Source organism: Diadema antillarum, unplaced genomic scaffold, assembly GCF_040938485.1.
Source record: "Diadema antillarum isolate AM-2024a unplaced genomic scaffold, OU_Dant_1.0 seq00000463_RagTag, whole genome shotgun sequence".
Taxonomy (NCBI): Eukaryota; Metazoa; Echinodermata; class Echinoidea; order Diadematoida; family Diadematidae; genus Diadema; species Diadema antillarum.
The window spans coordinates 195,229-312,368 of record NW_027271434.1 but is presented as its reverse complement, the minus strand read 5'-3'; the positions used below and the strand labels follow the sequence as shown (position 1 = coordinate 312,368).

The 117,140-nt window shown below is 40.5% G+C and overlaps 1 protein-coding gene across 1 annotated transcript; it reads left to right on the top strand.

Moving 5' to 3' along the window:
* Nucleotides 1-7,482: 7,482 nt before the first annotated feature.
* Nucleotides 7,483-112,662, top strand: LOC139733240 (cysteine-rich motor neuron 1 protein-like). The gene is made up of 16 exons (XM_071644079.1): nt 7,483-8,639; nt 16,603-16,788; nt 85,030-85,278; nt 88,033-88,153; nt 88,756-88,877; nt 93,960-94,274; nt 94,871-94,990; nt 97,709-97,939; nt 98,617-98,886; nt 101,175-101,393; nt 102,811-103,026; nt 103,559-103,777; nt 104,654-104,842; nt 105,326-105,385; nt 107,339-107,425; nt 108,530-112,662. The coding sequence occupies exons 1-16, from the start codon at nt 8,345-8,347 to the stop codon at nt 108,931-108,933; spliced, it is 3,303 nt and encodes a 1,100-aa protein (XP_071500180.1). The 5' UTR covers nt 7,483-8,344; the 3' UTR covers nt 108,934-112,662.
* Nucleotides 112,663-117,140: the final 4,478 nt, after the last annotated feature.

The window sequence follows — 117,140 nt, the reverse complement described above, 5'->3', positions numbered from 1 at the left end:
ATCGCGACACTCATGCATATTCACATCGCCAATGCGCAAAGTGCCACACGAAGCGCAAAGGTTGCAACTAAAGTCAAAGAATGAACGGGAGGTATGGAGATGAACTTGTAAAAAAATGTCTTTTCAAGACTATGGGATTAATATGAATTAGCAAGTCCACAACTGGTATGAATTAGATACGGAACGTATAGTTTAAAAATAAGCCATTTTCTTGTAAAATAGGACACTTTTTAAGAGGTGCTTAAATTTGTGTTTCTTTTTTCATCGTACAGAAATATCACACTCTTGTCTCGGCTCAGGGCACTCCCACAGTATAACAGTGTGAAGGAATGCTTCAGGGTTAGTGACACTTTTAACCCTCTGCGTGCCACACTGATTTCCTGTCCATAGCATATGTACATAGAAGCTTCTAGTAAAAATTGGGCACATTTTACTCATTGCTTGGCACAGTCAGACAGGGGGTTGTTGATGTCAGTTCGGGAAACCCACTCACAAGGGGGGCCCCTCCTTATAAGTAACCCGTCCCCCTTATAAGTAACCCCGTCCCCCTTATAAGTAACCCCCGGGGCACCCCTTATAAGGAGTCTCCACGCTTTTTTGCAATGCAACGCGAAAATGAAAGGACTGCGGCAATTCGCTTGATTATGTCCATAAAGCTTCACAAGTTTCCTAGTTACTCACGAAATTTGAGCAAAATCGGTTTGAGGCATCGTATCTAAAATCATGGATTTAAATGCGATGTCAAACGACCCATGCGAATGCTGACATGCGAGCGATTACTGGCGCGAGTGTCGCCAGGCGCGGCGGCGCGGCAATGCTTGAGTGCAGACGTGGCGACTGAGTACATGTACACAGTCGCCACGTCTGCACTCAAGCATTTGCCGCGCCGCCGCGCCTGGCGACACTCGCGACAGTAATCGCTCGCATGTCAGCATTCGCATGGGTCGTTTGACATCGCATTTAAATCCATGATTTTAGATATGATGCCTCAAACCGATTTTGCTCAAATTTCGTGAGTAACTAGGAAACTTGTGAAGCTTTATGGACATAATCAAGCGAATTGCCGCAGTCCTTTCATTTTCGCGTTGCATTGCAAAAAAGCGTGGAGACTCCTTATAAGGGGTGCCCCGGGGGTTACTTATAAGGGGGACGGGGTTACTTATAAGGGGGACGGGTTACTTATAAGGAGGGGCCCCCCTTGTGAGTGGGTTTCCCGAACTGATGTTGGTTGACCAATTATGGACATGCACATGATATTTTAGTTTATACTATTGAATCGTGACGGGGTATTCTGCGTTAAGCCGCATTAATAAAAGGACGACGTCAGTCGCTTTGTCCAGCATCTGACCAGCCTGCAGAGTAAAGAGGTCGTTTCTATAATTTCATCTCAGCGCGCTGCAAAACGAGGCGCCGCGATTCATGCAATACACAACTGTGAACGTATGGGACTAGTCTATACATGTAAACGCGAAGCGGCTACCCTATAAACTCCTAAGTCATTCAGAATACAAGCTTTTACATGACAACATTACCACTACCAACAGTAGCCAAAAATTGTGGCAGATTATGTCGATCTGATGTCAAAACTCTAAATAGGCTTTCCATTTGATATCATACCTTTTTCTGCTACTAGTACTCCACACAGCTTTTTCCCTTCGGACAGTACAACCACACAGGCAATCCAGTGGCAATACATGTATATAATCAGGGAGGTGACATGGCTCACCTCCCTGATATAATCAACCGGTCAAGAAGACGGATTCTGCAGCACATGGAAAGACGACTCGCCCAAATACGAGTAATCCCTCCCGCACGCGCGCCTTTGGATTGTGTAACTTGAGTAGGCCATAGAACTTCTGTGAAGATTGCTCTCTCCGCCAGTTTGGTGATGAATTTCATTATTTGTTTGAATGTCCGCTTTTTCATAATTCCCTTAAACAAGCGCCTGAGAAATATTTCTGGAAACACCCAAACATACCTAAAATAAATTCACTTTTTTATTACACTACTAAGGAGAAATTGGTAAAGATGGCGAAATTCTGTAAAGAAATTGTTCAATATTTTGATAAAAGTGATCAATCATTTAAAGCCTATATCAAATCAGTATCATAAATACAGTCAAATGACTTTTGTTTTTGTGTAAATACGATAATCAAAGATGATTTAGTTAGTAGACTCATGGCATTAGAACATGTATAAATCGTAAATTTAAATGAGTCCGTGTTTTAGTGCTCTCAGGTCAGGTGGTGCCTGTAACGTTTCTGTACATATTATGTCTATGTATGTTATCATACTTTGTACATATCATAATTATGTTGCTTGAATGAACTCTTGAGTCAATAAACTTTAAAACTTTCAAACTTTATGATTGCGGAAGTATCTCCATGCATGGCGCCAGTACTCGCAGGCTGCTCAGTTCAGATTCTCAACCGACGATTTACACTCTACAGTATTTCTGCGCGCTACTATCCGGCGCTGAACTGGGTGGTCCCTGGTTATGATCTTCACTCCGAGAATGAAACCCCAGGGTATGGGTCCGTTTCATGGAAGTCACGAGACATAGGCCCACTAGTACTTATGAGAGACTTCGGGAAATGGATTTTACTTCTAACTGTTACGCAGCTACATATGAGTGACTTTGACCATTTTGAGATTTATGTCAAGACTTTTATATGATGAATTCATGACACGGACTCCAGTAGGCCCTACCAGTAAATGGAGTAGGCGCCTACTAGTAATTGCTTTCATCCAGCACTGACATCTCTAATAGAATTTTTAAGTGTAGGCAACCAGGTTGTGTGCTCATAATTACCCTAAAATTCAAATATTACATTGCCTATCAAAAGTTTATGGAAACAATGACACAGATGATTGGAATGATGACAAATCTATCACGAAAACGAAATGTTTACCCCTCATTACCCGTAAACCAATAAATTACCCAATATACGAAAAGTCCCGTCCCTCCCCCCAAAGAAAAAGAAATGTCTGCCAGTTATCTTAAATGTGACAATGTTTGGGCGTGCATAACCAACATTTATGATATTTTAAGAAGGAATTATATCAAAGAGGAAATCCATCCAAAAAAATAATGAACTCCTAAAGACAGAAAAAAATAAATCCTTACAGAATGTTCCAATGGCAAACATCTAATAAGAAACCAGAAAGATACTGTATGGCATATTGAAATTGAATTTTTTTTCGGAAGACATTTCTTGACCAGTCCTTATTATTCAAATGAGCGAGTTGATGATTTCGTGTCCTCACAATTTTTCATGTAGGCCTATGTTATATATGAAATTCAGAAAATTTTTGTTTTTAGCCAATACAGATAAAAGCATATTCCCGTATTTACCAAAATATATCAGAAGTAACATCTATTATTTTTGTTTCTTTTGCGATCAATTATCATATTGCGTTTGGTCCGTTTTGGAATTTTTGTTGTGATGACTGCATGAGCCAGTTATAAAAACTATGGTAAATTTACAATCAATGGTAACCATCGATGATTTCTTGGCTTGGATTGGTTAGGGGATAGTGTTGCTATAGTTACCACCGTTTGCAGCGTTTATTGAAAAGTAACCATAGTTTTACACAACGGTTCCCTGGTCTCTACCTTGTTGAGCTGCATGTCTGAAATCTTGGAAAGATTAAAGTTTTTTGTTTTTTGTTTTTTAAATCAGAATAGGGCAGATCCCTACTTATTCCGATCGTACAAATTTTACACCTTTTCCGTTATGTTTTCGGTCATGTGTTTTCGAGAATCACAAAGGGAGCATGTGGAAGGAAAATATTTAGGTCCTAAAAAGAAAGGGAACTACAATGTATAAACACGATCCACTCGATTTTTCTAAGCAGCAGTGGAAATAGATGCTAAGGGATGACACGATCACGTGGGACCGTGATGGGTCGATTATCATACTACACATTGATCGTCCAACTGTATCTGTTCATGGAGAGAAAATCTCGTGTTTGCAAACTTTCTTCGATGAAAGCTCTTTTTTTTTTTAAATCCCCGTCCCCACCACTCTCTTTCTTTTTCTCGCACTCCCTTATAACACTTTTCACAACAAAATGAGACACTCGTGCTGTGTGTGATTGTAACACACTCCCCGATGTGTGTCCTTACAACAACCAAAAATTCTTCAAACAAGTACTGTACCATCATGTTTCGACATGGCGGTGCTCGCGATTAAGAATAGTTTTTACACAATTGACATCAGGGCCGGCGGAACGGGGGGGGGGGGGGGGGGGGGTGGGAGCTCGGGCCCCCACTTTTTTTTTTTTTTTTTTAAACCAGAAAAGCGTAAGTGGCGCTAATGGCAGTATAGAAAGAAATACCTGTAGATAGAAACCTTGAAGTGTGAGCGCGGAAGACCTTTTTTTTTTTTTTTTTCTTGTTAGCTGGTGAAACCCGGAAGTGGCACCAGAAGTCTTAAAGGAACATTCCAGACGATTTTCATAATTTCACATCATGTAGTACATAAATCGACAACTCTATGTATAGATTTGTGGAATTTATTGTGGTTCTTGAGCAGAGAAACAATACTTTGAAAAACCTTAAACAAATTACACTGAACAAGGATGATGACATAGGAGGTTCACATATTTCAGAAATGTAGCAGGTAATTCCATTACAATACCGCTTGCTTGCGAGTTCACCTGTGAATAATCTATGCATGCCTTCTTCTTTTGTTCTGCTTCCTTGAGCCCCAACTCATGCATTCTTACGGTGACTCTGCCATGTCATCATCCTTGTTCATTGCAATTTGTTCTAAATTTTGAAAATATTCTTCTTCTTCATCTCAATTATCACAAATTCTGAAACTCTGTCCTCAGTATAACTAATTTATAGTTGTTCAAATGTAAAAATCTGAAAATCATCCGGAGGTCTCCTTTAAGTGCTCCCCCCCCCCCCCCCCCCCCCACACACACACACACATTTGCAAAACGTGGCGCCGTCGCGTCGTCATGGACATTCGCAGAACTCTTACGCTAGAGTTCTGTGTGGACATTACTACCGAACGGTAATATGTGATGGCCGCAGAGGGCGTCTGGTGAAAACAGTATCCTGTCATTCAATCCGACAGTGCTCAAGAGAATCGGATGTAGTAGGTAGGATCAAAGAGATTGCATTGAGTATAGCACCTACGTTTTAAAAAGCATGCATTGCTCTCTGTGGGAGAGCGCGTGTGTGTCACTTGTATTCAGTGTAGTTCCCAGTACATGTATCAAGTTTATTATTTTTTCCACGGGGGGGGGGGGGGGGGGGGGTGTCTACAAGTATATATTCATGAACGATTACACTAAATTCATAAAGCTCAAAAGACATTGAAAATTGAAAAACCTATCAAGCTATTTTGACCGTTTCCAGGCCTAAGGGGGGGGGGGGGGTTGTGCCTCTACATAACTTCTTTATCATATGGTGTATCGCCGTCATATTTGGCACATGGGGTAGAGCAACTCATACTCAACATGACCCAACATTTTAAATTTCTGGAGGTTACCTATTGAGGGTATTATTCACCAAAATGTAAAAAAAAAAATCATAGGAAATATGCTAACATCATCTTTTCTTTATATTTACGAATAGCATGTCAGCCTTCACAAATTTATGTGGTTGAAATTTCTCAAGGTCAACCCATGGGGGCACTATTCATTACAATACAAAGAAATGTATGAGACCTTTTATGTATTGTTTATAGGTACATGGATTGAGTGTTCCATGATATTGCAATTTTAGTTTGCAGATTGATAATATGATAAACAAATGATGCTTAAGTCAAAACTTGTGTAAAATGACACTAAATAAAGGGCAGTCTTTGAAAAATGCTGTATTTTCAATTATTTCTATTACAGTACTCTCCGCATAATCGGGTAGGCTCGGGCAGAGCGTTTCTTACCCGATTAAGCGGAGTACCCGATTAACAGAAGAACCCGGCTCATTCACAATGGACACACACAATGTGTATGTACATTGTACATGCATTGTACACTGCACTAAACACCTGTCTGTCTATGCAATTGTGAGTGCCAGCTACATGTGTAATGTTCCTTTACGTGTGACAAGTCGGTACGTGTACATGTGCTTTCATGTTTAATCACTCCCCAAATGATCGGTCTGCTTTGCAAAATTAAGCAGAGAATGCGATTAGCCAAGGAAAATTTGACATTCGTGATTTCTTTAAGTGTTACATATGCGATGAAATGTGGGTAGAAATGAGATAAGAATAAAATTATTTACCCATTTATGCGGGAGGCAACCCGATTATCAGGAAATTTTAATGTGCATTGGAACTGATTCTGACATTACTACCCAATTAAACGGACTACCCGTTTCAGCGATACCCGATTACGCGGAGAGTACTGTATATCTATTGTTTGATGTTTAAGTCATATAAAATAAAGGAAACAATAAGAAGATCATATCAGGGTAATTCACGACCATAATTACCTCACATTTTGGTTATTCAGCAAATTACAGCCAAAAAACCCACCATTTCATCCATTATTGTATTGTTAACTGAAATTGGAACAGAAAAAAAATGCAAAAATTTGACGGACATGGTTGTCAGTTTACGGTTGCCATGGCAACCAGCAATATCGGACATAGCTAAATTATATATCAAAATGGTTGCAATAAAATTTTAGGAAAAGTTACCTAAGTTGGTTGAAATCGGGTGAAGGGAGTAGGAGTGGCAAATGAAAATATGGTAGTGGGCACAATGTGCCCCCTTGGGCTTTATAGGGTTAAACACAGATCACCTTTCAAGAAAATTACTGAAACTCTGCAAGAAGAAGGAAGAATGACAACAAACTGAAATGAACTCCATTTAACCAAGTTATTACTTCTACTGAGACTGGATGTGGCAAAACGTTAGAGATGCACTAGTATCAGGGTCCAGGGGCCAAGGGGCGGGCCGCGGAACGTGTTTGAGTGCATGGGGGAGGGGTGGATCCCAGAGAGTCAAGGGGCCAACATGCCCCCCCCCCCCCCCCCCCCCCCCCCCGGCTTCGGAAAGCCACGGGTTTGTTTCATTGTAATTTTCAGCATTTTTCCAGTTTATGTTTGAGCGGGTTTTTGTTTTGTTTGGTTATTGTTTGCGTTGTGGGTTTTTTTTTTTTCTAAGAACTAAAAGGAGGCATCACAAACCACGATAAAAGTGCGAGAAGTTCTGCGAGCGAACGTTCAGCACGCCGAGGGTGGTTTCGATCAGGAGGTTTTCGTCTCACACCACCTCGCTGGTTTCGGGGAGTTTACCCTTGTTGGTCCGTTGTAAAGTCCACCTGTACAGTCGAGTTCGAGTGGATCCCACTACGTACGCGCACATCGGAATACGTACTCGCAATATAATACATACAGCATGAGGGTACGAGCGTGCGGGCTGTTAACTGCTGCTGCATGCAGCCAGTCTTTCGCAGAGTTGAACCTGCTCCGATCCACATGATTATGCATGCATGCCTAGCTAGCGCGAGCGCCTAGCTGGTGTCTACCACTCACTGATGGGCGATGCGATCGCACACACATCACGTCTAATATAGCTCACAGACTGTTGAAGGAGCCAAAGTGGTTGTTTGGCAACAGCAGTTGCTCCATCTGGAAGTTCGGTAGCTTGCTAGCTTTTCATCGAGGCCTATATAGTTGTCAACTCGATACTGGAACAGCAGCGGATGCGATGCCATCCTCGCGAGCCTGACGGCAGTCGAGGTCTGTAGTCAATAGGATCGGGTCTACCCTTCAAAACAAGTACGGCAGTACCAGTGGAGTGCATGGTTGAGACAGCGGAGCCGGGGCATCAGCTAGTCACCAAGTGACCCACGTTAGGTCTTCTCTGACTTCGATTTTAGCTGTCATTTTACTTACAGATCTGCTAAGCGGTGACTATCGACCAAAACAATAGTGTGTTGACCGTGAACCTCCCTTCTCTGGCCTGGTGTGCTGTCTCTCAAATGAACAATATTTGGCTCATTTGGGATAGGTTGGTTACTAACGTTTAATAGACAGAACTTTGAAGCCAGAGACAAGACTCCGTGAGTGGTAACGGGCCTTCGTTGAACGGACACTTGTATCATCAAGTCGGAACTTCTGCCAAATCGTCCGGAAGGCGGTATGCAGTGTAGTAATCACATCCACACTCCGCTCGTTCGGCTGGTGTCGCAATATTCCTTCTGTTTCTCACACAGCAACTGGCAGCCGTCCATGGCATTGATCTGGATATAAGCTGATGACATACAAGAGAAGTTCCGCAATAAATGATTGTTTCGTTGTGAACCTGCTTTGATGTGCATCAACTTTCTTTTTTTCTTTCTTTGTTTTTGAAGTGATACAATTTATCATTCAGTGATGGCCTTGACACATTTTCAACTGCTAGTGTCAGCGGTGCTTATGCTTTCGGTCTTCACCACAATCTCTGCCCTGTCTTGCGGCACCTGTATTCCTGAGAATTGCCCTGTTTTGTCTTGCCCTGGAGGGCTTGTAGATGATGTTTGCGGCTGCTGCAAGCAGTGCGCCAAGCAACCGGGACAATCTTGCGGTGGGAAATTCAACAAACATGGACAATGTGATAAGGGGTCCGTATGTGAACGGATTGTTGAATCTGGAGGATCCGTGCGTTCAGATGTTCCTGGAATATGCAGTGGTTTGTATTTAATTTCATCCTGTTTGGATTTCATGTAAAAAATTATATCTTTTGATGTCATGTTTCGTCAGATGTGGTCGCAGTTAGTTGCAATTCAAGACGACACTAGTACAACCATGTTTGTAAAGGCCTAACTGTTAGTGTTAGAACTGTTTCTACTCTAGCATCTACTAGTCTAGCTAATTAATTAAAAAACTACTGAACTAGTGAATTTGGGAGTTTCATATTATCTTTTACCAGCATAAATATATATTGCTGCCGTGGAAACCAAATTTGCCAGATCCACTAAAGTAAAAGAATGTGACACTTCAATGATCAAAATTTTTCTTTTTTTAATTTTTACTTCCCCAAATGTACATACATGTACCCTTTAACAAGGGCTACACATTTTTATTTATTTATTTTTTTTGTACCTTGTCTGGTGTTATCAACTATCATTATTTTCACTGTACCCAAATATTAAAAGAAATGATCCCAGGTTCATACTTCCACTTCCAGTTCTTGACTGAGTCAGAATTGTATAAATCCATGTTAGCGTACTTTAAAACTGTACACTTGTTTTGCATGTTTCCATAGGTTGGAACTTACATTGTACTAACTTAGTTCATAAAGAGTGAATGCAGTGAAAGTGGTATTGCTGTATTTTGAATTTTGTTTTCTTTGTTTTCTTATGTTTGAGGGGGAGCAGTATTGCAGCTTTCATGTCCAATGAATAAAAACATTTATAGATAACACAAGGTTTTATCTGTCAGTCAAAGTGATTACTGAGAATTAGATTCCTGTTCATTGGTTTGTTTCTGATAATCCTCTTTAAACAGAGAAGTTTTGCTATCATGAAGTGGAACTTTCAGGAAGCCGAAATCTCATAATGACCCCATATCATTATGATTACTATAGAGAGACTTTAGCATCTTTTAATGTTGCTATATTAGTGACATCCATGATGTACTATGTACAATGTACAAGTTTACATACTATTACTATGATGTCAAACTTGGCTTCCTTAGAAAAAGAAAAAAAAGTGAAAATATTGATCGAGGAAAGAGTGTACAAGGCCTTTGTAAGACCAGCTCTAGAAGATGCCTAGCTCTGGAGTATGCCTACCATGTTTGGAATCCTGCTACTCAGAAAAACATCAATAAGCTACATGTATATTGTGTAGAGTCTGTACAGAGACAAGCTACTAGCTTTGTGCTGTTCAGGTATCATATCACATCAAGTGTAAGCTAGATGATCAAGACCCTTGGCTGGCAGTCCCTGGAGCACTGCAGGAGGATCTCACATCTCTTCATGCTCTTTAGGATCAACAATGACCTTGCCCACTGCCCAATACTGGTAATCAAATCAAAACTTCTCCCACTACCCCCTCACCAATGCTCTCATAGGAAACAGTTACAGGTTGTCACCTGCAGAACACAGTACAGGGGTCATCTTTCATACCAGGGAGGGGTCTTCCCACCTCCCTGTTCATACCGAGGACCATAAAGGGTTGGAACAGCCTTCCAGAGGAAGTAGCAAGTAGTGGCTGCTTCAAACCTTGACACATTTCAATGTCAAGGGTCAGCAAATAACCAACCATCATTAGACATTTTTTGTTAGAAAAAAATATGTACAGTACAAGTATAAAATAGCAGTTCGGTTTGTCAATGCAGGACAGGTCAAGCTTGGTCTATATCCCTAGTGCCATGATAACCTATTGATTGTGGGCATCTTTAGCAAGACAAGACAAAGTCATGTCATCAATTTTCAGATCTACAATTGAAAAGATACATGGTGTACCACTCTCAGGAGATGATTGCACAGGTTAATTCATTGTCTAATAAAACTAATGAAGCTATAAAAAAACTGTAGCTATGAGATTTTCAGGGGATAATGGAATATAGAAAGAGGAGAAGGAAAGATATTGACTACCTTTGTGACCTTTTGCTGGTATTGAGGGAAAACATATTCTGTTTGAGCAATCTTGGTACTACACTATACTAAGAAATACACTGTTTTTAATAGCAGAAGCTCCCTATTGAATGCCATTCTGTGGGCATGAAGATGAAGTCTTTTGTTGTTTTTGCAAAATTGTTTTACCATTTGCCATCTATGGAAAATATTAGAAGAATGCTGAAACAGCAGTCAGGCTTCTAGGTCTATCCACCTGTTTGTGCGATCATATCTTCCTACTTACTTCAATGATAATTAATGTACATGTAGATGAGGGAACAGAAAGGGCAAGGGGGCAGTGTCCTCACAGGAGTGTACATATTCATGAAATTTACTGAGAATGATGAGAGACGTACTGCTGCTCTATCGAGTGATGATCAAGCCTGATTTTGAAGGTGTCTATGCTCAGGGCCGCAACTACAATGTACTTCCGCAGTTTCTGTCAGAAAGGTACATTTAGAATGAAAGTATTCAATATTAATTAAAACAACTCAGAAAAGAACAGTTACACAAATGATATGATGTATCAAATTCAGGTAGGGAAGGTGTTTTTTTTCTGTTAGATTTCCTCTCATCCCTGTATTTCCAGTTAGAAATTTAAGCGGCAGTCAGTGTGAAGATTTTTATTGCAATGTCTTCAAAGTCAGATAGTTTTTCTAGATACAATGAGAATAAAGCTGTATCTTGAATGCTTATAAAATTCATTTAAGTCACAAGTATTGAATAATGGAAAATGTGCACATAGACTAATATTTATAGTCAGGAAACATACATGTGGTAACTTGCAGTTCAAAAGATGAGATATAACATGTGGCAGTGAATCAAAAAGAAAGGAAGAGATAGCAATATGCAACGTTCCTATTCAATTACAAAGATACAAAAACCTACATGTAGGCATACACTGTATAGACCACACTTCAAGATAAAGAGTTAGTGATGTGTGCAGCTGGCCATCAGATGCATTGATTTGCAAATACTGGCCTTTCTACCAAAGATTTGTTACTGGAAATATTAGCTGCTCTTTATTTGAAATTCTAAAAGCCGGGGACATTAGCAGTTAGGGCTCCGTCACAAAGCGCAGAGTCACACTTGCAAGTGTGTGATTGAATGGACTTTTGCAGACCCCAGCAGCACTCCACAGAATGGGCTGGATGATTGTAGGGGGCAAAGGGCAGGTAGCATGCTGCTGGTGTGTAAATGCTCTGGGTGTTTAGCTCTGAATCAGAGCAGGACTAATGGAGCAGGGCTATCCAGTCCTCCCCATGCCAGGAGGGCATGGTATGCAGGTACATGCAAAGGGGGAAACAATTCAAAGCCTGTGGGTACAACTGTATGCCATGTGGGCAGAGTAAATGCAGTGTGCATGGACAGTTCTGTGCTGTTTGTTAGACTGGCATGATTTATAGGAGGGAGCAGGCAATGCTACTCATCACAAAAAATGTCTTATATTCTTATATTTTCAACTACAAATTTTTGTGAACAGGCCACCCAGTTGATTTGTGTGTAATTGATTCAGAATAACGCTAATGTACGTTTAACATTCTTGTCATTTTCAGAGGAAATAATCAATTTGATGACTGATTTGTGAATGGTATTGAGCAGTAAGTGTCTAATCACACTAATTAATCATACAGCTGTACCACATCCGTAACTCTCAATGACTGTCAAGCAATTTGTTCCAATGTTCATGGTTAGAAGAGGTCATTGTGATGTCTTTGTAAGAAAGCTTATTTTGTGATGCACTAGTATCCCTAAAATGCATTCTTATGTCAGTATTGTAACTTTTGTCATATACTATGGTGTGTTGATGCATACAAAGGCAACACAACTTCCTCAATGCTGATTTGTACATAGCTGTTTGTAAAAAATATGATGAGTGCAAAATTTGAGTTTTGTCAGGAAAACTGCTTGTGTTGGCAAAGAATATGCAGTGAAGCTATTTACAATGTATAAGCAGGGCTGCCAACTCTCACGCATTGAGCGTGAGACTCACTCATTTTGGTCCTTTCTCACTCTAAAACTTTATTTCATTTGCATGCATTTCTATTGATCTCACTCATTTTGACTCCTGAATTATAGCATTGGCCTATGGGAGTCTCACTCTCAACTAGTTTCCAGTGTTGGCAGCCCTGTATAAGTAGCTAAAAGATACAATCACACCTTTACACACAACATGTTTTTTTTTTATGTGTGTATTTTATTAAAGCTTGACATACAGATACTCAAATGCTCAACAACATTTCATTTGGAACTTTTCAGATTGTCAACTGAATATAGAAGTCTGTTTGATAATAGCCTGTAGTGTAATTATGCTCAGCAGATAAATGAATTGTTTATACTCAGAAGTATAAAGTGCCCAAAGAAAAAAAAAGTTATAGAGGGTGTGCATAAAACACAGTGCCCAACAAGCAATGTAGTAGCCATAAAACACATTGCCCAACAAGCACTGTATTAGCCATGATTTTTTGATAGTGTACCATCCGATGACTAATTATTACATTGATTGTGATAATAAATAATGCCTCCTGTATAACAGAAGCACTATGCATATCATCTTCAAACTAGGACATTGCTGACTTTTTTACTTACTTAACACTTGGGAATTTGTCTCTTAAGTTATGTTTCACACACCAAAAAAAATATTATAACTGGTACTCACAAATTGGTTGGGTGCATTTAATTTTTGGTAAAGGCATCACTTTTCCTTCATTTCGGGTCCTTTTCTTTAATACATTTTGATGAATTTAGATGGTTTTTAGACCTGAAAAAAAAAAGTTAACTAAAACCGCTATGACATTGAAGCATGCAATTTGCTTCAACAAATCATAAGTACTGTCAAAAATACATGTAGATGGTAATGGGCTTGCATAAACGAAACTTTTATGAACTACAGTGTACCCAGTTTTGTGGAAGTACAGGTGTACAGTGTACAATGTATGTGCAATAGACACACTGTATTGATGTAAATATCTGTTGCATCTATATAATCTTTCTTTTTCTTCCAATGGTACTGTATCGTGAGGTGCATATTTGTTTATGGCGCACCAGTGTAGAAACATATGAACAGTATTTACACTCTCTTCATGCAGTGCATATTAAAAAACAAACAAAAACGTATTGAATGAACATGAGTGAAATTGTCTTTCTGGTAGACATCTTTGTTTAGCATTTGTAAACATTTCTGTTTACTATGTACAGTATTGATTTCTTCTTTGCATGCACCAGGGCTTTGGGGCAAACTGTAATGTGTTTTTGAGACCTCCTCACCGCATGTAATGCAGTATGCTCAAAACATTTGATAGAATGTGAAACACATGCATAAAGAAATGCATGGCTTCAAAGACAACATGATTGTACATCATGAAGCCTGTTGTGCTCAGTTGACCTGGTGGAATCTGAAAAAACAAACTTGTATACATGTGTGTGTGTATGTACTGTACCATGTATGCACACTTTCCTACTTACTAGTATTGTAGGGATGAACAATGTTTCTCCAACTGAAGCCACATGCATGTTCATTTGGCCTCGGTGATTATTTGCATGATGGGATTAGAATACTGGATCCCTTGGAACAGGTATGCACGATGTGCCTATACTCCACAGCAGGGCAAAGCAGTGTAGCTGAATCCATTTCCTTTGCGCGCTAATGAGATTCTTCCATGGTTATCCTACTGTACGTACATCAAATGTGAGGGTTTTTGCTTGTATCGTATTGTAGGATCCTAAAATACAAGCACCTTGACTGCGCATACAATTTTTCCAAGTTCTTTTAATCTTAAGAATATGTTTTGTGTTGCATTTTTTTTCCAAGTTACAATCAAGCCAAGAAAAAAAAAAAGCAAAAGCAAAGTCCCATCATGGAGCTACAGTACATGTACACTGTAGCTCCATGGTCCCATCTATACTATTTTTTACTACACACACAATGTATTTAACATTGGGTTTCTTTAGTTTACAATGCACAACTGTACATGCATCATCTTTGTTTAGTATTTGAATATGCATCACAAGTAGGCCTACCTGGTAAATAAGAAATTCATTTGTGTCTGTACTTGTGAGCATACATTATTTAGTTGTCATGGATGAACCTAGCCCCCAAACAAGGAATATTTTCTGGTTACAGTATATGTATGTAAACTGCAGCCATGGGATGCTTGTTGATGCTGCTCTCTTGGGGGAGTGAAACAAGGAAAGTAGTAATAGGAGTGCTGATATTGATTTCTGTGCGGCCCGTAATTAGAGGAGTGTACTCAAGGAGTGTGACAGAGCATCTTGCTACAACAACACCTTGATTCAGAGAGAGATTTTCCAGACAGTTCAGCTAATCGATAAGATTGAGTAGGCCTTCTCTTGTTTGATTGTCCTGTCATTGAATGGATGACGGGTAAAGAAGATATGTGACACTTGAAGGTAAAGAGAGACTGGACGGAGTGGAGTGGGGGAGATTATTTCTAGCTGTTTGGTGAATCCTCAGCTGTTTTTAAATGTTATTACGCATGATGTATGATTTCAAAACTCAAGAATTTAAAACCAGTCTACTTTTTGACACTACAGTATATGCAATGGGATATGCTGTTAAGATATGATTTTCTTCATTAGCAAGTCTCTGATCTGAACAAGTGTGTGTGCATACATGCCACTAATTTGCTTGGGAATGACAAGTACACTGCAGCACTCTTCTGTTCCCACCTGTAGAATGTCCAGGAAATTCTTGGTTGTAGTTTGTGATCTCTGTCAATGTGACTTGTCTAATCTTAGCACATGATGCCAAATAGTGACGAGTGACAGTATTCCTTGTGTTTCCTTTACAGTGTTTCAAAGCTTTAGAAATGGTATCTTTACTCAGCTCAGAGATGCATTCCAATCTGTGAATCAGATATGATTTCCGATTGACTTGCAAATGAGTATTAAGTGTTATTTCACAGCACAATTGCAAATTGTAACTGCATCTGTTGTGCAAAAGGGGCTTCTGGTGGAAGAAATGTACCGGTATTCCTTTTGAAGTTCCTTTCTGTTTAATTGTCATGTAACAATAACTGTTCTCAAACTCCAACCTGATAAGTTAACTGTTTTTTCCCCCTCTTTTTCTTTAATCGGAATATGCCTTTTCGGTCATTCAAGGACCCTAATCCCTATGTAGCCTACTTCAATCCCGCTCACCTTCAAACACCTGTAACTTTTAATGGTATGGCCTTAGAGGGGGATAGGCCTGAAATTGATTTCTTCACTTCTTCTCAATCTAATTATTATTCAAACAAAAAGGAGAGTTAGCTTACAATCCCTTCCTTCTGAGAAGCCAAGAAAGACCAGAAAATTACTCTCGGATGCATGGGTAAAGTGTTAAATTACTTTGCATTTAGATTTAAGTTGGTTGTGTTTCGGTGTTAGATAGGGGGGAAAAAAATCAATAGAGATTTTGTAGCATGTTTTAAGGCTGTTAATACTGTAGTTAAATTACGCCATAGCCACAGGGACATGTTCCAACTTCAGTGCAGTGTCCTTGGAAATGTGAAATACATATTGTGTGTTTCCATGTCATAAATTTGATGAACTGCTAAAAATTTAAAAAATGCTATGCGAGAATGAGTCAAATATGTGTCAGGCAAAAATCAGGCTAAAATCTGTCCACAGATTCATATCTTTTGATCACAGCTTGTTTACTCTGGTTAAAAGCTGATCCCCCCAGACACAAGGGTTTTGTGCTTTGTGACTGTGATGGGCACTTCTTGCACATATCAAGGTTTTCCATGCAACATGCCACATTTTCAAATTTGTGGACCACCTCTCGTGATAACCATTAAATGAATGTTGCCGTGGTAAGGTTAAATGGGAGCTGAAAAGACACATAGGATATAGGCTTAGATGTAACATGCAAACATACAATGTACATGTAGCTGTAAGTTCAAGCAACTGCATTAGCTTCAGAGGCAGTGGACATTTTCTGTGCTGGACTGAGTCCATATTGTAATCCTACCTTCACTAGGACTCTCATTTCGTATTGTTTTGACTTTGTCTTTTCTCTAATCTGAAGATTTTGAGGATGACACCAGCTCCAGCTTCACCGAAACCTGTGAAATCAAGTCCTTCTCGGGCTGCAACATCGTGGCGGAGGAGTGTGGCTGTAGCTCGGAGGCGAGAGCTTGCGTCAACCCGTTCCAGTTTGCAGACCTTGCAGAGTGTCGGGCGGCCGTGAGCACCGTCAAGGGATTGCTGGCAGGTAAGCGTTGTCGTCGTGGCGATGTGAAAGAGAGAGCGGCCCGCCCATCCTTGGTACCTGTGAAGCGTCGCTTTGTGCCACTGTTTAGAGAGAGGGAGAGGATGTGCGCACTTCTGCTCGTGTGAACGTTGAAGTCAGGACTTTGTGCCCCTAAACTGGCACAAAGTAGCCACAATTTGACAGATTTCAGCTTGTAAAAGTTCTTTTACACCAAGTTGCAGCTATATGCCGGATGCAAAAGAACCACACGGTTGTATTTTTGTGCTGATATCATGTGCTATAAAAGATATGCTATATACTTAAAGTTGGGTAGAAGACATGATAGAATTATAAGGCAATTGGACGATGGCTGAAATGCAAGCTTAAGGGAATTGTGCAAATGAGGAGGGAAAAGAGAGAGTGAAAGTAATGCTAAGATGAGAGAAGAAAGTATACCGAATGGGGCTAAGTGTGAATGGAGTCTGAAGTGAGTGTGATCGAGATGTTGGAGGAGGGAATCTTGATGGCCAAGACAAGTAGACGCCTATACGGTAATCATAGCAGGTTTTAGACTACTTCCATCAAGACAGCTTCAAGCAGTTATGTGCATGTACACATCAGCTGTCATTTCAACCTGTCAGTGAGCATTATCAGACTTTTTATGTCATGCTTTAGACTGGCTTGGCTGTATCTAATTTTGATGTAAGACAAAATGGAAATTTATGCTAAGTTGAAAAGCTAACAAAAAAGAAAATGGTGTACTTGTTTACATTCCCACGTATCCCCTTTATCCAACCACAAAGCAAAAATAGATACATTATATACTCGGATTGACCTCTCTTTTTTGTGGGGTCGAATTATAGTATATCAACATTCATATCCTTGACAATGGCCAAACGGTTCATTAATGCCGCATCCTCATTTATTTTCAGGTTGTTCGTATGAATGGTGGAATACATTGACGCATTGTTTATGATTACAAAGTTGAGCAAACACAACCACAACGTTCTCGGCGTAGTCAAAGAATGCCCGTTCCACCCTTGTCACTGCGTGGGTTGGATGTAAACGGGACATGTTACAGGCACAGGGGTACGCAGTGGTGTCAGGCTTGCACCAGTTAACATTCCAAGCAGCTTTGTCCAGGGACACGACTCTTTGTTTGAGTGGCACCCGAAACGAGACGACTCTATATGTCCCATCCTGTTTTGATGGACAGTTAGATCAAACTTTCTCTTTTGTACACATCTTCTGCTTTTCTCCTCTCTCTTTTTTTCCTCCCCCCCCCCCTTATTTTTTACTTGTCAACAACAGAAAAGAAAGCAAGCCTACGGTACTTGCCAAAGTACTGATTGTGTGCAGTATGCACAGTGAAGTGCACAGTGCGTCTACAAGAAAGGATACCGGTGCATGGTTTCGAGGCCTATAAGTAATTTATCCTTCCCTGGTGATGTTTTGGAAAGTTTTGTAGAGCGTGGGGGCATTGAAAGAAAGGGACTTAAATCAAAGAAAGCGGAATGCCTGAATGACTGTAGTAACTGCTTTGTGCAGTGCAGATGTCTCTCTCATCTATTGAATAAAGTATGTGAACTATTTGACACAATTTGAGCAGAATTAGTAGGCCTACACAAGGAACTCTGTACTGTAACTGGTAGCAGTGAGGATTGGTCCTTGACTCTAATGCCCTTGCATTAGGCAGCTGTTGCTTAGAATGGCATGAAACTGGTAGTGCTGCAAAAGCTCTCTGAATTTAAGTGAAATATACAATGTTAGTGCCTTGATTATGCTCTTTGCTGTTATCTGTTTCTGAAGAAATTAATCTGAATAGTTGCATTTACGTAAAAATCTATGTTAGAAATGCAATTTTTGGTGTCAGAGCGTCTCCATTCAAAAGTTGATTACTTTCTTATATGCATTTTTGTGTGTGTTTACAATTCATGTGTGAAGGTTCTCTTCATCTTTGTAGGACCACCATCCGAAAATGCTATGGATATTGTGATAAACATGTTACTGAATGGACTGATATGGTTAAGTGAAAAGATTTGCATGATGAAAGACAAAGATGATAAGTGCTACTTGAGGATTGTCATCAAGAAAAGGGTGTAGCAAACGTGAGGGTATAAATATCCTATTCAGATAGGAAAACCATGCTTTTGAAAGATTTTGGGATTACTTTGCGACAAATGATTGATTTTTTAAAGCATCCACAAATTTTGGACACAATTTGCAGCAGATTGGGTGCATTTAAATCTACTAACACAAATTGAGGTACCAAACGTCGAGAAATAACAGATCTATGCAATTCTCAAGACTTTCACTGTCAAATGCCTGCACACTCTCACACAGACTACATGTCTGCTTTCATGCGATTTTGAATGAAAGCAAAACTTTCAAACAAGACAGGAAACGTGTCTTGTATGCAGAAGAACAGAAGCCTCTCATTACTTCTGCCAAGTAAAAAGTTTCTAGGTCATCTCTGTTCCCCCATTATACTACTGGGGCTCTTCCAGGGGATAATAATAAAGCTGTTCAAAGTACCACAGGGAGCCCTGGGGAAGATATCAATATACAACCACAAATGATAGTGCTATCAGTGATTTTCCTCCTCAGGGAATTCCCTCCATAGGGACAGGCATGAACCTCAGAGGATGTATTTCTATAATATCGATAGACAGGAAATTGTGGAACAAATTTAGGTCATTATTTCATGTCATTACCAATAACCTTTAAATCAGATTGACACAAATGGAGGAGGAGCCTTTTGTTTCTGCATGAACAAACAAAAGTTACAAGCGGCAGTGCTTGCATGAAATTGTGGTCTCTAGTCAAATAAAGCAATAGAGAATGCCAGAATTGAACTCAATGAGACTGTCAATAACAGTTGTATCAAGTTATTGTTTATGGCTGCTCTTTTATAACACCCCCCCCCCCCAAAAAAAAAAGAACGAGGGTGGAACAAATATCAAATCCCATTTTGAGGTAAGATTCCGGCACCATATGCCGTGTGGTTGTGTTTCTAGCCCCGGCGTATTCTCTCTCCCTGTCATTCCATGTCGCCGGTGGTATCCATTATCATAGGCACATCTGCATTTTATTTTCAGAAAGGGAGGAGCAGGGCAACAATAAACTGATAAAATTGCAGGCAGAGTGGCGACCCGACCCGTTCAGGAAGGGAGAAAAAAAATGAAAAAGAAGAATTATGAAAAAAAAAATCATGCATGAAATACATTTGATTCCGATGAACTCTGAAGTCCTGGCACTGAAGGGAAATCTCTGAGGGATCTGCCTTCATCCTTTTTTTTTCCCCTTCGTCTCCGTGAGGGTTGAAGCAACCAGGCGTTGTCAGTCATGTTCAGATTTATAGATAATTACTACGCTGAGTGAGGTATTGATCGTGGCCACTTTTGTGACAGGCCAAGCGACATGATTCATCTCTGTGTTGCCTGTAGTAGCAGCAAAAGCTCGAGTTACTCCAGTTTTTCTCTTTTTGTCAATGATTGCACTGAAGTCTCCCTTTCAGTGTTTGATGTCGATGTAGTGAAATGATGTGGACTTATTTGGAAAGTAATCCAGGTTGTGTTTCGTCTGATTTCGTAAGCAGGCTTGCTGGGAGAGGATGGTGAATGGAACTGCTGCTACTTTTTTTTTTCTTGCCCTGTGTTGTATAGGCTTGGATCTGTCGTAACAACTGCAAATAGCAGCTGAAGGTGCAGAAATGAAGGGGGGAGGGGGCAGGATAACACTTCAACCCTCATTGTCAGCCCTGAGATCTATGTACGAGACAAAACTTATCATGAGACAGTTGTCTTCATGTACATGTGTGTCATGGTGACACATTCAATTTGATTAGCCCCGAGTGCTTGTTATGGTGTTCATAAACGAATGATGCACTCATCCATCATACGAACACACCCATTGTGAGGCAGGGCTTGAAGTTGCGCATTTTTAAAAAGTGAACATGATGCATCACCCCAAGCAATAATTTGAGTTTCTGTTTGATGATAATGACTATTCTAGAGATGAATGAATTTCTTTCATGTGCAGATATTTGATGACATTTCAAGCACAAATGTAAGCCTATTTGTTTAATATTATAAATGATACCATCATCACTTAGCTACGACATGTCCTTCAAGTTAGTCATTAGATGTCATCTTTCTGGACATAACAACAATGAAATGATCGTAACTTTCTGCATTATTGTCATATTATTGCCAATTTTTAAAATCTTGTGCTTCTCCAAGGAATGCTATCTCTCTCAGGCAAAACTTGTGCATGTGCTGATGTATCATTTGTCACATTAATCAGAATGAGATATTTCATTATTTAAGGCCAGATAGGTGTTGCTTCAGTTGGAGGAAGCACACAAGCTATTTCAGAAGCATACCAAATCTGATGAAGCAGTATGCATTTCAAAGCTCAAGTTAGTTTGGGTTCAAATTCGCAGTTGAATCCATCTTGCGGAATATAGTGAATTTGGCTCGGATCCAAGATTTCTTGAGACAGCCCCTGCTGTTCCCACCTTACCCTTAGGACACTCTTCAGGGGGGGGGGGGGGGGTAGGAAGTGGAGACTATTTTGAACAACTTACACAACAGTATGAGATTTGTGTGTTTACTTTCATGGAGTCAATGAAGAATAAGATTAAAAAGGGTATAAATGTGGATTATGAGAAATTGAAACTGTTCTGGTTTTTAGAATCAGAAAACGTACTTGATTCTGCTGCATGCCTACCTGTACTTGAACAAAGGCTAATGTGTGGAGAGCACTGCATTTTCCAAGTATATAGATGCACTCAAGCAAAGTTTAGAGTCAAGGGTAGTGCAACTGTGCAGCTAGGTTGCAAATTGAAAATTTACAGAATGGATTAATGCAGAGCTGTACTAACCTCTTTCCTAAATATCAGCCAGTGAAGACGGGGCTAATCGTTGCATGATCCCCAGGTCCATATTTACACCAAACTCGACTTAGCCCAATTTTCTTACATTGCCTTCAACATCAAGGACAGTGCATGCAACCTTAGACGTGGTTCCTCGAAAAGTCAGAGCTTTCCTTGCTAGCTATTATCATGGAAAATACCTTAAACTCCAGCTGCTTTTTCCCCCTAAAGATCTAGGTTATTTCTTGTTATAATGCTCCCCTCCCCTGCTGCCTTTTTGCTCCATTCATCTTCAGTCAGTATGGCAGTTAATTGAGGATTAGGTGAAACTCTGATCCTACAGTTAGTTGATGCCAGCCAAAAAAGGGTTATGAGAGCATGCCTGAGAGGATTTACACTTAGTCTTTGAACTTGGGATATTCCCCCCCCCCCCAATTCTAGCTCAGAGAAATCTCTGTTAAAGGGCCTGAGTAGGACCTCCCAGGAGACACCAATCCCTCCCCCCTCTCCCACCCCCCTCTCTCACCCCCCTCTCTCACCCCCCCCCCCTCTCTCACCCCCCTCTCTCCCAGGACTTTGACCAGTGGTAAGCCCTTAATGACGTTGCCCAATTACACGGGTAATTTAATTGACACTGTCCATATAACACCCAGGTGCAAAAGGGGAGGGTATTCCAGTATCCCATCAGTTATTTCCTTTCTCCGGCTATCGCACAAGGGCAACCAAGTGCAACATTCCAAAACGGAGAAAGTTCATTCTTTGGTAGGATGCTACTATTGTCCTCAAGTATAAGGGGGGCAATGAGGTATGAAATGGAAGGAGATTATGGGTTGGAGGAAATTGTTTTTAGGAATTCTGTGTGTTTGTGTGTGTGTGTGTGTGTGTGTGTGTGTGTGTGTGTGACAGGTTGTTAACCCCTAGCTAGTAAAGAGATGCGGTTGGGGGTAAGGGAAGACAAGCAAGGCAATCGTTTGTCTGCAATAGTGGTACCCATCACAAGAGGTCTGCATCATGTAACTTCTGAACACTGTAGATGCCATATATTTAGCGAGTATAAATTTTTGCGATTCGGGACTTCCTGACGATTTCATGAGTGGTTAGATTCGCGATCGTGGAGTACTGTACTGAACGGAGAAATGTATACATGTGCGACACATTCATATCAGGATCAGAGTCATTATTTTTGTGTGTCTTTAATTTTACGAATAGCACATGAATCGCGAAATCCTGAAAATCAAAATCTCGCGAAATATTTGGTATTAACAGTAGTATTTGGTAATGTCACTTGAACAGGAAAGTAAGAATCTAGACACACTTGACTTCACATTCATCTTACTATATCAGTAATGACCCATGAGAACACCAAGCCATCCCCAAGCTGGAATTCAGAGTAAAGTAAACTTTCTAGCAACAAACTATGCTCCTGGTGGTCTTTTGTGCCTAATTTAACTTCCAAATATATCAGAATAGCAGGTAGGCAGAACATCAATTAAAAGCCCCACACTTTCATTGTTTTGTGCTTGAGTTGTCCCCACCCACTCCTTTTGTAGATTCTTTGTGGCGCAAACAACAGATCACAGGGTCACTTTGAAAGCGTCTGAAGTGTTTGATTTGTCACCATTCCTGTCGACCAATTACAAAGCACTTAGCACGATGTCACGATGCACTTCATGGCAAACAGCCAAGAGAAGATATAAAACCTCGACAAACAACAGCTATTTCTCCATCACTCTCCCCCTCCCTTTCTTCATCTCGTGATAAGCACTGTCATCACCGCCCTGCCGTTGGATTCCAAAGACTCTCCAGGAGAGTAGAGTGGATTTAAATCAGCCCCTTCAGTATCAAAGTCTAAACTCGTCTCGCTTAGTATGTCAATCAATCCCAGCGACAGTGACTGCAAAATGTCATCAACTTTAAGATCATCACTCTATCTCCATATTTTTCTTTTCAAATTCAAATTTGTATCATTCACTAGACATCTCTGTTGGGTATAGATAAAAGATGACTTGTTTAGCACAGGCTTGCACTGTTCATTAGATGCAGTACAGCATCAGCCTCATCCGGTAGAGATGCTGTAAAAACTCATAAAGTGCCAGTATAGCATGGACGGATATCAGTGAGGTAGACAGATTTCACTGCAAGGGCATCAGTCTCTTTGAAAACTCCAAATAAGAAAGTCGAGCCAGTGCAGTTGCTATGTGGGCAGACTTACATAAATGCACCTTAACCCCTGCTGTGCCAGCCACCTGGCTCCTGGGTACTTGCCAGGGGTCGTGTCAGGTCACACCTCATTCCAGCTCGCGAAACTTGGAAAACAAAACACATTGTTCTGTTATGTGCGTAGTCTCATGTTCAGATGTTGTAATCCAACTTTCACTTTCTGGAGAATTTACCATAATGTCTTCGAAGCATCAAACAAGAATGGCACATAAAGGTAAACGGATTTGCTCTTTTATGCGAGCTCATGCGGAATATGGCATTATGCAGTAAAGTGCCAATTTTATGGCCAAACCATTAGCAGGCGTAGAAAAGAGAGCGTAGATTCAAAATATCAACATGTTTTTCCATTTCGAGATTAGTATGATACAGTGCTCTAGAGGCCCTAATTTGTTCGGTAGATATGCTGTAATGATGATAATTTGAATGTGGAGGTATGCTTTACTCCATGAGATGAGACGAGCCACACATGCAACTAAAAGTGACCCTTTATGGTAACTCTACTCGAATATGGAAAAATTCACACATTTGGAAGTTTCAGTGGCACTGAAAGGAGTTCATGCACATATTGTACCTATGCTTTATCCTGGGTTCAGATTTGATTCTGACTGAAGTGTTGTGAATGCTAATGTGGCTAAGTCTGGCACATTTGGAACATGCAAGGCCATCAGCAGAGAAGTGATTGGGTTTAGAGTGTATTTAGGGCCAGGTTACTGTGACATTGACAGATTTTGCAAGTGATGTTAATGTGTCATCTGCTCAAAAGTGCATCTAGGTCAACAGCAACAAAGAAGTTGTGATTTACCAGGTATATCATATTTAATGGTGAAGATACTCCCCTCCCCAATTCTGATGGCGTGTATGTGGACCAATTTGTTCCCACTGGTGATCACCCATGTTTGACTGAACTGCTGTGGTGTCTGAATCTAATCCTACGACAAAGTTCTTGGGTATGCAGCGAGGTAGACCAACCAATCAGGCAGCATCAAACCACAACCACTAGAAAGGGGGGGGGGGGGGGGGTTCTTTCTTGGTTTGCATCTGTGGTCCTATCGAACCTCTTAATCAAGTTTGAGATGATCTGAATAATTGGGATCATCCATTGCAGCTTGCCATCACACCCACCTGACACCTGCTTCTCTTCAAAAACATTCAATCATCTACTATAGTAATCCTATTTTTGTAATAGCTACTCTATCCATTCTTGCTTCTGTTTTGTTTTTATGGTGGTGGTGGTTTCATCATCAGAGTTGTAATGGAATGTATAGGTTTTTACTTTAATGACACACTAGAGTAATTGCATTTTTCATTACTCTTTTTTTTTTTGGGGGGGGGGAGGGGAGGGGAAGGGCGCTGTGTGGAAAATCCTAATTATCATCGACTTTTGATTAAAATCCTGTTAGAGAAAGCTACACCTGTAGCACCATTAACAACCCCCCCCCAAAAAAAAAAAAAAAAGCCAACACAACACAACACAACACAACAGTGCACAGTATAGAACATCACAGAAAATACAAAGGGTTGATTTTTTTTCCCCCATGGTGGAACAGAAACCAAGTAAACAATGTTATTCTTTGTGTGCCATTATTTTCAGTATTATGTATCAGATAATATGTATCTTTTTTTTAAATATATTCATGCTTCATTCGTGATGATATTAGAATACCATTAAAAAATTTCCATCAATCCCAGAAAAAACAAAAACAAACGTAACCATACCAAAATGTTTTTCTATAGTGTATGGAAATTTTTGTGGAATTCAGTGAGCTTGCCTGAGAATGGTACAAAATGTCACATTTGTGCCTTGTGTACACTGAGAAGATTAAAGCTTTTCTCTGCTCTGCTCATATAAACTGTAGCTACCCTGACTTGATTTGTATTATGGCTGTAATTTATATACAAAATGTATGGAAGGAATGGAATGTTAAGCATAATTCCGGGGTTATCAACATTATTTCAAAGAAAGAAAATAAGATTTAACAGGAATGCCAGGCATAATTGAGAAGATTAACATTGTTTTGCTGGCTTAATGCTTATGAGGCATGTTTCACTCTTGTGTGTGTTTGTTTGTGTATATAGTCTGTTTTTGTGCTGTGAGTTGTTTTCTGGGAGGGATTAATTTACTTACCCCAGCAAGATTGCCATGACAAAAAGGGGATTATCACATCAAGAGCTAAAAGGGGAAAGTTGATGCGTCATCCCGGAGAAGCCCCCTTTCTCTGCTCATCGATGAGTGTAAGACATAAGCTGCATCTCACACCCTGTTAGATGTCACTGCACTAAATATTGAATATGATTTATATTTAGACGCTGATATTTGTATGTCTTCGTGGAAACACACCCAGGATGTACCGCTCTTAAATGAGTTTGCTTCGCTGTGGATGATTTCTTGAAATAATGACAAGAGTATTCCAGAAAATATGATAGTGTGATTTTGCGTGCATTTGTGTGTGTTCTGTGCCAGGAAAACATGTGGCTTTGAGGAGTGTTATTTCCAATTCCAAACACAAATTCTGATTGTTATTTATCGCGAATGAGTTAGTGTGTCTAAATTTAAACTATATGATAGGTAGAGCTCAGGTGTTTTTTTCTCTGAGGAGATGCATGCAGTTCTTCTGTTTTGTGTATTTGCATTTAAAAAAGAATCAGGAATGTGTAGATGATGTAGGTATCAGATTATTTTAGCTGTTGTCATGACATGACATCGATATAACAGTAGTTTGCAGTGTAATACTAGCTAAGCTCATTATCTGTGAAGATGGTAGACTGATTCTACACTGGACTGTGGCCTCCCCTTTTATTTACCTGGTATTTGTTTTTATTTTCTTGCGACCTACTAACCATTCAGGCCTCCTAAGCACTGTCAAAAGTCATCTCAAGGCATGATCGGTTTGGCCTTCTGTTTTCTGTGCAGGGATTAAAAGCGGGAAAGACGGCCTAAATCCGCCACTGAATGGCAGCAACTTTTACTCACTGTTCCTGGCAAGGCAACTTTCATTCATTCACATTCTCAACAAACAAGCTGGTAATGCTTGCTTGCACTGCGCAGGACACATCACAATGTTCTACTTCTCGCCAGTGTTAGGCTATCTGTAAACAATCACATTCTTTACCTCTCAAACTCTCAACGAAGTGTTTTTCTTTTTTTAGGCGGGGAAGAGGACTACAAAAGCATAACATGTTATTTGGTAAAGATATAAGATAGGTGAAATATGTGGTTCAATCTGTGTTGTGCAGTGTTCTTATCAAAGTGTTTTGACAACTGCAGAAGAGACAAGATCTATGAAAGAAATAGGAATATCAGCAGCAACCCCATTTTTAATCTTAGTTTACAGTGTTCACTGTTTACATTTTTCCTCCACGTCTGCTCGCGGCAAGAATTAATTTGTTAGACCATGATGGATGGGAAAGGACTTCGGTGTGTCAATGAGCGCATGAAGTCACGAGATTACTGCGTGTGATAAGAAATTCAGCTGCACTTGCTTTATGTTAGTGTGGGTGCATATGGGCAACTCCTCCTTGGCAGTACAGGTGTTACGATTGTGCTCTGATTGATGATAAAGGTTGCCCTATTGGCAGGTAAAGAGCCAAAGGGAGGCGATCATCAACAGGATGTCTTGTTTACTTCTCGTTAACTGGATCAGCTTACAAAAATATCTATTATAAATCAACAAAAACATTTGTGTTTTGCAGCTTTATTGTGGTCACTGCATTATTAACTGAAAAGTTGATTTGTGAAAATATGTTTTTTTGATAAAGAGCTTGGGCACTGTAAAAAACTTAATAATTACTGAAAACAGTTATACCTGGGTTTTCCCCTAGCCTTCTTAAAATTATGTTCTCTATTTGTACATGATTAACACATTAATGGTAGGCCTAGATGACTGTTTTGTCAATGTTAGAATAGTTTGGTGCAAAGCCATTGAATCATGCCCTTTTCAGGCTTTACCGCTGTAAATATAAATTGTTACAAATGTCGCTTTACTATCACTGAGGAATCTTTGAAATAGATACATCAAAGTGATGCTGATAGACAAAAAAAAAAATCCCTGTCAAAGAGCTTGGTGTAAATAGAAATGCTGTTTGCACCCTTCATGGAAACATGTTGAGATGATTACCGATTACGCTCAGTGAGGTCATGCTTCACATGTTCTGAGCATCCTCATGTCCGGTGCCTTTAAAAGAAACAAAAGGGGGAGGGGGAGAGGTGTCTGGTTCGGGACCATACAGTACCCAACTTGAGCGGAATGCAGGAAGTGACATGCAGTCGGGCATGGGTTGTCAAGCCAGGGTTTCCTGTCAGTTTGAGTGAGGTGGGACTCCAGCTCGTCCCCAAAGACCCGCTTCCTCAGGGTTTGTGAGCTGGAGGAATGTCGTCTGGCTGAGAAACAGACTTGGGGGCCATGTCACCCAGAGCTTGTTTTCACTGTGTGGAATCGGGTCCATCCAGTCATGCATGACTCTCCTCTCTACTTCCCCATGCTTTTTCTTCTCTTTTCTGCTTTCATTCATTTCACCATGATATCCTACAGACAGGAACTTGGGGCTGGTGCAAAAGTGAAACGATTCTGGTGATATCAATCAGCAACATATCATTTCTCAGTACCTGGTTGATTGCATGTAAGGCAACCATGTAGGATGAAGAATGGATTGAGGCTGCCATGTTGCACCAAAGAAATGATCCGTTACACACATATTAAGTACTAATCAGGTCAGGTGCACTGAAACATTTGAAAGTAAGGGAAAATAGAAATGTATGCTGGTATTCCGGCTGCAGAATGATCTTTGTGTTAGTATATTTTGCTGATCCATTAACTTTGCTCGAGCACTGGACATGGATTTCTAGAAAACTGTGTGGTATGTTCCTCATAGAGAATATAGTATCTCAGAGATGTAGTAGGCATATTTGTTGCAAGTGACTGAGATACTACATCACTATTATCTAACTCATACTGAGCCAGCCAAAAGTAGCAAGGAGGGTTGAGATTCCCTCACCCATTGAAGACAGACTGATTTTGCTATATAACACTCATTTCCTGTAGACACATGTCCGAGTATACCCAGGAATAGACTTCAACAGTTCAGCGGGTTAAAAGTGGGAAACACATTGTGCTGTTGAGGGTCAGTCATAATCCTGTTTAGGGCAACTTGGAGCAAATGAAAATCCCAATTGAGGATAGTGCAGTACGAAAGGAAATTGTGGACAGTTTGATTCCCTGATGCTAAACTAGGGGACAGCTCATTGCAAGTGTTATCAAGAACTTTATGTTCAGTTGTCATATTCCATCTGCCATGAATTGGTATTTGAATAGAGATGAGGGATACAACAGATTGATTAGGCTTACTTGTGCATTGTAAGTAAGGTAACAGTGATTTGTCATGTTGGACATTTGAGGAAGCAGCACAAATACAGTGGGATTTCTGAAACCCAGACATATCAGCTTAAGAGAAAATCGCTTTGGATTGCAGGGCACATGTAATTTTGTTAAAAGTGAAAGCACTCACTTGCACAGTCACAAGCATTTCAAATTGAGAAACACCCAGTGGAATTTGTCCCCTGACTCTTATGTACATTGTCACTGGCTGGCAAAACAGTGATTTCATTGCACCACAACTGGACTCCTTCCATCTACTGCCCAACCCGGCACTCACACTCTACCCCTCCCCTCCAAAATGTTGGAATAAACGAGGAGAAGTTCTTTGTTGAGCAAGAATTGCAGAATAAATGAAGAGCCTTTGGAGAAACAAATCTTGCATTATTCAGCAATGTCAACAGAGCTTTGTAGGCCCTGCCAGGTCCCTTTGCAAGTGGACCTCTATCCCACGCCCGTCTTGATGTGATTCAACCACTGGCCATAGAACCCAAATGAAAACATGAGGCATGTGGGTATTTGCCAAGTCAACATTGCTCTATGTGGGAGATGGGGAGGGGGGGGGGGAGGAGGGAATGGAATACCTAGCATTAAATCCAGGTATAGGCTATGGTAGTTGCTCTTGGTATGCGAGACGAAAAACAGGTGAGTATCTCTTACCCTCGACACTGGTCCTAAATGTCTGGCCTACCTCACTTCAAAAGGCTTTGTAGGTACAGGCCCTATTGTTTGTGGCCGATTCCGGGTATTGAAACAGGGTCCCCGAAGTAAATACTTAGAATAGGATTAGGCCTGAATCCACATTTGCAGCAGTGTAAAGTTAAAAGCGGCATGCATTCTTGTAGCACTGTGAGAAGAAGATATAAGGAGTTTTGAGGTAAGGGGATGTGGAATAATTTTCGCCCCTGTTGTGTTAGTGTTGGCGCAGACTGAGTGGGTAAATAGGGCTCATATTAGGATTCATTGATTTACTGCACAAAACAACTTTGCAACTGGCATAATACTCAATGATGCATTTTACATTTCTGTCACAGCCATGTTAGTCTCAGGTGAAGGAACAAACTTCTCCCACAATTAAGCATGTAAGCCTACCCATGAAATTGCATGAGTTTAGGTTTTGTGATCTGCACATTGAGTTGATGGAGGCACACATCCAAACTTGAATGTGATAATTTCAAAAGACGGTTCAGATCAGCATACAAATCTTTGGTTGACAATGAGCCATTACAAATAGTATTACTCTAATTCACAGAGCATGGAATTGTCTTGAGCTTGTCAGGCTGCGTGGCGGACATTCTAGGGTGTTTAGCGTTGGACATCTGTCCTTCTTTTAAACAAAGTGATTACTAAGTGGCCAGAATAGGTTTGGACATATCTATCTTTCTATCAAGCTATCTATTTACCTCTCTGTATTTTGCTGTTAATGATGGACAGTTCACACCAGGGAGGTGGGACATCTCCCTGTTCATACCACCGTGTGAATGAGCTAATACTTTGGGACTGGTAAGACAATTTTGCATGTGATGAACCTTTCAAGCAGACTGTATATCCCGTGAGGTTTCTGGCCACTCGCGAGTAATCTAGTCTCCCTTCCTAACAGAAAGGATGAACTTGAGAAGTTCTCAAAGACTCCTTGAGGGGAGCCTATCTTATAGAGGATCCCCTTCACTGTGACAATTGTTTAGCTGAGTGGGCAGAGAAGAGATACAACTTGGAATTTTATGGTGTGAATTCCTTGTAAAAGCTTTAGGATCGAGATGAGCAATAAAAGGGGTGTGTGGGAGGGCAGTTTAGACAGTGAGACCAACAAAAGAAGTGTTTAAGACCAGTGTTGGTCCATTCATGTGTACACTTACTGTCTTGCATAGGAGTTCATTATAATATTTCTTTGAACGAAGGCTCCCTTGTTATCTCAGGAAAGATGTATTGAGAGCACATTAATCATTGATTTTCCTTCAGAGAAGCATAAAAATGAAAAAAGAAGCAGAAAACATTTGGACACAAATAAGTTTAAGGACTATGAAATTTTTGACAAGCCGTGATCTTGCTGATACTGGTGGCAGGTGTAATTTTCAGTTTCAGTGTGTTAAGATGTGCGTTTGGCAGAAGGACATTGGCAAAGGTTCTTCATTGTATGCAAAGTAGGCCTAAGAATGTGCATGCTAGTTCTCATGAGACATTGGTGTTCTTTTGATTGAGGAGGTATAATGTGTTCTTGCTTGAACATTGTTACAAGACATTGTAGGAATATCATCATGACTGAAAAAAAAGAAGAAAAATTCAGCTATAAAGATTTGTTCATGTTGTGAGTATCCTGCTATTAAAAAAGTGCCCGGGTTCAGACTTTGTGATCAATCGTAACATTTGCTATATTTGCTTTGCCATTGTGTTTTTCATTGTCGATAGTGTTGATATTGTGAATCATATTACCATCCCAACATTCAACATCTTTGGAGTTAGTCAAAAGGGATATCGGTACAGTGCCGGGACTGTAATTTAACTTGTTTGCTCACATTTGCTTGAGCAAACGCTCCCAAAACTGCTCTTGGCCCAGATGCCCCAACTCCGTCGCGAATGTGTGTGCGCATCTAGGTGCAATATGGAAAAGAGAAATTGGGTTGGAGCAAACTTGCAGGCCGCCCGAACATGTAAGGCGAGATCTGCGCTTGTTTGCGAGTGGTCCCTAGGCTGAGGTCGGTCAGTCGTGTACTTTCATTTGCACCTGCCACAGAATGTATGAGCAGTCTACATTCTCTCCTCTCTCTTCCAGAATGGACTTTTATATTGAAGTCATAGCTGTATCCAGTGTGAAAGTGTTTCTTTTCATGTGAAAAATATGAAGTTTAGTGTATCAGCCAGATTTTGGGTTAGGGTTGAGGAGGGAGGGTATCATGCAAGGTATGTGAGGTATTATGTGAAAGTGACAGATTTTAGGGGAGGTGGTTTTTCCTTTGTCCAGACTGACAAAAGTGAAAGTAGAGTAAATGACAGTTGTGAAGGTTTGTGTGCAAAGAGGGAGAGAGAAAAGGGGGGGGGGGGGGAATGGGAGGGAAGAATGAACTAAAAGAAATAATGATGTTGCCTTGGAATGGAATAAGGTTAACCACCTCCTTGATAAAAAAAATCTGGCCATGCTGGGGATGCCTGCTATAGAAGTCAATGTGTTTTCTAGTGCGTAATTTCACATCTGTAGGTTGTTGCTTTTGGAGCAGTGTATTTGCACGGGCCTTCGTTTTTTCATGCTGAATGAAGTCCAAACTCTGTCCTCTTCTGTGAAGAGTTTGTTTTTGTCTCCAGAGTGTTTATTTTGACAAGTATTTATGATCAATTGGAACTTCTGATAAAAGGAGGGTGACTGACTCCTGGGCAGTGTTGATAGGCTGAATGATGATGCTCCCTTACCCCCACTGGGTGCCACAATTTGCTGAAAGTTATGTGGGAAATGTGGCGATTGTTTATATTTCATATAGTGAAGTGGGCACTGTATGGCAATAATTTGAGCATGTGTTGAACAGAGCACATCTTTTATAGTGCAAGATTTTTACTCTTAGGCATATAGACACCTTGCTCCCATGATACACAACACAGCAAAATATTTTAGCCCTTTATAAGCGGCACATAACTCCAGATCTGAGAGACAAAGGAGTGGAGAATACTGTAAAACACCTGCAAAGATTTCTTTGTGACAAAACTTTTTTTTCCAAATGGGACATTGCAAATGATTCCTAACATGTTCAATAGCTTATTATGAGATTTCCAGACCTAACTTGTATAATAAGAATGAGCAGGCAGATATAACAAATACTGATGTAACTTGTAAGGTGGTTAACTTAGCCAAGTTCACAAGCTAAGAGTTGAATGTAGTCTACTCTTCGCATAAAGTGTAGTAGATGGAGTCTTGAAACCCATTGATGATCTGTATCTGTGGAAACCTGATGGGAATTTCACATCTTTTTCCATCAAATGGTATTAGTAGATTGCCCATGAGTTAGGCCTATATAAAAACTCCAGGCTCAGTCATGTTTCCTATAGATTTGTTGTCACTGCCTACAATCATCGCAATGCAGGACTTCAACTTAATTGACTGGAGACCAGTTCAGTTGCTTCAAGCATTGAGTGCATTACAATTCCTGGTCCCTTTTACCATGACCATGCATCCACTTTGCCTTTAGTTTTAAATACCATGACACGCAGATGAGAATAAATGACAGGAGGGACTTAAATAGGCCTACATTGTAAGTGGTTTTGTGATCATGTTAGAGTGAAAATAATTCTCACATCTAAAAATTGCATGAAACTGACCTTGATGTGGCCACTATACTTCGGAAAATTAAATGGGGGAAAGAAAGTAGATTGTAAACCCTATGACATTTTCCACTTCTTTTTGTTAAGTCCAGCTTTATGTCTGAGTAGATTAGTGACAGAATAAGTACATGCTTTAGAATGATGTTAATTAAGCGCAATCAAAACGTCGGCCCAGAAGAGGTGTGGGTATAATAGTTCTTTATGCAACTGCCGTACTGTATTCCATAAAAAGAGGAATATTGGAAGTTTGCACAACTCTTTAACAGTTCGTTCTCACACAGTCTAAATGAGCTCAGTGTCCTTGGCACTGTACTGGCTTTATCTCTGGTGTGACCTTTAGTCACCCATGAACAATGCTGTGAAATTATTTGATTTAAAAAAAAATGACCATGAATCAATGTAAGCTGTCACAGAGGCATTTGATATTGGTGTAGATATTAAGGAGTTTTCATTACAACTTCATGTTTTTCTTTAGCAAAATCTTAAATTTAGGGATTGAAAGAGAGATGAGAGGGAGGAAAGCAATTGGAAGGAGGAGAATAAAAGTGATTTATGCGGCTGTCAGAGATGTGCTAGCAAGCACTGGCAAAGAGAGGTAAAGCCTCCTGTACATTTTATACCCCAGGAAGTAATGATGTTTACACACACATAAAATGTCAATGAGAACAAATTCCAAAACAAATTTAAAGATGCCAATCGCAGTTCTGACCTTGCAGTAGGAAACACTGGGAATTGTCCTCGTTTTCTTTTTCTTTCTTTTTTTAATTCTGAGGTATATAAGGTTGTCTTGGGGATGTTGGCAGCAGTAGATGATGGAGGGTTTCCCACCCGCAGGTAACTAGACTTCTTGGTGTTGGTTTCAACACATCTTCACCCTCCCCATCCTCCCGTGCCACCCTCATAGTACCCCCCCCCCCCCCCAATCTCTTTCTGTTCCCTTACCCACCCTTTTCCCATCCCACCCGATGCCCCTGCTGTATTTGTGCTGTGTGGTTCAAGTTTCAAAGACTGAACTGCGCCTGAACCCTGCGCCACCCTCATTCACAAGTTAGTCACCGACGATTAGTGCAGAAGAAAGAATAGAGGGAGGAGATGGGGAAGTTAAAAGAATTTTGGAAGGTTTGTAAATCTCCCACTTCAGTCCATCATTTTTGCCTTGTTTTGTGATGCCTATTGATGTTGTGAAGCCATTGTCAGCCAGAAATGACAATAAATTGACATTCTGAAAAATGGCTTCGCTTCCTTCACCCAGCATCCACTGTTCACGGGCATTTTGCTAATCCTCAATTTCATACTGCATCTGCACAGATATTGGAGGTCAGAAGTTCAATTTCCCTTTCTTTCCGTCTTTCGTTATTCTTTTTCTTTTCTAAAGAGCAATGTCGCTTGTCACATTTGACCAAATTTAGCACTAGAACGCCCCTCTGATCCCCCTGTTTGTCAGCATGTTTGTTGTTGTGAAAACTCATCAATATGACAATGCATGGAATTTTGCCTGTGACATCAAACGTCTTGTTCTATTTTCTTACTTAGTAACCTCTGCTTTCCTAGGCCACATTTCCGGTGCCTTAGAGAAATTTGCATATCATGAGGATTATTTTGTCTTGTGTAGGCCCTATATATGCCCTACTTGGTTATTTTCTGTGGATGTTCTTACTGGCTGTCACATCATAGTTGCTGTCCTTGCCAACTCTCCTAAGACAACACTCAAACATAATTTTAACTCTAAACTCTCTTTAACTTTAAACTGTATAATCATTTGGACTCATCCAAAAGCTTCATTGCACAAAGCCTCTTTTTTTCTCTTTTTTCCTCTTTTTTCTTATAAAGCATAAAAGGAAACAACTAAATTTAATATTGTATAGTCTGAATTTTTTACAAGGGAATATGTAGAAAGCAGCAGATGTTCAGTATAGTCATCTATAAGGTGATATGTAGTGCATCAACGATCTTCTGGTTACTGCAAGACACATGTCAGTTTAATATGTTCCAGTATTAGCACATCAAGTCACTAGTCAACGTGAGAGACAAGACATATTGAATGAATATGTTCCCATTATTGAAGGTGAATACTGAACGACTGTCAATAACAATGTTGACAGCGCTGGTTAGTAGGCGTAATTTGTGAATCTGTCCAGTAAACATGTGATTCCCCATACAGTGAGCATTTATAGCCTACAGACATGATCTTCTTGCTGTTATTTCACGGGTAGGTCATGTCTCCCAGAATTAAAGTTCATGTTGTCTCGGTTATTTCATTGCAATTCATGTACAACTCTATGCAGTTGTTCAGTACAGGGGCACACAAAATTAGAATTTGGCAAATTATGATGTTCATTCTTACCACTGCACAAATACTGGCAACAGATTAAACTTTTCCTTTAAGAACAGTATTGAAAGTGGGGGGAAGGGGGATGGTATGACAAGCATACAAATGTGCAGATATCCCCTAGCTTTGCGCACACCTCGAAATTATTGTCTGGGTTGTGGGAAGAAATTAAACAAAATGAGGCTGTATTTCAATGTTCAAATAGACCAAACAGAAGCAGTATCTGGTAGGATGCTAACTAATATTACCTCCTCTCTGTAAATCTGTGTGACAATGGGATACATTTATGAGTGAGGCGTGGATTTCTCTGTGAAAGCTTGGGTTTTATTGCTCTGTGGCACCAAAAATACCTGGAAGATGCTTGCATGACAGGTGGTATAGGAACAATTGTCAAATGATGCTGAGAACTCTTCTTCAACAATGCGAAGATTTTTCCTGACCTTGCTCGCGAATACAGCTTTCAAAGCAATTGAGCCTGAAATCTTATTTCTTTTCATGAGCTTATGCGATCTAACTTTGACTAAATGATAGCATTGTCCTTTTTATGGCCATTAGTGAATACAACTTGATTACACGAGGACGAGAATGCTCATGTACAATCATTTTCATTTATGTAGATTCCTTTATATGTCTTCTACAACTTACAAATTCTGGCTTAATGTCTGGGAGTGAACCAGGCCGGTCGTTACCTCGACGGAGCCCCATTGTTGGGATCACATGCCCTATAATCGCCCCGGAGCTGTCCAAATTTGTTCAGGAAGATGGAACGTTTCCTCTATCACTTCCCTTTAGCCATTGATTGATCTGTCATGGATGGCAACATGCCAGTCTCCTCCTAAACCTTGTCAACAGTGCTGCATAGCAACGTTTTCAATATTTTGTTCCACCATTTTTCAAGCTGTTCATTCTTCCTCTCTTGTGCTCTGTTTTTAAAGGGATCATATAATTTTGGTTGAGACCTAATTTCAGGTTTCTAACATTTTTGGTGAGTTAATGAGAAACCTCTTATGAAATATGAAAGAGCATGTAATTCCATGAGGAATTCAACGTTTATTTGATGAAAATTGGTTTTGAAATGGCTGAGATATCCACAACAGAGCGATTCTAATAAAGTGTGGGACCCACCTTTAAGTACGATCACTTTGTTTTACCTTGTTTTTGGATGTTTCAGTCATTCCAAACCCGATTTTCATCAAATAAACTTTGAATTCCTCTTAAAATGGTATGCTCTCTACTATTTTATAAGTGTTTTCTTGGTATCTCGCAAAAAGTTAAAGGCCCAATTCTCACCTCCACCAATACTGTACCATCCCTTTAACAGTGTCCCTTGATCTCTCGTAATTCTTCCCATATTACTGGTCTTTATGATGAAAGGATTTAGAATAGGCTGTTTTCATAATGATTCAAATTTATGGATGTCTCATTCCCGGTAACATAGAGATGAGCTATTCCATTATCCTGCTCTTCCTGACTGAAATTCAATTGTTGGAATCTATGTTGAATATATTGCTTTTTGCTATGTCGGACAAGACTCGGACAAGCTTTCAGGTTGTCAAGAACAACCTTTGTTTAAAAGGTGTGCATAAGATTTGGGTATGTTACAAAAACCACCTACTTGTGATATCCAATCCAAGGATTTCACTTTAAATTTCTCATTTGAGAACCAAAAAAGGGCATCAATGTCAATACATTTCTAGTCTTCCTTTGACATGTCTGCTATTCAATTTCCCAGAGTAACATCTTTCATTGACTTGTTTTCTTTTATTACCAGGGAGCTCTGGGTGATAGACCCTCATGTAAAATGGTAATGCCTTTTAATATGATGATAAATATGCTTCCAAGGGTCACCAAGGTTTCCACACTCTTATGTTGATTCATCCAGAAATCAGTGCCCAATACACAGGAGTATATTGAGTTTGTGCCTTGAGACTAGTTAGTGCCATGTTGTTGGTTTGGAAGGTGACAGAAGGAAAAATTCCCTTGGGCGGCAACGGAAGAAAGTGTGAAACTGCTTGTTGAGCAGGATGTGTGGGTGGAGGGGTCCTACGGTTCAAGTGGACCGGTAATTATTTTTACCCCAGACGCGATAATTCCAACATATTTTCCGTGTGTTGAGTAAACACACCCTGAAGTGATGTTCAAAGACGACACACCTATTTGGATTCCAAAAAAGGTGTTTATCACAGGCTGGCGGGATGTCACGGTAGTTGTGGACGAACAACACAAGAGAATCGTGTCACTATTTTGAGACAAATTTGACAGTGGATTATCAGGTTGCTGGTATGTGCCATTTATATCAGCCAGTGCTATACCTCAGTCGGTGTACCTTGGACCTTGATGAAGTGTTGTTTTCTGCCACAGAGTCTGTGCATTGTAGTTAAGGGCTGGAAAGAAGTTAGGTTTGATAGGATGGTATTTTTAGATAACGTATAATGCTTCTCAAGAATGGTTTAGTCACTGTAATGCTGGAAGCTGTGTTTCTGTTTCTTCACAGGCCTCCAAAAACAATGAAAAGGAGCAAAGAGTTCTTTGCAAACTTTACCTTATGTGGCAAACTAATCATTGAAAAAGTGGCATGGTTGTGTCTTCGCATTTGTGCATTAGCGTGCTCGTGCTGCAACTGGAGACATAAGTGTGCCATTATTTAAGAATGTGAACAGGGTGTATTGGTTTCTTGTGCCCCGTAGTATACTCCCCAAATGAACTGCACTGTCGGGCGAAAGGGGTCATGTCCCAGAGTTAGACTGCTGTAATGGATCCTACCGAAGCCCGGTCACATGCCCGGAGTTGGCATAGCTGGCGTGCTTCGTCCTGATGAGGTGCCGACTTGACATGCTCCTCTGTATTGTACCTTTGATTTAAAAAACAAAACAAAAACAAAAACAGATTCTGGCAGAGGTAACGAATCTTTTGGCTGTAATAATAAAACTCAACAAATATTTCATATATCACCCAACATCACCACCCTGTGAGACGGTTGTGCCAAATAATGAGGCGTCACATTGTAAGGAATGGCAGGCAGGTAATGTTTCACTGTATGACATGGTTTGAAGACTTCCTGAAGAATGCTCCAAAGAATAGGCCTACTATGAAGAATATTCTGAAGAATGCAAGATGGTACCATTAACTCTGAAGTAGTTGTCAATATCAGAGGACACAATGAATGTAGCAGGCTGTGGAAATTTGCAGATACTGTGGTAAAGTTTAACTAAGTGAATTTTCCGAAGAAGTATGGAGTGAATTTTCCCTGTGTATTTGATCACTATCTGAAGTCCCATGGTGAATATTACTTGATGACAAATGTTGTACACCATGCCCAGTGAAATATATTTAAGTTTTATAAGCCTCCAAAATTGAGCAGATACATGGGACACAAAGTTTATGAACAGCTTCCATACTTGCTGCAGCATTTGTGAGTGTAAAATGCAGAATTGATTCAAAGTACAATGAATGAATATGAGAAATGCAATCACAAAACGGGAATTGAAACTGCCAGGTGTACTGATTTCTGTCTTGATTCTTCCTCTCTCAGATATTGACAGGAATGAACTGTCAGCTGGCATGATAACTCATTCTCTGAGTGGATGCATTCCCATAATTATTTCCAGCAACATAAATCAAGTTGGACAAACACAATAGTTGCATCTGTAAAAGCGTGGTGCAGTTTATTCTATTTTTTCCTTTCTTTCTTTTCAAAGAAATCTCTGCCCTCTCAGTCCAAATCTAATCAGGCGAAATAGCTCTAGGGAGTCGTCAAACTTTAAACTCCTCATTTTCTACTTAATCAACTCCCAGCTACCAATACAGCAGGGTTTGTTTTATTTGTATTGTTGTATTTGCCATACTGGGATCTGCTGTGTTGCCCTTCAGGCAATAGTTGCATTTAGGCTCCAGTGGGTAACCTTGAAATTGTCAAACAAAATCATAGCATAAAGTAATCAGAATTGTTTTCAGGGCTTCGAAGAATGAAGGAGCAGGGTCCTTTTCAGATGTTAGCAAGATAGGGGAATGGAAGTGAAATATCCTTGAGCAAAATTTAATAGATAAACCCTCTCCCCCCTTTTTTTAGAATAGAGAACAATCTGCAAAAGCTCTTAGTCTGACTGATAAGTCTGCAAATCATTTAAATTTTGTGGTGGATATAAGGCAACCAACTGTGTCATCTTTATAAGTTTAGCAAATAACAAGTGCAGGTACTTTGTATGCTGTGTGCATGGGGGAGGGGAAATGTCTGCACCCATCATATTTTTAAGTTGACAGTAGATCGGAGCACTTTTGTATTGGGAGGAGAGCTTGCAATAATGCCAAAAATACAGTAATAAAGAAAAAAAAATCATTAAAATGCTTTGCTGGTAATTTACATTTTTGTCGAGATGTTCATTTCTAAAAGATTCATTTCATACTCAATGTAGCATTGCATTCAATTATTGGTGAATGAGAGGAGGGTGACAAAACGTGTGTGATTAGGAGATGCTAGATTTTATATTCACAGCTATTATTGTCAATTTTGTATGGCATGCCCGTGGGCAGTACCCCTTTGGATGGACTGAGTGCTTGGGGAAAATGGAGATATTGAGGGAGTGGGGGTAGCTTGCGATGGCTATGTTGTGCTCTCAAGTACTTTCAGAAGGGTCAAACTTTCAAAGTGGTTCTCTCCTCTCTTGGGAGTGTCTGCAGCACATAGTGACATGTGATACTGCAGAACAATCTTATTTTTGAGCCCGCCTGCCTTGAAAATCCCCTCCCTGTCACACCCCCTCCCCCTCCCCTTTCCCCTTCTTCACTGCAAGCAATGTCTGGTGCAAGTCCCTGGGAGATCCTGTCTGTGTTTTGTCTAGGGGAGCGGATGAGATTGCCTTAGACCCTCTTGTTCAGGATCTAATCACTTTGTGGAGGCAGCGAAAGATAGGGGGGAAAATAGAGGTAATGAGGTGTGGTTCAACTATATGCATTGTGTTGTTTGTTGCACTATTTTCCAAGCTCCTTTGGTGGTATTAATAATAATGCCAGATTGGATAAAAAGGCTACAGTAGAGAGGGGGTTGAATATTCTACACCGGGTCTGCACATTGTTGCCAGTCCCTTGAAAACACTTACCAGCATTGTCTACCTCTTGTTATTACTCGGAGTAGAGCAGATCAACCCCGCTGAAATGCATCAAGGATCTTAAGGAATTCTCCTCAATTAGGCATTTTGTCATCTCGGCGACCCCTATGTGGGTGTAGGTGTTGAGCAATTCCGACAGATTTGCAGGGCTTCAAAAGCTCCCGCTGTAATACAGTAGCATCAATTCACAGTCATTTGGTAATCCCACACAATCGGATTTGTACAGAGTTTGATAAGTGGCGACATTCCCAATGCACTCTCAAAGAAAAGAATTAACCATTCTTAAACAGTTATTTTCTTACCCCAGGCAAGTATTTAGGCTAAATTGTTGCCTCTATTTAAAAAAAAAAAAAAAATACAAAGACAAATAGGGTCTTCAGTTTGATGTCAGAAAAATACTTGTTTACTGGTCGAAGCCAAACCCAGTGAATCTTTGGGGTAGGGTAGGCTTGTAAATTGAATGAGGACTTGTATAAAACTGCTTTACAGTATGTGATTTTGGCAATAACATAAAGTGTCTTTTTGCCATCATTACTCTGAATCTTCCCGTGCCGTGAAGAAGCCGTTTGCTTGATTCATTGAAAGCAGAGGGCACATTCATGGCATTTCATGGAAGCTGACATTGAATATCAGGCCCACTGAATGTTGTAACTAATATTGATGGCTCCGAAAATGAAACATCGATGCATGTTTCAGATTACTCGCGTTATGCATAACGTGGTAGCCTATCGTCCCTCGTCGCTGAAGAATCTGCCAATCAAATGACTTTACATCTGTCACCACTGGCACAGCCTTCTGAAAGCTAGCGTTTTCCACCCACAACCTTTCCTCTATGTAAAGCCCAAAATAGCTGCAGCTCGGGCGATTTTTTTTTTTTAAAGCTGTCCCAGACTAAATCTAGCCGTGGAGTGGCCAAGGTCACTCGCGGCTCTTGACAGGTTAGAGACGAAGCCATGCAATGTGACAATTCAATTTCTGTCAGTCTAGTTTGTCTCCTCGAAAAGTGACGTTCGCATAGGACGGTGATGAAGACATTAGAGTTAGCAGTCGTTCCGGGCTGGTGCAACTGTTAACTGCTGCGTTGATTTACAAGTTCAGCAGTCCGTTGTCGTTAGGGTAAATCGCCAGATACAGAATTGTCAGACCCTGCGTGATCACATCACCATCTGGGAAGACAATTACTTGATTTGTTTTTATTATGCATCTCATTGGCTGTTATTTACAAACTTGAAACCTGTGAAGATCTGCGGAAGCGCTTAATAGCTAGCTTTTTTCACACAGACCCTTTGTCAGCATCCAAGCTGATGATGTATGAGATACGATCTCTATGTAGTTTTCATCCCACTTACACATTTCTTGTTTGGCCTAACCTGCAATTGTTGAGTGTCTTACATGTTGGCATCAGATATCTGAGCATATTGCACTGTTTAAGGCTAGTAGTCTCTTTCTAAACAACACGACAGCAATATTGTGAAGTCTCTTTGAGCAGGCTAATCATGAAGTAGATTGTTATGACCCAGAGGCCTCCGTACCTCTTGTCAAGAGTTGTGATGATGATTTTGATTGAGAAAGCTTGCCCTGTCCATACTGCTAATTTGGGCAATTGAACCAAACAGGTGCGCCCACATGGCAAATGCACTTTCCAGCAGTGAATGGAAGGGAATGTACTGGTTTCCACTCATCGTGCAATGTTCTTCGCATGGAATGTTCAAAGCGATAGGTGACTACGTGTCAAAAGGGACTTCACTCCTAATTTAACAGCCACTTTGATTGAATGCCTCATGCAGAATCTGAGCAAAATTGGATGACAGAGAAAAAGTTCTAACCAGAGGCATGTTAGTATGTCACAGCATTCTGTAGGCCTTTCAAAATATCCATCTTGGTCACAACACTTTTTTCATTCATATTGAGCACAAAGTGACTCATTGGGGCGAATTCACGAAGGTGGTACAAATGAAACCATGGTTTAAACCATGGACAAAAACCATGGAGCGCCAAGCGTCACGCGGAATATTTCGTTACGAAATTGGTCATTTCATTGACAAAATTACCGTTTCATTAACGAAATTATCATTTCATGGACGAAATGTTCATTTAGTTACAAAATGTTGTCATTTAGTTACAAAATGTTGTCATTTTGTTACAAAATAATCATTTCATCGACAAAATGACTGATTTTGTAACGAAATATTCCATGCGACACTTGGCACTCCATGGTTTTTGTCCATGGTTTAAACCATGGTTTCATTTGTACCACCTTCGTGAATTCGGGCCTGAATGTTTAATTCTCAATTTTTTGTAATATTGCAATTACATGACCTCAGCAGCTGGTAGAAAAGGATGGCCTAGAGACCATGTTCACATTTTTGGAATATCCTCAATTGTTGCGTGTGTTTGTTTCACTGATTGTTGTATTCAATTCTCTTCAGATCTGCATCAACCAACTGTTCAACAGGTGTCCAAGGCCCATTGTGTATCACATTAATTGATTACAATTGTCACTTAAATGTCAGTGATATGGTTTGTATTGATTGGCAGTGTACAGCAGCTGTACTGTTCAAGACCATATTTAATGAATTATTGTTGCCTTTGTAGAATTATGTTATTGTATGATTGTCTTTTTTATGACTTACTGTCACCAAATACCAAATTCTACACTGTAGACATCTATCATATGGCATGGTCACAATAGGATGATGTTATCTGAGTGAAGACTGAGGGTTTGAGTGGACAATTTCTTTTTCTTTTCTTTTTTTATGGGGGGGGGGGGGAGTAGAAATACTGCACATCGCTCTGTTGCACCTTGCAGTGCACCAAATGACAAGGAGACTTCATCAATATCGAACATGGCAAGAGGCCGCATTCAAACTAAGCATTCACTAGGTGCATTGACACAATGTGTAACTATGTGTAGTTTCACCACCCGGTATATTGCTTTCACATAGTTTGTGCAGCAAACAACAAACTTCACGAGAAGTTGCCAGGGAAACTTTCCGCGAAACTTCCTGCGTGCACGTGGGAAGTTTCTCACTTCTTGTGAAACTACATGTAAATTTGTGCAGTGTGACTGCGCGTAGCTGAAACTTCAAAATGTTTGTGATGCCATAATACATCCATTCATGTTGATTACACACAGTGTGCATTCTTTTGTACGCTGTTGCATGTTTGCATTTTTTTTTTCCTGCGAGAGACAGAAAGTACAGGTAGTTTCCTGTCACCGAAACTAGGCGTAGTTTTGTCTATTGTGTAACCCATGCTCAAACTTCTGGAAGTTATCAGGAAGCAATGTTTGCGTCGTTTTGCGTAGTGTGACCGCGCCTTATGAAAGGACCAAAAGGGCTGCTTGTGAACGTCTTAAGTAATTTATTTTGTGCTTATCGAGGGGTCTTCATCTATATTAGAGAAGACTACAACCATGTTTGTCATATCACAATCCTCAAATAGTTAAGCCAGTCATGGTCTGGAGGGGATTTTTCCACCAGGCCGAGTTCAATTCTGGGTGCACATTTGTCATTTGGAAAGTTTGATATCTATTTAAAAGCATTTTTGGGGAAGCGGAGCTTTGCTTGACTTCATACTCAACTCATGTGCCAAACCGCTTGTGTCTGTGTATATGCTCTGTGCGTGGGTATGGAGAGCTGCTTTGTTTTGTTAACAAGTCGGGAATTTGTTACATAGCTGTTTATATGAGATATCAGTTTCAATTTGTAGTCATTAAGGAGCATCTGAACTATCTGTAACTCTAAGCAAACATGATTAAAAACTGTTTCATAAGCATGATGACAAATGCGATATACTCTTACCATCTGAAAATGGGTCAGGTCATATGCCTTTCCAGCTGTTCATATTAAAAAGATGTCTACACAAGATTTCTTAGATCATGTGTTCTATGCGAAAGGTTCCTTTTGTAACCTTATCAAAGCGTCCTTTAACCCGTTGAGGACGAGTCCCGAGTATACTCGGGCAAGCGTTTATGGGAAATGCGTGTTATAACAAAATCAAACCGTCCTCAATGGGTTAATCAATACAGAAACTTTTGAACAATAGCTTGAACAAAAGCAGTTCATCTTTCTCATGGATGATAAATGTGGAATGGGAGAAATGTAACAGATTCTAATCTATTCATTTTCACAGCCGTCTGCCACTTTGATTGAACTGCCACGTTTGTTTCCCTTGTTGTGATTGTTCACGCCCGAATGTGCAAGAATGTGCTTGATTTGTTGTTTCCACTCAGCCCAACAGAGTGACATCAATGGACTCAAATTTCATGCATATTTTCCGCACACTGGTTGCCTTCCAGTGACTGGCTCAGAAAGCTTAGCCAAGTCTCCCTCGTCTGTGCCTTTGCCTGACATACCAACTTACTTTCTGTGAAGAATATGGCCAAAAGGATTAAGTTGGCTTGGAAAAACAGTATGCCAAGCAATCATGCTCAAATGCATTCTTAGCCATTTCAGAAACATTGTAAAGGAAGGAAAGAAAACTCTTTGTCCTACCGTCCTCAGCAACTTCTTATGAAAACCACCCACCTTTTTCCCCTCTTTGTATTTGTTGGTAAGTGCTTGGCTTGCGATGGAAAATATGAGGCTCTATTGTTTCTGCCCTTTCAAACTTCGCCTCTACCCTGGGAATGCACTCCAGCAAATTGAAAAATGTTTCAATATGATGATGCTTGGCCCAGCTGTTGCTATTGTCGTGTTGGTTATTTCCTTTACTTTCCATGAATATCCTTTATCTCTACTTCACTCTATATGCTGCAATGTGCTTTTCTCTCTTGTTCATGTTCATTGTTGAAACTGTTAGGTCCGGACAGCATAGCTGGATTTTTTTTTTCTCTCTTTTTGTCTGGAGGTATTTCATTCTATCTGATTCTTGTTATCAAATTACCGTGCTAATGCAAAGAGCCTGTTTGAGATTTGTGCCAAAAGGTTGCGTGCTCAAGAGAGTTGTGACGGAAGAATGGAAGGCAAAGTTAGTGATTGGATTGTCATAGGCCAGGGTTTTGTGTTCTCTGTAATCATATTTCCCCAGCTTTGCTTAATAGAGGTTATCACATTTGACACGTGTATGGGCAGTAATGCAAAAATGTGTCAATCATGTTAAAATGCAGAGGTGGTATGTTGCAATGTTTCTTTTGTCTAAACTACCCACCCCACCCTTGTTCCCTTGTCATCAGTCCCAACCCCATCCATTCCACCACTACCCAAGTCTTGTCAATCATATGGAAGAGTTTTAGAAAATTGATTCTGTGCGTCTGTGTGTGGGCATTTCATAGATGATGGTTAGATTTGCTGCTCATTGAAAAGCCAGATTATGGTGTTCGACTTTCTGTCGCATCGTTTCCATGAAGCGTTACATCTGTACATTTCAGTCTGCGGTGAACTTGTTTCTAAATCCAGTGACAGACTGCTTGATGATATTTCAGGGTGTCTGACAGCTGTTAAGGTTATTCATGTCATGATGGCATCATATTGATTTCTTTGGGGGTTATTTGTTTTATTTGTATGTTTTTTTAGTTGTTGCTTTTTGTGTTATGTAGCTGAGGAACTAAATTTGAAGAAAAAAAAAACCTCTATGCAGGAGAAAAAAATTAATCTGCCAGGGCCTGTAATGTCGAACTCAACATTGCCTAAATTCACATCCAGAGAGTAGACAGATATCACATCCTGAGCTGTGCTCTGGATTTCTTCTGCTCACCTGTCAACTTTAATTACAGTTATGTACATTAGCTATGTGGAGAGCAATAACATGTGTTTGATGAAAGTGCTAGAAAAATCTCTTGCCTCAACCAGCTCTGACGTCTAAGTTTAAGTGAGTTTCTGAAAATGAACTTTGCAAGAAACTCAAGTTCTGTGGAAGAAAGTTAAAACTCGTGGAAACCTACTCCATTGATTCGCAAGTGCACAGAATAAGAAAGTAGTGTTTCTTAATTCTTTCAAAAGATTTTAGACAAATAGTAATTAGTATATGTGTGTGTATGTGTGTATTTGTGTATGTGTGTGTGTGTGTGTGTGTGTTTTATTGAGCAAGTGCCGTTTTCATATCGCAGTTTTCAGATGACAGTTGAAGATTTCCGTCAACATTGCTGACAAAGTCACGATTGATTGATTAAAGATAAATTGATTTCCCTATAACACGCATTTCCCATTTACCCCGCCAGAGAATACTGGGGACTAGAAGTCTTCAATGGGTTAACAGTCTTTTTCATTTGCTTTGCACTTGACACACTGTGATACCCAACCTTCTTCTTGTCATAAAATTGTCTGCCAAAGGAAATTCTGTCTTTCTCGCCCCCACCAACATGCGTTTCCGAGGGGACTTGCGGTCATCAGGCTGCCAACGCTCACATGGTGTCATAGGAAGGGCAGTGGGAGGATCAGCCTCCCAGTCCGTGTCCTCCAGCAACCTTATGCCAGCAGATCATCAACATTTGGTTAACCCCTGCCACACCTGTCATAGCAATGGCGGGGTATTCTTACACTCCAGTCAGCCCCAAACCCAGGCGTCCAGAAAGTCGTTTAGACCCTTGATGAGACTTTCATGTGTGTACAATATCAGGGGGTGTCAGCTTCTTCCTCTGCTTCCGTTTTCAAGCTGTGCCTACATTGCAGTATCTGTGTGTATCATGTCCCTGCTCCTTTGTTCACTCTGTAGATGTTTTATTTTTTTATCAGAGATGAAGAGATAATTTGACGTGGCACAGCCCTTTACATAATCATTTGCAATATTATAGAATAACTTGTGAATCGTAAAGCAATACACAAGTCTTCTGGATGTCTGCTCATTTGGCTGCCTCTCTTCTTTTTGATTCTTCTTTTTTTAAACATCCATGTCCTGTCCTCTGTTCTTTCTTGCAAGAGAGATTCACTGGGAAAGACATTTAAAAAAAATGCAGTTTTTGTCTTCTCTGACTCTGATAGCCGGCATCATCATCCTTCCCTCCCCCCCCCCCCTTTTCTCCCTCTTTACCTGTCCCTTCCATCAACATCATCATCTTGCCAGAAAGATTCACAGGGAGATGATGGTTTCATCTGTCGCTGTGTTGGCACGCGGGAGACGGGTGTCTGTCACCTCCGCCATCAGCTCCTCTCAGGCTCAGTACCGGTATCAGTGATGGATGGCATTGATAGATGAGGAAAGATTTCCCAAACATCTGCAGTATCCAGCAGACGGCAGTGGAAGGAGGATGGGGGGGGGGGGGGGGGGGGGGGGAGAGAAAAAAAAAAAAGATTGTGGTGTGTGGATTAAAGTGGAAGGGAGGATCAGGGATGGTGGAGGTTGGGAGAGGGGGCGGATATGAGCAGAGCACCAATGGAGAACTCTCAATGTCACGGCCATGATCATATAATCTTCCGTGTTAGGAATGCAGGGGGTAACCGTGCCGTGGCCATCAGCCAGTGAAGCTGGTGGGATGTGGCTTTTGTTGGAGTTAACCAACACTGACAGCGGGAGAAGGATTGAGGCATTCTAACGGTATTGACAAACGGAGATTGCTCCTACAGAGGATAATTGGACGCCACTGATGATGGCATCTGCACACCAGCATCAGACGGACCAACTTAAAGGAGACGCACCTTTCAAACATGGTGCATTAGGAGTAAATGACAAGGTTACTGTAAAGCCATAGCCCTTGTTTGCAAAATGCTAGCTCTTTCATGGCCAGGTGACCTGAATAAACTGTGAGCATTCACAGAAATTCTAAGAGAGAAATTTAGAAAATAACCAGCCAGCATTGCAGGACACCTAGGCAGTGTAAGTTGACAGTTAGCACATTTTTATGGCAACCATTGCAACAAGTGGTAGATTAATTGAGAGAATCCTCAAAGAGTTGTAAGACACACCCATCTATCTATTGATACATTCATACAAGTTATTGCTGATGTTGTGTTTTATCTCTGGTTGCCTAGCTACTGAATGTTTTCATCAGCAGCACTTGAAGAGACCAACTCTCAAGTGCATTCATGCTCCACCCACCCATTGTCTGCATCCTTGACATGCAGTCCAAAGGTTTTGGCATCTCTGAAGGAAGACACATCTAGTGAGACATAAGTGTCTGAAAGCCTGTCACTTACGACTCTTTGCATGGATAGATAGATGGATGGATAGAAAGATAGGTAGCTGAAAGAGATGATAGAACCAATAGATGTGTAGAGGATTAGATGGATAGATTAATGTGATGGGAGTCATTTTATGGAATCATGAATAGATGGATGTATTTTTGAATGGAAGAATGGATGGCTAGATAGATAAATGACTTGATGAATGGATGGGAGGATCAATTGATCTCTTAATGGAAAGCTGATTTGATGGACAGATAGGCTGTATTATGGAGTTATCTAGAGATGGATTTATTTCTGGTTGGATGAACAGATGGTTAGATGGTGTGAATGGATGGAGAGATAAATTGATCATGTAATGGATGGAAAGTAGGATGGTTCATGGGAGATTGGTTAGGAGGAGACTATCTGACTGACTGGATTCATGAGGTGATAGTTGGAGGATGGCTCAGGAAGGGAAGGAGGTGGAAAAGAATGTTATTGTTACCAGCCTTTCCTGAGACCCATCCTCACATCTTCTTGTTTTCATCAGACAGAAGAAAAAAACAGATATCTTGCCCTATTTCGCTGTGAGATGATAAAATCTCGGTGTAGTCTTCACAAGTGTATAAAGTGATGGATGTTGGAGAAAATCTAGTACAAATCATATTTTTCTTCTTTTCTTTATGGTCAAAAGAAATAACTGCAATGTCTTCATGCTGGGATGCATCTGTCTGTCAGTATGAATGAGACTTGCCCCACCTGCATCTACATGAAACTATGTGATGTCAGTCAAGGTTTGATAAGACAAAAACTCTCTACAAGAAATATATTCAATCAGATTTTTACCCCAACTTCACTTCAGTTGACATTAAAAAAAAATAAGACACAATAGAACATGTCAATGATATAGGCTTCCAGTTACAAAAAGAAAAGTAAAGAGAAGTAAGGAAAATCTGACGTTCAATCTGATGACTGTTTACAATAGGCTAGAAACTAGACGATCAAAGAAATTCCATCGCTGTGGAGAACAGGGCCACCCAGCTCTCGACCAAGCCTCGCTAATCCCTCCAATTTTGACAGTATCACTCCCTGCTAATTATCTTGTGCTCAGAACTGGGCTGTGAGCAAATAGCTGGCAAAGCCAGGCTTGTCTGGGTTAGGAACCGCTGACCCACCCCGACAGAGTAATAGATGAGAAATCAACACTAAATCAACACCATGTTAGTGATATTAACATTCCTCTGTTTCTCTTGGAGCTGCTGTTCCGTCTGCAGCAATATTGCTCAAATTTTTGGTTAATTGATGGGAGATGTAGCTGTGTGGATTCCTGATGGGAGAGGGCAACTTGCCTCATAGGGGGGATAAGTAGTGACCCATGTTTGTTGGATTACAGAACAATTTTTTTTTTCAATGTCTTCTTGACTGCATCCAGCATGGCAGCCTGCAATCTACAAGTTCAATGACCTCAGGGCATGTCAGGCAGAGATTGACCACATTCAAGAAGAAAAAAAAAAACAGGGGTGAAAGGCTTTAAAGTCCACTTAATGACTTCCAGTGGTGGTGCATAACAAGTCCATCAAGGGGCAGGTCACTTTGACCTTTGTTGGTAGCCAGGCACCTCCGGGCGTGGAGTCGCATGTGGGTGTTATTACCCTCCCCTACATGCTGTAACTAAGCCGAAAATTGGTACGCGGTAATTTGGGGCTAGCAGTTAAATTCAAGGCTTGAGTGCATTTTGCAGCAGGATCGCACTGGACTGTGATCCGAGTTTTCATCACGTTAACAGGTTTCTGCCCCAGTAAAAATCATCGGAGCTGCCCCCAACCAGAGGAAATCTATTATCAAAAGAAACATATTCGGCCATGCCCCTAGTACGTCCCCTCTGCCTAACTTGCGCATGCAAAATCAATATTGGCAGCAGGATTCGTCCAACTAAGTTTGTTTCAGTCTGGGTCAAACCACACATTTCTACCTTGAACTTGATAACTGACTGGTTGGCAGGGGGTATTGACAGCTAACGTGTAACTTGCAACACCTAAAACCTTTCACTGGTATGTCAGGAATTTGGGCCTCTTGTAATTGACTACCTTCTCTGGCTCTCACACTTGCTTGCTAGGCCCGCTGGAGAAAGGGGGTGGGGGTGGGGGATTGGAATGGGGTTGAGGGGGGAAGAAGTAATCTTTTGATACATGGGAAGTTGGAAGAGGAAATGGAGGGAGGGGAAGGGGGAGGGGAAGAACAGGGTCAGTGAGACATGAGGAGGGGATGCAATACACCCCTACCAGGATGGCCTAATTGATTCTATACATAGTCTTTCTTTTTTTAGCAAGTACATACACACTTGCCTCTCATGTTTCAAATACATATCTCTTGCTCAGTGGCACATGTAATCATACTGAGATATCAAATGTGACATACATTGTAGTCTGTGGTTGAAGTCATGCAGGGGAAATGTAATCAATGCTGCCACAGGTATTATTAGGGGAAAGAAAGAATGACATTCCATTACCATTGCATTGTAAAGTTTACTATGAGTGATAGATGATATCATGTAGTCGTCACTTTAGCAGCCACTGATCCTGAAATGCTCATACCTGTGTGATGAGAATGTTCTTCTCTAGCTCTGTAAGTGATCCTGCGGATGTTACCGCAGACTACTCGCTAATGAGTTCTTTTCTTTGATATTAGATCACTGCTAGTGTTGTTATTGTGACCTCTGGGGAAAAGTAAATGTGAAAATTTGCACTCAAAAAATTCATATTTGCCTCTGCAGGGTTTTACCTAGAGAAATTTGTTTGCCACTGACATAGTCCAGAAAACAGAAAACATATGAGAGCAAACATTCTATAATATAGTAATAATATCAAGGAAAGTCAAGTGATTGGCATGCTTTGTACTTTCATCAGGGAGGTAGGTCTCTTCCCACCTCCCTGCTTTCATGGTACTTGGTGAAGAATGAAGAATTCATATCAACTCATTTAACTCCCAGAATTTTGACTAGTCTGTCATCTATTTCCTCATCATTACTCCTCTAGCCAGCCAGCTTGTGTTTTAAAATCACCAGGAATGAATGAATGTTTTTGGCAAGGTTATATTTAAGTACATGAAGCCAAGGTACTACTAGTGATGGGAACAGTGAGATGACTCAGTCAGTGGTGGGTTTTGCAATGAAAGGGGCAGTATGTATTTAGCATTCAATTCACTGCAGTGGGATTGGTCAATTATTGCAGAGGTGTTTGCTTGCCAGCTCAGCGGATGACCCATGAATGCATGTGAGTGGGACTAATACATTTTATTGGTGAATAAACATCATGACGTGGTGATCTGGGACTAGGTAGTGGCTTATCGTAAGAGCCAGGAGGAGAAGCTTCAAGTTTAAGAGAATAGTCAACCCAAAATGCATCTGAAAATACTCATCCCCCCCAAAAAAAAAAAAAAAAAAAATAATAATAATAAAATAAAATGATAAATGAAACGAGAATGTGAGGGATAATAGAGAGAAGTTGCATAATGAAAGAGGCCAGACTGTCAAATGGTATATTAAGCATTCTGCATACATTATGTGTATGTTAGTCTCAATCACTAGAAGTTTAATTGATCATATGGTCGTAAAATAGCAAATATAGACAGAATCTGCTGACCATGTCAAACATCAATTTTAGTGCGAGTCAGATGATCATTTTGAAGAGAATACCTAACGCCTTACTTTCCTTGATTATTTCTGTGAGAGATGAAAGCAGCTTTCTTGATCTCATTTTTATTTTGCACCTGTTTTATTTAGGACTTATATGATATGATGAATGAATGGTTGTCATTATGATTACTGCAAATTGAATTGTGTGCAGAATATAAAGAAGACAATTATAGGGAAACATAGAGGAACTAACTCAATAACACACCCCCAGTTTCCCCATGTTGCAAAACTCAAGGTAAGAATTATGAAAGCATCAACCACATGTGTGCAGCTGTGAAGGTCCAGTCGGTGCTAGGTGATAATTCATTTGTTTTCGCTGTATTTTGCCTTTTATTTTGATCATTTTGTGCCGTGATTTAGGGAATTCTGATGAAAGAAAGTTGTAAGGTTAGGGGGAAATAATGTGATATTTCCTGTGTACATGGCTAGAGAAAATGTAATAAACAACATTGATGGCCCTTATGTTGTTATATGGTTGTGACTAACCTAGTCTATACTCACAAGACACATTTTTACTGCAGGCCAGGAGGAGGGTGCAGAAACCTTTATCTGTCAGTGATTGGTGTCAGGCTTAGCCTCATAATCAACCAAGTTGGTATAAGGTAATAATAGGCGCGGTCAGACTGGCAAAAGATCTCAAAGTTTTGCCAGTGTGACCGCAAACTTCCCGCAAAACTTCTCGATATATTTTCGGGCAGTACCTTTGAAACGCAAGGCCATTGTCATGTACAGATGTGCATTGTTACGTTACAATCACTAGCCATCGGACGGCGCACTCTAGCTTGCGCACGTACCAATGGCCCAAACTTCGCAATCTTAAACTTCTCGATTATTTGCCAGTCTGACCGCGCCTATCGTAAAGTATTTGGAAATGTGTTCATTATGTGTTATGTCAGTATTCTTTATTGAGTCCCCACACAGTGTAAAAGAATTGTGTCCATAAGCTTACAGTGTCAATTTAAGTTTTGTAAGAGGGCCTGTGACAACAGACTAGGTATGCAGTGCAAGGAGGATTGTTTTGATAGGGCTGCTGCTCCCAGAGGTGGCTGGGTGTCAGCCCCCAGGACTGGACAGGGCTGGACAGATGACCACAAACAGTGTCAGGAATGTGTACAAATAGTCTCTCCGCCTGAATGGGCATCAGATCGCCCCTGAAGGAAGGAGATAAGACCTCTCTCTGGTCCTCCTCCTCCTCTCTCCCCATCTTTCTCTTGGGGAGAAAACTTGCTTGGAGGTGCAGCAAAAGCTGGAGTCCTGATGTGACCTTACCTGACCTCAGGCTGGGCCGGCTGAGGTCACGACCTCAGTGGGGTCACCATTGGCCACTCCAGCTTGCAGGCAGGCAAGCAAAGGACTTGTCTCTTCAGGATGCTGTGTCTTGCTGAAGAGAAACATAATGGGTTGATGCCCCCCTGTCAACTCCTCCCACCCCACTGCAGAACATGTGGTGCTGGCTGATTTCGCAACTGGAATCTTCCCCACTTGTTGTGCCTTGTGTCGTGAGAGAGAGGAAATTTATTTTATCACAAGCTGGCACCTTGCACGTTTCCAGCCTCTAATGTGCACTTGTTCCCTCGTAAATCAGAAACTCACACGCAATGGCCATTTTCCATGTAGGCCTTGACATATGCCAACACAGGGACCTACAAATTCTCTTGCTCTGGCAAGTAAAAACTTATTATTGAGTAAGTGATTCAAATAAAGGCCAATTGTCTGTTTAAAGAGAGTATGGAGCCCTTGCCTGAAGTCCATTAAGGCAGGTTGCTGAAGTATCTTGTGTAACACCTTATAATACATTCATACAGCGATTATTTCAAGGTCATTTTCTTTCCTGTATTCCTTATGTGTAATCATTTTTACTGCATGTTGATTATGCTGCATTTATTTTAAACTTCTTGTAACCAAATGCTGATACTGAATCTACTGCAAATTATTGCAGTGAGTTAGTGCCTATGTCAGGAAGTGTCCCAACATAATTTTGAACAAGATTTGGGAAAGCAAATCCGTAGAAAAGGATTTGTAGCCCTACTACTTTGTAGCTCTCAGTTTTTGCATGTATCCATTATATACCAATCTGTATACAAGTTGTAGTGTTATGCAAGCTAGCACAGATCCTAGTCTTAGGCTACCCTGTATATGGGAAAACCTCACAAATAGCGAGATGACTGCTGTCTCTACATCTGGGTTTTAAAGACTGCTTTTCAGAACCATAAGTAAACCACCTACAAAATAAGATGGAAAAGAAAAAAGTCAGGTGTGAAAAGAGCTGTGGCATAAATCGCATGTTGAGTCGCCTTGTCCTGATTCGCTGTTATGAATACGACCTGTATTCACAGATAGAGCAGTTAGGGAGATCTTTGTCGGGTGTTTCCTCAATTTGTCGCCTGACGCTGTTTACTCTTCGTAACACCCATCCAATTTTGGAATGACCTTGTATTGTACAGCTTCTCAGATACAAGAGAGAAAGAGAGAGAGAGAAAGAAAGGTGAGATAATATTCCTTCTTACTGCAGGATGGGAAAAAAAAATAAAATGTCCTGAAGAAAGATTGGTAGCTAATGATTGGAGTTGCCCACCCCTCAAACAGGCTCCTGGCGAGGGGCTGTCTGTGAGCCAGATGAAATAATATGGGAGGCGACAGCTAAATTTTGACTGGTCAACAAGATAGTGACAGTTTGATGGTCAAAGCAAATTCCTATCCCTTAACCCAGTGCCTCCCCGGGCAGGTCAAGTCTAGGTTTTCTCTCTCTAGCCACTAGTGACCACTGACCTCTAGTAAATCAGATTTGAAGACATAGTGCTTGACAGGCACGTGTTGATGTTTGCCTGCATAATACTTTAACTTTGGTGCCCAGTGTGGTTGATCTATCCTCTACTTTCAATCGTGGGAATTCCAGTTGTTATTGCCAGTTTAAAGGGATGGTATAGTTTGGGCTGAGATGGGATTCAGATTTTGACTTTTGATAGATAATTAGAAACCACTTATGAACTATCAAAGAGCATACAATTCCAAGAAAAGTTTAAAGTTTATCTGCTGAAAATCAGTTTTGAAATGGCTGAGATATCCAAAAACAAAGCAAATTCAAAGTGGTCCTAATAAAAGGTGGGTCGCACCTTTTATTAGAACCTCTTAATTTTTGGATATCTCAGCCATTTCAGAATACTATTGAGGCTATGAATTTTTTGGTACAACATGGATACAAAGAAGAAAAATAAAGAATATGCCTTTGTCATAGATATTTAGTAGTCTGACATATCAAAGTCATAGCGTAAAGCTACCACATCCAGAGAAAAAGAATTTAAAAACAGAGCAGAGAACACGAAGGTGAGCACTTACATTGGGATTTCATTGCAGCTACAGCTATCATGCCAGATAAATCAAGTTGTTAGACCTTGTCTGAAGAAACAGGGTACCAGTAGGAGGAGTGTGGAAAAGGAAGAGGGTTATTAATCTGCTTGAATTGGCAGGGTTTGACAGGGATGTAAGTTTGCTCTGGTCTCTAGAGACATACAACAGACTCACCAAGAGGAGAAGGAAGAGGGGGAAGAGGAGGAGGAGGGGGAAGAGGAGGAGGAGGAAGAGGAGGACTAGCCTTTTCCCAAGGCCCTTACACCATTGTTAGTGCTGACAGTAATGAGCACAGAGCTATGGAGCCAATGCCAAGCTCATCAGTGCGAGGGCCTTTTGAGATCTGTGATTGCAATATTCCTGACCAGGGGAAAGCCTAACCCATGCACCACTTATGTGTCCTTATTGCAAAATTCTCAATCTTGGAAGTCAGATTTATGAAGGAATGCACTAGGTAAACAAAGTTTGAGTCTTCCTTTATATACTGTGAAACCAGAAATTTTCACATGCATGAAACTTTGGCAACTTTGAGGAGCCAAAAGATAAAATGCATGCATAAGTTCTTGTTTATACATAGTGCATTGAATGACAGTGGCAATTCACAGAAAGTTAATGGTACAAAAAAGATCGTCGGAGCTTATTCACAAATGGTTTTGGTTTTACAGTAATACAGGCATTGTGATGCATGAAGCAGTCTGAATAGGATTGTAGTTTTCGATGTGAGGTAGAGTAAGATTCTAGATCTTTATTAGGGATGATTTAGATGCATAATTTTAAAAATTGTACTTTTCTAAGAATGTGATATGAACATGCTTACAATATCTATAAAGAAAGACATAAAGACTGCACAAAGCATGCCCTGAAAGAATGATTGTGTATAATGTAGAATTGTAGAGCAAGATGGATTGCGTGTTTGCTGAAATAAGAAAATGGGGAGAAGTATAATGGATGTGAAGTCTGGGGGGAAAAGCTAACTTGCAAGAAGGCAACATCAACAATGGCCTGAACGGCAGAGAAAATGTTTGCCATGAAATATACATCAGTGCCAGTCTTGCCCACAAGGGGAGCTATTTGAGCGGATTGCTGTCAATTGTGCAACATTACAAATCGCCGTTGATCATGTAATTGAGTTGTGGCCGAACAAAGGGCCGCTCAATCGGCCACTTACACCTCGTGATTGCTCAGTTATCAGGGCCCTCTGTCGCCCCCTTTTCGGGAAGCAGAGTAAGTGGCTAGCAACCAGAGGGGCCGTTAGTCATGAGAAAATGGGCCGCATTATTCGACGTGTTATCATTTGTCGCCCAAACTATGGTGGTCTTATTTTTGTCCTTTTACAAATCCCCAACGCTCTTTTTCTCCCCCTCTTTCTTTTAAAGGTCCAGCCTAATCTAGATGGAGCTCTTTTCTGTCGAAGTCTGAAAGGCAAAAATAATAATGGTTGCCACAATTGTCCACCAACACCGTTAACTATCTGAGTTGTTCCCCTGTTCTCATGGTTGGGGTAGGTAGGGACAAGAATAGACTCTTAGTAAAAGGAAGGGTCTGAGAAACTCCTTGTATTCTACAGAACGGGGAAATAGTCACAGATGCCAGCTCACATTTTGATACTTCTTGTTGATGCAGCTCATTGAAGAATGTCCACATTTGAATTGATCTCATCCTGTAGGATTGCTAATATGGATTATGGTTACCTATAATGACTAACAAATACGGAGTTTAAAACTCTACCAATTGATGTAAATGCTTCCTTTATTTGTTACTTTTATTTCATCTAAAGAGTAACAATTGTCACAGACCTCATTTCTGGCCCAAAATTACCCACTTAACAATGGACTTTAGGACAACATTAACTTGTCAGCCCCGTATAGCAATGTTCACAGCCATATGAACACTTTTTTATTGTGAGTGGTCATGAGGTTACCAGTCCAGTGCTATGTTTGTATTCATTCTATGCCATAACAAGGCTAAGACCATGTGGCTTTGATGAGATACAGTAGCAGTATAGAGTTCTGCATCCTACCAGATCATAGTCTGAATGACTTACTATGTGTGTTTAGGAATGTAAGGACTTGTTCTGGTTTGTAGCCGAGCAGCAAATTGTTACAGAACCTGGTATGGAGATGAAAACTCTTGTCATCGTGTCATCACTGTCGGACCATAAGCTCAACCTCAAGCCATTCCCCTTGTCCACAGTGCGTGTTATTTGCTTGTATAGTACCTGGCCTGGCTTTAGATGCTGTTGACTTGAAACACAGTGTGAAAATCTCCTAAGTCTTCCCATAAGGCATGTACTGGAGGGATAGGTTCATTCCTTGTCGTGAAGTCATTGATGGCGAGCGCAGTTTGTTTTCGTCCTGCAGTTGGGACGTAATTGTCTTGCAGAAAATTTCGCCCCGCCGCTGAAAAGTCTGAAAGGTGAAATAATATTTTGGTTTCGAAAGCGTTCTGTTTTGAGGACTCCATGAGAATTTAGATACAACCAGAGCTAGTATATTGTGTCAGCCTGGCCAATTACGGTGAGGTGCAGTTTAAGGGGGGTTTGGTGATTTGCAAATCATATGTTCTGCAGTGGTTGTTGAATCTAATGCTTTCTCTGAACAGGGAACATACTTGAAGCAAAGCTAGCAGATGCGATGATCACTTTGTTTTGAGTGAAATCCAGATATTTGATCAGCATCGTGGTTGATTAGTGTATTTACCAGCCAGCAAACTCGGCAAATAGAAATCTGGCTCGTCAGTGCTGAATGGAGTGTGAAATTGGGCCCTGTATCGCACAAAGACTTCCCATTAATTGCATGTTGAAAAATAGTTGCAATTGCTGTCGGCCACTCAGAATAGTGTGTTTAGATAACTTTCTCACCTGAATCAATTCCAAGTTGTTACTTATTTGTATTTGTACATTAGTAAACTGTTGGGACGTATCTTTTTCAGGTTTATAGAAAATGGAAATACCGGTACATTTTACAAAGTAGGGAGACCATCTATCTTTTCATCATCAATTGAAGTTTGCCAACATTCATATCATGATAATTTTTTAGCATTGAGTGTATCATTTTTGTTCAACTCTGTTTGTATGGTAGTCATGTTTAACCTCAGTTTTCGTCTTTGGTACATGTAGATGCGGGATTACACACTTTGGGTCTGTGTAGATGCATAGCTGCCCAGTTGGCCATTGTAGGCAGCCCCACTAAACATACCATGCTGCTAACATTTGATTACAAATTATCTATTTTATCAGACCAGACGATACTCCAGTCCACATCTCAGTAGGAGGCAAATTATACAGAAGCCACCCTCTATCTCCTCTCTCTTCCCATCTCTCTTTCTCTTTCTCTCTCTCTCTCCAACACACACCACATTTGGCACTTCTTCAAGATTCCTTGGTTCCCTCGTGTTGATATCCTGACTGTTAAGATTGTGCTTCCACAGGCTCCCGGGCAGTTTCAAAGTTCAAGTATACCGCTGGTCAGCCCTCTATTCGCCATTATACAAATGACCTCAAGCAAAGCAAGTAATTCTCTGTAGAGGAATGTTCCTGAAATGCTGATTAATACCCATTTGGAATACTCACCTGTGAAGAAAGATAATGCACAGTGAACCTGAATCTAGATTCAGGATGTAGTCCGTTCGCAGTAAGACTCATTCCAAAGGTAAAAATGCACTTTTGTCATTTTTAGTCAAATTGTATGTCCGCAAGTTGTTATGATTATATCACAGGATATTACCCAAAGAGAGAGCTTTGAAAAACAGAATACTTGCATCAAACTTTTGAGTGACATAACAAGGGCATGATTTGTAGGCTTTATGAAGAAAGGAATCCTGGAACATTCTACACAAGACTTAGCACATCCATTCTTATCCTACAAGTTCAGAAACCCTCGTTACATAGCAAAATATATGTAATTCCGGAAGAGTATGAGTTATAATTTGTTTACCTGGTATTGTAATAAGGCATGATAGACCAAAACCACAATGATTTTTTTTTTTCCTGTAGCAATGTGAAGCTAACTAGCATCAAACTGGAGTGGGAGGCCTCTAACGTGAAGAAACTTTATTATGAAACTCTCAAGAAACTATTTACAATTTCTCTGCCAAAGCATTTGTTGCCTCCAATGCCAAGTGTACCACACTCCTAGTTATTGTTGTATCTTCAGCTGTATTGAGTTCACCAGGAGTTTGCACAGCAGTTATCTTCGTCTCTTCTAATCTTCAAATTGGCACCAGACTGGGTTACTTATCGCGTCATCGAAGATGCCGGCACGCAAATCTTATCTCCTCGGTGACTTATGCAGGCATCCAAAAGTCTAGGGCAACAACTATTTTCTTCTTTTTCCTGATATTGCTGGAATGTCTTTATGTTCAAAACAGTTGGGGAGAGCCAGCACTTGCTTTAATGCAGGTGACCTTAAGAAACTGAGAAACTGATGTAAGAGCTGTCTTGATAAATTGTCATGGCCAGGAATTCAAAGACATTAGGCAAACAGTTCATTTGGCAGTAATCTTATACCACTTTATCACACCACCAATGTTATCTGTGGTCTTCCAAGTAAGGTTGTATTTCTAAACAATCAGATAGTGGTACGATATGGATGCGTATTTATTTCATTCACGTTTGTTTGAGTTTGAACCAGTACAATATTGACATTTCATGGAATATTTCTGTGTTTGTTAGAATGACTGAAATCTGACAACAGGGGTGTCACTTGACAGAGACTTAGAGTTTAAAAAAAAGAGGGGAAAAAGATGAGCTGTGTGCAAACAGGAGTGTACATTCAGTTGGTTATCATGGTGCCCAAAGATTTGCCCTTTAAAGAATTATACAAAGTAGCTTTTTCATTAATGTGGAACAGCTGCTGACAGTGTTTCAAAGATGAAGAAGTTGGCGCATTTGTGTTTCCACTTGGAAATAGTTCACATTGTATTGTCATGTGAAACTATAGTGTCAATGTTATTCAGAAGGTTCTGCTGTACTCAAGATACCAGCGATGGTACTAGGTGATAAACATTTGCACCCACGACAGCATCGATTGTCTTTTTATACCCCCGCCAAACGAAGTTTGAAGGGGGTATATAGGAATCAGCGGACGGTCGGTCGGGCGGTCGGTCCGTTGCAAATCTTGCGTCGCGAACTACTTCCTCAGTTTTCAACCGATTCCCATAAAACTTGGCACAGATGTGTGCCTTGGGTTGTAGATGTGCAAGACGTATTTTTTGACAGTACCCAAAAGTATGTTGCCATGGTAACGGCATATTATGGGCAAAAATGGGTACAAATCTTGCGTCGCGAACTACTTCCTCAGTTTTCAACCGATTCCCATAAAACTTGGCACAGATGTGTGCCTTGGGTTGTAGATGTGCAAGACGTATTTTTTGACAGTACCCAAAAGTACGTTGCCATGGTAACAGCATATTATGGGCAAAAATGGGTACAAATCTTGCGTCGCGAACTCCTCCCACAGTTTTTGATCAATTTTTATGAAATTAGGTACAGATGTTCATCTGAATAATGTGCAAGACACATATTTCCGCATTGGCAAAAAGTGCGTTGCCATGGTAACGGTATGTTATTGGTAAAATATAGGGCAAAATGCTTCATGGCAAAACTGCTTCATCAGTGTTCTTCCAATTCTCATGGAATTCATATTGAATGTTTGTCTTAGGATATAGGTCAGCATGAGACATTTCTTGACAGTGACAAAAAGTATGTTGCCATGGTAACAGCTCACATATTATGAGCCAAAATGATGGAAAATTTTGTGTTGCAAACTACTTCCTCAGTTTTTGCCCAATTTCCATGAAACTTGGTACAGATGTGTGCCTTTGGTTGTAGATGTGCAAGACGCATTTTTCGACAGTACCCGAAAGTACGTTGCCATGGTAACGGCATATTAATGGCAGAAGATCAAGGAAAGATCTTGCGGATTTAACTACTTCCTCAGTTTTTTGACCAAAGCTTATCAAATGTTGTTTTGACCAAAGCTTATGAAATGTTGTTTGGCGGGGGTATAACCAGTCGCTGTAGCGACATTTCTAGTTGGTATGGCTTTAGACGGAATAGGTACATGCATTGATTATCTCGTCTGTCCCCTAATTCTGAATGTGCCCTATTTTCTTCCAGTGGTTTCCAATACAGTAGTGTACACTGCCTTTAAGTTCTGCCCTCTCCACTAGATCTCATTTAGACAGTCCTTCTCACCAATCAATGCACCTGCTGCATCATATCTTACCTGTTATCCCATCACAGAATACTTAAGTCCTCCTGGACTGTGTTTGAGAGAAGGAAGCTCTGAGACCAGTACCAAGACCAAGACACCGATCTTAATACCCCTTTCAGACTGGGCAATCTTTATTAAAGCTGCACCCATTGAAATTTTCTTTTTCTGAAATCTGTCTCCATGATAGGCTCTTGTGAAATACCAATGAAACAGTAGTGTAGTTATTGGCTGAAGATTTCATCCTCGCTCCCTTTATATTCCGTCAGCATTTTATCCAGATAATTCAACATTTAGGAGACTCTAATCTGAAATGCTTTCACCTTTGAAACACAAACAAAGGGTTAAGAGCTTACATTGGGCACCCTGACACTGGAGTGTCACTTTTCCACAAAGGCTCTTGCAGGGATGCCAAGTTCAAAAAATATTTTATGAGTGAGATTTTCATGACTCGGCATCTCGGCATGCTGATGTGCGCGCGAGCGAGGGTGTGGGAGGGGTTTTTCCCCCCTGTGGCCTCCCATGGTAGGGAGCTTTTTCAATTTTTAGCTCTTAATGGTGCGATCAGGTGCATACTTAAGTGACTATTTTTTACTTATTTGAAAGACAAAAGGGAAATATACCTTCATTTGCAACTATCACTTTGATCTTTTGAGCCATGCTCATTATTATAGGCCCAAGTTGCAGACTTCGCCCGATGCGTGAGATCGTGAGATGGCCCCTAAATGCTTGAGTCTCACGCAGAATACGTGAGACTTGGTAGCTCAGCTCTTGCAATCAAAATTCACTTTTCTTGCACTTCAGCCGTTTTCAGCATGTTTTATGGCTGTGTAATAATACATGAAGTAGGTGTGAAATGGTGTCAGTCTCTGATATAGCTGTAAGAGAATTCCAGCCGAGTTCAACAGGAAACCGATGGGTAAAGTTCGTCTGAAAGGGGCCTTTGTCTGGGAAGGGATTACTAAAGGAAATATAGCTAGATGCTGCTTCTGGGCACGACAAGCTATCACTACATCAGCAAGTTTTGGCATCAGATGAACACGATAGTATCATCTCACTCCAACTAGATAAGGGTAAAAGAAATACAGGAACATTTTTTTTTCCTTTTTCTTTTGAAAGGGTGAAAGAGTATGTCCCTTACTTTGTTACTGATCTTTCAAGATGATTATCACTTCTATTGATTCAGTTCCTCAATAAATCATCTTTTCATATCATATCACAGCCAGTAGGGAGCCAGTTGTGTGCATTCCTGATGCTGAAGATGATACCATGTGCACATCTGTGTTTTGTTTGCGTGAAAAGCAAATTTGATTTATGTACTTCAAAGTTGAAGATGCCCAGATAACGAATACTACATTTGTCTGGAAAGGTGTCTCCAAACATAACCAGCTAAGTGGTTTTAATCATAAAGTAATCTCCAGGCGACCCAACCCTTCATACACAAATCTAGCAGACTTTCATTGTGATAAAACATGTGCATACGCTGTTCAAAGGTTAGCATACAGACGCCATATTGGCTGAGCACCAAAGTATCTAGGGTTATAACCCGTAACAGAAAATCTCAAAGCCACATGAAAATCAAACATTAGGTGGGTTGTAATCTCATCAAGAAAATGCTGATGATACTCATCAACAAGATCATCCCAACCCATCACCTGGAGCTATAGAATCAGTAATCGTCAGATGGGAGGTAATGGTGCAATAAAAGCTCATGTGACATTAACCCTTATACAACATGTGCACAGGTGAATGAACATGCATGCCCTTTAGTGCTAAGTTCATGTAATCTAGCTCACATCAGAGTGCTGCATGCTCTAGCAATTATGACAGGATTGCTTCTATTAAAGCTTATTTCATTGTTCAGATTATATTTCATGTATGAATGAGTCCTTTGTTTAAAGCACTCTTCCCCTTTCTCACTTGGAGACATTTACAATAGAAAAAAAATACATGCTGGTAGAATGTACATTAATATCATGTGTTTGAGAATAAAGTTTGCATGAGCGGAGTAGTACTCCGCTACTTCCATTACTGGGCAGCGTATAAGGGTTAATCGACGAGTGTTCCTGAAGCAGACATTGGCAATGTATGTTTATCAGCCAGCTATCTGTAGATAAGGACATTACATGCTCTTCACTTTTTTTTCCCCTTCTGTGCATTACATGGTCCATGAGTGGGTTTGAGGTGTGTTTGCAAAAGAGGCATCAAAGCATTCAACCACTGTCCCATACAATGAGCTATTGTGTGAATGTGGGTGGTTTCAGGCTTAAACTTCTGTTGTGTGCATACATGCGCATAAATACAGTGCTTTGTGTGAAGTAACAGCACTTGCATCTACGTTTTGGAGACAGTTTTTCTACTTTCTGATGTGTGCATGGTTGGTAATTTCATTTTAACTCTTGTGCAGAGATGTTCTATCCATTTGAAATTTACATTATCATCAATGCCAGTCTTCTTCTTGTATTTGTGCATTTCTGTCAGTACCTTTTGAGATAAAACAGGAATTATTAAGCAAGAAGTTACCTTACTTTGGAGATATTTTGAATGTTGAACTTAGCAACCAATTATACTTTCTTCAGAATTCTGCAGTCTGATTTTAGAACAGTGTAATACCATAACTGATGAAGATGACTAGAAACGAATAATATTTATAGTCAGCAGGTATTTTTATCAGTTAATAGTCATCACCTAAACAGATGCAAATGGACAGACACATGGATACGTGAGTGAATAAGCAAAATTGTGAAAAGAAAACATCAGATTTGGGCATCATTCAAAATGTTGAAAACTCTGAATTATTAATTATGTTTTCTCAACCCCCATATATGTAACTGACACACAGATCATGATTAATAATGATAGTTTGTGCAATGCAATTTGATAGACCTCACTTACTTTGTGAGAGAACAGTCACATTTATCAAAGGGATAGAGTGCTAAAAAAAACACCGATTTGTTTTCTACAGATATCACAGTCAAAGACATTTTGAAAATGGGTAATATATTTTTTGTCTACAGCACACACATAGGCCAATTAAGGTTGGTCATCAAATCTATAGCCATGCTTGTATACATGTGTACCTGTCAAAAGAAAAATGTTGGTCATTAATCACAGTGGCTGAAATTTGCTGACTTGTACCTGAAAGCATTTTCATACATACATTGTAGTATATTACTAGCGTAGCAAAATTCTGTTGTGTGCTGTTAGTATAACTAGCTTGGCAAAATTTCATTGTGTACTTAACCCCTTTTAGTTTGAGTGTCTGCATGCCTCTATAAACTTCAAATGACTCCCAGAGAATTTTTTTATGAGCCATGAATTAACAGTTTGAATTATGATTACAAAAATATTTGGTCCTCCCCAGGCCGTCAGTCTGTCTGTGCAGTCGACAGTAAATATTGGCGTTGCGATAAGCAGTCCATTTGAGGAACGATGTCATGTGTAGGCACACAGGCCCACCTCAGACCAGAGATGTATGCCCTCAACTGCCTCCTTTGACCTCTGACCTGAGGAATACTCATTCATAGACTCCAAGGGGGAAAATGGGGGGGGGGGGGGGGGGTGGGGGTTAGGTGGGCAAAGAAGAAATTGCGCGCGGAGCACATTTTGCTGAACCAACAAATCTTTGCGCATAGCCATAATCATTGATAGCCTCGTAAAGCACATGAATTGTGGATATAAAGTACCGGAGTTAAACGTGCATTATGTGTGACAATTGTTTACTAATTTGTAATAAATTGCTCTCTTCAGCTAGGGGGATTTCTCTTGTGTTGACTTTGTTTTCTGGCACGTTTGCACAGTCTGTGATGAATGTTTGCTCTGGCAGATCGAAATGCTACGTCTGCCTCACGGGGGCAGTGGCCCCTAGGAGCTGCCAATGAATTTGCACTAGATATAGCGAGTGCTGTGTGGCTTCCAGAGCTAGACTGGTGTCAGAATGCAAGGTGGTCCAAGCCTCCAACATTTCTTGATCTTTACATACCATCTGCCATGTGGGACTGAATCTGAACTGTGTCAGAAATGCACCAGTCAAATTCAAAATGTTCTTAAAAGACCTCATAAAGGAGGCACTACTTGAAATATTGGTGACCCCCCCTCGGTGTCAACTGGTAAAGAAGTTAAGAAGTGTGCATTTTTCAGATTTCAAGTGAGCCAAAGTTATCAAGTATAGAAACAAGGTAATGTGATATTTGTGAGCATTTTAGAATAAAGCATTCAACAGAAAAACATCTATGGAGTTGTGGTATGTATGATGCATGACCATTGGTGCGTATCATGGCATCTTTCTGTTTTAACTGTCATTACTGCAAGGGGGGGGGAGGGGGAGATTGAAAGATAGGAAGGATTAGCTGCTAGAGATATAATATTGTGGTATGGAGTGGATGGATGAGGGGTGAAACTAGCAGTTCCAATCCTTTGCTCAGATGGCCCAAGAATCCATATCGATGACAGATAACCTACCAGATGTGGCATGCCGAAATCATGTTTGCTGACAGATGGCTGCCAGCGTGCCATCATCCAGCAGAGCATCCTCCTGAAAAAACTGATGGAGGGCTGGCTCTCCAGATGATGCCCCTCGCACATGTTATGACGTGATGCCGTTACCGTGCTTGTTGGAAGGTATCGTGGCGCAGCGCCAGGCTATCAACATCGAGTCTGGCTGGCATAAGCCATTAACAGCTATTTAGATACCCGATGAGTTGCAAGAATGTCCACTAGTGATAATACTGATTGACAACAATAACTTCTTGAAGAGGAGGGGGGGGGGGGAGTGGGATGGGGGTAAGGGAAGGAGTGAGATAATACACCAGTGATGGAGCCTTGTCCAAGTCACCGAGTATTCCTTTATCTCCAGTGGGGGTTTCCTTTATCTGTTTATAAATGTCAGTAGTCACCTCTTCAATAAATCATGAATAGGCTTATCATGGCATTGAGTGACAGGGAATGGCTCAAGAGGTTTGACAAGGCTTGGAGTTCCACTAAAAAACCTTTGAAATAAACTTCTCTTTGTATTTTGCATTGAACGATAAACTGTCGGATTAGGAGGTGTGTTTTTCTGAAAGTGCTTTGTAATATATGCCTTTCTTTATCTGTTGACCAAGTATGAATAGAATTCTTCATGCAGCAGTCATTTAGTACTATTCAGTGCCATGTGTAAGAGGGAAGAGGTATCTCAATTGATTGGTAAAGATTTTTAAGTAGTGAAAATGTACACTTGTAAATTTTGTTTTCCTATAAAGTGTGTTCAATTAGGCTGCCTTTACTTCAAGCATTGTGCATCATCAGAATTTGAGGAAGTCGGAGCCTCAGGGGTGAAGATGGTATATTGCTCCTTAAGTTGCACAATGACGACATGTGTCATATGTCGTAGGGGGAAACAATTTGCATCTCAATAATAATGAATGGATCAACAGTGCTTTTTTGTATGAATAAACTCAGCCAAAACATCATGAATTTCATAAAGCTGATGAGTTTGAAGTTACATGCACAGTAAACATTACAGCAAGATTGGTTTGCAAAGGATGTCAGTTTTCATGTGAGATGAAGGTCAGAGGTGTGCTTGCCATGATGCTCAGTGTCATTTTCCTACCTAGTAGTGCTTTTTCTACAGTTTATTGGCTAAAATTAGCCTTGAATGAAGGCCTTGAAATATAAAGCAGTTAGCGTATCATCTCACACAATAGCAGCACTGACAATTAACTTCACTGGGCAAAGTGTCATGTATTCTAGCAATGAGAAAACTTTCTGGTGTTTGACAAAGAATAGAAAAAAAAGTGATAATAAAAGGTGATATTCCTTATCGCTTTTAAAGCCCCCCCCCCCCCCCCCCCCGCCCCCCAATGCCACAATGTCTACTTTCAAGGAACAGTAAAGGGCATCCTTTTGTCAAAAGAGTCATTTGGAGTCTATAAGGTAAAGGCTCTTTCATTAAATCACATGTAAAGAATGCCGGTCTCAAGAAAGGTAGTATGTATTACTGCATCACACTAATCATACAGAGGAGATCAAGAATTTACATTAATATCTGTTCATTGCAGCTGAAAACACATAAAAAAAGGTATGGCTCATGTGGTTGACAAAACACACAATATAATGCTTGGTCACTGATTGAAGTTAAAGTACTTAAACTTTAGTTTTGTCTTTACAAATACATAGGAAGATGGCTTCAGCATTCATTGCAAAATCACTGACCCAATTCCACTCCCATCTCTACGTGACTTGGTAATTTGATATGAAATATCATAACTACATAATTTGTAAGCTATTTTCTTCTTGTCTGTCAGATTCATCACAAAATAAGATTGTTTGCAAATGATTAAATAACTTGAGAAGTTTTATCGACTACTTTTGCAATATTACCTAGGGCCATCTTCTTTGCCAAGCTTTGCTTTTAAAAGTGGACCCCTGCATTCCAGTTATTTTTCCTACGTAAACTTAACTATAAGTGTTCCCTCTTTTAGTATACATTCAATATGACATTGCTTTACATCTTCACTTTAAACATTTAGTATGCACTACATGACAGCGTATGTAAATTTTGTATACAATTATACTGACACTCTGTTAGTATTTGTATCATTTCATTGACAGTGGAATACAGATATAAAATTGAATTTAACTTAAGTTTTTGTTCTTAGTTGAGTATACATCCAGATGAAATTTCCAGTCATATCAGAGAGAAGCAAATACCTGCAAGAGAATGCATAAATGATACGGGCAGAGATTATGCCTGCAGTCTCTCTGAATATCAATGCAGATTTAAGCAGATATTCTCTGCACTGCTCATTAAGCTCGAAAGAGCAAAACATTGTGCATATCCTCTTCGCATGCGCAATTGACCTTTTGAAGTCAAATTGAAAGTGATCCCCCCTCCTGATCCCTTTGTGAAGTGCCGCCATCTTTTGTGTTGTTGATGTTGCTGTGAACTACATGTTTGCCATCTCAGATACAGGCTGCCTCATTAAGGACTGGTAATGAGGCTATCGGGACACAGAGGGAGATGAGAAAATGAGGGGGGGAAATGGGCCAGTGATAGACACGCTTTTGACACTAATCAACAGGGGGGGGGGGGGGGGGGGGGGGGGAGTTAGGGTGCTTAATTAATTTAGAGGCATAACTAACTCCATCCAGCCTGATGCATTGCTCTATGTGCTAGTTTGTATAAGTGCTGTGCTTCGTGCTGGAAAGGGCACTCGTTTCATTGGGTTCAGTCATGATCATAGGCAGGATTTATAAGCTATATGCTCCAATATTGCAATATTGTAGGATTTGTTGCTATATTGTATATTGTATAGATTTGTTGAGCGTCTGATATGGACAGCTTTTACTCCTTGTACTCCCTGACCCCCCCCCCCCCCCAAACCTTAACTTATTGAAGTGGTTGTATCCCCATTCAAACAAATGAACAATCTGAGACATATTTTGACAATGGGAAAAGTTATACATCAATATCAGTAGGTACTGATAGCATCCTGATATGATGCATAAATGCTGCCACCAGTGCTCAACACTGTAGTATTGTCCCCACATCTACAGATTCAGGTGAATCTTCATAACATGTTGCCGTTGTCACAACATATGGTCCATGAAAAGGACCTGTCTATGTACCCTAAATACCTGTATTCTTTGCAGTCGGCTATAGTGTGTGATGATCTAGGTACATCAACAGGTTTACTTGATATTTTGCCCCCGGGGAAGAAAAGAGACAAGTTATTATGCCACATATCATCAGCAAGACATTATATCAATGAACAGGTTGGACTGTAAAATCATTCATCTGGATTTGCAATCATAGGTAGTTAAGGCACACATCCACTAATAGATGTTACAAGCAGTAGCACAGTATGATTGCAGTCTCCGGCATTTACACATGTATTGAGTTCTTCTGGGTCCAGACAGTACAGTAAGTCATTAATCAATTACCGCGTAGATATCACTACTTAATACATACTGTTCCCCCTTTAAATCATGAACCCCCTGGGAGTAGTAAACAACCACTCCATTTGTGTGGAAGTTTGCCTTTGAGGCATATGCTTTGAGAGAGCATACAAGGTTTGTTTTTCTGGTTGAGAAGTTATGTTTACTGACACATTAAGAACATTAAACCATGTATGCAAATTACTCCGGATGTTGAAAGATTGTTGTCTTACACCATACATAAATATCTGCACAAATAAACAAGACGTTATCATTGATACCCGTCTCGGATAAGGGCTTTTGTTTGTTTCGCCTGTTGTCTTATGACCTTTGTAAAGGTTATGCATCTGTGCTCAGCACACCAGAAACATCGCTTCATTTTACAAAAGCCCCCCCCCCCCCCCCCCCCCCCCCCCCATGTGATAGACTATGTGCCTGTAACCAGTACAACGCATTCTTGCTAAATGTTGGATGTGGGTTTTATCTTTCTCTTGTATTTGTTTCTGTCTTTTATCATTCATATCCTGGTTGATTCTGATTTTTGTCTGTCTTGTTTACCATTACAGTTTTCTATGAACAAAATAGACCAAATAGAGATAAGAAAAACCAGTGATAAGTGGATTGGGCATGATGTCATTAGAAATGCTTGAATACTTATCTTGTCCTCTCAGGTTGTGGGTTTTTTTCCCAAGTCCCCAAAATCTGTTCATGATCATAACCGAGTAATGTCCATCAAAACTGAAGAATTGAATAGGCCTAAGTCTTCACCAAGAATTCAGAAAAAAGTTAAGAGCATAAGAAAGTAGGCCTATATACAGGATCTCACAGTCTGACTGAATTTGATAGAGCTGAAACTGTTTTTTTTTTTAATCAAGTCAAAAAGAGTGTGAATGATGAAACGAAAAGTATTTGTTGAAAAACAGGATGGGTGTGATTTCCAAGGCTTTGTATAAAGCTGGCAGCCTCAATCTTTAGTAAAACACAGACGACAAACACTTAAACCATATGATACATTGTCAACAACTCAACACTAATACTAGTGCATAAAGACGATCCCCATAAAAACCGTGTAATGTTAGGATTTCATGTTTACTACCCTCCCTGCTTTTTATTGTTTTGATTCTCATTAAGACCCCCTTTTAGTCAGAAAATTCTCTTAAGCCAAGCTCTGTCTCTCTATCATAAAGTCATCAGACATTCCGCTACTAATCATTGATTAATCCCAGTGCAAAAACACATGGGCTCCTAGATGGGTTTCGTCTAGCCAGTAACTCTTGTTTTGCTGAACATTTTGCAATGTGATTTAATCATGATGTAGAACCCTTGAGCATTGTGCTAATTTGTGGTCACCCTGCCATGGCCTGTCTTGATTACATGTATTACCATGTGGCAGTGCACTGCATGCAGGCTTTGAATATTTTCATACCCACATAAATGCTCTATGTGTGGAAACTCAGGTAGAGATTTAAAAACAAGGAGATCATTCTAGATTCTGAACTCTTAGAGAAAAACATCCATTCTGCACCAAACAACAAAAAAGAAGCTGTGATTAAGAACCGCATCAAGATCTACAGTGCAAGCTTTGCTGATGCCAGTCACACAAACTGCCACTTTGGTGTACTAGCGATAAACTTGACTGCTCTCATGTAGATGATCTTGATTTTTTTTTATTTTCCTTTACACAGGTAAATGAATTTGTCTTTTATAGCCAGCTATATGACATTGTGTTCTAATCTTAAAATAGTATTGAATGATAATGCTAATGGCTCTGCCGAAGGGCAATCAAATTTGTATTTCACTTGCTTCGATGGAGCAAGCGAACGAAAGGAAAAAATAACCAAGAGAACACAACATCAGTGGTTTCTTGCCCTGCAGCTAAACCTCTTCAGTACCGCACATATGCCAAATTGAATCTTGCTCTCTGCAGTCAGAATTTCTTTGAAAGAGGGATGGTCAACACACTTGGGTCATTACCTTCAGGTTCACTACTTGTGCTGAGGACAATATTTTGATGGATTTACAAAAAACAGGGGATGACATCTCTTCAAATGGCCGAGCTGTAAAGCCTCGGGTTGCTGACAGTTGCTCCATGGAAGAGCATGGTGAAGTGTGGAGTGCACGAAATCTTCTCTTTGCTCCACTGCCACTGAAATCCTCTGTGGTTTCAGCCGAAGTGACCTCAGCAGGAATTCCAAATATGCAGTCGTACTCTCATCTTGCAATATTATGCCTGTTTAAAAACGCATAGGAAGGGATGACAGTGATTTAACCAAGTAACCATCATATTCGTTTGCCGTGGGTATTTTTTTGTCAGTATTTGCATTTTTTTTTTTTTTTGTAAGCAGTTCCTTGATTGCTCAGTTCAAGTTCAGGTAGAGTATCCCAGCTCGCATTCCAACTCAGATACATTTTCATCACAATGTCTGTACGTGCATCAGTCACAGCCTGTCAAAATCAGCATTCTTGATGTCAAATTAGATTTGATTATTTCTTCCATATCCTCGCTCCTTTCCCCCAGCAATTCTGCATTACCCCCCTTTTTTCTGATGTCTCACTTTATTCTCAGGTGATGGGTGTGTCAAGTTTAATGCTTCAAATACTTCTTGGAGCAAATGATAGGTAGCACATATCCACTCTGTTCCTCATTAATTGCATCACCCCTCCTTATAAAGTTTATAAGGAGGGGTAAAAGAGAAGATAGGTTAAAAGAAGATGAGTAGATGAAAAGAAAGTTGTTTTTTTAGTAAGGTTATCTATCAAACAAAAGAGATTATTTATGCAAATAAGAACAGAGATGTGAATAATTGTATTTTTTGTTTGTTGATGGTAAAGGTCAATTTTATTGTGCAATAGTTAATATTTCTAATGTATGTTTGTATATTTGAATGTATTCATGATGATCTTTGTAAAATGTCCGCAATTCAGCCTCCTGGCTGCAAGAGATGTTATTTAATAAATACCTTTCAATCAATCAATCATGAGAAATATGTTTGTCATTGGCATTGCATTGCCTGCAGATCTGCCATTTTCCTTTTTTTTTTTCTTCAATTTGACAGAAGAATCAAGAAAGAGAAGTTTTTGACCCTGAAGAACAGACACCTGTTATTAGTCTTAAGAATTGTCAAAGAATACAGACAGTTGCACAAATCTTATTTTACATGTATGATGTATCAGACCCAATACATATAGAAATACACACATAGCCATTCCGAGAATGCCTGATCCTGTAATGATTAGGTCAGGTTAGGTTAGGTTAGGTTAGGTTAGATTTGGTTTAATTTGGTTTAATTTGGTGTGGTTTGGTTTGGTTTGGTTTGGTTTGGTTTGGTTTGGTTTGGTTTGGTTTGGTTTGGTTTGGTTTGGTTTGGTTTGGTTTGGTTTGGTTTGGTATGGTTTGGTTTGGGTTGGTTTGGTTTGGTTTGGTTTGGCTTGGTTTGGTTTGGTTTGGTTTGGTTTGGTTTGGAGAGAGATAACTCCATGCTGTCAATGATTTGCAGTGATAAACAGATGTGATGCACAGCCCTGTGATGATACAGTAAACATTGTATCATGACAGGTGACTTTCAGTGGGTGAGGGTTTATGTAGATACTATTTAGTTTTCTAGAAGCCTGCTTAGAGCAGAATCAGGGCTGGTTTCTTTGATGGTTGCTGCTGAAACTTTTCACACACACACAAACACCGTACAAGATGAGTGGATGTCCTTGACTTTGCCACCAAGATGTCACTTCCCAGCTTTGGGAGACTTATGTGGCTACATGGGTCCTGTGATGAGTGATGTACCCTTCCCAAAACATGTGGCCGAGGACAAAGTTCTCATGAAGCACTTTCCCCCACTTCTTCTCCCCTAGGCAAAACAGAGAGCATGTCTGGAAAATTTAGGAAACATTATTATGTTCTGTGTGTGGGGCATGTGTGTTTGTGTGTTGTGTATATGTACAATGTATATGTGCCTTTCTTTAACATGCCACGATGCCATCTCGCTTTTGTCGGCATGTGGTGTTGCTTGTAAGTGTGAAATATTCTCTTGATTGATGAGAACTGTATAATAACGTAAACTTTTGAAGAATGAAAAGTGAGGAAAGAAAATGGGTTTATCGGGATGCCAACAGATTAGTATTCATATGTTGTGGTTCTTTACTCTCAACTATGTACGCATATCATTACTTCAACCAGTCATTATCTTTTACATTTGTAAGTTTTTCATGAATATTACATGTTGGGTTTCCTGTGTGATAAGAACGAAATGAGAATTTTGCATTACAGATATTGTATTACTCCATGTAATAGAAGCAGTCCGTGCAGCTTTTATGACAAGTGATATATAGGCCCTGCTCCCAACTTTATACTATCAATGGCAGTGAGCTTGTAGTATGGAAAGGAAGGAGAGAAAAAAAAATAGTGGATGAATTATGTCGACTTATGGCAGTTTTTGGTGTGACTGAAAGCCATCAAAATGCCTGGAGCCTTCTCCAAGTTTGGGTCGATGTTTGCGTGATCTCAGAACTCTGGGACTCCCTCCTCACCGTTTCCCACCAGCCTCTCACTCCAGACTGAAGGGAAGGGGTCAGACATTTAGGGAGCCTCGGCACATAATTCACATAGTTTCAGCAGCATCCAGGGAGATCAGCAGGTAGTCATTGGTAGGCTAGCCTGGCTCCCAGGCTTCGAGGTGTGTTTTCTGTCCAATCCTTCATCCTCAGCCAGTCAATAATGCTAGACTAACACCTCTTGGAAACCAACCTCTTTGGCACAGCTGCAGGATAAATTTCGTACATGCATAATAAAGGAGAATAGTCTTTACACCAGACAGATTGGTAGTTAGGAATGTCTCACACCAGAATGCTTGTCCGGAAGAAACGAAGCACACTGCCTTGAGATCTGGCTAATGATAAATATTAAAAGCCTGCCAGCGTCTGCTCCTGAAGTGGAGGGAAAGTTCGTGTGAACTCCCTTGACATGCAGCAGCCCCTGAAACATGAATGGTGTCAGGCTCCTTGGAACCTCTCTCCTGGCACCGTCGTTTTTTGTCAGTTCTCCTAGTCATCAGTGTAAAGGACACCCAATTTTTGATTTATTCCAGGAGTTCATGTCCGACTAGTACGTGTCACTGCTGATGCTGAGGTAACTAGACAGGCCGGAATTTCTTGCAACCTGTTCTGACGACGAGATTAGGCAGGAGACAGGGTGGGGATGGTTTGGAAGGGGGGGGGGCTGCTGCTACAAGAAATATCGCCACTCTTCCCATTGGTTGTCAGTTGTCCATCAGCATAGTCCCTGGACTCCAGAGTGACATAAGCCAGATGCAAGTTACTGGAGTAGCTCTTTCACCTCCTCAACAACAGCCAAATCTTATTTTTGGGGACATTACAGCCCTTCAAAGCAAATGTCCAAACAATCTTCTCCATGCAGACTCACATACTTACACACACATACAAGGCTGTCTTACGATTTGTAGTTCTGCAACACAGGAAAACATATGAAATCTCATGAATGTCTGTTAGGTCATCATCCTTACCTTATTGTCAAAGATGAAAATGTTGTATATGAAAATTTTAATTTGTGCACTGCTGTGATCAGTCACATATCCATGAAGCTCACCTATTGTCATTCTTAGACTGGAGAGATGCATTACTCATCACAAAGATTTTGTGATCGTAGGGATGAGCTGCACAAAACAGAGGGGGATGATAAGATTCAGAGGTCTCTAGCAGGTCGGGCAAGATGGAGGCTGGTGTCTAAAGAAAATCACCCCTATTTACTAATCCATTGGTTTGAGATTAATACAATGTCACACCCTCCCAAGCATCATGCTTAATCTGTCTAGCCACCCCACCCCTTCTTCAAATCCAGCAACTCCCTTCTAGAGTTTTGTGATATTTCCTTTCTCTTCAATATTTGCTGATGGCTCAGACGTCTTTCTGTGCCTTAACTCTGAATTTCTTTTCTTACGTGGTTCTGATTCCGACCCTGTTCTCATTCTGGTGTTGTTGGGGGTTTTTTCTCAGAAAAATGTCCCCATTCCCCGTCTCGCCATGAACTCCATGCACTCAATGTGAAAGCATCACAGACTTTCCAAATACGAACAGGTTGTGATCTACACTGTGCAACCTTCAGTAGAGACTCAATGTTTGACCAGAGCAGTGCTACTTGTGTGTTGTATACACTCCTGAAGTCAATTCTAGACAATTTTCCTAGTTTGAAAAACAAAAAGAAAATCTGAGCTTATGCACTTTGTATGGTCTTAATGCTACTTGCATCATTGACATTGACCTACTGTGAAAAAGTGAAGCAACTGAAAAAAAAATGTGTATATGTTTATAGCTGAATGCTTTAAAAATGTGAAAATCCTGTGAGGGGCTAAGTTGACCATACTCCATGTTCTCATAGATGGTAGTACCAGAATAAACTGGTTAATGAATGCTTAATTAGCATGATGCTATTTGGTTATAGATGTCTTCCTTAGAAGGACAGCATAACTTTCTCACAACTTTGTTTCCTTCGGTGTCTTTTAATTCAATGAATATCAATATAAAGCTCAGTCAGCAGAGTTGACAAAATTATTAAAGTGATCCACTGCAATGTTAAACGGTGCCATGGGGCCAGCTAATCCATCCTGTGGAAAAATTTTGTCTTTGAAACATGATAATGTTGAGGAAGGGCATGTCCTAACCTCAGATGAGAGAGTGTTTTTGCTGTCTCAGATGTGCACTGTGATAGCACTGAATTGTTTTCAGTTAGCCATTTTTGAGCGGAGAGATCATAGTTTGTTTTTCAAAACATTTGACTCCACATGAAAGTATGCCGACATGCCATTGTGTAGAACCAGAATCTTCAAGTACGTGTCTAGGGCATTCCTTTTCTACATGGTGGAAGCAGAGAGTTTTGGAATTTGGCTTCTTTTTTTTTTCATTGAAAACTTCATGCCCAAAAATAGCAGTGCATGGATCACCTGTTATCTTCCTGTCATAGAATATTATATCTGTACTAGCAGCACCCGTGGAAATCCACGGGTCTGAGGGGTTTTATTTTTTTTTTCTCATAATACGATTTTGCACATTTTTATTGAAGAAATAAAAAGAAAAGTCTTCTCATTCTTTCATTAATTGTGCTGTCTTCTAAATGACCACCCTTCCCAGAAATTTTATAATACATTTTTGTAGTATATGTCCGGCGATCCGGTCCATTGGTAGGGATCATTCCTGCCACTACTTGCTTTTATTATAGAACTCAGTTTCGAGGGGTTATTTGCACCCGTTGAAGTCCAACAGTTGTCTTGTTGCCCCTCACCCCTCCCCCCCCCCCCCCCCCCCGCCCTCACGCACACACACATTTCCACCTCCGCAGGGCAAAAAACAAAAACATCCAGGGAAAAATTACCAAAAACGCAAATGAGATTCCCCAAAAGTTCTGCCCACAGGTTGTTCTCGTCAAAACAGGAAGATATTAACACTATGACTTTGATTACCCCCTGCTCTTGCATCCACGCGGGAATCCACGGCTGGTTTCAAGGCCTCGGTTTGTTTTGTGTTTTTTTTTCATGTTTCTTTTCCCCACGTTATGAGAGAAAAATAAGATATTTTCGTCTTCATAATTTTGCTCCCTCCTTTTTGTTTTTAATCACCAAAACTTAGCTTGATATATCATATAGAACTACATCTGCTTCAGACTGTACATTATCATAATCAATATTAGTCCTACAATTATTGCTCCTATTATAGTTATTATTATATTATTATTATCATTATCCTTATTATTATTATTATTATTATCATTATTATTATCATTATTATTATCATTGTTATTATTTGGGGAGGGGGAGATCATAGTCATCAGGTTTAAAAGGCACCCGTGGGAGTAGGGTCTCACGACCTCGTATTTTTTTTCTTTAATATTTTTCCCATGTTATGGAAGAAAGAAGAACATATACATCACTGCATTCGTCTTCATTTGCTCCCTCTTTTTTTTTTGTCACCAAAACTTGGTTTGATAGACCATAGAACCACACATTCTATTTCCACTTGCAATTTTAAAAATAGGCGGTCGGCAAAGCGAGGTTTTCCTCTACGTCCGCTCATCTTATGAATATGTATGATTACAGCAGCTCTGCAGTAAACGAATGGACACAGCTGCGCGTGTAATCTGATATGGAAGGGCAAATATATTTAGCCGCGTCCTAAACAGTCTGCGTACAAACGACATCGGACTTGAGAGCAAACGGCGAGCAAACTAAATGACGTACCTGAGCTGCATATAGTATTCTGCAGTTGTGCAAAATACAATTACATAACAACGTTCGTTGTTTTCATTTGGGGACGCCAATAATGGCGAACTGTACGTAAATGCCCTTGTAGTCCATATCACGCACACACAGATTCGTGTAACCATCGTCAATACATTCAGTACACGTAACAGGCGGAGGCAAAGGTACATCACAGAACTATACACACAGTGTAGAGTGTGTAGAGTTCTGCGAGGTACATTGTGTGTGTGCGTGCGCGTCCGCCGGAAGATGTCAGAGATTTCGCTGCACCATCATCTTTAGTATCCCCCAGTGTCTCTGCAAGCTAAAAGATGGAAGATCGAGAAAGCAGGAGGCCAGCGCAGGTTCCGCGAATATTGAAACGCTCGGCTCTTTCGTCACGCACAAAAATGCTTTATGCATGTTGCTAATTAATTTTTCTTTTTCGTCCTCGACGTCGACACGGAGGCGGAGAGGGGACGAAACCCGCGCCATTCGATGAAGGATACTCTCCTGCGGCCGACGGCACCGGTCGCAGCTGCCCGGAGCCGACGGCTCGGGAGGAGATAGACAAACCAGCAACGCCGAAATAAAACAGGAAATACATAAGGCCGCGACAACAACAACAACTTCGAGTATTATAGTATAGGATACTACATTTAGCAAAATGCATTTAATGATTATTTTGTTCTAAATCTGTGATTTTGGTTAAATAGAAGGGAAAAAAAAGACTAAAACTACCTTTGAAATAATGGTTGACCTTCTGAATATTCAATGGTTGAACTCTTGTACATCTTGAGCAAACTCCTGTTCATCTTGATGCGCAAAACTGATAACATCAAAAGGAGGTGAAAAGATTGGGCAGGTTTGCATAAGGATGTTGCCAGGTCTGTCGTTATGTGCAATGGTGTTTGCATTCCTCTTCACACAGTCATATCCGAAAAATTCCAAGTATGCCAACCAATAATGGATCCTTTCACAGATCAATGTAAATTTCATTCTTGACTGGTGGGGTGGAGCTTTGTGACTCATCCGATTATTCCAGATGCCGATATCAATATTCTCTCACAATTACTGCATCAAAATTCCAGCCTTGTCTTCTTTGCTGAAATGAATGAAAAAAAAAAATGGCCTGATTAAAATTTGTATTTCATGCCCAAGTAGCAGTTGACATATATACTTAGGAGGGTGGTGACTGCAGTAGACTTTGCCGAGATTTAATGCTTCTATGCATTTTAGTCATGCACAAAACTGACAAGTGGAAAATAAAATTAAAAAGATGAAGTTCTGATCACAGAGATGTATTAAGGGGAGTTTTACAAGAACAGCTTGCTGACCTGGTAAAAGTTAATGATGCATTGGCCCTGTATCGTATTTGAGTATCATGGATCGATGGTTTCAAAAAAAGAAGAAGTAATAATCCATAGCCATCAAGGGTCAGTCTACATTGCTAATTTTGAAGATGCACTTGTGTCCGCCTAGTAGAGCAAATTTGCCTTTTTTTTTAGGTCATGTAAAACAAGTTTTTGGCATGATTTACCCTGTCTCTATCTTTCATTTAACTAATTGTTTGAGAGATTTGTCCTTGTATTTTTTCAATGGTATTGCAGAATACTTGGACAAGCACAAGGGCATTCATGTTTGCCAGAGGAGCTACAATACTGTTGCCATGGACACTTTTATACCATTACCTGGTACTCTTTGAAACTGTGCCTTTAGATATACTGTGTATCATCACTTGTCAATACAAGTTTTCACTAAATTCCTTAAACTTGTTGAAGGCAGCATTACACTTTCTTGAAGCTATCAGATTTAATATCATTCCTGGTTATGAGCACACAACAGTAGCAAACTACAGTCTACATTATAGAATAAAGTCCTGTTTTTCAGGTAGCTTTTAGCATGTGTGACGAAGAAAAAGCCCATCTCGGGTTGTATTGCTGTGGAGGTCTGACCCATCTCCCCTCTCCCTGTAGCGTGTCCACCAATTCAACCCTGATCACAATACTATTTCCCCTCCCCAGTGTCCAGTCATGGCATTGACCTTCAAATGACCTCCTCCATAGCTTCTGGTGGTCACTCGGCCTGGGAGAGGGGATCAGGTTGCTCGGGAACCGATCAATATCAATTTTTGCGGCAATTTCAGACAGGAATTCCATGGCTGCGTCCTAAGATGATGATCCCCTGGTGGAAAGATAGGCTGTGAGGGGATTGGAGTTATGGATTTGTATTCTAATCACCATGCTTTGCCTTTGGGGTTAATATACCATTAAAATCCAAGCGGCAAAATTCCTCAGTTGGTCAATGGAGTTTCTCTTGCTTTTCTGTTGCAAGTAATAATTGTCTTGTTTTTACGTGATATAAAAAAAGTTAAGTCACACCCCCTGATATCTTGTGTCAGTCATGATCATTTTGTGTATGTGAGCAAATATGGAAATATATTATGAGCTTACTACTCTGATATTGTTCAGAGTTTGTATTCTAATATAGGCCTATACATATAGGCCTCCATAATATGTGTATAAAAATATATTATATTTCTATAATGATCCTTAAAAGGAGTGGTGTGCAACCATACTTTTCTTTTACATTCCATGATGCTGAGTGCATCTACTACATCTCCCAGAAATGAAAATGCAACAAATGCTTACGCTTGACACACATCAGCCTTAAAATGTTTCCATCATTTAAAAAATACAAATAAATAAGGTACTGTCATAAGACGACAGTTTTGCCCATTGTTGAATGCTCGGTGAGACAGTCACTTTATTTTAATAAAAGTTTTTAAATTTGTAAGGGTTCCTGCAAAGGTATAGATTTTGATATGTACGCATGCACTCAGGTGTGCAAGTCATTTTGTCCAGCACATCGTCTTTTTTGCTTTCGTGTGTGTATTTTTTATCCTCATACAAACTGTTTGCCTTTCTCAAGAGCAGTGATAATTTTGCCATAAATCTGTACCAATGTACTGCCAGGACCTGCCATTTTCCTCAAGGTGAGATAGTTGGGCTCATAAAACCCAGAGAGTGTTTTTCTTGGCAGACTAAATAGGATGGGCAAACATTGTTTCAATGGGCGACCAAATGGCCGTCATTGTGGTGCTCCAAATTGTGTTTGTTGTCTGACAATCTTCGCGGAGTCTTGTCAATATTGGCCCTCCCAGCATCCCAGAGAAAACCTTTGTCATACCTGTGAAGTCGTGGATGGGAATATCGGAGAAGCGGGAATATCAGAAATAATGATGGTGATGATAATAAAAGGAGGAGTGCATAGAAGAATCTCTTTGGATGGCTATTTCATACTTCCCATTGCTATGACACTCGAGAGTTTTGCTGACGAGTGCTGGAAAGGTTAGGAATAAGTGAAGTGTGTGAGAGGGACAAATTTAGTAGAAGAGAACATTGTGAAACACTGGATTTATGGTAGGCTATATCAATTGTAAGTGCCATATCAATACCTCTTACTCATACAGGTGAACGTAGTCAGTAGTTACATCAAGTGAGCATGTGGTTATCGATAGCCAGTAGTGATCCCAGCCCGTAGTGGCAAACCCCACATTACAGGGATGTGAGGATGTAGAGCTTCCAAAAAGAGTTGCTTTTTGTAAAGACCCCCTGGAGCCTCATCTCAACCAAAACTATACCGCCCCTTCAAGCCTTCATTAGGCATTGATGACGTGTAGGCAAAAAGCTCCACAAACATCATCTGTGCTAACTTGACATAGGCAGTCACATTGATCACACAAAGTGATTTGCCTGCAGCCATCTCCAGATATTGCAATTTTGCAATATTGCGAGTTTGAGGTAGCGAAAGGATTGATACGGATGCCTTGCTGAAGGGAAAATGAGGGTTTCTTCAAGAGGAGGGGAGGGGGGTTGTGTTTTGTCATTTTTTTTTTAACCAAAAAATAACAACGTATGGGAGTGGGAACAATAAAGTATGCAAGTATTTATGCCATATGAATATTCCCACCCATGATTGATCATGAAGATCGTTAAAAAGGATACAAGAAAAAACAAAATCTTTCACAAAGAAGACAAGTGTGGTATGGTTATAACAATAAGTAAAGCGATAACAACATAAAAGGATGAAAACCAGAGCTGAATACATCCACCTGATCCCCGAAGCCAAGGGTCCCCCCCCCCCCCATCTCCATCTCCTCCTCTTTGTCTCATGATGAGGCACATCTCTCCAAGAGATGGCTTGAGTGGATGATGATCCACCCTCCTATCACCGCATTATCTCGGCAACAAGAGTGCCGGGATGAGATGACACTGATGCGGTGGGTGAGTCCGGTCCTCGATGATGGATGAGCCTTTGTTGACGTATTACACTTACAGCAGCGTACTCCTCAGGAACCAATTAGCCGCCTGCATCCAGACTAGGGGGACGCAGCCAGTGCCCCAACGCTGGATATAGATCACAGACCTCTTGTCTTATGCAAGATGGGCACCACACATCCTTCTTTAATAACTTTGCTCCACTACCCCCCCCCCCCCAATTCGTCTGTCTGTCTGTCTGTCTTACAGTCTCTACTTTTGGGGGCAGTTCGGTATACCTTTATCTTACAATCTCTACCTTTTGGGGGGCAGTTTGTTATATCTTTCATAAGAATCGTTGCATTTGATTAATGTGCAAATTCAGATGCATTTTCAGAGATAGAGGGTAATCTATGTGAGCGTCTTCCATCTCTACTGTGCCTAAGCTACCCTTACAAAGCATCAGCTGGAAACTTGGGAGAGGGGGGTAATAACAGTCTAGGAAGCAGACTATATGGCCTGCATCCACCACAGGCCGAGCAAGAGGCAATCAGCATCAGAACCATGCCCTTTTATCTTCTCGAGAAAGCATACATTATACAGTCAACGTAGCCCAAGTCAAATCTATTTGGACTGAAGAAATAGCTTCAAAATTTGACTTATGATGGAATAAAATCAATAGAATACTAGTATAAAGAGAAAAGGACTTGAAAAGTCTATTATTCGACTTATGCGAGGTCGACTTAAGCAAGGTTGACTGTACTTATATGTAGCTATTTGCAAATATGTGCTTGTAAATATGGGAATACATGCATTATTTCACATGGAGGCATAGCACATAAGGGTGAAACATAACTTTACAGAGATGGGGCTATTTATAAGTATTATTGGTCCATCTTGCTTGGATAATCTGATGCTATTCCCAATGTCTCTATGGGAATGTGGAGGGTTGTTTGTCTGTTGTTATTGGGATTCCCTGCTGAGCGTTAGATGTGAGGTCAGAGAGACTGGATACCCGCTGCCGTTCTTCCCTCTGAACTCAGGGAAGGTCAAGTTCTATTGATAGCTGACATCTCAGTATAATAGAGAGCAGAGAAAAAAGAACGAGGGATGGAGAGACAGAATGAGGGAGAAGGGGGTGAAGGAGAGAGAGAAGAGGGTGAAGGAGAGAGAGAAGAGGAGAAGAGAAGTGATGCAGGAGAGGATGCAAGCAATCAGGGGAGATGCCATCAACGGCAGCATCCCTGGTGGTGTGACTTCTTCGGTTCAAGTTCAGGGGTAGAGTTTCCCCCCTTTGTTCATCTGAGATGTGCACAAACAACAACAACAGTGTAGTCAGGTAGAGAGAGATGAAACACACACACACACACACACACACACACAGAAACATACCCAGATGCACAGTCTGAAGTTAAATCATGATACTGTAGAAGTGGATATGTTCGTGCGAGTAATTTTCTTGCACTGGGCGGGGGAATATTAATTTTGTGTGTTTTTAAATTCCATGGAATCACGACTTGAATAGTGGTGAAAATTTCCACACGGTATAAATTTTCACTTTTACAGTGTATGAAGTTAAGCAAAGAATCACGTAAACAAAGTCTCAGTAGATGCTATCTGCATGTTGGTATGGAACTCCTCGTGGAGAGAAAAAGAAAGAGAGGGAGACAGACAGTAAGAGAGAGAAATAATTGCTAGTGATTGATGCTAATGATGATTTCATATGCTAGGTTGATGTCTTTTTAGTTGGCTCAGTGGTCAAGATATCTCATTAGAGAACTTGATCTGTGATGCGCAGATTGAGAGAGAAAATGCAATGCCATGCATAAGACTTGTTGCTTGATACAGCATGCTGTCCGATTAGGTCTTGCATAAATGACAATTATCAGGTCAAATTGACCGAGAAAATGTCATGGCTTCTGTAAATACCGATTGGTAAATTTTGTGTCATTCTCGAAATAGACATGTCCGTGTTTGCCCTCTGAGATCTGAAGTATTACCTTTTTTTTGAATGAAAGGTGTGTCATGTTTTGCAACTCTGATATCACATCTGTACAGTTATGTAGTGAGTACTTTTCTCAATAGGCTAGCATTGTTGTCTCTGCACTATCTAAACCTGCTGAGTTCCTTCGTTGGGATACCCAGATCAGCTTTTCAGATAGCAAGGATTGCATGGGGTAAATCAATGTCAGATGACAGCAAGCGATACACTATGTTTGTTCATCTATGATACACTTAATATTGCCATTAATCATCACAGCGTCCTCCATTTTCCTCCTCAATTATCTCTTATACCGTGAGCCAAAGTGATCGCATGCCCAACATCCCTTCCTTGTTAACCCCACACAGAGCCAACGCCGGCGGACTGCTCCCAGGCGCGGTGCGACATCGTCTTCGACATCCAGTGCCCGTCGGACAGCCTGAAGATCCAGGCGCGGCGAGTGGCTGGCGAGTGCTGTCCCCAGCCGCCGGAGTGCCAGTGCAACATGGCCGTGTGCCACAGCATCCCCTGCCCCGAGGGCTATGAGTACCACCAGCTCCGGGCAGGCAACGGACAGCCAGGATCCTGCTGTGACACATTTGAGTGCAGGCCAAACTGTGAGTCTAGTCTCAAGTCCAGACATTCTTCATTTTATTGTTGGAAATCTCTCTTGCAAACCTTCTGAAAAGTTAGCAAATACAATGTAAAGCGATAGTTGATACACACACACACACACACGCACACACACGGTCAAATTATATATCAAATTTCAAACTTTTCAAACTCTTGTCCTCATTTTGATATCCACTCAAGTCACTGATTTATCATTACGAAAGGTAATATGGATGACTGATAACGTGTCACATTTTTCATACTTTATAGTCAACAAAATAAGTTACAAAGAAATTAATGAAGCAAAGTAGTCCACCTACACGCATCTCGATACATTGAACTCTTCCAAATCGTCCTAACAAGTGACGCACAAGTCCCACCCAAGTCCCGGCGATCCCCCATCACTCGTCTCGTTACTCAGGTTCATTATTCGCCGGAGAGAGAGAGAGCCCCAATCCCCTTCCAACCGATCTCCTGAAATCACCCTCTGCTGTCGTTCCTCCACCGCTCCTTCCCTCCCGCCCCAAAGGATGCACTTTCCTCCCTCCTTCCCTCCCATCTCCGGTCTCTCTACATCATTATTCCTCGTCCAGAGTTTTTGTGTCCATCCCTGTCCCCGCGACGTGTCTTTTATCATCTTAATCTGTTTTCCAGGCACATCCAGTGCATCAACTTCTCTTTCTGTATTTATTTCATCAATTTTCCCCCTTCCCCTCTTTGTCTTGTTGGCTACTTTCCAACAAACTCCATCATGTTCCTGCTAACTGCACTTGTCTGGCACCAGTGTTCTATCTCTCCCTGTAGTGTTTTTCTATTCTCGTCACGGTCCCTTATCCTCAAATGTATGACTTTGTGTATAGAAAATTTGTTACTTGATCATATAGAAAGGCAAACACATTTGTGACACATTAGCTTTGTCTGCAAAATTTGTCCTACTCTCTTTTACTTATTTGTCTAAAGTGCATTTTTTTTTGGGGGGGAGGGGGGATGTCTGCAAAGATCATAACAGGGATAAAAAAAAAAGAACAGAAAGCAACTTGCAGACAAGTTATTCCTTCTTTTAACTTAACAAGTTAGCAAGCCTTAGGGATTTCCTATCATATCATGTCATAGAGTGCATTGTGAAATGATATCTTTGCAATTTTCAGGTTTGTTTCATTTCTTGTGTTTTGTTTCATCCTAGATACAGACTTTATATTTGCAGGCACACCAGGGAATTCAGTTCATTTTCCACAAATGCAGCAGCATTTTCATGCTTTTTCTTCTTGGCAGATGGAGGGGATAGTTGGGATTCTTGTGTATCATGATATCTATTTCTGTCAGACCACCCTTGTACAGTCAAATAGTAAGGTGGTATCAGTTCTGCCTTCCTGTATTAGCCAATTTGCAAACTGCAGTAGGTTTTGAACAAAAACCACCTAGTGACTGCAATCCATCTACTGCAACTATATCCCCCATCCATTGCAGGTTGAGATTTGCCAATTCAGTGCTGCTGAACAACTGCCAAAATACATGTCCCACATTGTCACAGTCAATTGAGAATCATCCCAACATGTTTTATTGAGTCTGTGCTTCAACTGAAATTATTTATAAAAAGAGAGCACTTTATCACACAAAAAAAGAAAAGAACCCCCTGAGTATTTTTTCTTGCACACAGTTTAAACTTGTAGTGTAAAATGCACTTCTGTAGTCATTCAAGAACAATACATATCAAGTTATGACATAAAACAACCTGTACTGAATTTGACCTTCTTCAGTTTTTATACACAATGAACAAACAATGTCATTGAAACATAATGATTAATTCCCTAATTCAAGACTGATGCAACAAGTTTGATTTTAAAAACTAAACTACCATACCGTTGGCCAAATGAAAACTATTGATATTAATGAATGCTACCACCAACACTGGAACCATTGAATCTCTACTGTAATGATTTGTGACGAGGGAAATATGGGAGGAGGTTATTCCGACAGATTTCATGGCGGGTTTAATTCAGTTGACTCCTCAGTCACTCATGTGCGGGTTACTGCCCTCGCGATCGACGGACGATGTCACGCGGCAGGGGCAGCCCTGGAAATTACACATTGCTATTTTCGCCTGCCGTTGAGCCATTGATTGATTGAACCTGGGCAAATAGTCATGTTGCTCGCCCATCACCTTGGCTCTCTCCCAGTATTTGCACGCTCGGCACCCAAATGAAGAGTTTCTGGCGGCAGGATCAATCAGAAAGGGTGTACTCCTATTTGAACATGCTTGCCTTTAAAGGAACCAGTCATGCGAATTCTGGTGGCAATAGGAACATGCATTTTTGACAGTATTTGCTCTCATAGAAACCAGATATAATGTGATGCCATTCAGCAATGTGGAGGCATGTCCAAAATCAGGAGTGAGGAAACTTGAAACCAAGGCAGCATTTCATGAAACTTGTCAGTCACTGACAACTGTTTTAAGCTACTGACATCCTTGCATCTGATTGGCTAGGAGCAAATTTGACAGTTAAAACACTTCATAAAATGCCCCCCCCCCCTCGAGTGAAACGATGAAAGATTCTCAGATGTATTATTTGTTGACTAGCTTAACATTAATGAATTTTGATAACTCTTACACACACTATAAATGTGATTTGTATTACTTATAATTAAAAACTGGAAAGTTTTTTTTCAAACCTCAGTATTCAGATGCCAGGAGGTTACTATCCAGATTCTATTTCATTTTCCATTTCTTTTGTTTGTTCATTTGTTTGTTTATCTAATAGTGAATGTGACCAACTGCCATGGCGTGGTGTGTCCAGAGACTAACGTCCAGATGTGTCCGGCGGACTCCAAGGCGGTGATGGGAGGAATGTCGACAGACGGATGCTGCATCCTACCCAGCAAGTTAGTGTCTTGGCCCCTGACAAACCCCCGTGACCACACACGCACACATACACAAAGCTAGAGCCATTTGATGCCTTGCCGCTGGATCTCCTTACGACTGTTGTTCAAAACAATGTTGTGATTCCGAGCAGAACACCCAGTCAGACTCCATTTCGTTTGTTAGCGATGATTGTTCCATGTCGCCCCTGTACTTACCTATGGTGGAACCCTCATGAGAGAGTCTACAAATTTTATGTATAGATGGCATATATGTCCAGAAAATCACTCAACTTCTTCAGCTATGGGATTTATGGTTGGAAAACTTGAATTCTGTCTTAAACATCATTACATTTTCTGTTATAGCACTTCAGTGCTTTGTAAACTTAATAACCAAAATATATTGAGAGATACTCCATGATCTTGTATTTGTCTAATCAAATTTAATGTAATATAACCTACAAACATATTTTCTCTTTTCCTTCCCCCTCCCTCTTCCCCCACACCATCCCGTCCCCATTTCCCTTTCCTTTATCTTCCCCTCCCTCTCTTCTTGACCCCGCCCCCATCCTACCCCCCCCCCCCCCCCCCCCCACCACCACCAATTCCTTGTGGTACCTCTGCAGGTGCACCTGTGCCCTGGAGCGCTGCGCGATACCGCTCTGCACGGACGGCTACTCCCCGCGGAGGATCGCCAGTGGCAGCATGGAGCCGGGGTCCTGCTGCGACGTCTACGAGTGTGTCATCGGTGAGTTTGCCTCCCTCTATGGCAGAGGTAGTAATCCCTCGCTTTGTGAAGATCTTATGTGTTCTTACAAAGTGAGACATTGGCCATATCGGCACTTAAACTGGGAGAACAATATGGAAGCAATTCATGATGGAAGTATTGTATCACTGGTTGCAATCCAGTGTGTGTCAGAGATTAAAACTCCTCCAATGAAAGTACCTAGGTGGGTGAAGCCAGAGCTGCACACCAACCCATTTTTTCTACTGGTCGGACCTGTCTGTAGGACCAGTAGGTACCCAATTTTTCTATTTTTTACTGGTCCGACTGTGATTTTTGCCGGTTAGGGACCGTCGGACCAGTGCCAGTGTGCAGCGTTGGTGAAGCACACGAGAAGAACAAGAGGATATTCAAGAAATGCTTCCATCGGGGGGGATACATTGTGACCCAAGATATGATGCGGCTGAAATTAAGTTCTATCCATCTCATGACAGAACTTGAGGTCAGTGTGGAGGACGTCCAAAAGCAGAGTGTGCTATTAATCCATAAAATGTTTGCACGGGGACATGGAGAGCATGGCTGTCACGGCCATGCATACTTGCATTTGCAAATATGTTGTCGACACTGGGGGGAAAAAAAAGGACTGAAGGAAAAGATGGCATGGACTCTGCTGTTCTCTTAGCCATCTGCTATTTCTCTATGACACTCAAGACTTAATTGTTGGGGGGGGGGGTGGAGGAGGATCCTTCTATAATCAAACAAGTTGGGATTACAGTTTCAAACTCAAACAAACGGGTCACAATATTGACAAGACGGTTCTCTGTCCCACCTTCATTTATTACCATGCCTTAATTGCCACTTTTTAAGTTTTATCCCACTTTCAATCTACGTAATCTTGATATTAATGTAGGATCAAATACTAAAATATGCAACATTTGGGTTTAGGATTGCGAACACCCAATTATGCTGTGCTCTCAAAGGTCTTACGACCTCTTTTGTGTGTGACCTGTGGCATTGTAATTGACCTATTACAATTGATCGGTGTCAACACACCATGTTATCACCTCAAGTCTGGGTGTTCTTGTTTACATCTCTTGTTAGGTAGTTAAATTGCATGTATAAACCTTCTTTCTTTTTTTTTTTGGGTGGGGGTTGGAAAGGGGTTTTTGGATTGTGGAATTTCCACATAGCATTGTCTCATTTACATTATGAGTATTAATAGCATGTGTGTCCAGTGACTCATGATAGGTTTGCCTTCACATGGAAACTATGCTAACTGGAGTCAGTAGACTCGCTGAGTGTGTGTGTAAACACACGATTGGAGATGTGTGATAAGAAAGCCACGTCCTTCCATTGCTTCAAAACCCTGCTCGCAGTCATCCCCGTCTTCCATTTTAGTGTCTGCGCTGACTTTAAAAGGAGGCATCACTCGTAGTGAAAGATTTGTATCTGCTCGTACGTAATCATACTGCTGCAAATAATTTTGAGGATGCTGTTTACAGCATGAAATGATAGTCAGATCACCACAGGAATATGTTGTCAACACTCATGATGAAACATCCTTCAGTTTTTTCAAACAGATCAGTTTGACTAATTCTAATGATGCAGATGTGGGGGGGGGGGGGTGGGGCATAAAGTAGAAGGATAGTGAACAACATGCATGGATGATAGGAGTAGATATAAGGTAGATACCTGAGATGGTTGATGCTATGGAAATTTCCTTGGCCATTTAATACAGATGCACAGTCGGCTTTTAAAGGTACAGTTTGTATGTAGTGCTTGACGTTAGGGGCATATGTCAAAACGAATGATGCGACAGCAGACTTGTTTACCGTGGTAATACTTGCAAAAGGCAGCAAGAAAAGGAGCGAGTATTGTGAGTGTCCTGAAGAGGGATATCAGGGTGTTTCCTGTGCACAGAGATATGGAGTTATGACCTTTCAGCCTTGCGAACATGTAATGTCATCGAGTGTGTAGGATGCATTTATTCATATGCCTCAGGTGAACATGGTATGGGCAAAAGAAGACAAAATGTCACAGGCAGGCCAGTGGAATTCTGCTTCAATGGAGAGATTGTATTTGTCAGTTGGTGGTTTGTTTGTTTGCTTAGTGGTTTTTATGTATCCTGCTTTTAGTTATGTGTTTTGCTGTGGTGGACTAAGAATTTGTTTTTTGTTTTTTGTTTTTTGGTTTTTTTTTCCAGGAGGAATCCTATAGGACATAATGCAGTCTTTGTATCAGTGATTTGTGTGGGTGGGTGGATGGATGGATAGATAGATAGATAGATAGATAGATAGATAGATAGATAGATAGATAGACAGATGTGATAGGTAGATGGATAGATGCTTCACCTTTCTATAAAGTAAATTAGCTTGTAATCAAACCCCTGTAGTGATGTATGTCATAGGGAGACATAGATGAAGATACGTTTCTTGATAGCAGACATGGAACACCATGGGTGGTATGTCTTCTATGGTATCTTCAAACAGTCAGGGATAGGATGAAAGATTTGCTGTGGGTGCATTTCAGAGGACTCAAATAATGTATTCCTGACAATAACTGATCCTGTAGACGTAGGAATGAGTGATTTCCTTCAAACTATAAGTCATGTGACTAAACGGCTTTAGAAATTGAACCGCTCAGTCTGTCATCTCATGATTTCTCATGATCCAGTGAAGATTTGTAGTACCGTGTTCCTTTCGTTCATTGACCTGGCAGCCTTCCATCATTTAAGATAGTATGTGTATGATATACCACTGTGTTAAAGATTTTATCGTACAGGTACGTGACCTGCGATCTTTGACCGAGTTTTTCCACATTAGTCATCCTAGAACGATATGAGAGGAGTGGCATGAATTTGAGATCACAATGGGAATACTTTCAGCAATTAGATATTCATACTTACATCGTCCCAGGGGATTTTAGTGATGTCTATTTCATAGTTTCTTGCCATTTGCTTCCCCGTGGCCATCCCCAGATGCAAATATTTACCCGGTGGTTCAAAAGGATGTGAAAAACCCACACACAGATTCCACTCTGAAGAGTGCAATCTTTCCCCTCTTGCCTTGGTCTTGCAGTTGCTCAGACCAAGAGTGAGCACTCATAAAGGCTCCCCGTGGATTTGTCGATTTGCAGAGTGTCTGTTTGTATTTGAAGCAAAAGTAAATCTTGATGTGATTATTGAATCTCATTTTTTTTTCCCTTTCCTCTCTTTCTCTCTCTCTCCCTGTCTCTTTCTATTCAGCTGCTATTTTTATGTATTGATCAATTATGCAGTTAGCTATAAATATGCTATAGAATTCTATTTTTATTCTTGATGATTTTTTCTTTCCTGTGTTGAAATAATCTGCCAAAAGGCATTTTTGTTGCAACATGTCAAGTGAGCGGGTCTGGCGGTGAATTGGAGCTCGTAAGGAAACAGAAATGATCTTGTATAGAGTTAAGAGAAGGAAAAAAAAAGGGGGTTACTCTTTGAAAATCATATGTGTCTGTCAAATTATCTTCATTTCTGTTCTTTTCAAATGTATCTTTCCTACGTTTTCCCAGCCATCAACTTTGATCCTTTCTTTCCAGCCAAGTGATTGTGTGCTTTTCACTTGATGCAAAAGTTTATCACAGTCATATGTTCAAAAGACTCCTGTTTTCTCAAGACAACATTCTTGCTAGAGTACTTTGTATGAGATGATACTTTTGTGATGAAGTATCTGTTCCTGGCAAAACGGCACGTGGAGGGATGTTTGTGTGATTGGTTAGTGTTTGTTTGTTGGTTGGTTTTTATTCCAAGGCAGGTGATTTCATGCTTGGTTCTGTGGAACACTGCTTCATTGTGGAGTTCTGTTTCATATTCTCAACACCATCAGAAGTTAATATTTTGTCTCATCTGCGGGGAACGATAAGGAAAGCAGAACGAGGGTAATCGGTCATTGGAGTTAGTACCCTGTCAACGTGTTCACCTGTGTTGCCTACCAGTAAGCCTGTCAGTAGGATGCTGGCGGAGGCGTTTGTGCCATGGAACGGTGGAAAAGATGAGATTGTGCTGAGGGATTTGTCACGTGCTAACTGGGTCAATGGGGGCAGGGCGGTGCAGAGGGTCTAGTCTGGTTGCAGAATATCCCATCAGTAAAAGGAAATCTTCACTTTTTTTTTGATGGCTCGCTGGTTGCTTGGTCCGTTGTGGATCTGTGAAAGGATAGAACTAAATAACTGTTAGCAAAAGTGTTTATTACGCTGTCACGTTTGTCAAATGTGCGAGTGATGAGCTAGACATCCTGTATTAGATTTCTGTGAGCAGTTTGTCATTCCAAAAGGAAAAAAAAGATTACTTGAACTTGATAATATATTATTACTTGCAGATGGCTTAGTAATGTATTCATGAGGTGCGATAGAATTTACAAGGTGGAGTCAGTGAGTGACAAGTCGTCTGTCAATGTTGAGTTGATGGGACGTTACATGAAGATAATGGCCAAGTCATATGACACCATGTTGTAGCTATCAAGAAAATTTGAGTAGAAAGTTCGTCTGCCAAAATTGTTACAATGTAAATAGTTTACAATCTGCAGATGGATTGTATAATCAGACAGTAGTTCCTGTTCAGTCTGAGGTAATTTGTGAAATGGCATAATTGTGGGAGGAACAAAATTGATTGTTCTCTTGATGCTGCAATGCAATCAAGACGGTGCCACATTGTATTTTAGAATAATAATCAAAGGTGTAAGCAAAGATTGCAAAGACACATAACTGAGAGTGATCTTTGTGTTGTAATAGTAAAGATCTTACCATACCCTCCTCTTCCTCCTCCTCCTCATCTTCCTCGTTCTTTTCCTTAACCACCTCTCCCTCTTGCATCCGTAGTGTCCTCCTCCTCATGCTCCTCCTCTACCTCCACTATCTCCTTATTCTTTTCCTCCTCTTCCATTCATGTTCCTTCCCTCCCTCTCCATTTTTCCTCAACAACCTCCTCTTTCTTTCCACCCCCCTCCTCCTCCTCCTCCTCCTCCTCCTCCTCCTCCTCCTCTACCACCCCTATTGCTTACACATTTTGTCTCTAAACAATAAAGCATGATGTTGAAAACTTTTCTCCCCTTTTTTTACTGTCCATCTGTCCAGGCATGGTGACCGATGGATGTACCCACAACGGCCACACCTATGCGGACGAGGAGGCGTGGAGCGACGGCCACTGCATGACGTGCCGCTGCGAGGCGGGTTGGGCGCACTGCATTAAGCAGCAGGACTGCAACGCTGAGGAGACCCAGCTCTGTCTCACCAGCCAGGGCATCAAGACTCCCGGGGAGCGCTGGGACGAGAACGACTGCACCATGTGCGAGTGCGTGGGCGGGAACGCCGCCTGCATGACTTCCAGCTGCGTGGTCAAGTGCCTCAACCCCCGTAAAGTGGACGGGATCTGCTGTCCAGTCTGTGACAGTAAGTGAACAAGGAGAGAGGTGCATCTTTAATGATGGTCACTTTCCCTCCTCATTAAATATCTCCTCAAAAAGTTTACACATTTGTAAATCCCAGAACAAGCCCATTAAGATTGCAGTGTTTTAAAGTATTACTGCCTTATATTTACCTTTCTTTATCTTGCCACGTTTCCTGCCCAAGCACTTGAGAAAAAAAAAAAAATGAAAGGAAATGGAGATAAAATGTGGTGATATTATAATCATAACCACCTATACCACCTTTAGTTTTGATTTCATTTATGATCTTCTGAGACTCTTGAACTGCAGTCACATTTCAGTTCATGCTTTCATCCACATTTGAATGCATTTCCTTCATTTGCTTTTTTTACTTGTGCGTTGCTAGTTATTTTTTGTTTTACACCATAGTCCACCCCTCTTTCTTTTATATCACAGTCTAAAACATTCACCTCTTTAATCTTATAACAACACACACTCTTGTTGGCTGTATCAGTCACGAATATTTCAGAAAAAAAGATACAACTTTGTCTTGTGTTTTTTTTTTTCTTTTTAATTTGACTACTTCCTTTTTCTTTTGCTTTCCCCAATTACCGTCAACAGCTGTGACCAACTTTATCACCATGAATCCCGTCGGATGTCCGCCGTTCAACTGCACGCTGCACTGTTCCCATGGTTACGTTCGGGATGACAACGACTGTCACGTATGCCAGTGTCTGCCAGGTAGGGCTCAGTGTGAGGTCGTTCTGCGGGGTCATGGGATGAAGAGAGAAAGAAAAAAAAAGAGGCAATATGCCCCAGTTCTATCTCTCCGTCATGTCTATCTCATGATCTACATTATCCTCTTCATTTTTTTTTCCGGATCTGTAGGTGATGATGATTCATGAGAGAAGATAGACGTGACATTCCACAAAGCAAGCAACGAAAAAAAAAAAGGCATCAAATTTGGGATAGTTACACTGAGGGAGATTTTGAATTGATTGAATTGAAAAGGTGTTTGAATACATTAAAAATACACACAATATAAAGCGTAGTAGTAGAAATCATCCTCTTTGATTATGTTGTGTGATTAAACACTTTACTCACTCTTTATTCCAAAGCAAGCTATGCAGTCATTTAAGCTTCTTGATGAGCTCATTTAAGATAGTCATCAGTCGGATGAAGGGTAATGTGTAACAAGAGCAGTTCAGTGGAATGGCATGATATGTACATGAATACTTATGTGAACATTATGCTGTGCTTACAAGCTTTGGTTTCCTTTTGTTGATGGTTAAACATAGTGAGCATGGCTTTTGTCAACAACCACAGAATTCTGTTTTTATCCCATGTACCTATAGACCGTTTCAATTTCGATGGCCTATTCACCTACCGCCGCTAGCGGCGCTATAACGGCCGCCATAACTGGGGGCCAACGGGGGCTCCCGGCGAGCTAGCTACCCAGCGAGTCGCACTTGCAGCTAGCAGCCCAGCGTACCCATCGCGCATAGTTAGCCGGGCGCGGCCGCATGCGCCGGCGGCGGCCGCTGGGTCGGCGACCGCCGCGCTAAAATTGTGATTGTTTTACTCACTGTGGAAAAGTCATTCAGCGGCATTTAATGCCTTTCTTTTGGACAAATTGAGTAATTCAGGCATATCGATCTAAAATGAAAGCTTCAAAGGATCAGAAAAAGAACACATATTGTGCAGTTGTTTGGGTGCACAAATAACAGGCGAAAAACCGGAAATGGAAGCTGCACGTCAGTGTGTGAAATTCAGACACTACTGACGCATGATGAATATATACACTTAAGTGAAACACAGCGGTATAAAAAATGCACAGATTTTCGAAACAAACTTTGGCCTATGCCTAATAGATTCTCTATTTGATATAGGCTAAATCACTGCATATTCAAATTCGTTAAATAAAGTTGTTCATTAGAAGACAAGTTCAGATCAAAGATTTTGATAATTCATTAATTATCTTTCTTCTTTTTTAAATGCTTGGTGCAATACTTAAAAAAGTTAGAATACACTTCCTGGCTACTAGTATACTACATGACAAACATTTTAAAGCCTACACTACAGCCAAATGAATGTTTCAAGATGTGTAAAAAAATCTTATATTGTAAATTTTTACTTCTTCACTAAGCGTTCAGCATTAAATTGACCATATTCAATTTGGGCCTGGAACTCTGAATTTGAATTAATTTTTGATATAGTGATACTTATAGATATTAAACTGCCATGAATTGTGGCAAACATCCGTTTCATAAGCATAATTGATATTAAGAAAGTTTGATTTGAAAATCACTTTTGTAGATTATAATTTTAGGCGTTAGCGCGATGTTAAATGCAAGGTTACTTAGACCTTATAAACAGTAGAATTTTTGGTTGTTGACATCAGGAGACGTAAATTAACTTCTTAAGTTTATACGGCTTAAAGAAACGCCTAGATTTGCCTTCAGTGCGGTTTACTTAGTTAGACTTGCCGGAAGTTAGTGACAACCGAAAATGATATAGGATGTAGCTATAGGGTTCTAGAAGTCAATAGGTCTAGACGGGTCTAGATCTAGTCTGGACTGTTGGCTAGAATTCTAGACAAGATCTAAAAAACGTTAGAGAGACTCTACCCCGCTGGTCCGAGAAAAGGCAAAAGCCTAAAAAGGTTTAAGTTAATTGATATTATTAGTTGCTGTGATAGCGCCATATCTACTATCTAGCTCAAGATTCTGATTCATTATTTGTATTTAATTATATCAGTCAACTGCTCAACAGTCTATGCTTACTATCTAGACGTCCGTCTGCGCCTAGCCATAGTTCTCCCCAGGTGTTTTTATCCTCTTACACAAATGTGAATAGATCTATAAGGGGCTTACACGCGAGTACCCAGGTCATCGCAAAAGAAATAGAGTCTACAAACACTCACGGATCGTACCGATATTTACCTTAAAGTTCAAGTTTTGGCTACAGCCGTACATGCCATCTACCCATTCGCTCATAGTCGGTATAAGTTGTTTAATTTTATTAATTAGCTAACGAAAAAAAAAAGTAGACTCTATAGTTGTCACAAATCCAGATGCGTCGATCCCTGCCAGCGCCAGAGATAGCTAGCTGGCCGGCTGGTGCCGGGTGGTAAAAGCACTGGTTGCCGCTGGCACCCTTGCCACGCACGCACGGCGCTTGCCGACCCGGCCTGGTTGGCCCCCAGTTATGGCGTCGCCTTAAGAGGGCGCACTTCCATGAACAGTCACTTGAATCGGTCTATACCGCATTCAGAAATGTGAAATCCTTTTATTGTAATATTACTGTGTAGTATGTTCCCAACCTAATAAGGTTTGAGTACGAGTAATGGGGGGGGGGGGGATGATGGAGAATTGTGTTGTTGTTGTGTTTTTTGAGGGGATGAGTGTCCAATGAATTTTGAGCAAAAAACTTCTGTTTGTCACTTTTTCCGCACACCAGAAATAGATACACCATCAGCTTCATCAGCTGCAACTGTTGCAACTCTTCCAACCACACGCGCAACAGTGACAATGGCATCTGGGAAAATGCAGCCAACAACGACGCCGTCGAGGTCAAGATCGACCACAGCACCCTGGGTGGTGGTCTGCCCGTTGATAGACTGCGCCACCACGTGCTACAACGGCTTCAAGACGGACGAGAGTGGCTGCTTCACCTGTGAATGCAGAACAGGTAATGGCTGCCAGTGATTTGGCATGCTCATTTGCTGAGAATTGTGAGCTCGGGTAAACCACACTTGAATTTCCAGTGGTAATTATCAAAGTGGATATAGCCATTCATGGGACTATAAGTGGATTTGTCCTTACTTGTGTATGCACATCAATTTTAGCTATGTCCAAGTATTATTATTGCATACATTTTGGAGGTTTTGTTTTGGATGATTTTAGCAAAGGTTAAGTGAACCTAATTTCTGTATTCCCTGATGTATCCACGAGACATTGTAATTCTATCATCATGTTGCTTGGAACATGAGATCTTGTAGTATAGAACTGCAGAAGTGATAAATAGTTGTGATTTGACAGCTGTGAAGTGTCCCATCATTGAGATCAGTCTGTTGATTTTTTGTTTGTTTATTTGTTTGTTGCTTTGTTTTTGTGGGAGAGATCTTGTTCTTACAATATGTACTCGTAATTTGGTCTTGTTCTTGTGATTTTGCCAACACCAAACATGTCCCTTTAAACAATGATAAAGAAATATTTCCTCTAGAGATCTGTGATTTAACTGCAACAATGACATGAAATTCTGCAGATGCCAGTGAATAATATATGCTTTCACATTCCTCCAAGAGGCATATTTGTCAATATCTACCCCCTTCCCCTTCCACTAACCCCTCCACTCCTCCCCCACAGAATCCCCAGACTGCCCAGACATGTCGGGGTGCCAGCGAGACTGCGCCTACGGCTACCGGCAGGACGAGCACGGCTGCGACACCTGCCGGTGCCAGACCTGCAAGCCCATGGACTCCTGCACCAAGTCCTGCCTCTACGGCTACCAGACCAGCCGGCACGGCTGCCTCAAGTGCAAGTGCAACAAGTGCCCGTCGCTGTCCGACTGCAAGAAGTCCTGCCCCCACGGCTTTGAGGTCAACGACCGCGGGTGCCAGATCTGCAAGTGTCAAGGTAATGGCGCAGTTATTTGCATCACCAGGGGCGGAGAGCCAAAGGGTGACATTGAATACATGTTCCAAGCAGCTTCTTATACCCTAGACACCTGCTCGTTATCTGCGTAGCATTATCTGCATGCACACTGGATCATTCTATTTGTAAAGAGCAGATCATTTCTGGAGGTGACTGTTCAGATTTTCCTTGTTTGTATCACTCTTATTTGTACCCAGAGTTTTGAATACCATCACTTTACAAATATGATTGAAGCAATGACTACATGTGCATTCATGAGAATGCTTTGTAGTTATCTAGTGTACAATTTGAACACAATTAACATCTGAGTGAAATAGCGGCATAAATCACTGTCACAATTGTAGTCACATACAGTGACACAGTCCAGCATCAGAGCCACCTCACAAAATGAAATTTGATTCTCGCTCCCAGCTCTGTTTTTGTCTCCATGCTGCCCCAGTGCTCGCCCTGCACGTCTGCCTCTGTCGGCCGATTCACGCACGTCGTTTACGAGATGATTTACAGCCATGGGATCCATAGATGCCCATAATTCAGTTGGCTGTTGGGTCGGATAAATCGATCTCGCTTCCTACCTGTTGTGCGAAACAATAAATTTTGGGCCTCGCGTCACGCCCGACCCCACCCGCGACCTCTGACAATGCTGTGCCAAAGGTGCACATCATACACCCATCTGCACCAGATTGAGTTTTAACCACACACTCTATTTCCGTGATTTGTGTCACCTTGTGAGGTGATATGTGTCTTCTCCTATCTCTATCTCTTTTTTTCTCTAATGTAGACTTCATGATGTAGTAGATAGTTTTGAAGAATTTCAAAAAAACTAGCTACTTAAGAGAGGACTTGAAAAGATAGAGAAAGTTAAAGTCAAGGAGGAAAAAGACACCTGAGACTGCAAGGGGAAAATTCAAATGGTATTAAACTGAGGGCGTTCAGACGCAATGTATTGATCGACAGTCTATTCTCCCATTAGGTGTCGACAGATTTAGATGTATTGATTTCAAGAGAAATGAGGTTATAAAGTTTAGTACATTGGAGAGAAAGAAAAATCTGATCTGTGACAGGTAAAGTGCCAAATGAAAGAAAAATGTGAATTAATCACAGGTAAGGTGCCAGATGAGAGAAAGATGTGAATTAGGTCACAGGTAAGGAGCTAAATGAGAGCCCAAATATGCCAGTAACTTATAAGGAGAAGAGATGAAGAGGGGGAGAAATCAGGAAGGAATGCAAGAGTGGAAAGCAAGATTAAAAGATGGTGAAATTGTAGATGGATGTGCATTTGAAAGAGAGTATGTCTGTGTCTGTCTGTCTGTCTCTCTGTCTCTCTGTCTACCTTTTTTGTACGTGTTCATGTTTATGTACAGGTGAAGTTCTGTGTGTGTTTGATTGAGACGGGATATGACAAGCATTTATAGTGCATATACTCATATTATGCTTGTCGGAAGATTTGACATTTGTTGGTGCGAAAACGACTCCCAAGAACCACTGACACGATGATCTCTCAGAGAGAGGGGGAAATTTCAGCTGCCAGTGCTGAAGTAATTTGGCTGGCTGAGTGATTTACAGTGTGGCTGGTAGCAGCTCTCGTGTGGTTGGAGTTCACTGATACCAAGCAAATAAACGAGGCCCTCCCAGTATCTCGGTTTGGGATATGATGCTTAACCTCTTGGCACTGGGGTTGACCACAAAATCTGCAAACACGTTCTCTCCACCCCCCCCCCTTCCTTTCTTAAACCGCAACCTGAGCCATTCCATCCACATGCCTTTCTCAGTCACAAGAAAAGAAGAGGGGTTTTTGAGTGAAGGCACAGATGTGTAATCGGAACTCCTGTTGAAGTATGTGTTAATGTCGTTGAGGCATTGACAGAAGTTTTGCTTTAGTTTTTACATTGTGCTGCATCTTTTTGGTGAGGAATTTCTCTATTCCTTAAGCTCAGTGATAGTGCTATCATATTGCTAGATAGTGTGGTGAACATAGTGTCTATTGGGCACTTTTTGTAGAGTCATCATCTCACAGGTTGGAAACCAGTGTAAATAGTATCTTATTGTAAAGAGAATATGATCCATCTTTCTTGTGGTGTTTTTATTTAGTCGTAGGTTTCATCAAGGGAATCCTCTATTATTAGTAGAATGATGTTTAGAGCATAAACATAACTTACAGTGTATATATCACGCTTTCCAATTGTCTTCGATCAGCATCATGATACGTGATGAGTGTAGTTCATTGACTTTTAGCTTATTTCACGGAATGTCGTCTTGCCTTGTTGTTACAGCCTCATCTACGGTAACAGAGACCAAGCCACCGACGGTGACACAGGGCAGCTGTCAGTCCGTGGACAGACGGACGTACGAGGATGGGGAGAGCTGGCACGACGGCTGCCGACAGTGCTACTGCAGCAACGGTCAAGAGATGTGTGGCCTCATCACCTGCCCGGTGCCGGCCTGCAGCAAGCCGGTCATTCGCCTCGGCCACTGCTGCCCAACCTGCCCAGGTAAGCTTACCCCCTCACAGAGTCATGTCACTCTACATCTCTATTTGGGTATCATTCCAGCAAGTGGATAGTTCCAATAACCTTTTTGTCTTTAATCCGCAGTCTACCTTGGTGGGGTAAGTTGAAGCTATTTCTTCAGTTCAAATAGATTCGACTTAAGCAAGGTTGACTGCATTTATGGGTGTATTAAAGGTAGGGGATACCTTTTACAGACCTCCCAAAATGCAGCAAAACATTAAATATGAACCTCAGGGGACTTGCTTAGGCCACTGCTTAGAAATTTGGAAGTCAACAGTTATCTAAAATTTGAATAATGCACAAAACTCAACTACTCAGTAGTTCTGTGTGTCAGCCACACTTAAGCCTTTTTGTTGCATTCTTCTGTATTTGTGATCTATAAACACAAATCTAAAAGTACAAGAGCTGATGTAATAAGATATAGAGTGTGTGGTAAGAATGTATATAGAAATGTTTGTAAGTGTTGATGAACTTTCTTCACAAAATATACATGATGGACACACATGCAGTACATGGGTCTGCAAAGGTAGCCTAGTAATGTACTGGAATTTACGGTGAGCCCCGAAAACAATTCAATTCAAAATCTAACCGTCAAAAAAATGTTCTAAATATTACCTTCCACTTTCAATACTTATGGGAGTTTCTAAAATGATATTCTCTTCAACATACCACTGTATTTATACAACTCTTCATTTAAGGCGTGCAAATGGGATTCCCTACCTTTAATGTATCGTCATACATATTTACTCACTTATGACTTGTGATTTAATTTGTTCCCGGTTGTATGTTGATTGCCTCCTTAATTTGTAGCTTGTTCTTTGTACTGAGCTATTACCTGGCTAGATCATATTGGTGTGTGTCATGTCTTCACTGACTAGTGTATGTTTTTATTGTTTTGCTTTTTTAATTGCCCTGAAGTGACTGGTTGTGGATGTGTTTCTTACTGTATCTGTCACACATCTGTGGTTTCAGCATTCTGTAGATGTAACAGTGAAAATGGATACTTGTTAGAAGAATTGAGAGAATAGAAACAAGGCAAATTGCCTCCAAATCTTTGCTACACAAATTCACAGAAGACTAAGAATACATGTAAGTGAACAAAGGAGGGCCATAATCATCAAATGATTTTCTTTGTTTTTTGGAAAATGATATGCATGCTAAGCAAGCTCATGTCAGTGAAGAAAAATGAAGTTTCAGATGTAATCTTTTCATGACTACAGCTTTGATTTTTCATTGATAGCCTTACGTAGCATAGGTGTCGGTGGTTATTGATTTAAGCAATGTTGGATTGTGTTTGATTATACAGAAAGGCAGTACGAGGTGAATTAATATTCTGTTACACTGGTTCACTGTGAAATGCAGTAAGTTAAATGTTGAACTTACTCCCCGTCCTATCCAGATGAGCCGATGACCCAGCAGCCGGACGTGTCCACTCAGGTGTGCCATTCGGCCGGCGGTCAGTACTACGTGGAGGGGGAGAACTGGATGATTGGGTCCTGCACCTCCTGCCTCTGCCACAACGGTCAAGTGCTCTGCTCCCCAGAGGTGTGCCCACCGCTCCCCTGCCTCAACCCGGTCTTCAAGGGGTCTAAGTGCTGTGCAGAGTGCGAGGAAGGTAAGCATTTAAATTGGGGGAGAGGCTGTGTGTGGATTGTGATACCAAAAGATCTATGAATATGATCGAAGAGTGAATGACAGTGAGGTAGAAGGCAAGGACTAAGGGCTGAACCACTGGGGTTGAATGCGACAGCAGTTTTGAGTTTCTTGGTGCCAAGAACATTGATAGTAAACATTGATGTAAAGAGCTTGAGTGCCAATGGCGGAGAGAGCAATGAAACAGAGGAGCATGGAGAAATGAGAGGGATAAGTCGCTTGCATTAACTCCAGCTGTGATGCTACGGTTTATTAATACAGGCTTGATGACATTCCCGTTTTGATGAAAATTTCAAACACTTGCCCCTCAACCCCACACACCATTGAATATCAAGGATCATGGGGCTTTGTGGAATGTAAATATTATCTCTTTGTCAACCTCATTACCTTCCTTCCCCCAAAATGGCAATGATGGTGATGGAACAATATAATATGACTTCATAACTCACATCATCTGTCACTCCTCTTCCCTTCTCCGTCTTTACCACATTCAGCCCCACCAGACCTGATGCCCCTGCCCGGCGACACCCTGGAGGAGTCCTGCATGATGCCCGGTGGAGTGACCTTCCAGTCAGGGGCTACGTGGAAAGAGGACAGCTGCACGAGCTGCCAGTGTGTGGGCGGGGCATCCCGCTGCTTCTCCCAGACGTGTCCTCCGGTGGACTGTGACAAGCCCCTCCTCAAGAAGGGCCAGTGCTGCCCTACCTGCCTAGGTATGAGGACATTGCAGCCCCCCCCCCCTTTTCCCACCCAACGCTCCAAGCCCAGTCCCTACCAAGTTTCCACATGCACCCATTTGACCATGGTCTAGTAATCTTGAATTTTCAAGATGGACATACTAGAGAAACATTGACACATACAAATGTGTAATATTTACGCTCACACACACAAACACATATTAAATGTGATATTTGCCCCTGTTTTGTAACTGTATTTGTCTTTATCTATGATGTGTTTGCACTTTGGAATTGTTTTGATAATTTGACAACTTGACATCTGATCAAATTGATAAGTTGTTGTGCATTCTGAGGAAAATGTAACCCAATAGTAAATGCAAGCAGTTGTTACCAACTGCAGTAAATGTGTCCCCCCCCCCCAAGTCTTTGCGTGGTGCAGTGATATGAAACAAATACTGTAAACGCCATATATTTCGCGAGTCTAAATTTTCGCGAATCGGGAGTTCCCAATGATTTTGCAAGTGGTTAAATTCGCGATTGTGGAGTCCTGTGCTGAACCGAGAAGTGTACACACGTACGTCACATTCACATCGGGATCAGAGTCAATATTTTCGCGTGTCTTTGATTTCGTGAATAGCACCTGACTCGCGAATATCGCAAAAGTAAAAACCTCGCAAAATGTTCGGTGTAAACAGTACCAGATGGATTTGATTTTCCCTTGCATTCATTACATTGCACAACCCAAACTCTTACCACCCTTTGTTCATTTCCATAGCCTAATCTAATAGTTCTTATTTCCTTTTTTGAGATTCTAACACAATCTGTTTGTTTGCATTCAGTACCTAATAATTATTTCTCCTCACATTTATTTGTTTCTGCCCCCCCCCCCCCCAACCTCTTGCGTCAAATCAGATCCCGAAATCCGACACATCTGCATGCTGGAAGGCAATGTGTACATTGACCAGGAGAGGTGGCAGTTGGATAACTGCACCACGTGTGTCTGTGAGGAAGGGGATATTGCCTGCACCTCACCGGTCTGCCCCGAGCTGGCTTGCAAACACCCAGTATTTGATATTGGAAAGTGCTGCCCATTTTGCCCAGGTGAAAAAATAAAACAGTCAAACAAACAAAAAAACCACACATACATGTACACAAACACAAGATGTTACTTTGCCATTTTTCCTCCGTCATGTCTAAATGGCAGTGCAATCATCTGCAAAAGAGGGTGAAAGTATCTGACTGGAAAAATAGGAATGCTGGATATGAGTTTATTAAATTGAGTTTGGTTTGGTACTTGCATGTTATTTCTGTTCATCAGATTTGTGTGAATTTCTCTGTGTTTGTCATGAATTTACTTTTGCATGTTTTATTTAATATGCCATAATTTAAAGAAAAACTTGGGCAGGTGTGATCATGTGTTTTTAGCTGCCTCTTCTCTTTATGCTTTGCGATATGAGCAGGTGTGCCTGTTGTAAAACGCTGCCTTGTACCACGCTGCATCGATGATGCTTACCAGTAGTCTGAAATGACATGTTTGGTTTCTTTCCCTCCTATTTGCATTTTTCTCCGTCTGAACGGGTGCAGACGAAGGATTACAGCATTCCACCAAATCACCGACCAAGGTTTCGCCCACAGATAAGAAAGGTGAGTGGCAGGTTGTCATGTTGGAATGCAGAAATAGAAAAAAAGAGACGGGGGGGGGGGGGGGGGGAGGGGAGGGGACACACAATTTTATTCTGTCATTGCAAAACAAATGCAGCAGGTTGATTATGAAGGATTGGAGAGGTATGCCTGTGCAGTAATGTGTGACTAAAAGTTTACACATCTGCTTTACACCGTGATAGATTAGGATACCTCCTGACAGACATCTGTTGTTTTAATGTCTTTACACATGTCAATCATTTTGTTTGCTTTGGAGGATAATTACCTACTACCACTCACTGATGAAAAGCAATGGTTTATGTCCGGGGGTGGGAGGGGGGGGGGGAACTGCCAGTTATTCATTCATGTCAAATTTGATTTGATTCTCGTTTATATTTTCTGCCCAAGGACTAAACATGAAGAGTATGCATTTTCAGATGATTGCAATTCAAAGCTTTCTTTGCTATGAAAACAAGTGTGTAACAAATAGATTGGGGGCAATACATTGAACTTACAGAAAACTGCTTCGTTCTCAGCCCTTCTATTATCATGTTTTTTGTTGCAATTTGTTTTTGTTTTATGATTGTTGTTTTGTTTTTGATTTGTTGGGGGCGTTTTGGTCCAATACCCAGTAAGTAAAGTAAACATGAGATATCTGAGTGACACCTTTTGTGTGCGTTCTTTTTCATATGGCCAAAGTGTCATTGCAGCTTACAATAGACTTGTTAGATGCACCTGCAGGGGATTAGTATCCAAGAAATATCTTGGCTCTAATATCAACATGCTTTAAGTGTTTCAAGCTTTCTATCATACTACTCAAGATTTCTCCATGTCCGCATATTTATTCATTCTACACTGTGTAGTCAAGAGTGGGTGTTACCTTTAAAGTATTGTTATTTATAGCAGATTTTAAGACCTCTAGAGTATTCAAAGATTTTAAACACTTTTGCTAACTTACAGGGACATTGTTACAACTGGTTGAGAAATTGTCCTTCATCGACATGAATGAGCACCGATTATTCAGTGTTTACAGAAATAGCCATGATTAGAATCATGGGCACACATATCCAACTATGTATGCCAATGATTTTTATCATGGCCTGGTAGTCTAGTGGATATGATGCATGTCTTGCAGTCAGGAGGTCGTGGGTTCAAATTTCATGAGAGTATGCATGTCCATGATTTCAGTCGTGACTGTCACACTAAACGCTGAATAATCCGTGCATATTTACGTCAGTGAAGGGCACTTTGTCAATCAGTTGCATGAAAAACATCTTGACACAAGAATCAGTCATAGGAGTGAAGGACAGTCTTGTTCCTTTTCCACCTTGAGGGTCTTGATTAACACACTCATTCCCACTATCTTGAATATGTCACAGGTATTTGCATGTAATAGTTTGCTGGTGATAACTAGAGAATGACCCCCTTTTCAGACGCATGCCATTTTATACCAAAACTCGATATAACGAAATGACTTATAAAGAATCATCATATAGCCGACAGACCGTTCAGACACTAATTTTGACCGTTCTGGGAAACGTCGTATAGATGTGCAGTTTCCCACTACACATGCAGTTATAGTCGTGAGTGACAGCTGTGGGGTCACCTTTTGTGTGCGCTCCCATTAAGCCCCGCCCAGTTATACCGTTCTATGGTCGCCATACGTTCAGACGCACACGGAATGCTGATTCTTTATCGAGTTCTAGTTCGAAACGATGCTCTGACCGTCGTTTCGCTATACGTCGTTTCGTTGTACGTCGTTTCATTAGTCAGCGTTTAGACGTATAAATTTATTGTATAGCTGTACCGTTTTGGTATAGCTATACCATTCTAGTATAAATTTTTTGAGTCTGAATGCCCTGTTAAATATATCACAGGTATTTGCATGTAATAGTTTGCTGATGATAACTAGAGAATCTCACCATCCTTTGTGTATTCCTCCTGTTTGCCCCACAGACTTTGAAGCCACGGAGCCTGTGCCAAAGACTGAGAAGCCGAAAACACACAAACCGCTGATGCCAAATCTCTCACTGCAAAATAAAGGTAATTTGTCCTCTTCATTTGCAAATCCTTTTATATATTCCTGCAAAACTAAAAAATGGAGAGGGGGGCTAAGAGAAACAAAGTAAATTGCAAAATGCACCATGATACTTGGTGCTCAGACTCTCTCAAGTGTAGGCAGTTTTTATGCTTCCTCCCCAAGGGTGAGAACGCATTGTTTTGTAAGGGGTCTTATGTTTACGTACCCATACATACTGTGCATCAAGTATGCTACACAAGATTTGGATGCACTGATAAGATTTTGAGCAAATCTGTCAAGGCTAGAGGTCAAAGGGCACCGAACTTTTGGCTGAAAATGTCCCATTTACCCATAGCTTAAGCCATGAAAGTCTAAAAGTAATGAAATTTGGTATTAGGGATTGAAATAGATGGAAAACCATTTGTAATGAGAAAGAAAGGTTGAAGGCCAAACTCAAAGGGCTCTGAGTTTTGACATGAAATAAGTGTATAGACAATAAGTTTAGCCAGGAAAGTCGTGGTGGAATTTATAAGACGGAAAGAAATAAACTGGAAATTGATTTATGTTTGAGCTGATGGGTTGAAGGTCTATCATCAAGGTCAGAGGTCAAGGTCAATGAACTTCATCCGCGCATGAACAAAGGGCAGTACGTTTGGATGGTGATCATATAAGAAGGCAGCGGTATTGTTGCAGTCAGATAGCAGGGTTTCGCCAATCATTTTATCTATAGTAACACAAGTCCCTCTACTGAAATAGCCCTGCCATATTTTTTTTTCCATAAGTTGTTCATCTGCTAGACTATTTTGGATTAGAATGGTTTAATTAATGTATGTCTGCCGTTGATCCTGTCTCACATTGGAAACCATTTTTGCCCTTTACATGACAACATCGTCATATAGTAGGTTGTGATGAATTGGCAATGCTACAAAAAGTTTATCAACAATTTGCAAATATGGATTATTCTTTCAAGTGCTTGAAATCAACTCGTGGTTTTCAAAATGCACTGATTTGTGAAACTTTGAATTAAGTTATAAAAGAATTTATTTGTATATATGTATGTATATATTATGTTTATATTCATTTATGCCTATGTTGTGACTTCTGTGTATGCTTCACTTTTAACATAGATACGAACAAGTCTGATCCACCTGAGGATTCCATGACTACCAAAGCAACTCAGCATCGCCCTCTTACAGTCTACCCAATCGTCATGGCGATCCTGGGCATCCTCCTTGCAGTGTGCATTGTCCTACTGCTCCTCCTCTTCGTCACGAAACGGCGCCACCGCCTGCTGTACCACGTCAACGTCAAGTCGGTGGACGCCAAGGGTCACGTGCCCATTGCGGGGGTGGCGGCGGCCAAGACGAAGAACATGGACGCGCGAAACAGCAAGCGCGACTCCATTCGGGACTCTGCCGTGTTCAAAGACAATTTGCCGACCAAGGCGAGCGTGAATGTGACGTTGGATAGCCAGGAGCTGAAGAGATATAGTGATATGTTTGCCGTCGGGAAGAGCATTCAGCCGGTGTGAATGCATCTCCGCGCAGACATCACCCATGGACTCGGCGTTTTCTCACTTGCTTGTCTAAAAGACCAAGAGAAACCCCGGAGAGACAATTTTCCCGTTTTGTTTTCATTTTTTTTGGTCAATCTATTATTGCCTAGATTGAACCAACCGTGTCAAGTTTTCCCTTTATTTCCCCCCTTATCTTTCTATCTCCATAAGAGTTTGGATATGTATTCATTTTCTTGTGAAAAATTGGAGGCACGCTGTGTGGGAAGGTGGCTTCCCGTAGTAGTCTCCTCATCAGCCGCATCTGTGTCCACATTGACTGCATTTTCTACACCCGTGTTGATGTGAAATCCAGATGCCTAACCCTAAAGTAGCTAGACCAGCCACATACATCCTGTCTTTGTGATCGTGATCGGGCCCCTCTGGGAGAATATAACTGATTTGATTCTGGCCAAGAGTAGATAGAAATGTCGCCGCACATCCGGAAAGTGACAAATCGTGCATCACGATGAGGGCGCCCTTCCCTCTTTGACATAAATGAAAAGCTCACTTCTGATGTCACTAAGATGCAATGGCTTATAGGTGTCTATTCAGGTGGGGTGCAGAAATGGTCTCTTCGTCACAGTAGCTGCATGGTATCCTCCTAGCTGAGTGAGTTGATGAGAAGGCCGGTATCCAGTGTCAACCACTGCGCCGACATCATCATCATCATCATCATCACTTGTAAAGGAGTTCACTGTCATTTCATTCCATGTTTGAAGACTGCCAAATATGCTGTAGTTGCTTAATAGTTAAGATGGAATGGGAAATTGCATTGCCAGTGTGCCCACGAGATTTGTCATATTTTTACGAAGTAATTTTCATGATTTTCAACAAGTGATTGAATTCAAATTAGTTTAGTCTTCTTGTCAGTGCATTCTTCAGATGCATAATCGAAAACTTCCAAGATATACAGCAAATGTATAGATGTTATCCTGTGAAAAATCACTATGAAACCAGGAGAGTTACCACATTTGATTTCTGTGGCACAAAAACAACAAAATGATTTCTGTTCTTGTATGTATGTCTGGTCTTGGTTGTGTGCACAGATGTGCTAATTCTTCTGCATTGTGGTACATCCACCCTTACTTTAAATATACGATCTATGTGTGAACAGAGAGAGGAACGATGCTAGTCTTGTGCAGCGCTAAAACTCTGTTGCATCTCAATCAGCATAGAATCAACACAGTTTGTTCGCATTCAACTCCACTTAAGTTTCTTTTAACGATCTTCTATTATTCATAATGTCATCTATTAAATGTCTTAAGCAACTCAATTGTGCGTGTGCAGGAAACGTGACAGAGATAAACCCGCACACTGTTCTGTGAATGGTGTAGAGTTAATGGCTACTGGAGTGCCGAGACAAGAAACTCCCCACTCCAGCTAAGCGGAATATTTTATTTTGTCAATCATGTCTTTGATTTTTTTAACAACTAATGTCTGAAATGTATCCAATTATGACTAATGTTTGTGTCTGTCTGTGTGGTTGATGTTCTTGTACAAAACGACAAGCATAACAAAAAAGAAAAAAGTACTATTGGGGTGTATGGAAAGCTGTGTGGATTCTTAACAAAAAGTTCAGACTTTGCAGTATGATGGATTGTGATTGTGTGATTGTTATATTAACATGCTTCTTATGTACAAATGGACATATCAGAGCAGGTTCTGAACCAATGTGTTAATCTATTCTAATTTGGTTTTTTTTTTCTCCATCTTACTTTGCACTCTTTGTCTTGAAATCATTCAGACTTTGGAGAATGAAATTTTGAATTTTTGTGACATTGCAGCGGATACTGCATCAAGTTGCTTTTGTGGTGGAAACATGCAGATGTGCTTTTGCCATAAAATGAATGTTGTGACTAATAGATAAACAAAAAGGAAAACAAAAGCAAGCGACTGCTGTGTATAGCATAAGTGTTTACTCCAGATAACGCATTTACTCCAAGTACAGTTGCACAAAGCCGTTTCATAATTTTAAACTCCTGTGACTAAGGTCCTACAGAAAGCCGGAATTAACAACTCATTGCTTTGTGTATTCCAAAGAACTATCTCCGTAACACAGTTTGACACGGTTAAAGGGAAACTAAAAAGACATTTTCAAAGAGAAGTTAGATTTCTTTCTCTCTCTTTTTCTTTTCTTTTCTTAAATTATTGCCAATTTATGTCGCATAGATTGGGACATGTTAACATGTAACATAAGAACCTTTTGTAAAGGGATGTTGTAAATATATATATAGATATAAATAAAATATATATATTACATTGGCAGGGCTGCCACATCTAGGAAAAGAAGCCGTGCTCATGTGAGCAGCGTTACTGTGTTTGACTGTCAAATGTTTCCTTGTCAAATTCCTCCCTCTGTTTTGTTTAGATTTTTTGTTTTTACTTTTTTGTACGTTTTTTTTGTGCAAAACTTGTGCCTTTGCATTTTGTGTATATGTGAATAGATTCTTGCTCTGTTGTTTGATCACCTATAATATTTGCAAAGATGATTTTTCAAGCAAATGGCTTTTTGTGCAGGATAGAGCAGCAGGGATTGTTGGTTTTTTTCTTTTTTCTAAAGTAATGAATAGATTTTCTGCTTTGACTTGAAATTGATGATGAAATATTTGGTGCCATATATATTTTTTGTTACTATCTAAAATTAGAGTGAGAGAGGGAAAGAGAGAAGAGAGAGAGAGAGTGAAAGAAAGAGTGAAAGAAAACAGAGAGAGCTCAGAACAGTGAGAGAGAGAGAAAGAGAGAGAGATGGGGATGATTATATTTCGTAACAGGGTAATGTTTATTCCCTATACAGAGTATTCCCTTGGTTTGTGCACCCATATCTATATATTTTTTTCTTTGCGTGATACACTTGTTCTGGTAGAACTTTGAATTCTGTCCCTAAATTATTCATTTTCATTCATATTTTTCTAAGAACAAGTCAAATCCCCCCCCCCAAAAAAAAAAGACACAAAGAAATTTTCAGGACTAATTTATTATAACTTAGACCGTGGATGAGTACTACTGAGCTAGGCTGAAGCTTTTGTTGTTGCTGTGTCTAGAAGAGTATTCTCTTCTTCTTTTCCCCTTTTATAAATGATCTTGGGAAGAGAACAAAGCACATTTATTATGACTTGTTGAGATGGTCAAAATTTTCATGCAACAAAGAAGGATTTATATGGTGCAACACTGCGAGTATCTTAATATGATGCCCTTATTATTGACGTGAAGATATATCATGTATTTCTAGTCTTTTGCCTCCTGTATCCCCTTTGCTGGCAAAATATTTACTGGTAGCAATTTAAGAAGAAAAAAAAACAGCTAAACTTACAGTGAACATGGAAAGGTCTGACATTTCCACTATTGGTTCCCCCAAAAATGTTGATGGCCATTTTGGTATCAATGAAGTTGACGTGGGTTGCTTCTCATAAATCAAATTGCACTTGGGAGGTGCCTTGAGGTTAGGGCAGGAAACTATGGGAACTCTGTTCATAAGGACCCTTCAGAATACCATAAAGCAATCCTAGGATGTACTGGTATTAGCTTATAATGTAAGCATACAGGAGACTTCATTCTGTTCCATACAGGCAGGCTCTTTCTGTCCAATTGTCTCTTTATTGCACTTTAATTGCAGTTTTACCAATTATGAAAGTTGCTTGACATTGCTACTTACCCCATGCAGCTAGTTCTTTCAGATGTATTGTAATGTTTAATGCAATTATCTAGAAAAGCAGTAAAAAAAAAAGAAAGTACTGAGATTGCATTCTTGTATATGTCTCATCTACTTAGGAGCATTCATGTAGAATACAGAGGGCATGTTACTGTTCTCTGTGATCAGTGAATGATAATTGGTGGCACATTTTGAAGTTTGTTTATCCTTCTTTGCTTTTTAAATGACCCTTATGTAGCTCCATGGCTAGCATTTCTTTTCTTTTCTTTTCTTTCCTTCTCTTCCTCCCCTTCCAATTTGAACAAAATTTTGGACAAATTTGGCAAGGTATGGAATGTTTTCCTTTTTTTATTTTACTTCAGCACAGTTTGCAGTACATGAATTGGACTTGGTAATCATTTTTTTTTTAATCATTATTATTTTGTTTCAACATAGATTCACTTGACTCATCCAATGAAAGATGGAAACTTGGGAGTTTGCCATTCATGAACGTTCATAGATTACATGGTCCATTAATGATAAGTTTCAAATCTGTCGATATTTGTATACTGGTGCTGCAAAATTTCACCCTCTTTCTTTCTCACTGTATATGTATCTATCTGCTGATCTATCTATCTGTCTATCTATCTATCTATCTATCTATCTATCTGTCTATCTATCTATCTATCTATCTATCTATCTGTCTATCTATATCTATCTATCTATCTATCTATCTATCTATCTATCTGTCTATCTATCTCTGTCTGTCTATTTATCTATCTATCTATCTATCTGTCTGTTTTTCTATCTACATATCTGTCTATCTATCTGTCTGTCAATCATCTATGTCTGTCTGTCTATCTACCTATCTATCCATCCATCCATCCATCCATCCATCTGTATATCTATCTATCTGTCTATCTATATGTCTGTCTATCTCTATCTATCTATCTGTCTGTCTATCTATCTATCTATCTATGTCTGTCTGTCTATCTGTCTATCTATCTATCTATCTATCTATCTATCTATCTGTCTGTCTGTCTATCTATGTCTGTCTGTCTGTCTGTCTATCTGTCTATCTGTCTATCTATCTATCTATCTATCTATCTATCTATCTATCTATCTATCTATCTATATATCTATCTATATCTATGTATGTCTATTTATCTACCTTTCTATCTACCCTTCTATCTATTTTTTCTGTCTTAATATCTTTTGTTGTCTGCTTCTCTCATCTGTTTGTAAACCCACTCAGCTGATTGTGAAATCTATTACTGCTCCTCTACCATCTTGATTTGAAAGACTCCATTAAGACGTTCAACATACATACGAAGGGAGAGTGGATGCCAGCACCACTACAATATGAGAATATTTGCTCAATCCATGTCCCAATGCTTTGCTCTTTAGGACTACAGATGTTGTGTAATGATGCTTAAAGTGAAGTTTTGCCACATTATTGTAGTACAGATATTTCATGGCTACTACCAAAAACACTGATTAATTTGCTGCTGGCAAATTCATCAATCAGTTGCATTACAGATGTGTTTTTTTTTTCTTCTTCTTCTTCTTTATCTTCTTCTGCTTTTCTTGTTGACCAGAAGGTCCTTGAAAATATCATTATACCAATGTGGTGCAAGTGATTACAGCTTCATTGGAATGTCAAATTCAACTTATTTCGCACATATTTGAATTCATCACTTGTGTTAAAAATGAGCTCCCCTCTAATATCTTTAATGTTAATGTTGTTTGCTTGTTGTTAGTTTTGTTTCCAAACTGATGTGCTTATGTCCTGTCATGATTATCTGCCCCAGCGAGCTTGACACATCAATCTGTAATTCAGCTTCAACATCTCTTAGTTTGCTCACTCCCGTGATTATTTTTTTAAGCTTATTTGCTGTCATATTCTGGTTGACGGAATACTGTGTATTCTATATCCCTTCCTTGTACTGCTCGTCGTGTCCATTTTTGCTGCTCCCCTGTCTCAACTTCCACCCCCACCCCACCCTGACAGCAATGAAGTTGCTATGGCAATGTCATTCTCCATCATTGTTTGCATGAGATTGGGGGTACAGTCACATTTGGATGACTCTTCATTCTCACTATTCATGACATCACCTGTCATTACCGTCCTGGTTTAGTACATGGGCTTGACAGCATCCAGAGCCGTTGCTATGGCAACCGTCTCCATAGTTATCATTTGCCAGACACTGTATAAGCACCATAATTACCATCCTTTTCCCTTTGCTGATAATCTTGTCAATTTCCTTTAACATCCCCGCACTTGAAACTTCATCATCTTCCTGTACCAAGATCGCCATGACTACCATCACTCATGGTTTGGCCCCGCCCTTTCTCCCTCTCCAAAATATGTGTTGTGGTTTATATGCATCTTTGAGCTAAAAAGACAAAAAACCTTGCATTCCTGCCACCCACCTTGTAAAATGATTTAAACCAAAGGTCTGTGTTTATGTGATCTTGTTTCTTTATTTTTTGTTTCCTTGAGTAAGAAAAAAAAATGAAAATGCTCTAGTTGCCATGTTATTTTCTTGTTTTCTTTGATATATTTGTATTAGGTACTGCTTCTTTTGTTTTCTGATTAAGGCAGACACTGTCTATGCATAAATGATTCAGCAATATTAGTGTATAAAATGGGAAAATGCTTGTAATAAAATTTGCTAATTTATAAACAAGTCTTTATCATGCAGACATGCTGTGCTTCTTTTTCAGAGGTGACAAATATATGTGTGTGTATGTGTGATTTGTGTGTGTGTACATAGTGTTTTTGTGTAGAGTGTATGGATGTGTGTTTAGATACTTTCATTTGTGTGTGTGTGTATTTGTTTCTGTGTGCATATCAGGGCCAGCGGAGCGTTTTCAAAAGTGGGGGGGGGGGGGGTCCACTTCCGGGTTTGATGAGCTAACACGCAAAAAAAAAAAAAAAAAAAGGTCCTCAGCTCTCCCCTTCCACTTCCGGGTTTCTTCAGCTGACAAGCAGGGAAAAAAAAAAAAAAAAGGGTCTTCAGCGCCAACCTTACCGCGATCACACTTTAAGATCTGTATCTATTTCTTTTTAGTGCCACTTACGTACTTCCGGGTTAAAAAAAAAGTGGGGGGGGGGGCCCAAAGTGATGACACCTTATGTATTCCTTTGTATGGTGCACAAAAAGTGTGGGGGCCCGAGCCCCCAGGGCCCCCCGGTTCCGCCGGCCATGCATATGATGTAAATATAATTAAACAAAATTTGAATTTAAAAAAAAAGCGTTTCCTGTCGTGTGTGTGTTTTGTGTAATATGTGGATGTCTTACTACTTACTAGTGTGCACTGAGTGGAAATGATAGTTTATCAGGCTTTGGATAGTTTTGATTGAGATATGATGATAGCTGCTTAGGTGTGGTGATGATAAGATTGGGATAGGGTAGACATGCTCGGTGTTTCTCTAATTCAAACCATTCCACTGGTTTCACATTTATTGTTATGAAATAGAGTGGTGTCCAACATCACACTGGTCTCGCATAAGGTGAGAGCAGAAATAGGAGTTTAAAAAGGCTCAGTTCTAGAATCCCCCACCCCACCACTAGATGGAAGATGGGGGCAGAAAAGATGATGAAATTGACATATCAAAGGAATTGAACCCTGGATCATCAAAAAACATAATACAAATTTAAAATGATTGGTGTAATTAGGATGATAGTGATCTGATGATGACAAAAAGTATCTTCTTAAAAAGAATTGTCATCATTGTGTCGTTATGATATAAATGTTAGGAAGAGGAGCAGGAACATACCCACATGCTAATTGCAAATTATAACGAGTCCGTTTGTATGTGTGTGTGTGTGTGTGTGTGTGTGTGTAAACAGAAAGCACCATAATTGATCTCAGCACAAACTCTTGATATGGCCACCAAACAGTTATTTACATGTGACGTAGATGGCGCTATTTCCACAATGTTTGTGGCAGTCGGGAGCGGGGCGTGCTTCTTCTGTGTGTGTGTGAGTCCATGGTATACGTAATCCATCATGAAGAACAATGTTGAAGACACTCATTTACCAGTTTTTCCCCATAAATATCAATACAAAACCATAGGGAAGACGGACAGAGTCGCTGAAGGAAGAAAATATTAACTCTGAAGTAAATTCTCTTTCAAATAAGATTATGCACTATACACGATAAATCACAACTTTATCGATTCAATTAAAAAATTATTTTATTTGTTATTTCTGTAGTACTGCAGCTTGTGACTGCTTTGCACGATGTTACATTAAAGATATGATACATACATGAATTGACAAAAAGGACTTTAAACATTGCACAAAAACAATGAAATATTACAAACATTCAATACTGGAGGGGAACTAGAGAGGAAGGGAGGGGAGAAAGAAAGAGATAGAGAAAAATGACAGAGAAAAGAGAGAATAAAGAAGAAATACGGGCAGAAGTTAGATAGAAAAAGGCAAGAAATTCGTGTGACGACAAGTAAATGTTCATAAGCATACTTTCGACAAGATTTATACTATATAAAATTATATGAATTGCTCGAAAAGCCGTAAATTCTCTA

Coding starts and splice junctions, on each gene's coding strand:
- LOC139733240 (XM_071644079.1), top strand. CDS start 8,345: ATGGCCTTGACACATTTTCAACTGCTAGTGTCAGCGGTGCTTATGCTT. Junction 97,940..98,616: donor CACCTGTGAATGCAGAACAG/GTAATGGCTGCC, acceptor CCTCCCCCACAG/AATCCCCAGACTGCCCAGAC. Junction 105,386..107,338: donor TTCGCCCACAGATAAGAAAG/GTGAGTGGCAGG, acceptor TTTGCCCCACAG/ACTTTGAAGCCACGGAGCCT.